The sequence below is a fragment of the Arvicola amphibius genome, chromosome 1 (assembly GCF_903992535.2).
Source record: "Arvicola amphibius chromosome 1, mArvAmp1.2, whole genome shotgun sequence".
Lineage (NCBI taxonomy): Eukaryota > Metazoa > Chordata > Mammalia > Rodentia > Cricetidae > Arvicola > Arvicola amphibius.
The window spans coordinates 80,905,456-81,049,634 of record NC_052047.1 but is presented as its reverse complement, the minus strand read 5'-3'; positions in this window follow the sequence as shown (position 1 = coordinate 81,049,634).

Below are 144,179 nucleotides of genomic sequence, written 5' to 3'. Positions count from 1 at the left end.
CACCCTGTTGGTCACTTTGTGTTCCTGGAGGTCGTTAAGCACTCATGGAGTTTCCTCCCTCCCATGGAGTTTGCTGTCTCAGGCTTGCTTTGGCATAGGTTGCTCATTCAGACTTGTTTCTGTAAATATCCCTGGTCTGGATCTGCTCCTGTGGAAGTCATGGCTCAGGGTTGGTCCCAATTGGGTGCACCTGTACCTGCAAAGGTCCCTGGCTCTGGCCCACTCCCTCAGCCATTGCTCCCTTGTACCTGCTCCTGTGGAGTTTGTTGTCTTAGGTCTGCTCTGGATTAGGTCACTAGCTCAGTCCTGCCTTCACAAATGTCCCTGGACTGGATCTGCTCCTGCTTCCTGTGGAGCTTGCCATCTCAGGCCTATTTCAGCCTAGGTCATTGGCTCAATCCTGCTCTGTTGAATTCACCATCCAGGCCCACTCTGGCCCAGGTCGCTGGCTCACTCTGAAAAATCTATTTTTAATAAAAGAAAAATTATAATCTTATTATAGTGTTTCCTCCCTCTACTCCTTCTAAGTTCCTCCCCATCTCCGTTCTCATTGATCCACCCCCTTTCTGTCTCTCTTTAGGAAACAAGCTTCTGAGAGATAATAATAAAATTAAATTAAATTAAAATAGAGACATCAGGATGAGACAAAACAAGCAGAAGGAAAAGAACCCAAGAAAGGTTAAAGAAACAGATATAGACCCATTCACACATTTGGGAATCCTATTAAAAACACAAAACCAAAAGCCTTATTATATATGCAAAGGGCCTATAGAGTAAAAAAAGGAAAAAAACCCACATAATTAAAAAATAAAAGTGATAAAATTTAAAAGAAAGAGAAGAAATAAAGGGAAAAAAGAAAGAAAAAGAAAAGTTTCTGGCGTGATGTTATGAGAAAATAAACCTTGAGAGATGCTGTTGTGTTAATTTTCTGTTGGCCATCTACTTCTAAACTTAGGTCAAGGGGTTCACCTAAGAGTAGTTGTCTACAGTGAGGCTCCCTTAAAGAAAACTAAATTTTTACTTGCAAGTGGTTATCAGATCAGTTTGGGACTTCTTCTTTTAGCACTAAGACTCTATCTAGTGCAGCCTGTGCAGGCCCTATGCATATGGCTGCAGTGTCTGAGAAGTCATACATGGTACTGGTACTTTCATTTAATAACCTGTGATTTCTGAGAGGAGAACTACCCACCCCTTCAGGGTGCCTGCATTCAAACTCTTCTTATAATTATACCTCTAATGACTTTAGAAAATAATAGGTTTCTGTATGACTTTTCATAAATCCTTAGTTGTGGTTGCTCCACCCTCTTCTGTATTATCTTCTCCCCATTATCCTTTTCCCCTTCCCCCAAACACCTCCTTCTTTCCAACTTTATATGAGATGTGTCCCTTAGCTCGCCCTTATGCAATGACCTCTTTCTATCTTCCCAGTCTCTACAGACACTCTGGGTTAAACACACTGTTCTAAAAATTTGTAGCTATGATCTGTATATAAGACAGATGCACAACCTTTGTTTTCTGAATCTGGATTCTCCCACTAAGTATACTATTGTCCAGTACCAATCCATTTTTCCATGAATTTCATTTTTCTTTAGAGCTTAATAAATTTTCCATTGTGTGCATAGCACATTTTCATTAATTGTTCTTTAGCTGATGGATATCAGAGGGATTCCATCTCCTAACTACTGAAAATAGAATAAAAGTGAGTATGGCTGTGCAATTATTTCTGCAGAAGGAAATGGAGTCTATGAGGTATATGCCAAGGAATGGCATGACTGCGCTACCCAAAAGTTTTGTTTTAGCTTTTTGAGAAACTTTCATATTTATTTCCATTGCAACAATACCATGTATACTCCAACCTACAAGGAATGAGAGTCGCGTTTTCCCAGCATCCTTCCAACATTTGATGTCATTTGTTTCTTAGGTGATTGCCTTTTTGGGATAGGGTGGAATCTCTAATAGTTTTATGCTGTATTTCCATAATATCTAAAAATGATGAAAACATTTTAGAAGTGTTTGCTAAGAAGTTGCATGTTTCTTTTCAGAAATTTCTATTCAGGTCCTTAGCCCATCTTTTCTTTTCTTATTTTTTCTTTTTTTTTTTTTTAAGAATTGGGTTGTTTGCTTTCTTGATGTTTAGATTTCTTTGGTTATTACTTTATTCTAGATACTAATCCAATGCTAGATATATAGTTGGCAAATATTTTCTCCTTTTTGTGGGATACTTGTTTACTCAGTTAACATTTTTCTATATTAAAGCCTTTTATTTTCACAAAATCATATTTGCTTATTGTTGTCTAATTCCCAAGTGACAAAAAGCTTAGCCAGAATGTCTTTGTGTTTGTGTAAATATTGAAATGAATGGTCTGCTCTTTCCCAAAACAATTTCAAAATTTCAGGCCTTATACAGATATTGACTATTTGGAGTTGACTTATTCTTTTTTTTCCCCAGTTTATTTATTTTTTATTAAAAATTGCCATCTCCTCCCCTCTTCCTCCCCCTTCCTTCCACTCCCCTCCACCCATACCCCCACTCCCTCCCTCTCCAGGCCAAAGAGCCATCAGGGTTCTCTACACTATGTTGAGTCCAAGGTCCTCCCAACTCCCTCCAGGTCCAGGAAGGTGAGCAACCAAACTGACAAGGCTCACACAGAGCCCGTCCATGTCGTAGAGACCAAGCCCATCGCCATTGTCCTTGGCTCCTCGGTCAGCCTCCACCATCAGAAAAGGGTAAATGGTGTGGAAAGTTTTTATATGTGTTGCTTTTATTGGCTGATGAATAAAGAAGCTTTTTTTTGGTCAATGGCTTAATAGAATGTAGCCAGGCCAGAAAAGATATATGGATACAGTAGGTGGAGTCAGTGAGATGCCATGTAGCCACCAGAGGGCAAAGATGTGAGCTGCCATTTGGAACCATGCCTATAGGCCATTATCCTCATGGTAAAATATAAAATAATGTAAATGGGTTAATTCTAGATGTAAGAGCTAGCTACCAATATGCTTAAGTGATTGGCTAAGCAGTGATTTAAATAATATAGTTTCTGAGTGATTATTTTGGGTCTGGGCAGCTGGGACTGAACCAGCAACTTCCATACAACAGGTGTGGCCCTGTTGAAGTAGGGGTGACCTTGTTGGAGGAAATGTGTCACTGTGTGGTTGGACTTTGAGGTATATGCTCAAGCTATGCCCAACATCACACTTCACTTCCTGTTGCCTGAGATTCTTCTCCAGTATCATGTCTGCCTGCATGCCACCATGTTTCCAACCATGATGATAATGCACTGAACCTCTGAAGCCGTAAGCCACAAATAATGTAACAAATAATGTTTTCCATTATAAAAATTGCCTTGGCCATGGTGTCTCTTCACAGCAACTGAAACCCTGACTAAGATAGGGTTCTAAAATCTGGCAAAAATTCAGAGATAGGCCCTGCTCTCACCGTTAGAAGTCCCATAAGAAGACCAAGTTTCACAACTGTAACATAAATGCAGAGTGCCTAGGAGAGATTCACACAGGAGCCCTGGTTTTCAGTTCAGTTTCTATGAGCCCCTATGAGTCCAGGTTAGCTGATTTGGTAGGCTTTCTTGTGATGTTCTTACCTCTCTGGCTCCTAAATCCTTCCTCCCCTTCTTCCACAGAATTTCCCAAGCTCCGCCTAATATTTGATTATGGGTCTCTGTATCTGCTTCCCTCAGTTTCTAAATGAAGCCTCTCTAATGACAGCTGGGCTAGGCAGCAACCTTTGAGCATAGCAGAAATCACGAGGCATCACCACATTCACTTTTTGTTTTCCAGTTTTGTTTGGTTCTGTTGTGGGATATTTGTACACTGTTTGAAGATATAGTGCTGTGATTGGTTTAATAAAGAGCTGAATAATTAGGTAGGAGGTATAAGTGGAATTTCAAGGCAGAGAGAGAAAGTAGGCGAGGATAATCGAGGCGCAGAGGTGACACCACTGAGACATGGAGGGAGTTAGACATAACAGAATAAAAGTGAGGTAAAAGTCACATGATAGAATGCAGATTAATACAAATATGGATTAATGTAGGTAAGAAGAGCTAGTTGGACAAGACTAAGGTAGGCCAAGCTTTCTTAAGTAATAAGAAGTCTTGGTGTCATTATTTGGGAGGTGGTGGGACAAAAAAGTTTATTACATATGGCATTCAACATGGAAACTCTAAAATTCAATCATAGGGCCTGAGAAAGGCAAGAAAATTCTGGACCAGGAGATAGATGTGGATTCTCAGTCCTGCAGTCTTTCAGGCAGGTTGGTGCTGGGCGACATACGGAAATGTGTCTCCTGGCCACTGCTTGTGAGCTGGAGCCAGTCACCAGCACCATGCACTAGTACCAGCACCAGTGTCATGCACTAAGCTGAGCCATGTGGCAGCTAATATGACTGTTTTAAGATTTGTCTCATGCAGTCAGAGAAGGCTGCAGGCATTTAGTAAAGTCAGGTCCAGACCAAAAAAAAAAACCTCTAAAAAGGTATAGAGTATGTTTAAAATGTGCTAAAATGCTATAGAAAATGTGTATAGATAGTCATAGGAAAAAGAGTTTAAAAATAATAATCTTTAAAGAAAGAGTAAAGTAATGCAAAAACAATAAGCCATGTAAGGATTGGAAATGCACAGAGTATCTGGATCCTTTGTTGACTTCGAAGTTTTTGAATGCTGCTGAGTGAATGACAGCTGCTGAGAATCATTGGATTATGAAAGAAACTGGTGAATTAAACCAGCCTACATACTTTAGAGATGCCTTGGCTTTAGAATGGAAGTTGAGATATGTGTTGCATTGGAGGAAATGTTACGCCTTAGTTTTCACAGGAAATAAAAGGTTATGCTTCTCTTCAAAATTAATGAAGATCAGATTTTCTTGGGGGAGACCTTCTGAAATTTCTTGGTTACATACATGAAGAAAGAAACCAAAACCAAAAAGGACCATGGAACAGGTGACATATGCTGATCCCTCTACTATGGGAACAGCTCTAAGACTGGATGAAACATGATAAATTTTACTGGGTCCAGTGTCCTTATGACTTACCATAGTGGCTGTATAAGTTTGCATTCCCACCAGCATTAGAGGCATTGTTTACCTTGCTCCATATCCACTCCATCACGAGCTGTCACTTATGCTTTTTATCCTAGCCATTCTGTCAGGTGTAAGATGAAATCTCAGTGTCATTTTTATTTGCATTTCCCTGATGGCTAAGGGTGTTGAACACTTCTTTTAAGTGTTTCTTGGCCTCTTGAGATTCTTCTGTTGAGAATTCTATTTAGATCTGTACATCAGCTTAAAATAAGATTATTTGGTTTTTTGACATCTAGTCTCTTGAGTTCTTTATATATTTTTGATATCAGTCCTCTGTCCAATGTGGAGTTGGTGAGGATCTTTTTCCATTCTACAGGCAGCCATTATCTCCTTTGACTGTGCCCTTTGTCTTCAGAAGACTTTAAGTTTTATGAATTTCCATTAATTGATTGTTGATCTTCGTGCCTACTCTATTGGTGTTCTGTTTAGGAAATTTTCGTCCATGCCAATGCATTCAAGGCTATTTCCCACTTCCTCTTCTATCATGTTCAGTGATAGCTCTGGATGTTCTTTTATTATACAGGTTTGTTTTAGATAAACTGGGTTTTCTGTTTTTTTCCATATGGAGTTGAATTTTGTTCTTTGAAAGTCTATAAAGAATTGTATTGGGATTTCGATGGGGATTGCATTGAATCTGTAGATTGTTTATGGTAAGATTGCCATTTTTACTGTTACTCTAACTGATTCATGAGCATATGACTATTTACATCTTCTAATATCTTTCTTAATTTCTTTCTTCAAGGACTTGAAGTTCCTGTCATACAAGTCTGTCACTTGCTTGGTTAGAGTTACACCCACAACATATTATATTATTTGAGTCTTTTGTGAAGGGTGTTGTTTCTATGATTTCTTTCTCAACCCATTTATCATATATATATATATATATATATGATATATATATATATATATGAGAGCTACTGATTTTTTGAGTTAATCTTGTATCCAGTCACTTCATTAAAGGTGTTTATCTTTTGTAGGACTTTCTCAATAGAATTTTGGGAGTACTTTATGCATACTCTTTTATCATTTCAGAATAATGATAATATGATTTCTAGCTTTCCAATTTGTATCCCTTTGGTCTTATTGCTCTAACTATAATTTTAAGCATTGTATTGAATAAATATGGTGAGAGTAAACAACCTGATTTTAGTGTAATTGCTATGAGTTTCTCTCCTTTTAATTTGATGTTGGGTGTTGACTGGGTATATATTGCCTTCATTATATTCAGGTTGTTCCTTGTATTCCTGATCTCTCCAAGACTTTTATCCTGAAGGGGTGTTGGATTTTATCATAGGCTTTTTCAGTATCTGGTGAGATGATCATGGAGTTTTTTCTTCCAGTTTATTTATATGGTAGATTATATTGATAGATGCTCATAAGTTAAACTATCCCTGCATCTCTGGGATGAAGCTTACTTGATCATGGTGGATGATTTTTTGAGTGTGCTCTTGGATTCAGTTTTAAGTATTTTATTGAGTAATTTTGTATCAATGTTCATGAGAGAAAGTGCTTTGTAATTCTCTTTCTTTGTTGAGTTGTTTGGGTATCAGGGAGACTGCAGCTTTATAAAAGGAATTTGGCAATGTTCTTTCTGTTTCTATTTTGTGGAATAATTTGAGGAGTATTTGGAGTATTGATATTATCTCTTTATTAACAATCTGGTCGTATTCTGTGCTGAAATTGTCTGGTACTTTGCTTTTTTTTGTTTTTTTTTTTGCTTTTTATTTTTTGTTGGGAGAATTTAATGACTGCCTCTATTTCCTTAGAGGTCATAGGTCTAATTAAATAGTTTATCTGCTCTTGATTTAACTTTAGTAAGTGCTGTCTATCAAGAAATTTTTTTCATTTCTTTCAGATTTTTTAATTTTGTAAAGTACAGGTTTTGAAGCATGTCCTAATGATTCTTTGGATTGCCTCAGTGTCTGATGTTATTTTTCCCCTTTTGTTTGTATTAATTTGGATATTCCCTTTTGCATTTTAATTAGTTTGGATAAATGATATTCTATTTTGTTGATTTTCTGATAGGATCAACTCCTAGTTTTATTGGTTCTTTTCATTCAGTTTCATTGATTTCAGCCCTCAGTTTGATTGTTTTCTGCTTTCTACCCCTCTTGGGTGCATTTGGCTTCTTTTTGTTCTATAGCTTTCAGGTGTGCTATTAAGTTGCTGGTATGTGATTTCTTCAAATTTTTCATGATGCCCTTAGTGCTATGAACTTTTTTCTTGCTGCTGCTTTCACTGTTCCCCATAAATTTTGTATGTTGTACATACATTTATATTGAATTCTAGGAAGTCATTAATTTTCTTATTTATTCCTTCTTTGACAAAATAGTCATTCAGTATTGAGTTGTTTGGTTTTCATGAGTTTGTAGGCTTACTGTTGCTTTTGTTGCTGTTGAAATCCAGCTTTAATCCATGGTGGTCTGATAGGATGCAGGGGCTATTTCAATTTCTTGAGACTTGTTTTGTGACCAAGCATGCAATCAATTTTGTAGAATGTTCTGTAAGGTGCTGAGAAGAAGGTGTCTTCTGTTTTGTTTGGATGAGATGTTCTTTAGATATCTGTTAGGTCCATTTGCTTCATAATGACTCTTACCTCCATCATTTCACAATTTCGTTTCTGTCTGGACACCTGCTCCATTGATGAGAGTGGGGTATTGAAGTCTCCCAGTTTTAATATCTGAGGGTTACTGTGTGATTTAAGCTTTAGTAGCATTTCTTTTACATATATGGATGCCCTTACATTTGGAGCATAGGTGTTAAGAATTGAAGTCATCTTTGTGGATTTTTCCTTTGATGAGTATGAAGTCTTCTTTCCTGTCTCTTTAGATTAATTTTAGTTGGAAGACTGTTTTGTTAGATATAAGAATAGTTATAGCAGCTTGCTTCTTGAGACCTTTTGCTTGGAAAATCTTTTTTCTAATGTGAAATAATGTCTGTGTTTCATGTTGAGAAGTGTTCCTTGTATGCAGCAGAAGCATGGGTCTTGTTTTCATACCCATTCTGTTAGTCTATATCTTTTTTGTTGGGGAATTGAGTGCATCGACACCGAGAGATATCAATACCCAATGACTGTTAATTTCCAGTATTTTATGTAGTTATTGGTGATGGTGGTGGTAACAGCAGCAGCAGTGATGTGTGTGTGTGTGTGTGTGTGTGTGAATATTCCTTCTATGAGATGCTGGTATGAGATTATTTATTGTCTGTGTTTTAGTAGGTATAGCTAACCTCCTTGGCTTGGTGTTTTCATTCTAGTACAATCTGTAGGGCTGGACTTGTAGACACATAGTATCTAAATTTGACTTTATTATTGAATACCTTTTTTTCTCCAGTTATGGTGATTAACAGTTTTGCTGGGTATAATAGTCTGGTATGGAAGCCATGGTGTCTTATAGTCTACAGCACATCTGTCCAGGCTTTTCTGTCTTTTAATATCTCAATTGGGAAATCAGGTGTAATTCTAATAGATCTGCCTTTATACAGAATTTTTTATTCTGTTTGCTTAGTTTTTGTCTATTATGTGCCAAGGAGAATTCAGTTTCTGGTCCATTCTATTTGTTGTTTTGTAAGTTTCTTTTATTTTTAATTTTTTTTTTTTTGGTTTTTCGAGACAGGCTTTCTCTGCAGCTTTAGAGCCTGTCCTGGAGTGAGCTCTTGTAAACCAGGCTGGTCTTGAACTCACAGAGATCCTCCTGCCTCTGCCTCCCGAGTGCTGGGATTAAAGGCGTGCACCACCACCGCCCGGCTAGTTTCTTATATCTTTATAGGCATGCTTTTCTTTAGATTAGGACTTTTTCTATTAATTTGTTAACAATATTTTCTGGGCATTAGAGCTAAGAATCTTCTCCTTCTTCTATTCCTGTTATTCTCAGGTTTGGTCTTTTCATAGTGACCCAGATCTCCTGGATGTTTTGTGTCATGATATTTTTTTAGATTTAATATTTTATTTGACCAATGTATCTTTTGCTTCTATCATGTCTCCAATTGCTGAGATTCTTTCTTCTATCTCTTGCATTCTGTTAGTGATGCTTGTATCTGTAGCTTCTGCTCAATTTCCTTGATTTTCCAGTTATAGAATTCCCTCAGTTTGTATTTTCTATATTGTTGCCATTTCCAATTTCAAGTCTTGAACTGTTATGGTTGTTTCCCTCAACTGTTTCTTTGTTTGTTTTTTCTTATTTTCCTTGATAATTCTTAAGGGATTATTGATTCCCTTCCATTTTCTGATTTCCTTTTCCTTCATTTCTTTAAGGGATTTATTCATTTTCTCTTTAAGATCTCTATCATCTTCATAAATTTGGTTTTAAGTCATTTTCTTGTGCTTCAGCTATGTTGGAATATTTAGTGCTTGTTGTAGGTGATGGGTAGACTCTGGTGGTAACATATTTCCCTGGATATTATTGACTCTGTTCTTATATTGATATGCAGGCATCTGGATTTGGAGGGATTATTGGTCTAGGTGCTAATTTCTGGGTTTGTCTTTATTGGATGGGTTTTTCTTCCTTGGTTTCATCTTCCTCTCTATCTTCTGGCTGCTGTGGCCTGTGGTTCAGTATAGTCTCCCTCTTATACTGGAAGCAGGATATCTGATGGCCTAAATGGCCTCTGGACCATCAGGGAGTTGTTGCCTAATTTGTGCACTAGAATTCTGGTTATATGTATGGCCTCTGATCTGTCCTAAGGTACCCTAGGGTTTAGGATACTGGTCTGGCTTCTGGTAGGATAGGAGGTTTCTTCAGAAGTGTGGACCAAGATATGGTGACAGTTAGTTGAGGTTATGCAGTGAAGGTCGGGGCAGAGTGGAGGAGTAGTCTTATCTGGGGTTCTGGCCTCTGTTGGTGCAGGAGGCTTCTGAGAGAAGGAGTGGTCTGGGATGCGATCCACTGACAAATGGGGGAAAATTAGGATCATGCTGCATGAGCATGGTGGAGGATCATTTCAAATACATCATAAGAATATAAATCCTGGGCTAGAAAGATGGGTCAATGGTTCAAATAGATTAAGTGTAGGAAGTTATGAATAATATTTTTATTTCTCCAGCTTTATCAATAATTTCTCTTTTCATCTGTAGCTTTATTTTTTTCTTGATAAAATTATCTTTTTTATTTCTCAGCTCAGTATGTGTTATACTCAGTATGTGTTATAAATTTTTGTTCAGAAATGAAGGATACACCCACCTATTCCTCATTTACTGCAAGTATACAGGTGTCATATTGCAGGGTTCTGTGAAGAACTGCCCCCCACCTAATTCCAGTGTCTGTTCCATCGGAACCACATTTAGCTCCTGATCCACAACTCAACTCTCTCAACAAACTCTAGATGTCCACCTCTCTCATCTGACCATGGTGCCGCTTGTTCTGTGAACTCTTGACTCCTTCCTACCTTCTGATAGCCGCTGAACCTCCCATGTACCATCTCCATGTTAGAATCTGTGTGAGAGCACTTACTGTATACTGGTCAATGACATTATGTGTGCAATCAAACCAATGATGAAAATTTATAAAACAGGATCTGGTAAAATCAAAAGAAATAGCAACATCAAAACACAAGATGCATCTATATTTTTTTCTGAAGGTTGTATCAGAAAAAGATATTTGCCAAATAGCTTCAAAGATTTGTAAATATAAGGCATCTACATTTATTAGTATGTCCTGAATATAGACTTTTTAAAGACTCATATTGTAAAAGGCTAATATTCAGTGTGATCAAATGTGTCAGGAGGTAGAACATATGCATGTAATGAGATCATGTGGGTTGAATCCTCTGAAAGAGATTAGTGTCCTTATTTTCCTAACAGTGTCTTTACTGTGTATCACCTCTTGCCTCTTCAGTGTGTTCCTATTGATTTTGGTCTATTTAGTTATCACAACCCTTCTTTCATTATTATTCTATAAAACTCATGTTATTGGATTTAAGTGTAACTACTGGATAATTTACAAAATGTTTAAAAGCTGTGGGCCTCCAAGAGACATTTCATATACAAACAATAGCTGGACATGTTAACAGCATTAATCTCCTGGTACATAAATATGAAATAATTTCCCAGTTATCTCAGTTGTGTTCAACTCCTTTCAATAATGTTTTATCATTTTTAGTATGCAGATTTCTTCCTTCTTTAGTTATTTTACTTCTAAATATTATGTTTATATTTTTATGCTATTATATGTTGGATTTTCATATACATTTTAATTTTTCTTTTTCATATATTTTATTAAAAATATTTACTTTTTATTTTACACATCAACCTAAGTTTCCCATCCCTCCTCCTCTCCCACCATCTACCTCCCCCTTCCTATCCTCCATCCAGTCCTCAGAGGGGATAAGGCCTTCCTTGGGGAGTCAACATGGTCTGGCATACCAACTTGAGGCAGGACCAAGCCCCTTGTCTTATATCAAGCCTGAGCAAGGTATCCCACCATAGGGAATGGGCTCCAGAAAGTCAGGTTTTGCACCTGGGATAGGTCCTGGTGCGACTGCCAGGGACCTCCCAATAGATCAAGCCACATAATTGTCAAACACATTCAGAGGGTCTAGTTTGGTCTTATGCGTACTGCCCAGCTCTCAGTTCATAGTACCTGAGTTCCCACTAGCTCAGGTCAGCTGTCTCTGGTTTTCTCCATCATGATGATCATATGCTCCTTCCTTTTTCTCTTCAACTGAACTCCAAGAGCCCAGCCCAGTGCTTGGCTGTGGATCACTGCATCTGCTTCCATGTTACTGGACTTAGGTTCTATGGTGACAATTAGGGTAGTCACTAATCTAATTAAAGGGAAAGGCCCTTTCAGACACCCACTCCACTATTGCTAGATATCTGAGCTGGCATCATCCTTGTAGATTCTTGGGTATTTCCCTAGCACCAGGTTCCTCCTTAACCCCATAATGGTTCCCTCTATCAAGATATTTCTTTCATTGCTCTCCCCCTCTATACCTCCCCCAACTTAAGTCTTCTTGATATCTCATGTTCCCATCCCCCTATCCCTTCCTTTTTACCTCCGCTGACACTTTACCCAGAAGATCTTAAATATTTTCCTTCCCGAGGTCCTCCATATGTGTCCTTTTTAGGGTCCTGCTGTTTACCTAGCTTCTCTGGGATTGTGTATTGTAGCTTGGTTATCATTTTCCTTACATCTAATATCCACTTATGATACATACCATGTTTGTTTGGTTTTTTTTTTGGGCCTGGGTTACCTCACTAGGGATGTTTTTGTTTTTGTCTATTTCCATCCATTTGCCTGCAAATTTTTGGATGTCATTGCTTTTTTTTTAAACCACTGAGTAATACTCCATTTTATAAATGTGCCACATTTTCTTTATCCATTCTTCTGTTGAGGGGGTTCTAGGTAGTTTCCAGGTTCTGGCTATTACAGATAATGATGCTATGAACATAATTCAGCAAATGTTATCTTGTTATGATTGTGCATCTTTTGGGTATATGCCCAAGAATGGTATCTCTAGATCTTGAGGTAGATTGATTCCCAGTTTTCTGAGAAACCACCATACTGATGTTTAAAGTGGCTGTACAAGTACAAACTCCCACCAGTAATGGGAGAGTGTTACCTTTGCTCCATGTCCTCTCCAGGATAAGCTGTCATCAGTGTTTTAGATCTTAGCCATTCTGATAGGTATAAGATGGTATCCAGAATTGTTTTGATTTGTGTTTCTCCGATGGCTAAGAATGTTGAGCAATTTCTTTTTTTTTCATGGTTTATTTTTTTTATATTTAAAAATTTCCATCTCCTCCTCTCCCCCTTTCCTCCCCTCCCCTCCACCCATACCCCCTCCCTCCCTCTCCAGGCCAAGGAGCCATCAGGGTTCCCTACTCTATGTTAAGACCAAGGTCCTCCCAACTCCCCCCAGGTCCAGGAAGGTGAGCAACCAAGCTGAGAAGGCTCCCACAGAGCCCGTCCATGCAGAAGAATCAAAGTCCAGCGCCATTGTCCTTGGCTTCTCAGTCAGCCCCCACCGTTGGCCACATTCAGAGAGTCCAGTTTGGTTGCATGTTCCATCAGTCCCATTCCAACTGGAGTTGGTGATCTCCCGTTAGTTCTGTCCCACTCTCTCCATGGGTGTACGCACCCCTCACGGTCCTGACTTTCTTTCTCATGTTCTCCCTCCTTCTGCTCCTCATTAGGACCTTGGGAGCTCAGTCCTGTGCTCCAATGTGGGGCTCAGTCATAAGTGTCTTTTAGGTATTTGAGTTTCTGCTGTTGACCATTCTCTGTTTAGGTTTGTACACTTTTTACTTAGATTATTTGGTATTTTGATGTCTAGCTTCTTGAGTTCTTTATAAATATTGGAGATCAGCCTTCTGTCAGATGTGGGGTTGATGAAGAGCTTTCCTCATTCATTAGGCTGCTTTTTTGTCTGGCTGACCATATCCTTTGTTTTACAGAAGCTTCTCAGTTTCAGGAAGTCACATTTATTGATTGTTGCTCTCAGAATCTGTGGTCCTGATGTTATAATTAGGAAGTGGTCTTGTGTGCCAAAGCATTCAAAGCTACTTCCCACTTTCTCTTCCATCAGGTTCATTTTAACTGGATTTGTGTTGAGAGCTTTGATCCACTTGGACTTGAGCTTTGTGCATGGGGACAGATATGAGTCTATTTGCATTCTTCTACAGGTTGACATTCAGTTGTTCCAGCACCATTTGTTGAAGATGCTTTCTTTTTTTCCATTGTAAAAAAATTGTTTTCTTTGTCAAAAATCAGGTGTTCACAGGTATCTGGATTAGTACCAGGGTCTTCAATTCTATTTCAAATGTCTATTTTTATGTCAGTAGCAAGCTGTTTTCATTGTAGCTCTATAGCATACCTTGATGTCAGGGATGCTGATGTTGCTGAAGTTTTTTTTATTGTAAAGAATTGTTTTGGCTATCCTGTTTTTTTTTTTTTTTGCTTTTCAATATGAAGTTGAGTGTTGTTCTTTTGAGGTCTATGAAGAATTGTGTTGGAATTTTGATGGGGATTGCACTGAATTCTATAGATTGCTTTTAGTAAAGTTGCTATTTTTACTATGTTACTCCTACCTATCCAAGAGGTTGGGAGATCTTTCAATTTTCTGATATCTTCTTCAATTTCTTTCTTCAAAGACTTAACATTCTTGTCATACAGGTCTTTTACTTGTTTGGTTAGAATTACTCCAAAGAATTTTAGATTATTTTTGGCAATTATGAAGTGTGATTTTTTTCTGATTTCTTTCTCAACTTGTTTATTATTTGTATATAGGAGGGCTACTAATTTTTTGAGTTAGTCTTGTGTCCTGCTATATTACTGAAGGTGTGAAGATATTTATCAGCTATAGGAGTTCTCTGATCGAAGTTTTGGTGTTACCTATTTATACTATCATATCATCTGCAAATAATGAGAGTTTGACTTCTTTTCTTCCAGTTTGTATCTCCTCGATTTCCTTTTGTTGTCTTACTGCTGTAGCTAGAATTTCAAGTACTATATTGAATAGATACAGAGTGGACAGCCTTACCTTGTTCCTGGTTTTAGTAGGATTGCTTTGAGTTTCTCTCCATTTAGTTTGACGTTGACTGTTGGCTTGCTGTATATTGCCTTTATTATGTTTATAAAAATGTTCCTTGTATCCCTGCTTTCTTCAAAACCTTTATCATGAAGGGGTGTTGGATTTTGTTGAAGGTTTTTTTTCAGAAACTAGTGATGAGATCATGTGTTTTTTTTTCTTTCAGTTTATTTATATGGTGGATTATATTGACAGATTTTTATATGTTGAACCATCCCTGCATCTTTGGGATGAAGCCTACTTGATCATGGTGGATAATATATTTTTAGGTGTTCTTGGATTAGGTTTGCCAATATTTTATTGAGTATTTTTACCTCAATGTTCATGAGGTAGATTGGTCTGTATTTCTGATTCTTTTTTCCTTTGCAGCTTTTAGTATTCTTTTTTTATTCTGTATGTTTAGCGTTTTGATTACTATGTGGAGAGTAGTTTTTTTTTTTTGGCTCTACTTTATTTGGTGTCCTGTAGGCTTCTTGTACCTCCACAGACATATCCTTCTTTAGGTTGGGAACATTTTCTTTTATGATTTTGTTGAAAATATTTTCTGTGCCTTTGAGCTGGAATTCTTCTTCTTTTATCCTTATTCTTCAGTTTTGGTCTTTTCATGATGTCCCAGATTTCCTGGATGTTTTATGTTAAGAATTTATTAGATTTAACTTTTTTTTGACAAATGAATCTGTTTCATCTATTGTATCTTCAACACCTGAGATTTTCTCTTCCATCTCTTGCATTCTGTTGGTTAATGCTTACATCTGTAGTTCTTCATTTACTCAGATTTTTCATTTCCAGAATTCCTACTGTTTGTGTTTTAGTTATTGCCTCTATTTCAATTTTCAAGTATTGGACTGTTTCCTTCACTTATTTGATTGCTTTCTCTTGGCTTTCTTTAAGCGATTTATTGGTTTCTTTTTTTTTTTTATTTGTCTTTTCCTCCATTTCTTTAAGGGGATTTTTCATTTTCTCTTGAAGGGCTTCCATCATCTTTATAAAGGTATTTTTAAGATCATTTTCTTCTGCTTCATCTGTGTTAGGACCACTAGTGTGTGGTGCTGCCGTATTGATCTTTATGTTGTTGAGTGTGTTCTTACACTGCCATCTGCCCATCTCTTTCTTTAATCAATAGAGATGGGGTCTGTAGCTTTGCTGGTCATCCTTCCTCCAGGTGTAGTTGGAGCCTGTGACTCTGGTGGTAGCTTTCCCTCCAGCTACAGATGGTCATGGGTCTGGTCCTCACTCTCCCTTCAGGTGCAGATGGGGCCGGTGGGTCTGGCAGTCACTGTCGTGGCAGGGAATGGTTGGCAGGTGAGGGTCTTCTAAATTTCTTTTCCAGATAGTTTATTGTTGTTATCTGTTATTCTACATTGGTGCTGCAATTGTGGCAATTTTGGTAGGTGCAAGTATTTCATCTTCCTTCATAAAAAAATTGACTTGGGAGCAGGTATAGTGTTATAGTTGTTCCTTGCCTAGTTAAACATTTCCTTATTCTTACTGGAGAATACTACTTTTATGGAGACTAGAGCAAATATCAACTTATTTTTATTCATGAATGCTTTTTATGATCCATAGATACATCTATTTCTGACCATGTTTGTACTTATTATAGTAGCAAAAAGTAGAAAACAATGTAGAAATCGGTGCATATATCAAACACACTGTTATTACACATGCTGTGCAGTGTGTAATGAAGCTACTGCTTCACTAAAAAATTAAAGATTATCCACATTTTCTATTTTATTATTAGTTTTAATCTTTAAATTATTTTCTATGTATGGATATGTTGCCTACATGTATGTCTGTATCATATGTGTGTAGGGGCGTGGTTGGTCGGCAATTGGAAATATCCAAAATAGCTTTATTATAAAATACTCAGCTTTAATAAAAAGAGGAAATGGGAGAAACTTACAGAGCCAGAGTTCCAGCAAAGTGTAGGAAATAAAGAGAGCGAAAACAAATGCACACGGATGTTTTATTTTAAGGTATTTGGAGCCCTGGAGGGGTCACGCCCCTCAGACAAGGGATTGGTTAGCTCCCCCATCATATGTGCACCTGGTGCCCATGTAGGCAGGAAGAGGGAGATGGATCCCTAGGAACTGAATATATAGATTGTTGAGAGCCACCATGTATGAAATGTATATCTAATTCAGGTTCTTTGGGGGAAATAGCCAGGTGAACTGATGCTGAGCCCTCTCCGGAACCCCAACTTCTCTGGTTCCTGAGACAGAACTGGCATGCTCATCTTCTGACTCCCGTCCCTTCTACAGTTTTACTGTTCTTTGACAAAGATGATTTGAGTTTATCATAGTCTTTCAGCGCAGACCCGAGAACCAGAATTTAGGCTGCGGTTCTCACACCTTTATCACTCATATGTCCGGTAGTGTTTAAGGCTAAGTCAGGCATGGTGATGCAAGACTATAAATTTCCTGGCAAGGCAAGTGACATCCCCGGAAATATATGAGTTATTTTCTAATATTTTGTTTGTTTTAAAAAATAAGTTACCATTGATAAAGCTGGCAGTTGACTGTGGCATTGAGTTTTACATTATACGAAGCCCCTTTCTCCTCTACAATCATTACCACAATTTGTTGTTTCCTTGTCAGGTCTTTTGACAGTTTGCTGGCATATGATACATTCTGGTACCTGCCTGGATGACCTTAACATTTGTGTACTTAAAAGTATTATTTATAAATTTGTCAGCATCCAGCATGTAATGTATTCAAGAGTACTAAGTGGCTATTTAAGGCATCTGCATTTGGAAATACAATTACAGTCTTTCTAAGGTAGTTAACTTATAATGGAGGAGTGTCTATGTGTTACTTTTATTAATTAAAAAACTGCCTTGGCCCTTTAAGAGAACAGAAAATTAGGTAGGCGGAGTAGACAGAATAGAATTGTGGGAGAAAGGAAGCAGAGTTGGGAGACACTTTAGGCAGTTGCCATAGGCAGTCGCCATGCTTCTCCTCTCTAAGATGGATGCAGGTTAAGATCTCTCCTGGTAAGCGATCTACCTCGTGGTGCTATATAAATTACAAAATATGGGTTAAAGCAAGATATGAGAATCACCCAATAAGAAGCTACAGATAATGGGCCAGGGGCCAGGCAGTATTTAAATGAATACAGTTTCCATGTAATTATTTCGGGTGTAAAGCTAGCCGGCGGCCAGGTGGCGGGACACAGCCCCGCCGCTCCTTCAACAAACTTAGGTTTTTTGGCAGTCACAATTGAGAACAAAAGGAAACTTTCAACTAGTCTAATGATTTTTTCCCAAGTGAATTTTTATTTCCACTAATTTCTTTTTAATAAAGATCATGTAAATTCCTTTGAATCTTCACATTTTTTAACAAGATATTCTTAAAGTACCCCTTAAAGATTTAAGGGCTAAAAAAATCATATCTTACTCCTTTTAGGTCCAAGTTATAACACTGGATATGCTTATATCCCATCCATTTATGCATGGCTAGATTAAACATGTGCTTGCTGGTGTTAGAGTTGAGATACAAAAATACCGAAACATCACAGGTTTTAAAGTGAGACTTAAAGATCATATTGCATTGTGCTTTCTAATCGGCACCTTTCCCTTTTCCTGGTATCAGGGACAGTGATATAGAAGCATCAAGCTCTGTCAGTTTCATTCCTGGACACATTTTTGTTCATGGTAGTTGTATCATACTGCCACGGGTATCCTGCTATCTCAAAAAGAATTTAGGTATTTAAAAAAAGGTTAGTAAGACATTTTCATCTAGGAATACAAGATTTTTCTAAGAAGCCACGAGGCAGAATAGAATTGGAGTAGGCAGCAGGTCTGGGTGTCATGTATTGTTTCTCATCGTGTAAGTTGCTTGTGCACTGGAACTCATTTGTTATAAATCTGCCTATAATGGATGTGAGAGTCAAATGAATAAATAAACAAGTAACAACTTAGGAACCAACTCATGTGGATTCAGGAGAGGCATATATATGCTACTGACTCAGTATATATAACACTTGTATAACACTTCACTGTGACTCAAGGCTGGCTGACAGTGCTGATTGGCAAATGGACAAGATGCGAGATAGGACAGGGTTCAGTTATGAAGAGCATCCTTTTAGTTTTTATTTTTTTGCTTTAGCTGAAAGCAGAATGACATCCAAGGAAGAGCGAGGACACAGCAGCCTGCACTCCCTCCGAATAACTGCGTCTGTGACCCGGCTCTGAAAGCTGTCACCTAAGCGGAGGCAGGCTATGAGGAAAAAGGCATTTTCAGAACTGTATCTCTGAGAAGAGCTGGGGCTAGACGTGTGTCTAGCTGCACAGCGTGATGCGTAAGAAAGTGCACAAAGCGTGCACACCCATTCTAAATGGAGGTGTGAAGTGACGAATAAAAAATAAGATTTGACTCACCACTCAACACAGATTTGTTTTTTCTTTTAGGAGGAAATTTGACTTGCTTCGTCCTTTAAGTCAAGCTCGTGATCTAGCTTATTTGATGACTTACTTATCATTCCTGCTAAATTTTGTTTGGAAGTCTCTTTCAGATTTAAATGAGTGTCTGTGTCAGCAACAGAGCGCAAGGCTGCCAAGAGCAGCAACCTCCACAGCCCAGGGAAACATTGCTTCCAGATCTCGGCGTTTAGTCCATTGTCTTCCTACAGCCCAGTGTTGTCTTTCATTGAGTGAGCTGGAATTTACTTTGGATTTTTTGGTTTGTTTGTTTTGTTTTTTTTTTTAGGGATTTGAAATTATTTCTCCAAAAAATTGAAATTAGTTTGTTCATATCGGTGCAGGGATGATAAGTAGTTGTGTTGTTGTTGTTTTTGTCTTAAAGGGAGCATGAAAGATGCCACTAACACCAATAGAGTTAGGGATAGAAATCTATGGAAAATGTTTTCTGGGAAACTTGTTCAAATATCACTTTTGGTTTGTATTTGGGCAGGAAATATGAAGTGCTTAAGTGTTTCAATGAAAGGATGACCAGTCAGTGTTTCTTTGGGTTCTTTCCTTGAAATAGTAGTTAAGTACTGAGCACTTTCCAAATACAAGACATTATGGAAAAAATAACAAAGAAATAAGAGAACTAGCAGTGTCTTAACAGACCCACAACTCTTTACAACAAACAGTCAAATAGCATCATTTTCTTAACTTGTATTTGTCACTTGGTGGGTAGCAACATGGGAATTGAACAGCCAATATCCCTAACATCATTTCCACTTGAAATCTTTCTATTTCAAGGTCCCAGCCATAGATATTGGGAGGACTTGGGTTAAAGTGATGGCTGCATTGAAGAGGAAAGAAAGAAGAGGGAGATAATGTTTCCTATTCTTCAAATCTCATGATCAGATTTGTTTTCTATGGAAGCCCAGGCCACAGGGTCCTGCAGCACTGTCTATGCGGGCAGCAAAGGGCCTCATGTGCTTACATGATGGGGCTGAGGCATTCTGTGACCTTACATTCGAAATGCCATCACAGGGCTGAGGCGCTCTGTGAATTTATTCTTCAGAGGCCAGATAATAGTGGTCTCACCATGGTGCATCAATAAGAGTGCTACAAAACCTAAGGGCACAGAAAACTAATGGCATCGTAGTGTGGGCTACGATTTGGCAGATACCTAGCCTCTTCTACATAGTTAATAACCTTCTCTTGATTTCTTCAGTGGAAAGAAAAGCAGATGCACAGTTGAAAAATGTGGACGTCTAATACAGCACTGATGGGAAGCATTTAGAATGGATCTGTGGTGGTTTGAAAGAAAATGGCCCCCAAAGAAAGTGACACTGTTAGGAGGTATGGCGTTTTTGGAGGAAGTGTGTCACTGTGGGGGTGGGCTTTGAGCTCCCTTTTCTCAAGCTTCCTTCAGGGTGGCTGTTAGTTGACTTCTGTTGTCTGCAAGATGTCAGACTCTCAACTATTTCTCCAGAATGTCTACCTACACATCAAGCACCTGTCATGATGATAATGGACTGAACCTCTGAAACTGTAAGCCACCCTGATTAAATGTTTTTCTTTATAAGAGTTGCCATAGTTGTGGTGCCTTTTACAGCAATAGAAACCCTAACTGAGACAGGGTCTTAGAGTACAAATGAAAATATTTTGGAGAGCAGGGCTCTGAAAACTGACATTTGCATTTCCCACCACACCCTTTGGCATATACCAGTACTTGGTAGCAGGTTACTCATGGGAAATGACTAGGAAGAAGTTGGGAGCTGGCATGACAGGTCATATATGATGAAGATCTGTTTCTGCTAACAAGAAGCATATGTCAATTGCTTCCACCAATTGAGTGGAATGAAACCTTTCGTGAGTGTGAATCCCTCTCATTTAGTTAGGTCTCCTACCCCAATAACATTATTCAGGGAGCCTGGGCATCATCTCAATTCTCAGAGTCCATACCTTGGAAGAAAGGGATCTTCATCAAAATTTCTCCCTAAAAAATCAGAGAAGGGGGATATCCCAAGGATATCTTAGGAAGGGGAAGTCTTCATTGTCTCTGAAGTGTTCAGTTTCTTATCAGATAAAGCAAGAGTTAATTTGTGTGGGATGGCTTCTCAAAATGTTCAGGCATGGACACACTTCGGACTGAAAAAGGACCGCATCTAGACTTAGGACAGGAGACCACAGAAGTCACTTTATGTGAAATAAAGTCGCTCTGCTCAAGGGTTATATAAACCTTTTGCCTTTAGACTTTAGCAACTACAGACTACTAATCTCCTTAGTTTGTGAGTTGATCTATTGCAAAAGATGAGTCCATCATTAGGGGTCTCCTGCCCTCTCTTCTCTGCTCAATGCATTGAGTTCCCAATCACATATATCCCTTATGGTTGATAGCCAAATGCAAATATAAAATATTAAGTCAAATTTGAATTTCAGATTACAAAAACATTTCTTTTAACTTCAGTATATACCATGCAATATTAGGAACATATTTCTGTTAAAAAAGATCTCACAATTATGTTAAATTTGACTAGCTGGATATCCCTTACTTATTTGGAAGTAGAAGTCATGTCTTTGCTCATACTCTATACAAAGATGCAACGGTTACAGTGTACTATTGCTAAAACTGCCCAATCAGACCAGTTCAGATCATTAAGGAAAAGTTATGATAATATTGAAATTATGAATATTTCCAGCATTTCAAGCTCTATTCAAACAAGTTACTGCATGTGAATACTCCCATTGTACAGCCAAAGAAGCTTTTGCAAAGTCAAATGAAGGGGCATGGTTGATAGGTAGTTAGAATTAACCAGACTAGCTTAATATAAAATATTTAGCTTTAATAAACAGAAGAAAGGAAAACTTACAAAACCAGGGTTCCAGTGATCCAGGAGCACAGGGAACAAAAGGGACTGAGGCAAGCGCACCTGGATCTTTTATCTGTTTTACTTGGCCCCAGGGGGACACACACTAAACAGAATGTGATTGGCTAAACTTCCCCATCAGTCAAAAGCCAGAATGTGTCTTGGATTAAATGGGGATCCCTTTAAGATTGTTCTAATATGAAATATTTAAATTTTAGTTTAGAATATATTTATATCTACAAGTGAAAATATTTATTTTATCATCCAGTGAAAAGGTAAACATGAAGTACTTTTTCCTCCCTGTTTGTTAACTAAATATCTTCATGTATTATGTAATTTCTCCATAAGAACTGTTCATAAAAAACACCAATACATTTATTTATATAAAATCAAGAATGACAAAGTAATCTTTCGGGTAAGAAAACAGATGAGTGCCTCAGAATAAGATGGGAAGTTGGGAAGGTGGGAAGGAGAGATTTATAATCCCAAAGGGAAATTATTAGGGATGATGGATGTATTTACTATCTTGATTGTGGTAATGTTTCACAGATATTTGCATATTTAAAACTTTATGAAATTATACCACTAAAATGTGCAACTTATTAAATCAATTATATTTCAATAAAGTCAAATGAAATTTAAATTGTTACAAAATGAAAATACTACGCTGCAATGAGCTGCATTAGATTTTAAAGTATTTTTTAATTTGGTTCTGTAAGCTCTATTAAGAAAACTACACTGTGTGTGAAAATAACTAGAATCAAGGAGAGTTCCATGAAGTAAAGATGTGTGCATTATTTATCTCAAACACTAAAACCTCAAATGCAGGCAATAACTCTGGTATATAAGAAAGGTATATACAGTATTTTGGATGAATAGATAAATAGAAGCCATATAATCCCAAAGTCTAGCAGGAAGAGAGATGTAGTGATTTGAATAGGAAGATATATCAGTTATGCTTGGCGGCTGGTATCAGTGTCCTGAGCACAGTGCATATATCACCCAACTGTGTAGTATTCTGCAATAGTTCAGTGTAAGCAGTAGATAAGGCTGGCGGGAACATTCTAAAGGCTTGAGGAACTTGAGGTTCCTGTTTTTCTGCTTTACAATATATGGCTTCCATTCGCAAGGACAACTAAATTTGTCCTGTGACACGGGAGTTGTAGCTATGCCCCTTGACTTCTAGAAAGATGCCTCCCCTTTTTGTGCTAAGTCTGATCCTTGTAAACAGCCATCTCTGAAGAGTCACCCATTTAATTATTTCGTTGCCTCAGCTGCACCTCCTCGCAAGGAACTCTTGAGAATGCCAGCTGTCCCTCAGATGACACTGTATGCAGATAAAACTCAGGTTTCTGGCAGTGAAGGAATACTTGGTAACATGTTGTCTTTACCTTCCAGGGACTCTTTGTTACTTTAGTGATGATTAATTCTCTTATTTCCTAGATCATAGCTGAATAGCAACCATTTAGAAGTATACAAACACATATCTAGGTTTAGCTTAATGGCTTCAATCTTTGATTTCATTGCAAACACAGGGTCCATATCAGGCAGATTGGAAATAAAGCAGCTATACCTAGAGGAAGCCGGTAACACTGAATTCTACCACACAGATTCATTCCTCCACCAAACAAGAAATACAGGTCAAAGGCCATAATAATAAAAACATTGCCCAGATTCTTTTATTTTGTTGTATTGCATATTTCTTAAGACAAATGGGTTATTGCCTAAGGCTCAGAAATCTTTTGCTATACAGGGACTTGTGTCATAATAGTATTTGCTGTGGATAAAATTTGACCTATATTATATTTCTTTATGTCTGCTGTCTAATTTCCCTTAGGGCAATGGTGTTCAAAATTTTTTAGTTGGGAAAATCTTTCGTTGGAGGAAAATCTTCTGGAGGCATACAATAAAAGAAAGCGGATGCAGCTCCAGGTGAGGGCTAGGAGAAGTGCCTTTCTACTTCCTGTCTCCTTCCCACCCTTTTACATCACATATACGGCGTATGTTTGGGCAACAGTTCCGAAACATTTTCCCAATGTACATGTCTTCTACTTTTTAAATCAACAGAGATTTAGAAATCTACAATCATTTGGCTTTGAAACAGTGGTTTGATTTGTAAATCAGAAAGCTAGTTAACTGGTAGACCATGCCACTGGGCAATCTTTTTTTTTCCCCCTCATTTTTATTAAAAATTTCCATCTCCTCCCCTCCTCCTCCCCCTTCCCTCCCCTCCCTTCCACCCATACCCCCACTCCCTCCTTCTCTAGACCAGAGAGCCATCAGGGTTCCCTTCACTATGTTAAGTCCAAGGTCCTCCCAACTCCCCCCAGGTCCAGGAAGGTGAGCAACCAAACTGACAAGGCTCACACAGAGCCTGTCCATGCTGTAGAGTCCAAGCCCATCACCATTGTCCTTGGTTTCTCAGTCATTTCCACTGTCAGCCACATTCAGGGAGTCCGGTTTGGTCGCATGTTCCATCAGTCCCGTTCCTACTGGACTTGGTGATCTCCCGTTAGTTCTGTCCCACTGTCTCAATGGGTGAACACACCCCTCATGGTCCTGACTTCCTTGCTCATGATCTCCCTCCTTTTGCTCTTCATCAGGACCTTGGGATCTCAGTCTGGTGTTCCAGTGTGGGACTCTGTCTCTATCTCTATCCATCGCCAGGTGAAGGTTCTATGGTGATATGCAAGATATTCATGAGTATGACAATAGGAGCTGGCCATTTCTGGCTCCCTCTCCTCAGCTGCCCAAGGAACTAGCTGGGGGCATCTTCCTGGACACCTGGGAACCCCTCTAGAGTCAAGTCTCTGCCAACCTTAGAATGGCTCCCTTAATTAAGGTATATATTTCCCTGTTCCCACATCCATCCTTCCTATATCCCAACCATCCCATTCCCCCAAGCTCTTCCCATCCTCTACTTTACACTTTTCTCTCCCCATCCCTCCCCCACCCCCAAGATCCCACTTTTTCCCAGCAATCTTGTCTACTTCCAATATCCAGGAGGATAACTATATGTTTTTCTTTGGATTCACCTTCTTATTTAGCTTCTCTAGGATCACAAATTACAGGCTCGATGTCCTTTATTTATGGCTAGAAACCAATTATGAGTGAGTACATCCTGTGTTCATCTTTTTGGGCCTGGGTTACCTCACTCAGGATGGTGTTTTCTATTTCCATCCATTTGCATGCAAAATTCAAGATGTCATTGTTTTTTACCGCCGAGTAGTACCCTAATATGTATATATTCCTTATTTTCTTCATCCATTCTTCCACTGAGGGGCATCTAGGTTGCTTCCAGGTTCTGGCTATTACAAATAATGCTGTTATAAACATAGTTGAACAAATGCTTTTGTAATATGATAGGGCATCTCTTGGGTATATTCCCAAGAATGGAATTGCTGGGTCCTGGGGTAGGTTGATCCCAAATTTCCTTAGGGAATCGTGGAAATCCATGTCTCTCCTCTGCGATTGCACCACAGACATCCAGTCTTTCAGGACTGGATACTGCATTCATCGCTCCTTTATGAAAAGCCTTTCACAACCCCTGGGCGGAGGTTTTGCTTTTGTTGTTTGTTCTGTTTGCTTTCCTGCCATGTCCATGAAGAAAGTTTGCTGAATTATTTGCAAACAAAATAGTCTTATATTTAAAAAAACCACCTTGAGAGACATATCTATAGAAACAGATGACTAGAAAATCGCTATATTCTTATTATTGTAAGCTAGGTGACATGTAATTTTTGAGGAGGATGAAGAAGAACATGAACATGCTTAGCTTTAAGAATCAATCAAGCTCTTTGCTAAAAGTAAGTGAGGACTCACCACTGAAGGAATTCTGATTGTGATTTAAAGGGATATATAAAAATATTTAGTTTCACTTTTCAGCTTTATAAAAGATACTTTAAGTTCAACTGGATTATTAAATTTACTTATAAGTAGAGTTGTGTTGAGGTTCATAGGAGTGATTCCCAGTCAGGGCGGGGCTTGTTTGTGGGTTAGTGTATGCTTTTGGCAGTCAGAGGATGGAGCTGGAGCACATACACTCCAATGTACTGGGAAATCCTGAGAAAGGAGCCAGGATCTGTGGCTGTTATACAAATAAGCTCAAAGTGTCTTCACTGTTTATGATATACTGATTCTAAAAATCAGTGAGAGATTTAACTGTCCTTTTGTTCAAGTCTTTTAATTGATCAACTTTGTGTTTTGGAAGTTTCATATGTATGTTTAATGCATTGGTCATGTTTACCTGAACTTTCTGTTGTCTCCCATCCCCGTTAACCCCCCTCCTTCCTATGAGTCTCTTTCTAGCTCTCCAGTGGGTCTTTTCTTTTGTTTTGTTTCCCCTGAGTTAACCACGGCTGGAGCCTGTTGGGTTAACTGAAGATAGTGATGCCCCTCCCTTTACATTCACTAATCATCACTAGTTCCCCAGGGTGAAGTAAGGCTTGCTCACTTTGCCAGAAGGCTATGCACTGGGAATGCCCTCAGCTTCCTTATGGAGCATCTTAGTGATATACAAATACATTTCAGGGTTCTTATCTCAGAATGGTATTAACCATATTAACCTAGATGCCATTTTCTCATTAACCATATTAATTTTCATTTATATTTGGTTATGGACCTTAACAGTTTATAATTCTTATTAATTCTAGTTCAGAATAACAAATGGAGTTATAATAAGTACACATTGTTTCTGGTAGATTTAAAACATTAAGTTTGTGGACTTTCATCCTTGCTAACACTTTAGAACACTTTGTAGTTGTCTTAGCTAGGGTTTCTATTGCTGAGATAAAACACTGGGACTGAAAAGCAAGCTGGGGTTGAAAGGGTTTATTCAACTTATATTTCCATGTTGTTGTTCGTCACCAAAGGAGGTCAGCATAGGAGCTCAAACAGGGCAGGAGCCTGGAGGGAGGAGCTGATGCAGAAGCCATGGAGGGGTACTGCTTACTGGTTTATTTTCCCTGGATTGATCACTTATAGAAGCCAGGACCACCAGCCCAGGGATGGCACAACCCACCATGCACTGATCACTAATTGAGAAAATGCCTTACAAAAGGATCTCATGGAGGCATTTTCTCAGCGGAGGCTCCTTCCTCTGATAACCCTAGTTTGTGTCAAGCTGACACACAAAACCAGCCAGTCCAGTCGTGTCCAGCTCTGTGCAGCATCGGATCTCCAGCGGCTTCTTTGACCTCTTATTATATACCAGTAGCATACCCTGAAATTGTAGGGACCAAAAATGACACAAAATATTTCCGATTGGCCCCAGGGAAAGATCAGCTTTGCTGAGTACTTGCATTCATGCAACCTGGGTCAACAGCCGTAGGATTATTGGCGGGAGTCATCTTTCCATTTCTTACTGGTGAAGGACTGTTGTCACATTCTGGCTGAAGCTCAGCAGCCCAGTGTCCTCTTGTCACCACCTCCTAGCTACACTAGCTGGCCCTTCTTTCCGACCTCTAGGCATCTGTTTGATCAGAAAGAACAGTGAACTTGGAAGGGCAGGACCTAGCACAATTTTGGGATAGCCCATCTATAATAGCCTGGACAAATAATTTTATACCTTTGACCTGTAAATTTTTGTAAGGTACCTATGGTTCTGAGACGCTTCATTCAATTTCTTTCTGACGAACTCTATAAAAATGTGTTCAGCTTTTGGCAGTTCTGTGTGTTGTTTGGTAGACAACATGGCAAACATGCTGAGAAGATGTGAATTAGTTTAAATGCAATGATTAATTTTTAAAAAGCACTAAATAATTTTAAAAGAACACAATCTAACTTCTCTCCCAACTCCTTCTTTTCCTTCCTTCAAACCTTCCAAAATATTTCTCCCAACTTTCTTTCTAATTCACGGCTTCTTTTCTCATCAACTGCTTTGTCGTTTCATGCAAATATTGATAACATGCTGAGTGCATATAATGTTACTTTTATGTACGCTTTCAGTGTTGAATGTTTGGAGTTTTACAACTAACTGACTATTGGTGTGCTGTTTCTTGAAAAAGACCACTTCTCCTTTGCCTAGACTTATTCAGTTGCCTATAGATCTTTGTGTAGGGTTGAGGCCTCACGTGTTTTCCCCATGCAATTTCGTCTGTCCAAGGTGTCTTCTTTCCTCAGCTTCCATTTTGGGTAGTCATATACTCTGCCTTTATGCATGTAGCTTAACAACAGAACCGATAGAACCGAAATTTGTTTGCAACCTTTTTTCTTTTAAATTTTATTTATTGTTAGGAATAAGGCAACTTACTAAGAAAGAAAAGCAAGGAAGGAAGGAAGGAAGGAAGGAAGGAAGGAAGGAAGGAAGGAAGGAAGGAAGGAAGGAAGGAAAAAGGCACTTCTAAGTGTAGAAGTGACCCAGTGAGCTGGATAAAACATTTTGACCTCTTATGTGCTATTTACATAGCACTGGCTTCTCTCAAGTCTGGATGGTTTTCTTCTGGCATCTACTCCCCTTCCACAACTCCTCCCTGAGAGTTACAAACTCAAACATTTTTAAGGAGAATTGAAGGGTGAAGATCAATCTTCATAGATTCCCTATGCTACTGAGGGATAACATTCCTTCCTAAGACAGACTAATGAATGCCCTTCCTACACTCTCTGTTGCCTAGAGAGAAGGCTTTGGTTTTTCTATAGGAGTTGTATGGAGCTTTAGATCATTAAGAATTTAATTTGAAGATGTCATGTACCTCAGAAGACACCAATTTTACAAGATTAATACTGCATACAGTCAAGAGTAATGTGATGGCAACCAATGACCTGAGAAAGTGAAAGCCAGAAAAGCCATTTTGTATAGGCACCTGTTTGTGACAGTGTTCTCTCTGGCTGCACAACACAGTTCTACAGAACTACTAAGGCAAGCTAAGACTTCTTAGTGGTTTTTCTTAGGGACTCTGGAGAAGCTTCATAAGTCCCTTAGCTTTCCCTTCATCAACTGTCCCCTCTAATGACATACATCTGGAGCTTGCTAACCATGTGACTTCCATTAGAAGCACAGAGGATGTTTGTTTTGCTGTGTTGAGTCTCTTTCTATAGAATACATGCTAGTTAGAATCCAGCCAGTGAGATTTCCAGGACCTTTCTGATCAATGGACAGGTGACTTATGAAAACTCCAGGGCCCCTTTAGAGATATTCTGTTATTCTTCTGGGACCTAGTTGACTTGGGGATAAGAGCAAAAATGTGATCTGTTTAATCCTAATTTCATTTTGGTTGCTGAAATAAGGTATCTGAAAAAAAAAAACAAACTAGGGAAGAAAGACCACAATTCTAGTTACAGTGCCTCATAGAAGTCAAGGGGGCAGGAAAGGAAAACAGTTGGTCACAACCTATTCACAGCAGAACAAAATGCATGCATGTGTGCTTATTCCAAACTTCAGTTTCTCCAACCTTACACAGTTCAGGGCCCAAACTCAAGAGCTTTCCATCTCAATTAATTAAAGCAATCAAGAGAATTCCCTACAGACAGGCACAGAGCTGATGAGATCTAAAAAAATCCCTCATTGAGATCCTCATCCCAGGTTACTTGAGGTTGTGTGAACAATTAAAACTCATCATCACAACTTCACCTTGTCAGTCTGACACACATCATCTCTTGTCTCTAAAGTCCCATGGTTATCTACTAATGTAAAATATAATTCAACTCTAAAAGTCCACATACTTTAAAAAAAAACATTTTTTCTCTTAACTGTGCCCTTTTACAGGATTAAATTAAATGAAACACTTAAAACATACAATGGCACAAGATAGTTCATTGTTATCCTAAAAGGAAAACAGACTAGGCCATCATTCAGAAGACTCTCATCAAAGCAAAGCAGGATCCAGAAGAAAACACCAAATTATGAAGCGCCATGTCTACCTTAGGGGGCTTATGACCTAGCTTTCAGGGGTTCACATATTCCTATCTTTGCCATGCTATGACTTCCAGAATGTATAGATGTTCTGCAGCGCTGCAACTTTCAGCATGCCCAGCTCTTTTGCAGAGCTGCAACTTCCAGCATGCATAGCGTCTTGCATTGGCTTAGGCTGACTCTGTTCTACACTTGCAGCTCCCTTTTGGTGGTTGTCTCATGACTCTGGCATTTTCAGTTGTCTCTTGGGTGAGTCAGGGTTCCCCAGAGGCAATGTCTTCTGAGTAAGCATTTAATATTTGGTGCCATTTCTCTAGCCAGGATTTACAGGTCCCGGAATCAAAGCATAGGAATAGGAATGGTTCCACTCACCCTCATGCCTGGTAACTCACTAGGAAAAAAATTTGCTTCCTGTTTCCATGGTCTCATGCTCTATTGGCCTAGGAGTTTTGGTTCCAGAGGGGTAGAGTGCTCCTGCAAGAAGCCATGAACTTATGAAGAAGAAGATGAACATTCTGTTGAACTGAAAGTTCTGGTTATTTGTCCTCCTACCATCCTATGTCAACAGAAGAAGAAAGCATTATAGAGATAGTTGGTCTAGATAGCAGGGAGAAACTGTTCTGCTTTTCTAATAGAATTCAGAAAAGATGGTGGTGGGAGTACAGGAGTTTCTTAGAGTCTCTAGGAGTTAGCATGTCTGTGATTAAGGTCAATGAGAACTAAAAAAAACCCAGTCCATGCAGGATCATAAATGACCCAAATGCCTCAGGAACAAATGCATTGGTGGCAAGGGATCTTGTTCATATATGAAAAATTTAAAATAACAATGCAATTACAAAAGCATGGGACTTAAAATGTGAGTTTTATTACAGGGCCTGAGCATGACATGGGTTATTTAAACATGTTAGTGCTTATTTATTCAGCATATACTGACATGAAGGTTGAATGTTCCAGGTACCATACGAGATAGGGAGAGAAGTAACTGAGAACGATAGCCTCCCTCCATGGCCAATTGCTTGACTAGGTAGTTAGAGCCCACTGAAGTAACTCTAGTAAAACGGTCAGGACTGTGAAAAGAGTGGTCATTTGGATAAGTTTTACTTTGGCATTGCATCAGGTCAGTGGCGAGTGTCTGTCTAGAGGTGATGAAGAAAGCATCTCAAAGGAGACAGTCTTTGCGTGAGACTTAGAAGACAAAGAATGAGATAAGCAAAATGCATGGAAGACGAGAAGAGAAAGAAATAAGCAGTCTGGCCTGTTCACAAGGACTGGGACAAGAGTGAGCCTCGCCAGGTTGTGGATTGTCAAGAGATCAACACAGTGAAAATTTTAGGTATAAGGTAAGTACACGTTGGGAGATATGGGTATAAAGACGGGCTTATTCATTTAAAAAAGTGCTGAACCCATGCCAGGGAGTTTGGATGTTACTTTGGAAACAGTAGGAGCACACTGATGGATTTCAAGCACACGGGCTAATTTAAAGTCTTATACATGTGGACAAAGCACCAGTTCCCGTGGTGTAATGGTTAATACTCTGGACTCTTAATGCAGCTCTCTGAGTTCGTGTCTCACGGAACCTGTTCCTTGAGGAGGAGACCTGGTCAGTCATCCTCATCAACTGAGACCATAAACCCCAATATAATGAGCTGCCCATATATGTTTTAGCATTGCTGGGGGCATGTTTCATGTTTTTACATGTTGAACAAAACAGTAATTTCGATTCTTTTTTTCTGGATAGTGCTGTAAACTAACAGAAACAGTAGAAGCTAACAACAAAGTTGTCTTGAAAATTTGGAGCCAGAGTGCCGGTGAATGTGGCTCACTCTGTTTGAATGTGTTCTTTTTTTTTTTTTTTTTCTCGATGGAACAGTCTGTGGCCAGACCCTTAGAAAAATCAGGAAAATGTATTTTGAAAAAGAAGTGACTAAAAGTCATAAAGGACTTGAGCTAGCGTGGATGTGTTACAGCTGTTTCTAGCCAGGGCCAGAAAGTGAAAATGACACAGCTGACACAGGCCCCCTCGTAACGTCCGTGGAGCAGACAACATCCCTTTATCCCCAGCGCCCTGGCTAGCTCCACCGACTTCTAATTTTAATGTGAAAGGAATAAAAAAAAATGTTTTGAAGTTAATAAAATATACAACTTGACCTGGTTAATTTGAACCAGTTTGCAAACTCCCTTTATATAGAGACAAAAAAGAAAAAAAAAATAAACCTACAGATTAGAAAACTCTTGGCAAAGTCCCTGCCTCTCAAGTTAGCAAATTCTTTGCTAGTTCCATTTCCGGCTCCCCAGACATGAGAATGAATTAAGACTGAAAGAACCAGCCCCGGCTAATTATATTAAACTCTTCTTTCTTTTTTTTTTTTTCAGTATGAAAAAGTATGTCACAGTGTACGGATACACTTAAAGCAACATTGGCTCTGACCTTCTAAGTTTTGGATCTTGGCCCCAGGATTTTGGATCCAGAAATAGAGAACCCTTGGCCAAAGACACTCTTTGCCTTTCTGGTCATTGCAGATTTTGTCATTAATGGAAGTGATAATGCGGCCAGCGAGAAAAATTGAAGTGTAGAGGTGGACCGGGCTGTGAGGATCAGCACAGCCTGGATTGGCTCAAGATAGCTGACCCCTGACTTAATGTGGTTCTGAATCTTAAGAAACTGCTCTGGCGATCAAGCGAGGGAAAATGCATTCTGGGAAGAGCTGTTACCCTGGAGCTGAGGAACTGTTAGATACTGTTCGTCATCTTTCTAATGTTCTCTCAGCATTGTCCCATAGTTCACCTTTCCCAGAAGTCTTTCCTGCCGAGTCCACTCCCCCCATACCACCTTTCCCAACCTTGCTTTTCACCTTGTCTCAATTCTCTCCTTGCACCTTTCATGCCTCTTTTTGTCAAAGATGGTTGTAGTCTTGGCACTGTGTTCAGTGCTATGCATGCATAGCCTAATACTTTGTTGAAGGCATTCTGAAAGAATGTGATGTTCAGAAAAGGAGTATGGAAAGTACAGCATCAAGCCACCATGCAAGAAAATTTTCTCTGAATAATCCCCTTTATTACTGTCATAAAATATACTACTATTCTTATTGCTTTTGGCAGTAAGAAAGAGCCAATAAAAAATACCTTCCCTACTGGACCTCATATCCTTAACTATTAGGTGAATTCTGAACAGAAAGCTGACAATATATGAAAATGCCTGATTCTTCCAGTGAGAGCCAAGCCACTTGGACTATGGAGGTATGATTCTGTATTATATCTTAAGTGTGACTGTGCTTCTGGCCCCGCCAGTGTTTTGAAATGGAGCCTTGTTTCAATGTCTTCTCCAAGTCTTTCCTTGAGAAGTCCTCTGACGCTTACTCTCAAAGCCCTTACATATAAAAATAAACACGCGTTCAGCCAAGGAGGTCCCCGATGCCTTGCTGTACCACAACACATTTTAGAGTCATAAATCACAACTCTGACAGGCCCGTGATGATGTATTGTGTGAATACATCACAAGGACAGTGCTGATGATGTATTAATGCAAGAGGTCCTAAAAGCCTGAAACTTCAAAATGTAGTGTTCACACATAGTCACGGATAGATTTGAAGGTGGCAAAATTGAGAAATAGAGTGACACCCGGGCTGGTTCTGGCTGCCAATCACCTTTTTTGACAAGACATAGACCCCAAACAGAAAGTTCCCACTCCCAGGCATTAGTGTTCCCCATCTCTGACTGATGGTGGGATGGTGTAACTCATTGAGTGGTGGTTTTTCCAGGCACAGCATAGCATGAGCAGCTGTTGGAAGAGCCAGGCTGGATGCTGAGCTTCCGAGACTCAGCCCCTTACTCTTGCTGACAATTCCAAGTTTTCCAGGGAATAAAACAGCTCATTATACCCACATCCTCAAACTCAACAAACAGCAGGTCCAAAATACTTTTTTTAAACTGCATTTCACTGAACCTACCCTTTTTGTCACTGTGCCTTGAGCAATGCAATATAACAAGTATTTACATATCATTTACATCCTATTAGATATTATAAGGAATCTAGAGATGGTTTAAAGCCCATGGGAGGATGTGATATATGCAAATGCAATCTTATTCAAGAGACTTGAACATCCATGAAATTTGCCTCGAGAGGTTAAAACCACTCCTCTGTGGATACAAAGGACTAAATGCTTATCCTATGTCATGAAACAGGAACTTTTTTCCAACCATTAAATAAAAGTGCTCTTTCCCTGGGCCTCTGGTGAGCAGGGGAGTCTGATGGACTTGAGCAGAGGACCATCTCATTTGCTGTGGATCCACTGCCATAATGACTGTTCCAGCATTTACAGTATCTGGCAATCCAACCAAGCCAAATGCTGATCACATATTAATCTTCAATAAAACAAATAAAACGAAACAACAACAGCAAACAATTTCAGTATGTCAGTTTCTCATATCGGGGGAGCATTTATGGAGAATTGACATTGAGGAAAAGTGCCATCATCAGGTTTGGATTATGCCTTGTCCACAATATGATAAATTACATACCAGCTCTCTATTTTCCTAATGGAAACAATAGAAAAACTCAAATGTCCTTTGTGAGGAAGACTTCAAACAAATGCTATCTGTTGAATCTTCAACTGTCCATCATTTCCACCCAACCTATGACTTTTGTCAATTAACTCATCACAGTTCACTTTTAAGAGGTTCAACAAAGAAAAAACAAAAAAAAAAGTCATTTAGAAGTTCAATAAAAGTTACGAGATGGAAAAACATTGTGTAAATGGTACATGTTTGGTTTGCACATAGGCTAAGACATTTCCTTGCCATTAAAAAAGCAAATGAAGATTTTGAACTAGATTAAAAATGGCTGGGTATGACACACACATTTAAAACCTCTAGATTTAAGGATGCACCATTCACTTTTAAAATTCAGCTACCAATGACCTTACTGAAATATAGTAATAATCCCCTTAAGTTAGCAGAATAGTTTATTTTACCCCAAACATTGTGGAGTTCATAGTTTCCTAAGCAAGATAAGAGCCTAGAAATGGTGCAAGGATATGATGCTTATGGATGCTATTGAATCACTTCTGCCTTTTTAACACTAGACTGATATATTTTGTGAGTGCCTATTTTTCTCTACGTGGCTCCTTCTATGGGCTTACGCTCCTTTTCTCTGTAGACTTGCTGTACAGATGTGGGCAAGGCCTACCTACAATTTCCAGGCTGCCTTTATATTGCCAGTGTATGATCCCTTGGTGCATTTCTGTTGATGGTATTGGTATTTATGAAATGATACATTTCCGATGTTCTGACTTCTTTACTTTAAACTTAAAACTTGCATGCTCCTGAGAACATTCTTTCAACACACATTAGTAAAAGATTTCTTTGAGGAGACAGACACCAGTTTTCATGACCTTATTATAATGTTAGAAGTGTTCTCAGATGATTTTTATTCAGCCAGTGCTTTCTAGTAAGGGTGGCAGCCTGGAACAAGAGAAGTGTTATGACTGCCCACTAAATGCTAGAGGCCTATTATGTAAATGACAGCTCTATCACTCAATGGCTGTCTTCTGGTCTAATGGAATGAGTTTGGAGAGCAGAATTACTCTGTGAACTCACCAACTCTGGCTCACTGCCCTCTGAGAAGACCACACTGACCACTCGATGGCTGTTGCTATCCAAAGGACTTGAAGGTTGCCACAGAGAATGATGACAAAATCCCAAGGGTCCCATGGCAAGACTCCAGACCTTTGAAGTACTTCAGCTATCTGACCAGTGTGCTTATGGTAATGTTTGTTGCTCTTGGCCTTGAAGCTAATCTGTCCCATTCCCAAATTGAGCATCTGGAGAAAGTATGATTCCCAAGAACTGCTCCCAGAGGCCGTATCTATCTCTTCATTACCAGAATAAAAATATCCCCAGCTACTCCAACATACAAAGCTAATGAAAAGCTGTCTTATTTAACCCAGCTGGATTATATTGATGATCTATAGGTCAATTTTCCCCCTGTTCGCTTCCATCTCCCATCAACTCAAGGGCACAGAACACTTAAACAGATGTCCCAAACATCCTCCTTGCTGTCACTCCCCAGGACTCATAAATTATGTTTGTTCCAATAAATCTACAAGGCATTAATGGGTGGGACCCAAGGGAGGGCAATGTAGACAGATGTGAACAGCTCCCTCTTCTGCCGCAGGCCAACACCTACCTCTGAGGGATTCAGGCTTTCTCCCTGTACAGTTAGAGCCTGATTTAGATATGTAAGCTACTTCCATTTGTATCTGACGCCTCAGAGCCAAGAGAAGAGTGAGGAACTATTTAATAGAATAGCTGTCCTTCTAGAAGCCTACTCCAAAGACTCTAGGTTTCCCAGCGATTGAGTCTGTTTCCCTGAATCCTTCAGTGAGGTAACAAATGCCACTCCCCATTAGAAACACGTTCCAGGGCCCCCGAGAGCCAAGCAGAGCCCTCTCACACCAAGTGCCAAGCTATTTTAGAATCTCTGTGGGACTCTTCCCTTTCATAACATGGCTGCCGTCTTGCCCTGCACTATGCCTGTAATTCTTTAACAGAGGCCCCAAAATGTTAGTCCAAGTTCTTCTCTTGGGAAAAAAAACTCAATGTAAAAGTTTGTATTTGATCATTCAAATATGCCCATCCTGTTTTAATGCCTAAGAAATGAATCTGAGGGGAAGTTCTTTTTCATGGGCTGCTAAGAAGTTCTTTTTCATATTATTGTAATGGGGGAGGAAAGGGTGTTTTTAAAGTTCGCACTTCCTTCTCTATAGGGCACATTCTGAAACCTAAGAGGTTTTTCAGTTTGAGAGACCATATGCCTTGGCCTCAGAGACTTTTGGAAATAGGAATTAGAAGGGAAATAAGACAGTAGAGTTTGGGAGCTTCCTTTGGGAGTCTACAAAAAAAAAAAGAGAAATGAGAAATGAGGCAGGTGGACAGAGACAGCCTGGAGGTACAGAACAGGGTGAGGAGGGCAGCATGCTGCCTTCAGTGCTGGGGTACACCAACATTCCTAAGAACCCCATCTGTGACACAGATCTCTGCCCCTCTGTATGCTGCATCTCTATCAGAGGCCAGTCATTTAGGATGCTCCAATAAACGCAGAGCAGGAGGAGGTCTATGGTCCTCACAGCAGTTAAGCTCTGTTGGATGCAGAAAACCCAGAAGGAGGAAGTGACCTGACAAATGGCCTGACTGAGGAAATCCCACCATCACCAGGAGAACACAGTCTCTGAGAATTTCAGGAACCTTGGGGAAAGCTTTAGACTCCCACGGAGTATGGAAAGTTATGTGTGAGACCATCATGCCTGGAGTGTCAAGAGCAGGAAGGCCTCCATTGTTGTACAGATCCCATCCATCACATGAGACATTTCTATAGTGGACTCATCTGGGGTGTGTGTGAAGATTAACCTTGGGATATCCTCAAACATGGGTAGCCCGTGATTTCATAACTTATTTTTGCTCAATGTGCTCTGGCCCTCATCTTTTAACTTCTACTGCAAATGTCCCCCCTACTTTGTCATTGGCTCCGAATATACACCAAGATCTTAATCACTAACTTGACGTCCCGCTATAAATTTCAGGGAGTCGTGACTACAACCCAGTTATGCGTAGAAATGCTATTTTCCCACTTCCGATATTAACCCTCTTCTCCGTTCCCACTTCCCGGTGGCAGTTTCATTGTTTGCCTCTCCTTCTCCATGCCTTCACGGCCAGCCCCTCCCTTCCAAACAGGGGCTTCAAGTCCTCTTCAATCCTTAGTGAACTCCAGTGACCTCAGGCTGATACCGTTGCTTGGGAGACCAGTTCATCACGAGCTGCAGACAGCAAGGGCTGAGGTGAGCCATCAGCTCCTCAGAACTATGGTCCAGAACTGCCCTGAACCAGATTAGTAACAGTGACCTGGAGGTGAAAGGCTCTTTATTCCATTACCACCCTCCTGAGTGATCTCCCTAATCCAGCATCCCTTTGTTTAATTGAAACATTATTTTCCCTCTGTAGGCCAGGGCACTCAGGTTGGTGCGAGCCGATTTCCATCTCTGCAGACTTACCTCTCAAGCAATTACATCCACAGGTACAAATTTACTTTGTTCCTTCCTGGGTTTCAGCATTAAAGACGAAATCTCCAAAGCTCAACATGTTTTCCTCCAGGCTGACCCAGGACACACATTAATTAACCTGGTGCTTTGAAAGGCTTGAGCTGAGAAAGCCAAGGAGAATATCTCTCTTGGGATATGTCTGCAACCAGCGGCCAGCAGAGAGTGGAGAAGATCGCATTTACTAAGGCGTGCGGCGAGCCCACAGTTAGTGAACAAGGAGCAAGGCCAGGCTGTTCTGGAAGTTGCCTAGTGTTCCCCCCCCCCCCCCCCCCCCCCCCCCCCCCCCCCCCCCCCCCCCCGTCTTCTGCACCCATTGTTGATTTAAATGCGGCTCATCTGTAAACACTCTCTGAGACATTTAGGTTCTTGGGTGAGCCCGGCAATGAGAGAGACTGGGGACATCCTTAGTGACCTGGGAGATGCTTGTTGTACCTATTAGGTAGAATAAGGAAGAAAGGTTCGGGAGCAGAATGACAGCTGTAGGAAATTTACGCGGATTTCCTCATTTTCTGAAGTTGCACTCCCCCCCACCCATCAGGCATCTGCCTTTATCACAGCTGAAAAGCGAACACCTGTTTCAACACCATCATGGGGCTGTTTACCACCGGCCTTCTCTTAGACTTCACTCTCTCTAACACCGAATGTCATTAAATCTATCTCTCCTCAAAGTGTCCTCTTCATTTGATTGTGGGGATCACTTTGGCTTTGTAGCCATGTTTCCTCCCTTGCTTCGGTACCACTTTCATGGCTGGTTCATGTACCTTATTCCTGCAGACCCTCGAAATACTTATCTGTTACCTCTGGTTCCTTCCTTCATCCTCCTCTCCTCCTCTTCTTTGTTCTCTCCTTCTTAATCCTTTGGACATAGGATAATGCTGTGTACTATTGTACCCTTGGGTGGCCTTGAATTCAGAGTTCTGCCTTCCTCTGCCACCTAGTACTGGAATTAATTGTATCACCATGCCCTGCTTGTCATTTTCTGTAGAATCCTGTCAGAACTGGAAACCTTGGTCTAGAGGTAAGCCTTGCAAGGATGGGCTCGTGAAAATGGCGAGCCTTTCTGTTCATGTCTTCTTCCGTTTCTTCCAATAATGTGAGCAAGTTTTGAGGATTATTTTTGAGAGAGAACACTATTATAAATGACATTGTTTTCAAAACTAAGCTTCTGATTGTTCCTAATCCATAGAAATGTAACTGAGTTTTGATTTGTACCTCTGCCAAGCTCACTTATTATTTCTGCTGACTTTTCAGGTATTTCATAGGATTGTTAAGTTTGGGTAGTAACTCTCCTAATGAAGATATTTCAATTACTTTCCAATCAGGTTGTCTTTTTTTTTTTTACATTTGTTTGTTTGTTTCTTGCCTATTGAACCATTGAGAATTTCCAACATTATTCTGAGTCAGAGCCTTGAGAGGAGACATCCTGTCTTTTTCCCGACTTTAGAAGTTCACCAATATGTTATTTTCTACCAGTTTTCTTTGTAGATTTGTTCCACTAAATGAAAAAAATCCACACATTTTTAATTTTTGTAATTTTATATACAGCTATTATTATTCATATTCTTGAGTTTGAGGAAATACTTTTCCATCTTTTGTTTCGTGTTTTTGAATTTCCAAAGCATAAGTCCACTAGTTGAGAAGAGGTTTACCTACAGATAAATAGGTTTTATAGAAATGCTACTGACCTGAGAGGTGGGGAAGGAACAAGGACTTATTTATGGGCAAAGGCAGCTTCCTGTCTCCCCAAGGTCTAAGAGCCTCCAGCAATCATGCTGCCCCCTCCTCTTTATTCATCTGCATGCCTTTGCTTCTTTGTCAGTTTATCTTTTTGCTGTTGTTTGTTGGTTTTGTTTTTTTGAGACAGGGTTCCTCTTTGTAGCCCTGACTGTCCTAGAGCTGGTCTTGAACTCAGAGGCCACTTGCCTCTGGCTTCAAAGGGCTGGGATTAAAGGCATGCACCACTGCTGCCTGGCTTGTTGATCTTCTTTTTATAAACAGTTATTCATTTGATCTAATCATTATTCCCTTTATTGTTTTATTGGTTATGTGGATAGTTTGTCTTTTTTTATTTAATGCTATCTCGTTCTAGCTCTTCATTTTTTTTTAGTTTAAAATTCTAGGGTAATTTTGCTGTAAGAGAATATTTAGTTTCTCTGTTCAGTCTCGACTCAAAAGATTTTGGGTTTTAAGGTTCATTGTTGGCTCATTTCAAAATAGACCAGCATAACTGAGACTAGGTAGGCATCTGTGAGAAGTATTCACAGACTAAAGCAGACCATTTAGAGGTGATCATCTCATTCCTTTATCTGGCTCTTCATTGGTCCCTCATCACCATCCCCCTACTTTTCCTCCTTCAGGAAGGCAGCACACTAATCCAAACTGTGCACAGGGAATTGCTCTAGAAATCCCATTTACATGCACTACCACATAGGGATGCTCAGTGAACTTGCGTCAGAGAGGTACTGAGCACCTCACAAGGACAAAGCAGTTAGTTTTCAAAGTTTTTAAACCAAACAAAACACTAGCTACAAAGGCCATTTTCCCTTAGCTTTGCATTCACAGGTAGACTGAGCCATCAAAAACTTTGTATCTTCTTATTGCAAATCATTAAAACCTTTATAAGGGTGTGAATTACTTCATAATCTCTAATACAATCATTAACTACTAGATAGACTTGGTTGTGTAATCTAGGAAAACACTCTGTCAGGGAATCAAATTAGAAACGGACTCTGAACAGTACTCTTGATCATTCAGTTCATTTTATTTACAATTTTCAAAACTGCAATGCTTGTTTTACTTTACTTTTAAAAATGAATAAAATATAAAATAATAAGACAGAAATATAGAGCCAAAGTGTAGAGTTAAATGGCCCATGTTACTTAAATTTAATTTTAATGAATTTATATTCAATTTTCACAAACTTATTGAAATTATTTCCTATCTGCTTCTTGCAGGGAGGATTTTTGGAGAACACTCTGACTGCATAGGCTGAAAGAGCAGTTGGCTGGAGCTAAACATGAGGTAGGAAATGTTTTCCAAGTGAACATCTTGACCAGCAAGAACGATCAGCCAGAACCAGAACCAAAGCAAACACAGCTTCACTTAGGTTCAGCCTCAGTCTTACCAGCAGCTCAAACCGCCCACTGAGGCTCTCTCAGCTGAACTGAGGCCAAACGTCTCCACTCCTGCTCAGTTTCCCTAAATTAGAGAACAAACGCTGACAGACGGAATGCTCTACAGAATAGTTTGATTGATATTTGCCACTTTCTCCAGTCAGTGGATAATTTCCAGTCTGGTGAGGCTCCTAGTGAAGGAACTATGTGTGCACCCCAAGTGAGGCTCACCACAGCGCAGGTTCTGTGCTGCGCTGGAGTCTAATTAGTGCTTTCATCAAGTGCTTCGCCATTCCACTTTCCGTGACGGTCCTATCCCTTTCCAGATGGCTGGGGCTCTGTGCTCAGGGCTGTGGGTGCTAGTCTATAGATGCTCGATTCTCTTCAGAAATGTGCGGTGCTGTGGAGACAAAGGATTTTCATTTAGATTGTAAGAGAATCAAACAGGCAGTCTTTGTACCCTACTGAAGCCTTTCTCTCAAGGAGAAATAGGGAGAAGGGGAGGGGAGAGAAGAGGAGAAAATAGAAGACAGGAGTAGAGTGGAAGATGAGCCGAGAGACAACCCAGTTTTCGTATCCTGGGCAGTACAGATTCAGGGAACTGAAAGCCTCTGGATTCTACCATTTTCTTCACTTATTCAGCCTTATTAACACCATGTGTGCATCTAGAAAAAAAATAGCATTCACTCTGGATTTTTCCCCTTATTCTTTTCCTTAGAATTTTTCTAATAATTTATAGATGGTGATGAAATAACTTTATTTCTCTAAAGGCACACGTGTAGTTAAGTCATGCTTTGTGATGGTCAGTTAACTGTCAACTTGACAGTCTACAATCACCTTGAAAGAGAGTCTCAGTGAGGGATGCTCTAAATCAGTGTCCATGGAGGATTATCTTAACTATGGTAATTGGGATGGGAAGACCTGCACACTTTGCTGGTACCAGTCCCTAGACAGAAGGTCCTGAACTGTACAGTGGTGGAGAAAGTACATTATTTAACTCAATTTAACACATTCCTATTTAGTGTTTGTCATTCAACAAATATTGCTCAAGGTGTTATGGTCAGGGAGATCCTTATTCTGTACAGAGCAAACAATACAGAGAAAATACGCTATCATCCACCAGTCATCATCTTTTTATTATGTTTATAAAATTAACACAACAGAATGCAAAAGCATATCATATAAATGCTATGCCATTTTGCATGGGTATTTATTTAAACGTGTATGCAAATAAGCGCTCCGATGACACCTGGAGGGGAACGAGCATGCTTGGTAGGAAGGTAAGAGAGACCTTACCGAGAGGACATCGTAGAAGAGTGGTTTTCAGAGAGACACAGTGAAACACCGGGGTTACTGGAACCAGAGCATCAGGAAGACAGACGGCAAGGGCAAAGTGTGTCCATCAGGAGCAGGGTTTGGAGTGTTCACAATCAAGGTTTTTTTTTTTCTCATTTGTTTATTAAAAATTTCCATCTCCTCCCCTCCTCCTCCCTCTTCCCTCCCCTCCCTTCCACCCATACCCCCACTCCCTCCCTTTCCAAGCCAAAGAGCCATCAGGGTTCCCTTCACTATGTTAAGTCCAAGGTCCTCCCAGCTCCCCCTAAGTCCAGGAAGGTGAGCAACCAAACTGACAAGGCTCACAGTGAGCCCGTCCATGCTGTAGAGTTCAAGCCCATCACCATTGTCCTTGGTTTCTCAGGCCTCCTCCACCGTCAGCCACATTCAGAGAATCTGGTTTGGTCCCCTGTTCCATCAGTCCCATTCCAACTGGACTTGGTGGTCTCCCGTTAGATCTGTCCCACCGTCTCAATGGGTGAACGCACCCCTCACGGTCATGACTTCCTTGCTCATGATCTCCCTCCTTGGGGAGGGAAAGAGCTTGGGGGAATGGGATGGTTGGGATATAGGAAGGGTGGATATGGGAACAAGGAATTATATATCTTAATTAAGGGAGCCATTCTAGGGTTGGCAGAGACTTGACTCTAGAGGGGTTCCCAGGTGTCCAGGAAGATGCCCCTAGCTAGTTCCTTGGGCAGCTGAGGAGAGGGTGCCAGAAATGTCCAGATCCTATTGCCATACTCATGAATATCTTGCATATCACCATAGAACCTTCACCTGGCATTGGATGGAGAAAATGACAGAGCCCCACATAGGAGCACCGGACTGAGCTACCAAGGACCCGTTGAGGAGCAAAAGGAGGGAGATCATGAGCAAGGAAGCCAGGACCGCGAGGAGTGCTTTTACCCATTGAGACGGTGGGACAGATCTAACGGGAGACCACCAAGTCCAGTCGGAATGGGACTGATGGAACAGGGGACCAAACCAGACTCTCTGAATGTGGCTGACGGTGGAGGAGGACTGAGAAACCAAGGACAATGGCAATGAACATGAACTCTACAGCATGGACGGGCTCACTGTGAGCCTTGTCAGTTTGGTTGCTCACCTTCCTGGACTTAGGGGGAGCTGGGAAGACCTTGGACTTAACATAGTGAAGGGAACCCTGATGGCTCTTTGGCTTGGAGAGGGGCGGAGTGAGGGTATGGGTGGAAGGGAGGGGAGGGAAGGGGAAGGAGGAGGGGAGGAGATGGAAATTTTTTAATAAAAAAAAATGAGAAAAAAAATAGAAATCTAGATCCATCATTCAGTTCAATGTCCTGTAAACCACACTCTATTATTATGCAACGAAAGAGAAAGACTAGAGAAATATATGAGAGAATTCACCACATTACATACAGGTCAGGTCAAAGCCACGTTTCAATAGCAGTAGCAACAACAAAGGAAAAATGAGCAAAGATAGTGACTGTAGCTGGGTGTGATAGGAAGTTAAGGCCGGGGCATGACTGTAAATTCTTGGCTAGCTTAGGCTACATAGTGATCCCAGGCCAGTCTAGGATGTACTATAAGATCCTGTGCCCCAAACAAAACAAGTGGGAAATGATGGCACTTGCTATTGGTATTAGCTAGTTGAGCCTTGTTGGTGGATGATATCTCAGTAGAAACCTTAGTTCATATTTTGTTAAAAAAAAAAAGTCGGATAGATAAATTTGCTGTCTCCACTTTAGGCTTTTTCATTTGTTAGTTTGAATTCAATGGACACTGAAATTTTTTGTAAGATTAAACTTAAGTGCTGTTTAGTTAGTCTTGGCAACAAATAAATTGATCAGTAAGAATGCTTGATGGCAGTCTGCTCTTCAGAGCTAGTGCCGGCCTGCCCAGGGCTACACAGAGAAACTCTGTCCTGAAAAAAAAAAAAAAAAAAAACAAAAAACAAAAAACAAAGAGTTATTGATAGAAAAGAAACGAAAACCAATAAGTACTTGAAGTTAGAATCAGTATATGATCCACCTATAGCATGAGGCATATTTTCCAAAGAACAGAATGGTTTCTGTTCTTCTCCTGTAAACCAGCACTCACTATGGTGCCACTCACCATAGCCAAGTTACAGACTGAGCCTCGCTGCCCATCATCTGATGAAAACATGTGGGTGTGGGCACATCACACCTCGGCAGATGCACTGGAATTTTCCTCAGCCAGAAAGTGAAACTGTGTCACTTCCAGATTACCAAAAAAGTGCACGACGCAGAAAACTATGTGAAGCCTCCCAAAAGCAGGTTTCAAATCTTGACTTTCGCATGTCAACATTAGGGAGGGAAAAGGACATGGAAGTGAAGGAACTGGTACTAGAAACATGGAAGGGAAAACCAAAGAAGGACCATAAATGGGAGGAAGAAGAGTGAGTCATATGTGCATGTTGGAATGTCGACTGAAACCTAGCCCTGCACAGTTAATCTGTGTTCATTTTACAAACTGAAAAAGAAAAAATAGATTCCTTGACAGAAAGATGAGCATTTTGCACTCGGCAAACACGACCGTCTTTTTATTCTTGAGGATAAGTAGTTCTTAAACTATATGAACATCTGGATAAGTTCCTCTCCACTCTCTCCGCAGAAGGTCGATCAGGAAGAAAGTGGAGAAAAGAACATGGGACTTGAATTCACACCTGAATTCATAATGCTGCCTTTGTTGAGGAACAATGTAGCATCTCCAGAATTTTTTGTTTTCTCTAGAGGTAGATGTCCACATTTTGAAAACCATAGCAATATTGTTCGCTTGAAAAAATAGATATAGAAAAAGATGACTTAGTTCATAAAATCCCAGTGGTATTTAGTATTTAAGATATCAATAACTAGCTTCCTAAGAAATACTTGCTTTTGTCATTTTTATCCTGCCAACAAAATTGTTGCCACTGTTTATTTTGTATTCTATCCAGATTGTTTATTGGACTACATTGTAAAAATAGTAAATATATATGAATGTTCATATAACATATGTTATATATAATATATGAACACATTTTGCATTATGTTTAATTTTATTCATGAAGAAGAAACATTTACAATCTTTCAGGCACCTCTAGGGTAATCTACTTTGTTCTGTTCATTTTGCAGGAATGTAACTGAATAACAGCATGGATCAGTTCACAGCTTAAGACAAGCACTGTTCTTTTTCCCTTGAGCAACAGTTGTTAATAAATCTTTATTCATTTCACACCTTCATTTCCCCAACTCTATAAAGGTACTATATTCAAGATAGAATGTAATTAACTTAGAAAAAGTCATTTTGGAGAGGCAAATAACTGGATGGTGGAAACAAGAAAGGAGCTGTGCAGAGACTGATTCCAGTCTGCCTGAAACCAACAGCAGAGAACAGACCCGCTGCAACCCAGGGACACCAGAAGAGGGGCAAGAGATCCGGAAATTGAGTAACCTGCAATGCTCGTCTTCCCTCCACCATACTATTGCCCTATGGAGGAAGAGGATCCTGAAAGAGTGTGGGAGAAGATGGAAGACAGCGAAGCATCCTGCTGGAAACAGAGCCCAAGGTGCATGCACTAAAGAGAGCAGCAGAAGTGTGGTGAGAATCTGAGCACCACACACACAGAACATTAACAGAGGCTCTGTGGATCGCAGGAAGTGTGTGACGGAACTTGATGCAGAATCTGAATGGCTAAAACTAAGGTAAACATGGGGGACAGGTCCTCTCCAAACCAAGAAATATTGACTGAGAATATAATTTGCCTATTTCTGCTATTATAAAAGGAAGTTGAGATGCTGAAAAAGGAGAGAAAATAAATTTTGAAAATGAAGAGATAAATCAGTCAAAACGAACAAAACAGCAACAACAAAAAACACAAAGAAAAATCCTGAACAGATAAAACTAAGCATGAATGAATTTCATGGGTAGATGACAGGTTTGAGACAATAATACAGAAGAAAAATTATGAACATGGTTGAAATTTTCAAGAAGTATGGAATATATTCAAGAAAGTACATTAAGAATTCATGGGGTGGGAGATGGGATTATACTAAGTCAATGGTTTAACAACATAGTCCGTGAAACTATAGTTTAAAATTTCCCTAGCTTAGAGAAAGAAACAAACACTTACACACAGGAAGTGTTTAGACTCCAAGAAGACATGACCAGAGAGGAATCTCTCTGTGACACATCACAGTAAAGACGTCCAAGAAATGCAATGAGCCATAAAAAAGCTGTATGGGAATAGCACAAAATAATATAGAGGGACAGAAACATCAGAATAACAGCAGATCTGTTGTCAGCAACACTAAAATTAGGAGAGCATGTAATGATATATTTCAAGCACAAAAGAAGTAACTGTCCACCAAGATTACTATGCCCAGCAAAGTTATATATTAAAATTAGTGGAAAAAATAAGATTTTTTTTATGACAAATACGAGTTTAAGCAATTCACGAAAACTAAAATAGCAACCCAGATAATTCTTAAAGGAATACTATACACAGAAGAAGGAAACAGTTTCTTCCATAAAATACAAAGAAGAATTTACTTTATGGGCAGAGCAAGTAATAACTGGAAAAGAATAAATCATGTCCTATGGAGCAAACCCTAGCAAACCTCCACTGAGCACCAATAAACCAACTAACCAGAACAACAACCAACAAAATCATCATTGATAGCAAACTTTTCTCATAGTAATCTGAAATACAAATGACTTTAACTTACTATAGAGGGGAGGAGGAGGAGGAGGAGAGAGAGGGGAGGAAGGGAGGGAGGGAGGGATGGAGGGAGGGAGGGACAGAGGGAGGGAGGGAGAGAGAGTGAGAGAGAAAGAGAGAGAGATAGAGAGATAGAGAGAATTTGTTGGAATGATTTATTTACAGGTTGTTGTCCATTTAATCCAGGAATGGGAAGACACATCTTTTTAATCTAGGTCTAGAGGTAGAAAGACACATCTTTATTCTGGGCCACACCTTCTGCTGGCAGTCTATATAAAGGACATGGAAGAAGGAAACTTTCTTTCTTTGCCTGCTTGCACTTGTTTGTTTTTTGCTGTTGCAAGCAAGTCCATTCCTTCATTGACATTAGAGCCTAGTTTGTTGGGATTCCAGTGTCTATTGACAACCAGCTGAGATGTCTGGCCTCATTGACTGAGCAATTTCTGGATTCTTGTGCTTTCTGTTCATAGCCAGCCATTGATGGATTAGATGGACAACAACCTGTGAATGAAAAAATATAAAAGGGATAAAAATAGAAAAGAAAAACTAAAGGTTCTGCATGTAAAACATCCCACAGAATCTGCCAGAAAGCTTTAGATATGATTGAAATTTTCAATGAAGTATAGGAGACTTTACATATGTAAGTAATGAACTTGCCGAGAAAAAATAGGAAAACTATCCTCTTCATGATAAATTAAAAAAGACAAATAAAATACCTTAGGAATAAACATCCAAGGATGTGAAAGACCTCAATAAAAAACTTTTAGGCATTTCAAATGGAAGCTAAAGAGCACTTGATAATTGAAACCCCTCCCCCTATGTTCCTGACTGCAGAATTGACATTGAAAATAGATATACTACTGAGAATTATCTACAGGTTCAATGCAACTCCCATCACAATTCCAAATTCTTCATAGAACTAGAAAAAGAATCCTAAAAGTTATATGTAAACACAAAAGACCATGGATATCCACAGCAATTCTAAGCACAAAGAAAACAGCCAGAGGTATCACAATATCTATCCTCAAAGCAAACTATAGAGACACAGTGACAAAGGAAGCATGGTTCTGCCTCAAAAATAGACATGCGGACAAATGGGACACAGTAGATGGCTTTCTTAGTTAGGGTTTCTACTGCTGTGAAGTGACACCGTGACCACAGCAACTCTTAAAAGGAAAAAATATATTTGAGCCTGGCTTACAGTTTCACAGGTTTAGTCCATTATCATCATGGTGGGAAGCGAGGTGGTGCACAGGCAGGAATGGTGCTGGAGAGGCAGCTGAGGGTTCTCCATCTGCATCTGTAGGCAGCAAGAAGAGACTACCAAACAGAGACCTCAATGCCCACCCCCAGTGATACCCTTCCTCCAACAGGACCACACTTATTCCAGTAAGGCCACACCTATTTACAGTGTTACTCCCTGTGGGTCTATGTGGGCCATTTTTATTCAGACAACCATAATGACTCAGAAATAAAACCATGGAGCTATGACACATGGTTGTCAAAAACACACTGGAGAAAAGACAACCTATTCAACAAATTGTGCGGACAGAACTTGATATCCACCTTTAGAAGAATCTGTGTTTCTCATCCTCTCAAAAATCAACTCAAAGTGGATCAAAGGCCTTAATTTAAATATTGAAATACTAAACCTGCCAGAAGAAATGATAGAAACATTATTTTAAGATATATATATGTGTGTGTGTGTGTGTGTGTGTGTGTGTGTGTGTGTATGACCTAAGCACAACAAATAATCCCAAGCTGACAAAGTGGATTATATAAAATTAAAATCCTTTGCATAGCAAAAGCAGCATCAAAGGGAGCAGATAGTCCACAGAATGATAAAATATTTGCTAGCCATATATCAAACAGGAGTTACTACCCAGAATATATAAAGAACTCCAAATATTACACACAAAATCTGCACACCCAAAAATCTTACAACAATTCACAAAACTGCCAATCAATGGGCCAATGAACTGAACAAACAGGTTTTGAAAGGAGAAATCGAAATGGCAAAAAAATTACTGCTCAATATCCTTAGCCATTAGAGAATTCTAATTAAAACACTTTCTGATTCCATCTCTCCGTAGTCGGAATGAGTCGCATCAAGAGAATAAATGACAATAAAAAGCTAGTGAGGATATGGAAATGCATTTATTCACTGATGGTGTGGCCACTGTGGCAATCTGTGTGGAAGTTTCCATGAAAGCCGACAAAGAACTATCACATGGGTCAGCTACAACATGAAACTGTAGATCCCTCAAAGTGGTACTTCACATCCATGCTCATCATGTTTCATAACAACAAGGAAATACACTCAGCCTAGATAGCTCTCAAGAGATGACATATGGTTGGGAAAATAAAATTTACAGGAAATGTATTACATTTGTGGAGATGACCCGGCCTCAGAAAAACAAATACTGTAGGTTCTAACTCATGTGTGCTCCAGTATTTTATTTTCTATACCTGAGTGTTTATGTTGGGAGTGAGTGTGGTAACAAGAGACGAGAGCAGGGTCTACGAGATGGTGAGAACAGAGGCTTCCAGGGAGCTGTGTGGGTAGCACAGTAGAACACAGGTAACACGAAAGTAGGGTGTGTGCCGAAATGGGGGCCATGAAGATGAGGGAGGGGAATGGTTGAGGGAGTTGATCCAAACGAAGTGCGTAGGAAAATTCAAGAGGAAACTTTCTGATTTGCATGGTAATTTAAAGGTCTACAAGATTTTGAAAAACAAAGAGATTGGTGTTTTAAAATCAGTTTTTGGAGATTTCTGTACAAGATCCAACTTTATTTGTCTGTTCGTCTATCTATCATCTATCGATGATCTATGCATCTATGGATCATCAGTCGATCTCTATCTATCATCTATCTATCTGTCTGTCTGTCTGTCTATCTATCTATCATCTATCTATCTATCTATCTCTATCTATTATCTATCTATCTATCTATCGAGCTAGCATCTATTGCTCACATCGAGCAGCGAGCAGCGAGCGATCAGCAAGCTATCGAGCGAGCGAGCGACGAGCGAGCGACGAGCGAGCAGCAAGCGATCGAGCTAGCGAGCAGCAGCTAGCAGCGAGCAGCGAGCAGCGAGCGATCAGCATCAAGCAGCTTCGATCTATCATCTAGCGATCTACGAGCGATCTAGCGAGCATCTAGCGATCAGCTATCTATCTATCTATCTATCTATCTATCTATCTATCTATCATTCTATCTATCTATCTATCTATCTATCTATCTATCTATCTATCATCTATCTATCTATCTATCTATCATCTATCTATCTATCTATCTATATCTATCTATCTATCTATCTATCATCTATCTATCTATCATCTATCTATCTATCTATCTATCAATCATCTATCTATCTATCTATCTACCCATCATTTTGGTTTTTTTGAAAAAGGGTTTCTCTGCGGAGCCTTGTCTATTCTAAAGAAAGCTCTATAGACCACACTGGCATACAACTCACAGAGTGCTGGGGTAAACTAAAGGTGGGGGCCACCACGCTTACATATTTATTTGTTTTTTTAAAGGTTGTTCAGAAATGTCTTTTAAAGAAAATTGAGCTTTTGTCTGTAGAGAGCCACCCGGCCTATAAGCAGCTAATACCTGGGGCTTAGATATTAGCTTAGCCCAAGAAATACCTTTTAAATTTTGTCAGAAACCAAAACAAGTTACATAAACTCCACTTGACGCAGATTTGTAACATGGGAAGAGAAAATTAAAATGGCTTACAAAATCACCTCTTGGCCTTTGGGCTGGGGTCAAGGGTAAAGTGGCTTGTAACTCTTTTGTTTGTTACAGTCTTTAGTCTCTTTTTTTCTTTATGTTCAGTTGTTTATTTTAATAGTAAATCGCTGAATTATTTATTTGGGATATCCATAAGTGTGGCTACTCTATTTCTTTTCAGTAAAACAATTTTCCCTATGAGTTTGTGTTTGTGAGTATGTGTTTGTGCATGTGATGTGAGAGGCTGGTGTGTGTGTGTGTATGCGTGAATGTGTGTGCATGTGTATGTATGTGTGTGTGAGTATATGTGCCAATGTGTGTGTGTGTATATATGTGTCTAATACAGCACAACTTGAATAGACAGCATGTTAGCCAAGCTGGACATACACAGGCTTTCTTTATAGATCGCACCTAAAACACCAGTGTGCGTAGCTGGCTCATTAGCTTGTCATCCCCACAGCTGGGCCAGCTGCGGCAGCAGTGGACCTGATCATGGCAGTGATGGGGAGATGGCTCACTGGAAGAAAGAAAGCATGAGACTTCCTGGGAGGGGTTACAGATGGAGCTCCTCTCAACAGTACTGCCTTCCAAAGCCCTTTTGCCTGCTGGTTTGCTCACTATAACCCTTGAAGCTGCTTCTAAGACTGTTTACCTGGAGTTCTCCCATTTGCCCACTGTCTCTAGTCTCTTGTCTCAGAGACACTCCCCCCTACTCATTTTGTGCTGCAGCTGTAGATAGACTGGGTTTTAAATGCAGCGGTGTCGACCGGGAAAAGGAGGGCCTGCACCTTTGTCCCGAAGGCTTGAGGTCTCGCTGTCTGTCAACTGCTTATCCAATGACTCAGAAAACTTGTCTGGAGAGAGCCTTTGCACGAGCGCAACACTTCCATCACTCAAGTCTGGCACCTTCGCACCCACAGCTTATGCGACAAGTACGGCTGTAAATGAGCTCACATCTGGAGCAGAAATGCGTGGAGTCCTCTCTAACACCTTGTTAATAGTTACGCATTATTCAGGTTCAAGATGGAGTATAACGATTTCACAAATGTTCAGAAACACAGTGGACCTGGTACCGAATGGACTGCACGCTGGTTGTTTCCCTCAGATAATCTGAAGATGCCCCACAGGTAACCTCGCTGAGCTGTACTTAGTCCCTGTGTAGTATGCTATTTGCAAAAGGTCAGAAAATCTCTCTTCTGGTCTCTCTTGGGTGCACTACAGGGTTGTGTAATTTCCGTGGAGTAGAAAGTCATTCAGTCAATGAAGACTTGCCATAAATATTCATGGAAAACTTTGGACAAAAAGTTAAGAAGTGAGCCTAAATAAATCACAATCACCCCTAGGAGCAATGGGGAGGTCCAACACCTGCCTTGACTTCCTTGGAACATGTTCTGTTAAGTCAGTACTGCTTTTATAGCAACCTTCATATTCTCTGTACCAGTGGACCAATCAACTTTCTGCTCAGTGGAAAAGAAAACGAGCAAATTGGAGGCGCTTAAATGAAGCACCCATGCCTCATCTCCTCTCTAGATTTCTTATCTTTAAAAACAAAGAATTTTAAAATTTAGCCTTGCTCTCATCTGCAGCCAGATGTATGTCAGCCTACATAAAATCACTGGGGATTTAGAGCATTCTAAATAGAGTTTGTGGAACATTGTGAATACTGCTATTAAACTCACTTGTTTAAAAAAAACCCAATTAAACAGCTCTCATTTGTATTGATACAGTCTATGAATTATAGTTTGTAGAGAGGTGGAAGTCTCACTCTTCTCATTGAAGATGTATACATAACAAGGAGTGTTTGCATGGCTCATAGGCATAAAAGCTTATTACAGGATTGGGGCTGTGCCTCGATGGGTAAGTGCTTGCTATGCAAGAAAGAGGAAACCGAGTTCAGATCCCCAGCACCTATATATGCTCATCTATTATCCCCGCACAGCAGGCAGACAGATGAATGAACAAAACTTGCTCCTAGAGAGTGAACCCCATGCTCAGCAAGAGACTCTGTCTCAAAAACAACACAGAAGCCAATGAAGGGAAACACCCAACAGCTACCTCTCATCTTCATGAGCACCTGTGTGGAGGACACTCACATACATGTGCACATACATGGATAGCCCACAAAAGCACAGTAAGCAAATACTCTTACTCTGTAGTAGCAATGGTGAATTTTTCTTTATTACCAATTTCAGACTTAAATTTTATACTTTTTTAGCCAAAGATCTTCTCAAAAGGTTATCTAAATGAAATTATATAAAAAGAATAAATTGTAATGTTCTACAGCCCAGTAGGGTGTCAACAGCCCATAAAATTTTATTATTCTTTTAGCAAAGCACTAGAAGAGCAAAAAGGTTTCCAGCACACACAAAAACAATAAATCTTTAAGTCTATGAAAATATGAATTACCCTAATTTGATCATTACACACTGTTTATAAGTATTAGGCTATTGCACCATACCCCATAAAAGTATTAAATCATTCCATATCCGTGATGAAATAAAGAAGAAAGAGAAATGAGAAAACGAAAGTTACCTGTCCTTACAAATTCAGTCAGGGGCTGGAGAGCTGACTCATTAATAAGAATACTTGTTGCTTTTACAAAAGACCAGGGTTCAGTTCCCAGAACCTCTTGGTAGTTCACACTCACCCATATATCCAGTTAGAGGATATCAGCAACCGCTTTTGATCTCTATGGGCACCATGCATAGATACGATACATATATACACATAAAAGCCAAACGATCAAACTCAGAAAATAAAAGAAAATGAAAAAGAAAAGAAAATCTTCCTGGCATAGACTTTGTGATTTGACAATGATTTCAGATGTAATGTGCAAGAAGGCCTTTCATAAATCATATAACTTATCATCTTCCTAAGCCTTGTTAAGGTTAGGCACATCCTTGAAGCATGCTGCAAATAAACCAAACATGTTGGTGCATTTTAGTGTTCAATTACCAAAGAACACAAGTACACACCTTTGCGGCCACATGACGTGGAACCCAATCCCAATAGCAGTCAAAGCCTAGACTTGCCTGACATAACCAATACCATTCAAAAGAAAGAATTTGTAAATTTGTGCCTAAAACGTAATTAAAATACTCAAACTAAGTATGCTTTGTTTATTTACCTTGAATCTCATTCATTAATTTCTCTGTTTTACCACTAAATAATATGGAAAACTGCATTCATCCAGTAAATTCAAACATTGAATATGAGTGATAAAATCCTGACCACTAGGTAGATCTGACATCAATCTTGCCCCCCATGACGCTTTGCTTCAGTAACACTTTGTTGTTATTATTATAATTACTCCTATTATTGCTATTTTAGGCATAGGTCATTCTAAAAGGAGCTGTGACTCCAGTAGGCGCTCAATCAAATGACAGTGGGACAATAATAAGTCCACTTTATTTCTCAGTTTTTCCTGTATGTGTGTGTGTGTGTGTGTGTGTTGCAGGTATAAAAATAACTGACATCTTCCCACAAACCACCGTGATATCTATTTTTACCTACATGAATATCATTGAAGGTAGATACCTAATTAGTTTCCTGAAAATTAGGGATGATGCCAGCGAAAGGGTATCTTATCCTGCTGACTCTACATTGTAAAGGAGAGAGGACCACACCTGAGGTGCCACCCCTGGCAGTTTCTCATGTATAATAGCAGCAGGACAGCAAGACCAAGGACCATTTCAGGGTATGCTTTACTGTGTGATCTTGGGCGAGCTACTTCTCCTCCTCCTATAATTAGATATCCCCCATTTTTAACACAGCCACTAGCAGATATTCAATGAACAATTTAGAAAATGACTTTCCATCTTAAAATACAGTTTTTCAGTGGACAAAGGTAAATGTTCCTTCTTTTGTGCCTGGACCCTCCATCTAACAAGATTTATTTCCCATCACATTTTTCTCTAGTATGCACTTAGGAGCCCCAGGTGAGAAACAAGCAGTTAGCCTTTGGAAGTCCTGTAGGTAATAGGCAACAGTCCTCACATAAATTCTTCTAAAATGGGCTGGGTGAAACATGAATATACCATTCCAAGTGCAAGCCCAAACTCAAAGTTTTTCTTTCCTATAGACTATTTTCCAGGGATTTCCAAGCATGCGCGTTTCACAGTTCAGCTATGAAATAATATCTTCAGATCACCATCCAGGGATCTTGAGCCATAGCTGAAAGAAACGAGTCCAGAAAAACAAAAGCATTTGCCCCTGCGGTATCACTGTGATTTCGCAAGATTTATTATTTTTAAATAATCACCAAGCTATATGATTATCACATGCAAGTCTCTGAATGCACAAATCACAGGCAATGCTGGTTTTGGTCAAAATGACTTCCCTTTTCCTTTTCCATGGTCCTCTCTTCGCATTGAAGCAGTGATATCACACTCTCTGAGGTTCAGCTGGCTGTGATGTCACTACCCAGAGACGCTTTAATTGATGATGCGAGGCTGTTTAACAAGAAAGGGTCAGAAGACACTTCTGTGACATAAACTGCCAGTTACGATTATTTAATATCAATTATTCCTTGGAAAACCACATTAGATCAGTTAGAGCTAAGCCAATTTAGTTTGAATAGGTTCATATTCCTTTCCTTGCTATTCATTCAGTTCTAATCATTAGGGATGAAATGTATTTTGGATATAGTTTAGGCTTTCATAATGTCTTTCCTGGAAGCATAATAGGAGTCACACATGGCCTTTCTGTTATGAAAGGAGGGGCAAGGAAAATCTACATTGACCTAACCCAAAAGAGGCTGCCCGTAAAGTCACTCTTCCGAGTCCTCTTTTCCCAGTTGCAACTGTCTGAAGTATCGTCACTGTTAAGTGTGAGTTATGTTACTTGTGACACTACCAGGGATATCTTTTAGAGTATTAGCTCTTTTTAATGTATCTGTTAGCTTCTAAGTTATTTTTAAATTAACCCAAAATATCTAAACATGCTTGCCTGTGACCTGTGATTTTTATTTTTTTTACAAAGTGAAGATATAAAAATGGAGAATAATTTACTAAAATTCTTTCTCTTTAAGGAGGATATTGTTTTAAAAATGCAATGAACAAACTGGAAGGATATGGGAAATCGAAATTCAAAACCTGAGTAGCGTAAAGAAGGAGTGCTATGACAGTCACAGCTACCATCTATTGGAATCACTCTGCCCACACTCTACTCAAACTTTCTGGATATCATCTCATCTATTTCCCATAGCATATCTGAGCACTGTGTGTACAGTTAGTGTCATCCTGCATGGATGGAAAATGGGGATTTCTAAGTACTTTGGAGTGCACTAAAAATAAAGTTTGTAATTGTTAAGTATTTCCTGGAGTCTACGAGAGAATTTGTGGAAGACAACCAGGGGAAATGCAGCAGCACAGACAAGTGACATTTTCATTATCCACTGTCCTTTCCCCATTCAGAAGCCAGAGCTGGGTCCAATCTGCAGAAGAAAGATGAAGGGAAGATCGCAAAGTTGGCCCAAAGTGAGAGTAGGTATGTAAGCACATATGTTTATTCATGGGAGTGTGTGTGTGTGTGTGTGTGTGTGTGTGTGTGTGTGTGTGCACTCAGCTATATTCAAGGACTGGGAACTGGGCAGATCTCTACAGTAATACTGGAAAGATTAATGTGATGGTTTGAAAGAAAATGGCCCCCAAAGGGAGTGGTGCTATTAGGAGATATGGCCTCCTTGGAATGAGTATGATCCTGTTGGAGGAAATGTATCACTGTGGAGTTGGGCTTTGAGGTCCCATATACGTCCAGTGAGAAAGACCAATTTCTGTTGCCTAAAAACCAAGATGTAGGACACTTGACTACTTCTCCAATACCGTGGCTGCCTGCATGCCACTATGTTGCACCATGATGATAATATACTAAGCTTCTGAAAATATAAATCACAACAATTAAATGTTTTCTCTTATAAGGGTTACAATGGTCATCATTTCTGTTCACAGTAATAGAAACCCTAAGAAAAAAATTGGTACTAGGGACTAGGGTATTGCTCTGATAGACCTGACCATGGTTTTCTTTGAAGAAATGTAGTAGACCCTATGATGTGAGATTCCCCTCTGTATGCTATGAATATGTTTTATTGTCATTGGTTTATAAAGAAACTGCTTTTGGCCAATGGCTTAACAGAATATAACCAGGCTGAATAAGACCTATAAGGAGAGTAAGTGAAGTTGAGAGAGATGCCATGTAGCCACTGAAGGAAAAAGATGCCCATGGGAGCTTTTTGGAAACTTGCCGGTAGGCCACGACCTCATGTTGATTCACAGATTGATGAAAATGGGTTAATTTAAGACATAAGATCTAGCTAGCAATACACTTAAGTGATTGGTCATGCAGTGTTTTAATTAATACAGTTTTTTGTGTGATTATTTTAGGTATGGGCAGCCAAGACTGAACGAGCAGCCTCTGCCTCCAGACCTTGGGACTGTGGATTAGAAAAGCAGTTGAACCATTTAAGTGGTGCTTTATGGGCCATCCTGGTAGGAACATGGAAGACAGTGGTGCTTACTTTGATTTGTGCTATGGATGCCTAGATCAAGAGCTTTCAGAGGAGTATGTGGTTTAGAGACCAGTCTTGGGACATTTTGGTGAAGAGTGTGGTTGCTTTTCGCTTTTGTCTGAAAAATCTGCCTGAGGCTAAAGTGAAGAGTTTTGGATTAATTATACTAGCAGAGGAAATCTTAAAGCACTCTAGTATAAACTCTGTGGTGTGGTTGTTATTGTTAACTCTGATGAAGATTTATATTGAAAAGGAGCAGGCCGAGCAAATAAAAACATAAAATGTACAGATTGAGAAACGGGGTATCAGAAAGTAGAATACAGATAAATCTTGGGTTCAAGGATATAAACAGGTTAAGAAATGGAATAAAGGGACTGGTGACTTCAGGACAAGATCCAATCCATCTAAATTTCCAATTTGTGAAATGAATTAAAGAAAAGCTTAGAGGCAGGTGTGGTGGTGCACACCTTTAATCCCAGGACTCAGGAAGCTGAGACTAGCAGATCTCTGAGTTTGAGGCCAGCCTGGTCTACAAAGCAAGTTCCAGGACTTCCCTGCTTAGGCAGCGAAGGAAGCCATGGAAAACAGAAAGCTGGTGAAGATGTACTTGATTGAGGAGGCCATGTTCCAGCCCCAGGAAGCAGCAGAACTTGGTAGCTTTGGTCACATGGTTCTGGCTTTGGAGTCAAGGAGAGAAGAAAGGCATTTTAGAACCTTCCTTGCCAACTAAGGAAAGTCACTTATGCCGGGCATGTGTCGGGGGAGTTCCTGAATAGAGGCCTAGAGAAGCCATTGCTTGAAGCCTGGATCGCCTCAGAGACTCCAAGATGTTAGAGATGACTGAGTCATGGGATACCTGCTTAGGAGAGCTGCTTCCAGGGAGTGGAGCCAGCCCAAGAGAAAGAAGTATGTTTCAGTCAAAAAAGCTGAAAGGAGATGGAGATCTGAAGAGGGCTTGACTGCAGACATGGAGATGAAGAGTTTGGAATTTGCCCAGCTGTTTTTCAGTCTTGCTTTGGTCAAGTATTTCCTCACTATGCTCCCTTCCCTATGCTGTGGAATGGTAATGTATAACCTGTGCCATTAAATGCTGGGTGTATGTGATCTGGTTCTGGATTTTGATTTTATAGGGTATTACAGTTAAGAGATTACATGAATCTCAGAAGGAACTTTAAACTTCAGACTTTTAAAGAAGTCTGAGGCTATTATTAACTATGGGGACTTTTAAAGTTGGACTGAATGTAGTTTTGCACTATGATATGACTACACACATCTTTGGGGGCCAAGAAGTGGAATGAGTTAGTTTGAGAGAAAATGGCCCCAAAAGGGAGTAGCACTGTTAAAAGGTGTGGCCTTGTTGGAGTAGGCGTGGTCTCATTGGAGGAAGTATATCACTGTGGAGGCAGGCTTTGAAGTCCCATAGATGCTCAAGCCATGACCAGTGAGACAGACCACTGCCTGATGCCTGCAAGACAAGGTGTAGACACTCGGCTTCTTCAACACCAAGTCTGCCTGCATGCCACCATGTTGCATCATGATGGACTAAACCTCTGAAAATGGAACTCACCTCAATTAAGTGTTTTCCTTTATAAGAGTTGCTGTGGTCATGGTATCTTTTCACAGCTGTAGAAACCCTAAGAATATTAATATTAGTATATTAGCATAGAAAACAGACTCAGGAGGTTTCTGGAATTCTTCTATTCTTCCTGTCTCTGAATCACACATCTCTTCTCATGCTAAAATCATTCACCTTTACCTAGTGCTATTAAGTGACTCCCCATGACATTGAGCTGACAGTATTCTTTACACACTTTGTTTATTAAAGACTGCTTGTCCTCTCTACAGGTATGGGGTGTGAGTGTGTGTATGTGTTCATATTGCAAATGTTTAGACCAGGAACTGTATAAGTCAGCTGAAAACAGAGGAATGAAGTCTTGAGCCATGTGAGACATTCTAGAACTTGTGTGAAGGTTCTAATACACCCTTTCAGTTTGTCAATCTACGCCATGAAGATAAATTGATTAATGGGTATATCAAATTCATATGTCACACTCTTGTTCTTGGTGATGTTTAAGGTGTTATAAAAATCATGACAAGTTATAGTATTGGCTTCTTCAAGTTTCTTCTCTTTGTCTCTTTATAGACTTTGCTTTCCCCTTGTTTAAACAGCAAAGCCAAATTATTTCCTTTGAGACATTAAGAAAAAGAGGGCAATGATTCTGGGAATGCTGAATTTTTACTGTGCCTCCAACTCAAAAAAAAAAAAAAAAGATGGCTTCCTAAGAGACAGAGTGCCACGTCGTCTTGCTCAGTGCTTTATGAGTAATTTCACTGTTCTTACATGAACACGTTTGGCATGATCAGTATTTACTATCACCTATAATCATCTCGTGATCCCATAGGACAGAGCACCTGGTCATGTACCATGATGCCTTCACGGATTCTTGCTCTCACTCCTTGCTCCTCTCTTGGTTCCTGGGATTAGATAACTAATTGAACTACTCCTACACGACTTTGTCCTCAGTTGCTGCTACTTGTGACACTCAGTTGAGGACACTGTTCAAGCTGCAGCGAATCAGAAATAGCTAAAGGAATAGATGACGGTCGATGGCAGGCCTTGTGTGCATCTGACTCCATGCTGGTGCCTATTTAGGCTCTGGAGCATTTGTCACCGCGTTATGCTTCTGTAGTGTGGCCTTGTGTTTCTCTGCTAAACGCAGGTCGTGAAAAGGGAATGTAATGATGACAGCAACAAAAACAAAGACAGCACGATCCATGTTACAATGAACATACCATACCCAGTGTGCATTTATGTCCAGTTTATTTCAGGCCAAGGCCTCAGAACAGGTACCCATAAATACTATCTGATGAGAGCTGCAACTTGGGCCAGCAGTTTTCAGGGGCATCAGGGGCATCAGGTCTCTGCTTATTTTTCCGGGCAGTATGCTTAGATGAACTGGGAACATGAATCTTTCACGGCCTTGAAGGTATTTAAAGACACACACCCATTCTTCTTCTTTATAAGGCAACTCTGCAAGCAGATTTGATAGTGAAAAAATGTTTTGGGCTGGCTTTGCTCCAACAAGTGTTACTAGCTTAAACTAATAATAACTTAATAATAAGCCTTTTAGAGCCATTTGGAAGAGATGAGCCCCTTGCCTTGGAATCATGGGGTTTCCATCATTTTGAGACAGGGTTTCTCTGCGTAGCCCTGGCTGTCCTGGAACTCAATATGTAGACTATACTGGGCTTAAAGTCACAGAGATCTGCTCCCTGTCTCTGCTTTCTGAGTGCTAGGATTAAAAGAGTGTACCACCACTGTCTTGTGGGGTTTCTGTTTTTTACCCAGCAATTTGTATATGGTTTCTCAAACACTCCAGAACAGGTGCAGCTTCATGCCCTCTCCAAAAGAAGGAAGCCATCAGCCCTATTAGATCATTATCAGTGAAGCCAGTGTTAATTTTAGAGAGCTCCAAGGATCTTTCATTCATCAGAAAATTCTACCTGCTTCCTTATAAACTAGACTTGGAGGATAGTTTCTCAGTTTTTAGTCATTGGGAGTTTAGTGACCATTGTTCCCTAATGCCATGGTGACATTACTGAGCTGATGCTCATTTACTCTTTGCCAAATATGGCTCCTCTCCACAGAATTTATACCTCTTGCTTGGCAAGGAAGACTCTGGATCCAAAGCATCGTTATGTGTTTGCCCGGCTTATGTTCTTCAAAGTGCAGAGACATAGAGTCCTTATGAAGAAATTTCTCCAAACTTTTGCTGCCATCCATTATCCTTGGAGCCCCACTGCTGTGAGCCACTGGGTTTGTGCTATGGTGCCCCCCTGGCTTTCCAGTCCCCTTGCTTTCCAGCCACCTGCTTCACTGGCATCCTGAATTACAGGTTAACTTCCTCTTTCTGACTTCTAGAAGAAGCTTTGTGGATATTGGAGTTGTGAAGCAAATGGACATTTTCACTATGTTAATCCTACCCATCCATGAGCATGGGGTATCTTTCCATCTTCTGATATCTTTGTCAATGACTTGGAGTTCTTGTCATACAGATCTTTCACTTGCTTGGTAAGTGTGACACCAAGATACATTATATTCTTTGAGGCTGTTGTAAAGGGTGTTGATTCTCTGATTTCTTTCTCACCCCATTTATTATTTATATATAGGAGGGCTACTGATTTTTTGAGTTATTCTTGTATTCAGTTACTTGACTAAAGGTGCTTATCAGCTTTGTAGTTCCCTGGTAGAGTGTTTTGGGTTGCTTATACATACTATCATATCATCTGTGAATAATGATACTTTGACTTCTTCCTTTCCAATTTGTATCCCCTTGATTTCTTTTAGTTGTCTTATTGCTCTAGCTAGAACTTCAAGTACTCTATTGAATAGGTATGGAGAGAGAAGACAGCCCTATCTTGCTTTTGATTTTAATAGAAATGCTTTTTCTCTTCATTTAATTTGATGTTCATTAAAATGTTTTATTTTTTTCTGGAAAGAAGAGTTTTCTGATTTCATTTCGAAATAAAATCAGGTCCTTCCTCCCATGCCAAGACACTTTCCATAAATACCATTAAATTCCCTGCTGCTCATGGCATAGAAAGAGATCCAAGATGACACAATTTCATTTTGGTGACCTGTGGGTCTTACTAGATAATTTGATAAGCATATCATGGTAAGTCTGAGAAGTTTGGGTCCCTGAGCAACTATGACAATTTCCTTGGTGAGAAACCGTCTAAAATATTTTCTAATGACCTCTATCTCCCAATACCCATAGCCTTCTTTCCTTGTGTGTGGTCTCAGCCTGGTGACTCAATCCTAAAGAAAGGTAATGGTGTATCACTTGTAGGGACAGATTTCATTGTCTGTCTTCTGAGCCTATTCTCTCATCCCTTGCTTGTGTTAGTGAGGAAGGCTGCCTCATTAATAAGACGGCATCAGGCGACCAAGTTCTCACAAGCATCTCAAGCCTTCAGTCCAACAACCAGGATTCACTGCATCCCACTTACGAGCAGATGACAGAGTGTATAAGTGGGTGAGAGACCCTGAAACAGACGACCCAGGTGAGCTATCCAAGATTCCCGACGCACTGATAATAAACAGTTGGAAGGTAATTCATTAAAAGCAAAAGAAAATATGTATAACCCCCCTCTAATTATCAGTTTTAGGAGCTGTCTGTCTTTTTGTAAACCACCATACCAGCATCTTCTGGTCACAATATCCAGGAAATGTCAGTAATCTATAATCTCCTTTGAATCCAAGCAGCCATTTTCCCTCCTGGATCACTAGGCAACATTCAACCTGTCAGAAACTAGGGCATACAGATTCTATTATAGCCACTATATTTAATGCAGGAGCCTAGATAATAAGGTCAGAGAGGTATTTTATAGCCTTAGACTGGCATCATATCTTTTCTGGACTAAGGGCACTTTCCATAGTTCTGATTGAAAATAGCAGTTATTTTTTTCTTCCCCCTGATCAGTTATCTTTACTGAAAATGTGCATTGCTGTCGCTTGTGACAGGGAGGACTTGTGTTAGACACCATGGGCTTGCACCTGAATACCCAAGTGATGCATTACATGAATATAATTTACATAATGAGCCAGGCCAAAAGCTCGTGTTAGAGTGAACACGCTCGTCAACATTTAGAAATGTTGCAATCCTGACAGAGATCTGCCTCTTAGAGCGGAGGAAAGAATAGTTATCCATCTCCCATGCACTTTTATCTGAGGCTGTGGTCCAAATACTATTTATGAAGAGAATTCCTCGAGTTTACTCCGAAAATTATATAGATTTTTGTCTTGCATCCTAATGTTAGTAAAGCCAGCACTTTGGGTTTACCTGGCTGCTGTGCAGAGTTTTTTCTAGTCTTTCAAGGACTGTGTAAGATTAAACTCAAGCACCAAGTATATTTTATGGTTAACTTGAAATTTATAATCAGGCAATAATTAATATCAGTTAAAATGAGATTCTTAAGGAATTCTATTTTGGCGTCTCATTAGTGTCTGACTTATAATTATAAGGCTTTGCGAAGGATGAACAAATGATAATAAATTATGATGGTATTGGGAGCCATGGGATAATGAAAACAGTAGCTTTGCCCATGTTTCAGTAACTGCACACTGGCCTGGCCTCTCCCCTGCTGCTTTGGACTGTCTTCACACTCTAGCAGGGCTGTCTCAGACCTTGACAATTACACTTGAACTTCAGAATTATTTTACATTTTCATTAGGTCTCGTCTTCCTGAAACTGGGTACGAGACACTAGATATCCAGGCAGAGTGCTCAGAATGCTGGCAGGATTGCACAAACTTGCTAATGGGTCTGAGATGAAAATATTGCTTGTATTAACTATGAAAGGAAACCCTTATTCCTTCCCCCCACCCACCTTGGAATTTGAAATTTAGGGATACATCTAATATGATATTGAAATACGTCTCCTTGATAGAAGACAGAGCCAACAAATGAATATATAACTCTGCTTCAGAAGCCCTGCCCAACCCCACCAACAAGTCGTCTTGTAAAAGCCAATACAGTTTATAAGAGAAACATGTTTTTGCATCTTTAAAACTTTTATCTCTGCTTCTAACTAAAGCTCTGGTCTTGAGATGCTTCCAGTAGCCAAGACTGCCTTGAACTTGTCACTGAGTTTTGTTAAGACCTCATGAGCACCATGCTGGATGGTCGGGGGCACACCATCTCCGGCTGAACACCTGAAGCAAGAGGGCCAGAGGAATGCAAAAGGCTACCAGATCCCGACATATTCTGGCATTTATTTGCCCTCTAACCTATTGACCTTGGCAAATTTCGTAAGCAGGGAGAGCCTGAACTGAACACTGACTTAAATGGAATGTATCAATCTTGGTCAAATGCTAGCAGCTTACCCGGGAATGGTTGACATGAAAAAGCATTTTTAAATTTTGACTTTGGAGAAAGAGGGTGTCCCCTGTACTCTCTGGAGGATGTGGTCCTTACCAGTCATGAGTGCTAAAATGCAAGTGGAGGCGATGGCATTAAGGAAAGTGGTTCACTCCCACCTGGTTGACTTTCTCTTGCCCTTTATTTCTCTCCTGTTTCCACCCCAGGTCCTCATATTGGATGCTGATTTTTCACAAAATGATGTTCTCCAGATCTCCACAAGACTGGTCTTTTCGCTTTTATTTTTATTTTCCAATCAATTTAAAAATATTCTTCCTTAGGAATTTTTTATAGGTGTACAATGTATTATGATCATACTTAACCCCCCACTCCAACACCTTTCTTTTCTTAGTCTCCTTCATTTAAGGAGCCAATCAGCTACCTGCTCTATCCATTCATTCAAGCTTTCCAGTTGCTTTCTGATTTTGGATTGGATGGATTTATTTGGCTTTAAATCCCAGACCCACTGTTTACTTGCTGTGTAGACTTAGATAACCTGCTAAGCCTCTCTGTATATTTCCAGGCATGCGTGAATATATCCATCCTAACTTTTCACTACTTCAGAGGGGATTTAAGGCCACCAATCTATTTGTGCTTTGGTCTTCCCTTCTGACATTTCCTTGGCATTTTCTTCCAGTTCTCTGTCATTTCCTCATAATTCTAGCTCATTTCTGTGGGTTTTCTCTTTTGGTTTCCTATTTCATGATCTGACCGCTCTCTCATTAACTCTTCATTCAAAGCCGACATTGGGAATTTCTGGGTTAGCAAAGATGGCATCTCAGAGTGCTGAGTTCTCGAGACTGAGACCACAGCAAAGACAACACGAGAACATAAATGCGTGTGAATGCAGGAGGCGGGCATGAGAGTCGGGCCTGTGTTTCACAGAGTAGGTTGTCTACATGGCTTGCTTCCCCAAGAATGGCTCAACCGTGCACTGTATTCCTGCTGGGCAGTGATCTCGGAATTTATAAAAGGGGGGACGATTTGCTCCACTTGTGTGTGAAAACCTGTTTAAGAGACTTGGGTCTTAACTGTTTGCCAGTGAATTTGGTTGATAACATTATTAGACATCACCAGTTTGTGATGTTGAGGACAGTATGTTATTAGCCATGACCCACTACCTGAAGCAACAATGTAGAAACTATAGGCTTTTCCTGGTGAGTCACAGCAAGCCAATAACTGCTGAACACGCAGCCTGTTACTCCAAGAAAATTGCCTTGTTTATTTTGTTTATGCTGATCTCAGGTAAATAATTTAGTACATTTTTACAAAAGAAAGAAATGTGAGCTCCACTATACCTTGTGTCTATATGGTCTAGTTAGCTCTTTAGGTAAGTCAGCTAATAAATATCTACAATAGAAAAAGGAATTGCTGTTAACATTTGTTAAGATAAAACAGGACATATTCTGACAATGAGTTACTTAATTTAATACCCGAGATATGTGCTTTTGAAAAGAATCTCACATGGCATGAAACTAAAGAAAATGTTAATTGTGAGGAAGAGAACTGAGGTCCTGCTTCAGCAGATTAGGGGAAACTCTCTTGCCCAAATGATTAGAGGGTTCGGCTTGACTAGTCAGTGTTGGGTTTTTTTCGTTTGTTTTGACAAATGCAATGTCAGAGTTTTGACATTGGAGCAGACACAACATCAGGACATGGCATCAGAAATGAGCGTTTTCTTTTTGTCTTTTGTGTCTCTTCTTGTGGCCTAAAAGCTTCACTCCTAGACAGACTATATGTGAGTCAGGGAGTCTAGGACTGGCTTCCTATTTAAATGAATAGAAGACTCAGTGAGTATCTGTTAGCTTTCTGATAAAACAAAACATTTCTAAGCTACTCAGCTGGTAAAGAGAAAGGGCTTATTTGGAGACGGAGGTTGGGTTTCAGACCATGATTATTGGCCCATTGCTCTCGGCCGCATGGTAGGGCTCCATATTGGTGACAGCATGTGGAAATGCTCATGGCCAAGGTATGAAACAGGGAGAGAGGGAAGGATCAGGATCCCAACATCACCTTCAGGAGCATGCCCCTAGTAACTGAAGCACTCCTAACATGCCCTGCCCCTTAAAGTTTCCCATCTTCCAGCAGTGGCCACAATGGATGCAATCCTTCAACATGCAAATCTGTAGACATATTGAAGTGACATATGGTACCAAAGAAACTGTTTAAATATTTCAGAATGTCACTGAAAAGTATTTGGCCTTTTAAAGAACTCTACCAGGTGATTTTTCTCTGACTTATGTTGGTAGCTGAAGATAAAGTTTAAATATACAATGAGTTACGGGCTCATGTGTGTGGTGGGCTGTTGGGTTGATGGGGAGAGGCAACGACTGTGCTGAATACGTAGCTCCTTGATTTACAGCTTTTCTCTAAGAGCATATACATGCAGATTTTATTCATGCACACCTGTTGGAGAACACCATGTATGCGTTATTAAGTTGACTTTAAACAAGTCAATATTTTACTTAGCCACATGCTAGGAAATATTTTCGTGAAAGCACAGGTTCAAAGTACCTCTTAAATTTCTGCTACTGTTAAGCACACACACATTCACAAAATATAAGATTCAAAGAAAACCTCTTCAGAATGCATTTAATTGCACATGTAAATTGGAACTACTCATGATGTGGAGAGTTCTGTGCTATCTTTGCACCCTGACATTACCCATTCATTTGTCTTAAATCATACACCCTTTTACAAATTTAATAGCCCAAGCAATGTATTAAATTTCAGGATAAAAATATAGAAAACAATGAAATCAAGGTAGTTTTTGCTAATGAAAGAAATATAAAGCTTATTGAAGGACTTGGAGTTTTGTTTTTCAGAAAAAAAGTTTCTGATTATAATGTCCCACTGCCAATTCCAAGGAGGAAAGGCAGGTTATTTAGGCGAAAAAAAAAAAAAAAGGATAATAGAAGGTTTTGGAGTTTGACAATCACACTGAAATGCTGGGCTCTGCCTGCTAACACCGTTGCACTCCTGGCCCGCTGCAATTGTTGGCTCTATACAACTCATCAGACTTCACAGTTGCCTTTCGTTGCATCTGAGAAGTCCCCATGCACCGGGATGTGTCTGTGACGGAGCACAGCTACGCCGTGAACACTGCTTTCCAGTGCATGCTAGCCAGCTCTATGTAAGGCTGTCATTTTCATTGTGGTCTGCAAGTTAATATCACCAGGGTAGCTGTTCCAACGTGCCCAAGCCTGAGTTCTAACCATATTGAGTGCTAATTTAATTGCTCTGTGACAGAAACCGGGCAGTGGAATTTTTAAACACTTCATTAAAGGTTTCCTTCGTGCAGCCAGATTGATGATTTTATTTCTTCTTCCAACCTGACAATGTCTGAGTACCTTAAAAGGACCAGACAACCCCAACAATATTTGAGTGCAGGCATGAGGCTAATGCTACAGGGAGCTAACCATCCGCCCTGAGTTCTTCCTGTCATAACCTTTGACTGAGCACAAAGAAGAAAGGAGACAAAAGAAGGGTTCTGTTTTTACAGGATCAGCTCTTCGGTGCTGGCAAGTTTCCCTGGGCTTCCCAGCATGCACGTGATGCAATGCAGCCTGGGCCCTGACATCCATCAAACTGGGCCTTTCCCCCTTCTTAGCTTCATAAGGCAAAGACCCAGGGCTGTTGCGTGTCAGTCGGCATCGCCTCTCTTTGTTCTTGAGGAATAAGGAACTCTGAGTTTCCAGGATTTGCGGATTTTTTTTTTTTTTTTTAACAAAAACAGAACCCTGATCAAATCTCAGGAAAGAGGATCAGTGGCATGATGGAAGTCCCATTTTCACTTTTGCGTAGGAAAAGCAGCTTTTAATTTTTTTTCCCTAGCAATGCGGTCTGTACCAAGTTTCATATCAGAAAATACCAAGTCGCTGAGAGCCTGTTGCTAAAATGAAGTCAGGCTCTCCTGCCTCTCTTCCTCTTTCTGGTTTCCTTCCCTGAATCGTGGGTTCATGACAGCTTGTTGTTGGGCAGGGCATTAGCCTTTTGTAATTTATTGCTTTTAGATTAAATCTGGGGAAACTCGATATTGCAGTTGAGTGATTAGAGCAATACCCCTCGGAGTAATAAATTTTCTTTGGTGCTGCACATCTCCAGATCATGTTTCCTTTCTAATTACATTTACATAAATGATATTCTGTAAAATTAAATTAACATTCAAACGGTTACCCTGACAGGGAGAGACAAAAATTAGTTACCAAGTTGCATCTTTAAAAAAAATGTCTAGTTCTTTCCACAATATGAATCACTACCCTCTTGCAAGTGCCAGCCATCAACAAAACCCCAGTTCCTGACTGCACAGGAATGTTTGTCACCGGCTAATGGGAATGCTTTGTTTCCTTCTTGGAGGCTCAGACCATCTGAGACTACGGTGTCTTTTCCGAACTCAGCCGCTAATTAATTGCTGCTCTTTCTTCAGGATTCCAGCTTTGAAATTCCTCGGTAATCATGGAGACTCTCAGCTTGAATGTAAGCCTAGCTAAGCATTCCAATCCTGTCCCGTTCCTCCTTCCCTGCAGCTCTTCTGGGCTTGCTACTCTATTTTGTTGGTAAAGGGAAGGTATAGCCTTCTAAGACCCTTTACACAACACATCCTCCAGTGTGGCTGCTTCTTTCACGAGATTCCCTTTAGGAATATCTTCGTACCTAGAACAGCATCATCAAGAAATCAGCCTCCTTGTCAAGGGACAGAATGCCACCGCTACCGTGCACATATTACCTCAAGACAAATGCCAGTACCCTAGCCATAGTATTTTTTAGTAAAGCCAATCAGCTCCTTTTGTGATCATGATTTCATATCAAATATGTTTTCATTTGTATCCGATAAGCCAGCTATCCACAGAGAGGCTATCCCAGGACATTTAGTTGCAGCATCCCTGAGCAGTAGAGGCTTATTATTGCCTGTACTGGTTGGACTGCCTCCAATCAACATGGATCATTTTCATAAAGCAGTGAGTTATTATGAAAGGAGCAACTGCGGATCCGTTCATACAGAGTGACAGGAAGAGAACCAGGGAGTTACATTTCTATGTCTGCACCCTTGGTGTTCCCCATCAAATGACACGGTTCCTCATTATGGAGATATGGCAACACCTTCAGCACAGTCACAACCAGGGATCCTGTGTGCACATATGGAAATGCCTGCTGAGACATGGTATCAGGAGTCCACTCTCAAAACACCCTGTCAGGAATAACGCTTCCCTCAGAAGAATAGAACGCAAGAGGAAAGCTAGCATGCCTCTTAAGTCAAGCAAGCAGAGCTTATCTTCGCAAGTTTGTGCCTGGCTAAGGGTCTTACCTGTGGCCTGTGTTCTTTTTGTCTTTTGAGCTTGCATTCACTTAGGTTTTAATTATTCATTGACCCTGTCTCTATTATATCTCTGCCAAGTAAAAAGGAAAGGTTAAAATATAGGGCATGAAGTCTCAGTCCATCTACAACAATACATTCTTTATACCCCACCTCTGTGCACATTGTTCCTGAGTTTTCTATGTATCACATATGAACTCAAGCACTAGGACCTTCTCGTGTTTATCTCCCTTCTTTGTTGATTACCCACGTTCTTGACTGCAGCTCACCTGTGAGCAGCTGACGCAACTGAAGCCTCTTGTGCCGTCCTTTTCCCCCACAAGCTGACTACGGAGACATCAAGTTCCAGCAGCCGGGATTTTTACCTGTGATGCCGGATGTAGCTCTTAGCACATCAGTCTACCGGCCAGCCTCTGTTGGAAGCGGCCGTCAGTGGACGGATGCCTAGAGCACCAGCTCACTGACCTGAGGTGAGCAAATACAACTGGTGCTCCTCAGCTCCTTGGGGAGCGCTCTGGAAATTGGTCACCATAACCCATCATTACCTGTGACTTATACACAACGGGAAAGTTACAGAAATTTATGAGTGGGTGCCATATGCCAGCTCAACATCTGCTTCCTCGTAGAGGTGTTAATATCCAACAGAACTGAGGGTATTAAAAATGAGCCTCAGGAATCAAAAATAATAAAATATAACTGCGTAGTGGTGTAGAGACGCCAATTACTGTTAGAAGGTTATACTCGGTTTCCAAATGGAATTTTATGAAGAGTACAGAATCTAAATAGAGGCGACACAGCCCTCCTCAGTGCCACCGTCTTCCAACAAAGCCTTAAGCTACTTCTACCAGTTCGAGAAACTTAAATGACATGTTTTCAAAATAATAGTTTCAGTCATTTATTGAAAGAGGATGTAGATTTCTTCGCCAGTATTTTCTGCAGTAAACATTGTAGACGACCTATACTATTTAAACATCATACAATTGGAGAAAGCTGACGGGACCCATTGTCAGTATTGTGAATGAAGCCAATCACAAAATTCAGTGTTGTTGTCCTGGTCTTCTTTAAGCTCGCTGAATCCACAGCAAATGCCATGGCTCTGGTACGCTCTTGCTCAGAGCCATTTGGAGATTTGGAATCTCCAAATCTCAGCTCCAGGGTGTCACATTGGCAGTTCTGAAAGACAGAACAGTGCAGTCCCTCAGAACTTGGCATTTTAGTTTCAGAAGAGTGATGGCAGCTGGAGTTATGTCTCAGTTGTTACTGGGCTCCCAGTACCCACGTCAGTGGTCTGGAACTGTCTGTATTCCCAGCTCCAGGGACCTGACCACTTCTTCTGACTTGGGGGACATAGACTTGATATACACGCACACAGACAAACCTATGCACATAAATCAACCTCTCTGTTTTTTAAGTGCTGATGGGGAGGGCTATATGGAGTCTGTAGTCATTTTCTCTGTATTGTACAAGCCTGGATTCTTCCAAGAAATGCTGTGCCCACTGCTTGGGCATTCTGGTCAGTGTGTTAGCCAGACTCAGGGAAAGACAACCACCACTGGGGCCATACTTAGACATAAGAACAATGATACTTAAAATAATTTTAAACATTTAAATTCATTGGTATGTTGAAGAAAAGGTAAAACACACAGAAGCTTTCAACAAGCCTGATCAAATATTAGGGGCTTAATCTACTAGATAATCTCATGACAAACTGACATACCCAAGTGATGATGAAGGACAGGAGTTTGGGCATTGATCCACAAGTAGAAGTAAACTCATTAAATTCTTACTAAATATGTAAATAAAGAATGGTAACTATGCCCCCCCCCCAATTAACGTCTGATGGAAAAACCAAAGAGATGGCCTCTGAAGCAGTGTTGCAGAGTGGGTAGACCACTGATCTCTGAGCTGGAAGTCACTTTCAAAGTTGAAATTCTTCTAAACTCTACAAATAATTGGCTACATGTTGAACATGAATAAATATGAAATCTCCCCGTATCTCAAAGTCTTTGAGAGTGAATCAGAAGCAGTGATTCCTTTTTTCATAGTGTTGAGAGAGTCAATGACTGAAGAATCTTTTCTTGCCCATTTTTCTGCATCTTAGCAGAAGCCCCCAGTATCAGTGATGGGGCTGATAGCGAGACTGGAGCATGGTGCTAACTTCAGAGTCCAGAGGTATGTCGCTCTATCCCGTGACTTTTGTTTCCTCATCCAGAACATGGGGCATTTTGAGTAACATGTGAAGTCTTCATCACTCAAGTTTGTTGCTACTCATTGTAGTAGTGTTGGGGAAACAATCTAAGATAGACGTAACCCAGTTTTGAGAGGTGCTGCTATTGTGCCCTGTGTACAACTCAGTCACACAGTGGAGGTTTCTGAAATTCATTGTCTTCCTGAGGCAGAGACAACCTTTGTCATACTGATACTCTAGCTAGCCTTTGAGCAAAATTTGTAAGCTATGAATGTGGGCCACATGATGTACCTCTGTTTTTATTCTCAGTGTGGGATCCCAAGGACCAAGGACAAGTCTCCATTTTCCAAAATAGAAGGCTCATATTTCTTGAACTCATATTAAAGTATGGCAGAAATTTGATAAAGTAATCAGCAACACTTACTTATTTATATCAGGCTAAGATTAGAAAGTAAAACTGAAGAACTGAACTTTGAGTATTGATTCATGGGTACACGATTGTCAAGAGTTTGGCATTATCTTAAGTCTAAGACAATCGTGTGCTCCAGGGGAAGCCTCCCACCTCCTCCTCTACCCAGAGAGCAGGGGTGGTGGTAAGCTATTGTTAGCTGAATGTCTCTGTTACTAATACCAACATAGTTTAAAAGGCAATGAGGTTCCAAAAAGCCAGTGCATATAGTAGGAATAAATCCTTGTTCCACAGTCAGTGGCCCCCACAGACAGCCCCAGTCATACAACTGTCACCCACATTCACAGGGCCTAGTTTGGTTCTCTGCTAGTTCCTTTTCTGTCCAGGCAGAGTTGGTGAATTCCCAGTAGCTCAGGTAAGCTGTTTCAGCAAATCTCCTCACCATGCTCTTGACCTCTTTGCTCATATTCTCACTCTTCACTGATGGAGGAGAGTTATCTGTCTATGTTACTTTCATTGGTTAATTAATAAAGAAAACTGCCTTGGCCCTTTAAGAGACAGAAAATTAGGTAGGTGGAGTAGACAGAACAGAATTGTGGGAACAAGGAAGTAGAGTTGGGGAGACGATTCAGGCAGTCGCCATAGTGAGTCTCCATGATTCTCCTCTCTGAGTTGGATGCAGGTTAAGATCTCTCCTGGTAAGCCACACCTCGTGGTGCTACACGGATTACTAAATATGGGTTAAAGGAAGATGTGAGGATTAACCAATAAGAAGCTACAGATAACGGGCCAGGCAGTATTTAAAAGAATACAGTTTCCATGTAATTATTTCGGGTGTAAAGCTAGCCCGCGGCCGGGTGGCAGGACGCAGCCCCGCCGCTTCCTTCTACACTTCACAGTCTTCAACTTGACTTTGGGAGCTCAGCTCAGTACCTTGCTCAGCCTAGATCTAGTAGGGAGGGCCTTTGTCCATCCTCAAAGCAATGTTCCTTACCTTCTCTGAGGAGTAAATGGGGGGTGGGGTGGGGGAGGAAGGTGTAGAAGAAGGGGAGGGAGTGGCAACTGAAATTTATAGGTAAAATTAAAAATCAATAGTTTTAAAACAAATAAAATATATGTATTAAAGAAATAACTTTCTATTACAGTATGTGGCTAGGATTTTTAAGACATGGCATAAGACTCTTTATGAAAGACAGATGCTCAATTTTGCTGTACACTGCTTCTTCACTCTTCTATGTGTTTTTATTTGGTCCCATCACTGTGAGCCTGTGGTAGGATTGTATATACAGGGAGGAACATACAGTAGAGAAGGCTTCTCACCTCTTCACTTCTAGGAAACTTGGAGGGATCAGGGCTCCTATACTTCCTTTAAAGAAACATCCTAGTGACCAACTTCTTCCCACTAAGGCTCAAAAAAAAGGCAATGAGGCCTTCGCGCTGTTTCCTGGCATCTACTTCCTCTAGATATCCACCACAATAAACCAAAACCAGAACAGCCAACACTGTGCTTCACTGTGCCCTGTCTGGGTGGCACTCACCAGCTCCCTTGATCACACTGGTTACCTTCATTTTCCTCTCTGCTTCATCCATGAGAGTCTGAATGTCTCACAGTATAGTTAGGCTGAACTCATACTCAGCCTCCAACATACAAAAATTTCCATGCTAAATGAATGACAAATATTATTCAAATATTTGTCAGAGTTTTATCAGGAAGAAATAAAATATAAAATTTACCCAACAAAGATGATTATGATGAAAACTTAATTTTAATAATTTTGGCATAATTAGAATCTGAGAGATTTTTCTGTCTCTCTCTGGGGATGAAATATGGTAAGAAGTAAATAACCACCCTGGCCTTGCTCTTGAAGTGTGATTACTTGACTCTCAGTACTTTTACTTCTTCATTTATGATTAGTATAAGCTAGATTATTATATAGATGAAATAGTTAAACTCAAACTTAGAAAGCTGCCTGCCACTCACAAGCAAAATTAAACAAAAATTACCCCTGGAAACAAATGAAACCTATTGGTAATTATGGCTAATTATTCCATTAAATCACTGTTAGGGACCAAAGCACAGTGACCTGGGCAATCAGACATACGTGTTCTAGTCCCGGTTCTACCACTAAGTGTAACCACCCATTCCCTGGGAACTTGGTTCTGTAATCTCTAAAGAGATATTTGATCAAGTGACCTTTGCAAATGTTTCCAGTTTAGTAGTCTGTGAATCTGAACCATTTAGGTCGATGGATTCCTGGAACATTTGACATTTGCCCTGAGTGACAGTTGGCATCCTTCTGATGTACCAGAATGCTTGTGTTCTCCTTTCTAAAAAAATATTTCTCTTGCTCAATTTGTTCTTCTTACCCAGGGTTTCTGCCACTTAAAAAGGGAGCAAAAATTAATTTTATCTAGTAGGGAAAATTCTGGACGTTAAGTTGCATGCTTTTAAAACGTTTCTCTATATAAAAAAATTAGTAGTTCAAAGAAATTTATCTAATTGAGAGGAATAGAGAAAATTGTCAGTTTTCTGGATCTTCCTAACTTATATTGCATAATGCTATATGAAGAATAACACACACACACACATACACACACACACACTAAAGATTACTTGTTTGGTCTTTGGGGGCTACATATTGTTTTGATTAAGTATTTTGCCACTCCAAAATTTATGAATAAAGTATTTATTAGCGTCTACTATGTGTGAAAAGCTAGCTAAGCACTAGCCTATATGATTTTGCTTACGATGGTGCTTCTAAAACACTAAGTCGTAAATCACCAGACACGTTGTTGGGGAAGACCACAGCTAGCACCACAGGATAGAGTTTCTCTATGGCACGCTGGCCTCCTTCTACCTGAAGTGCTCTAATCTCTACCTCTAAACATACATGTTCAGGAAATGGAGGCAATCAACTGTGAACCGTATGTCTAAAAATAATTGACAAGAAATCCTGTCATAGGATTGGTGGAGTAAATTTTATACCAAGAAGGTTTGGCATTTTGTGGTTGGCTGGCTGACAGCCAGGGGAAAGTTAGGAAAGATCAATAAGAGGCTTAGCATCTGAACGAATGTCCTCTGCTTCAGAGAGAGACTTGAGGGACCCAGAGTTCTACGATTTCATTATTCTTCCAAGCTTTAACTTATTATTATTATTATTATTATTATTATTATTATTGTTGTTGTTGTTGTTGTTGTTATTGTTGTTATTGTTATTAAAAATAAACCTGGGCCTGACACTCTAGTTACTGAGACTGAAACAGGAAGATTACAAATTGAAGTTTACAGAATGAGTTCAAGGCCAGCCTGGGTAACTTAGCGAAGTCCTGCATCAAAACATAAAGTAGAGAGACAGCTGAGAAGATGACTCAGTGGTCTAACACTTGCCCAGAATGCATGGGGCTGTACATTTAATACTCAAGTACTCAAAAAAGGGATTAGTGTTTGTAAGAGAAGGTGTTTAGATTTGGGGTGACATGGGTTCCCAAGTTAGTTATATAGGACTTCTATGAGGGAGAATGTTTGTGGCATTACCAAAATATTATAACTGAACTTTAGAATTGGTACTATCAAGTTGTTTGTGGTGGTTTCAATGAGAATGCCCTCACCCCTCATAGGCTTACAGATTTGAATACTTGGTCACTAGAGAGTGACACTATTTGAAAGTATTAGAAACTGTGACTTTGATGGAGGAAGTGTGTCACTAGGGGGTGGGCTCTGAGGTTTCAAAAAGCCCATTCCAAGCCCAGACTCTTTCTCTTCCTGCTGCCTTTAGATCCAGATGTGGAACCCTCAGCTACCTCTCCAGCAACATGTGTACATGCTGCTCTGCTTCCTGCTGTGATGATAACGAACTAAACCTTTGAAACTAGAAACAAGTCCCAATATAATGCTTTGTTTTCCAAGACATCATGGTATGGTGCCTCTTTACAGCAAGAGAACACTAAATAAGGCATCATCTTTTGGAATCCTCTAGGAAACACTAACGATTATTGATAAGCACATAAGTGAGGTATGGTTTTAAACTATTAGAGCATTCAAGACATGGCTGGCAGGATGTGGAAAAAAAGGGACCAGTAGAAGTCGCTTACCTATGTCAAAAAATCAAGACTACTTCAAGCAGAGATGACTAAGTTATCAATATGAATTAGCACATTGTGACAATGTGGATCTCAAGAATTCCTAATGGTTCATGCCATAAGGGTTTATTCTCCAGTGTGACTTCTGGCTGGTGGTATGGATTTTAAGAGGTGAGGCCTTGTGGAATGTATGTAGGTCACTGGGGTATACCCTAAAGAGATGTGTGATCCAGGTCTCCTCTTCTCTGTGGATTCTTGGTCAAGTGGGGAATGTTTGGGGTTTTTGCTTTTGCTTTTGTTTTTGTTATTTTCACTCTGACATCCAAAGCAACAGTGTCAACGTCCTGTCCACTGAAACTGCCAACACTGCAAGCTAAAAGAAGCCCTCTCTTTCATAAGTTCATTATATCATATAAAACTGACTTAAACTACTTTCAAATAAGAAAAAATCAGCTATTTTACTATTTCAGTGGTAATTTCTAGAGATCAACTGAGTCTGGATTTTGGTAGTATTCAATGAGTGGAAAACAAGCCAAATTCTTAACTTTGAACCCCCTCTGTGATGTGATTTATATGCCAAATTATTGAAGTGCAGGGAAAATGAAAGGCAAACTTTTCAAAAAGTCATTTTCCACTTACCACAGTTTTTATTCTATGACATCTAAAATCAGGCACCTGCTTTGTAACTTACATTGCCTTAGCCATTAAGGACCAATGCATATGTGCATTGGAACTTCACACTTTGCAAGGCTGTCTTCTCAGAAATTGACTTTTAAACAGATTCATGAAAAAAAAAAACAGCCTTAAGCAAAATGAAACATCAACAACAACAAAACAACTTAGAAACATGTGACAGGCTGAACCACCTGCACGTCTTGAGTGTAGCTAATGTGGGAGTTCCCTCTGTGTGCTGTGATTATCATTAATGAATAAAGAAACTACCTTGGCCTGTTGATAGGGCAGAACTTAGGTGGGGAAGACCGAACTGAATTCTGGGAGGAAGAAGGCAGAATCAGAGAGACACCATGAAGCCGCTGTGAACTTTGCCGGTAGGCCACTGCCACGTGGCAATACACAGATTAATAGAAATGGGTTAAATTAAGATGTAAGAGTTAGCCAATAAGAAGTTAGAGCTAATGGGCCAAGCAGTAATTTAATAAGTATAGTTTCTGTGTGATTATTTTGGGAGTAAGCTAGCTGGGCAGCCAGGAATGAACAAATGGCTCTCTCTTTCCTGTTACAAGTAGCAGCACCTCTGCTTCAGATACCCTAATAAATGCCATCTGAGGACCTGTAGGCTGAGCCATGTGTTCTCTGGGCAGCACCACATCTTCTCCATTCACCACTATTTCAAGACCCCATCATCTGAGAACTTGCCCCTGAACCACCAACACATTCTCGTAGAACTCTCCTCTTTCCTTCCCACTGGGACACTGATACTCTAAGCCGAAGACCTGGGTTAGGTGCCTGTTTGACCCGTTGATAACCCTCACCTCTTTCTCTCTGATGCTACAGTGTTGACTTCTGAGGAAATGCCATTGGGCTCTGTTCTTGCTATAGAGGGTTTGCTTGCAAGGTCAGAGGCTGAGCAAGGGCACTTCTGATACCCCAATTTACAGCACAACTGAGTGGACCACAAACTGAACCTTGGGTACTCCCTAGGCAATCTAAAATCTGCAAAGTTGGAGTGATGAAAAACAGAGATACAAACATCCACTCAACAAAAGCAAGACAGACATCTACACCAAAAGACAACTCTGGACCTAACTCCAGATGCCAGTGTCCCATCACAAAAATATAAGTATTGCAAAACACAAAATGATATATCTCATTAAAAAAAATCTAGTAATCTCATGCTAGTGTTCTCCAAGGAAAGCAAACTGGCTGATAGAAGACAATGAACTCAAAACTGCAATGATAAAAATGTGTAATAAGCTCACTTAGAATATGCATAAACAACAGAAGGAAGTCTAAGAAAACACAAGCAACTGAATGAAATAAAGGCATTGCAGGATATGAAAATAAAATTTAAAAAAGATATAGAATTTCTGAGGCAAATAAAAACTGAAATAAAATTTGAGATGAAAATTTCAATAAGTCTACTCAAAAGCTCAGAGGAAAACCCTTGTGAATCAAATGGATCAAATAGAAGAGAGGACATCAGTGCTTGAAATAAGGCCCAGGAATTGGTTTACTGTGTCATAGAAAGGGATAAATCTAACACAAATAAACAAGAAAATACCTCATGAACAGAACATGCAGGAACTCTAGAACACCATAAAAAGACCTATCCAATAGGTGTAGGAGGAGAAAAAACCTAGACCATAGGCATAGAAAATACTTTCAGCAAATTCACAGAAGGAAAAGTCTCAAATCTAGAGAAAGAAATGCCTATCCAGGTGCAAGAGGTGTAAAGAATGAAATAGACAGGACCAGAAAAGAAATTCCCCATGACTTATAATAATCACAACACTAAATAAACAGAATAAGGAAAGGATATCGAAAGCTGCTAGGAAGACCAAGTCACATATAAAGACTCATTATGACATGGGCATTATGACTTACCTTTCTGCCACTGTGCCAGGGTTACTTGAATACCTAAAGGGTCATTTAGTGGGTGTGTCTTCCAGTTTCTGCTTGTTACTGTCTCTGTCTTCCAGGGAAATACCACAGTAGGGCTCCAAGCCTAAAGACATTTTACTGTGTGAATGAGCTTAGACTATTTCTAAAACAAGTCAAAACTGGCCTGTATGTGACTGGGTGGCCAGAGGGATCAGATTTTGTGAAGCTCAGGGCTGACCAGGAACATATTCAGTAGACACAGGCATTCAGTAAAAAATGAATTGAGCATCTATAAGGAGGCATTATGGCCACTGAGAGCAAGAAAGACTCCACCAAACAGGATTAGAAAGTAGGAAGGAAGAAAGAAAAAAAGAAAGGGAGGAAAAGAGAAATGGGAAGGAGTAGGGTAAATTAAATTGATTGAAACTGAGGGGCCAGTATTGAAAATGTGATTACCTTTTCTGCATTTGTGGTAAGGTGAGACACGAACAATAGGTTGAATTCTTTGATGGTTACTATTCAGTTTGCCTTTCATAATACTCCTGGTTGGTCTACATTCTTCTCCCAATTTGGAGCACTCATTTAAATAGGGCTTCTGTACTGACTTTTAAAAATGTTTTTCTATTAATTTTGTTCAAAATAGAATGGTTAACAACAACCATTAAAGAATGTAATGCAGAGGGAGACAGGGGAAGTGATTTAATTAAAATCACCTGAAGATCTCTGCTGGCTGCTTGGCAGGGAGCTGTGACAGCACAGGTCCTATCTGGGTTCAAAGTTGAAGTATGACACGAACAAGTGTGTGTAGGTTCATGGAGCAAAAGTAATGTGCTGAGTATTTTGCTTGTCACATAGGATTTTCTACCTCTCCACCCAGCTTTTACTGCATTATATAGTTGATGTAATCCTTTGAATGTACAGTATTTGGTAAGAGGGGAGGCAATGTGTGATCACTTTATCATAATAAAGTATATTCAGAAACAAAAGCATGTTCTTTAGTCACATTGGTCCCCTTGTGGCTGCAAAGACCTATTTTCCTTAAGTGCTTGGGACTTGTCATTTTACAAAATGCATCCTGCTTTTGGTGACTTTCTCCAAAGCTCATGATTAATGTGGGCTTTTAAACATTGTTTTTCTTTATCTTATATAAATAGGCTTTCTCCTCAGTATGGCTGGATGCTGGTCTTAATTAGATTTAGAAAGGAGGCAGAGGGGGTTGCATAGCCTGAAAAAGTTGGAAAGCATCCATGGCCGAAGAGAGGGAGGAGGGAATATATCAGCAAGTGAGGTCAAGATTATGAGGGAGAAATCTACAGAAACAACTGAACCAAACTCATGGAAACTCAGGAACTCTAGACCACAGCTGTGGAGCTTCCATGAGATCAAACTAGGCCCTCCACATATTGGAGACAATAGTGAAGCTTGAACTATGTGGGAGACACCTGGAAGTAGGACTGGGATCTATCCCTGGTTCATGAGCTAGCTTGTTGGAACTCATTCCCTATGGTGGGATGCCATGTTCAACCTTAATGCAGAGGGGAGGGGCTTGGTCCTGCCCAAACTTAATGTGCCATACTTTGTTGACTTCCCATGGAAGCCCTTACTGGTTGCAAGGAATTGATGGGGAGTGGGCTGGGGCAGATGGGGAAAGGAGAGGTTGGAGGAGGGGGAGAACTGTGGATGGAATATAAAAAAATAAATTAAATTTTAAAAAGAAAAGTATCCATGGCAAAAACATTTATGTTAGGATAGGGGCAGTTGGAATGAAAATAAATAATATGAAATAGTTAGTTTGTTAAAATGGGAAATAATGAATATGCTTAAACTCATTCCTCCACATTGTTCTTATTTTGGCTACAGTTGAGACTTGTTCTGAAATGGAGGGTTCTCTGCTGTGGGACAATAGTCTGTACCCTGTCACTTGTATTTTAAGTAAATGTTGATTGGCCAGTAGTCAGGCAGGAAGTACAGGCGTGGCAACAAGAATTCTGGGAAGAGGGATGTTTCAGTCTACAGTCGTCACCTAGACACAGAGCAATAAGATGTGACTGCCTTGCCAAAAAAGGTACCAAGCCATGTGGCTAAAATAGACAAGTATTGTGGGCTAATATAAGTTATAAGAGTTAATAAGAAGCCTGAAATAATAGGTCAATCAGTTTATAATTAATGTAGACCTTTTGTATTTCTTTGGGACAAAAAGACTGCAGGACTAGGTGGGACAGACTCCTCGCTCAAGAGAATGGCATGCCAATGTGGGGCTGATGAAATCTACTTAAAAACCTGAGAGAGTTTGGGAAGTTATTCTAGATAGAAAACAATAGAGTTAAGCATGGCTTCTTGCTAGAGGCAAGTGCTCTCATTTAAGAGAGGCTTTCTGACTCAACTTGAGCTGCAGAAAAGTCCTGCCATGAAACACTTAAATGGTGTTGATTAAAAGCTGACCACATACATTTTTGGTGGTGGCAGGGACCTTGAAACACCATAAAGTTGTGGCAATAAACATGGCTCCAGCTAGTACCTCTGCCACGAGGCTAGACTCTCAGAAAATAGCTAAGGAATGGGCTGGATCCAGCCGTCAAAGCGATGGCTTTAATCCTAGCCATATCTCTTAGCAAATTAAAGACTCATGTGGTAAAATAAAAGAGAGAGATACAGTAAAGATAGATTTAAAGATGAAGAAAACCTCTAAATGGTTTACTGTGTGTTTAAAAATATATGTAGACTTGGGAGAATAAAAAGGATAAAGTCCTTAAAAGAAAAAAAGAGAGTAGCTAAGTATGGTGGCACATACCTTTAATCCCAACACTTGGGCCACTGAGGCAGGCAGATCTCTGTGAGCTCAAGGACAACCTGATCCACAGAGTGAATTATAGCACAGCCAAAGATACACAGAGAAACCTTGTCTCAAAATGCCAAAAAAATTTAAAAATAAAATAAAAGGAATAAAGGTTAAAATAAAGCCACATAAAGATGAAAAATACACAAAGAGTCTGAATGCTGTATGTTATTGTGTGTTGTCTTTAAATTGTTTGATGACTGAGGAATAAGCGAAAACTGTTAAAAGACATTTGATTCAAAATGCTACTGGATTGGGGCTGGAGAGATGGCTCAGAGGTTAAGAGCATTGCCTGCTCTTCCAATGGTCCTGAGTTCAATTCCCAGCAACCACATGGTGGCTCACAACCATCTGTAATGGGGTATGGTGCCCTCTTCTGGCCTGCAGGCATACACAAAGACAGAATATTGTATACATAATAAATAAATAAATAAAATTTAAAAATGCTACTGGATTAATCCAATATATGTAGTTTGAAAATGCTTTAACTATGAAATTTAAGTCAAAAGATATGTTACTTTGGAGAAGAGATTTTTCTTTTGTTTCCACAGGAAATGAGGGACTGTAGATTCATTCTGCATTAAGAAAGATCAGGTTTGACCAAGGAAGACCACCCGAGAAATCTCTGATAGTCAAAATGGCCCAGATGTCTGAGTTCTACATCCAGAACAGTTCTAAGACTGCTGCTGAGATTATCAAGCCTCACAGGATACTCCAGTTAGGACTTGATCATAATTCTAAATTTTCTTTAGTTTCCTATAAGATTATCAGCTCCCCCAATCAGCAGGAAGTAGCTTGGAAAACTATGTTCTCATTCCCCCCCCCCCCCAAAATGGATTATGGATGTTTACTTTTATTTAGAATGCTGATTACAAGTTGTTATAAATAGTGGACAGTAGAAAAGATAAACAAAGGAGATTTGATTCAAATGTCTTGTTTAAAAAAAAGAGGGAGGAAGTGCTGTGTAGCAGTGGTCTGTACCCTGTCACTTGTATTTTAAATAAATGCTCATTGGCCAGTGGCCTGTCAGGAAGTATAGGCGGGGCAACAAGAATTCTGGGAAAAGGGACATTTCAGTCTGCAGTCATTACCCAGACACAGAGGAAGCCAGACACAGAGCAAGCAAAATGTGACTGCTTCGCCAAAAAAGGCAAGCCATGTGGCTAACACAGACAAGTATTATGGGCTAATATAAGTTATAAGAGTTAATAAGAAGCTTGAGATAATAGGCCAATCAGTTTATAATTAATGTAGATCTCTGTGTGTTTTCTTTGGGGCTGAACGACTGCAAGACCGGGTGTAACAAAAACGCCAGTCAACAGTTCTCGTCTTAAAATTTCTATTTCTGTACTTTACACATGCCACTACACGGATCATCTTTATTTTTAAAAATCTTCCTCCAGAAAAAGTCATTATTTTATGAACATCACTGATGGGGGAGCTGACCAATCCCTTTGTCTGAGGGGTGTGTCCCCTCCGGGGCCCCAAATACCTTTAAAACATCCATGTGCTTTTGTTTTCGCTCTCTTTATTTCCTGTGCTCTTCACTGGAACCTTGGCTTTTGTAAGTTCCCTTTTCTTTCCATTATTAAAGCTGAATATTATATATTAAAGCTAGTCTAGTTAATCATAATTGCCGATAGACCACGCCCCTTCACATCACCATTTTCTTAATGCCTATTTGGGTGACATTGGTTATAGCATAATTGGAACTTGACCAACACTCAGCTGTACTAGGCTAAAGTTAGTAAGGATGCCATGAGGAAATGTACTCTGTGTTGCACACTTTTTGTTCATGTTCTTTTTCATGGTACAAATTACTGGTGTAAAGGAATCTACTAAGAAAAAGAGTTTCCAAGCACTGAACTCCTTATCTTCATTAATAGTGGGTGTGCTAATTAGGGAAACATGCCCATTCATTTCTCAATGCAGATCCTTAAGATTCTGGTGGAAATATCAAGAATGGATACATTCTGAGACAGGCTTGAATTGTCTTGAGTATTTGGGAGTCATAAAACAATGTTTCTCAAAAAAACCTTCTTATCTCAATTTTTAAAAAATGGTTTCAGCCTGACTTACTCCTCATTAGTTCAACCAAATAAAAGCAGTTTGCATTCATAAATTGTTTTTTAATGGTAGAACTCTCAATTTCCATGAAGTGTGTCTTCCCAGGCAGTTTGTATCTCAGTAAGCCATGGCTCACAGGGGCTTTAGAAACCACACCAGGAAGGCTGACTAACTCCATCTTTGAAATACGCTTAAGATGAAAAGATAACTTTGTAATGGAGAGGAACACTCTACTGTTAATGCAACTAAGCTTCTGATAGAGAGGTTAACAGGGTGAAAGGGGAAGAAGAGAGGATTTTCTGTGGTATTTGAAACCAACCCACAGCTGACAGAGTATCTCATGTAATTTGTCAAAGTGGATGTGAAATGTTAAAGTAACTTTCCAAAATCAGTTTTCCGAATCGATTGGACTCTTATCCAAAAGAATATAAAGAACTCAAGAAACTAGCTATCAAGAAAACAAATAGTCCCACTTAAAAATGGGGTGCAGATTCTAACACAGAACTCTCAATAGAGGAATTGCAAATGACTGAATAACATTTAAAGAAATGTTCAACATCCTTAGCGATCAGGGAAATGCAAGTCAAAACTAGTTCTGTCTCCTCATCGGGACCTTGGGAGCTCAGTCCGGTGCTCCTATGTGGGGCTCTGTCATTTTCTCCATCCAATGCCAGGTGAAGGTTCTATGGTGATATGCAAGATATTCATGAGTATGGCAATAGGATCTGTACATTTCTGGCACCCTCTCCTCAGCTGCCCAAGGACCTAGCTGGGGGCGTCTTCCTGGACACCTGGGAACCCCTCTAGAGTCAAGTCTCTGCCAACCCTAGAATGGCTCCCTTAAGTAAGATATATAATTCCTTGTTCCCATATCCACCCTTCCTATATCCCAACCATCCTATTCCCCCAAGCTCTTCCCATCCTCCACTTCACACTTTTCTCTCCCCATCCCCCCTTCCCCCATCCCACCCCACCCACATGTTCCCATTTTTTGTCCGGCAATCTTGTCTACTTCCAGTATCCAGGAGGATAACTATATGTTTTTCTTTGGGTTCACCTTCTTATATAGCTTCTCTAGCAAAAGGAGGGAGATCATGAACAAGGAAGTCAGGACCGTGAGGAGTGCTTTTACCCATTGAGACGGTGGGACAGATCTAACGGGAGACCACCAAGTCCAGTTGGAATGGGACTGATGGAAGAGGGGACCAAACCGGACTCTCTGAATGTGGCTGACGGTGGAGGAGGACTGAGAAACCAAGGACAACGGCAATGAACATGAACTCTACATCATGGACGGGCTCACTGTGAGCCTTGTCAGTTTGGTTGCTCACCTTCCTGGACTTAGGGGGAGCTGGGAGGACCTTGGACTTAACATAGTGAAGGGAACCCTGATGGCTCTTTGTCTTGGAGAGGGGTGGAGAGGGGGTATGGGTGGAAGGGAGGGGAGGGAAGGGGGAGGAGGAGGGAAGGAGATGGAAATCTTTAATTAAAAAAATGAGGAAGAAAAAAAAACTAGTTCTGTCTTCCACCTATCAGAAGCACTAATATCAGTAAAACAAGTGACAACCTATGCTGGAGAGGATGTGGATCAAAGGGTACACTCTCCATTGCTGTTGGAAGTGCAAACTTGCACAACCATTATGGAAATAAATATGGCAGTTCCTCACAAAACTGGAAATCCATCTATCCCCAAGACCCAACTATATCACTCTTGGACATAAACCCAAAGAATGCCCCACCCTACCACAAAGACCATTGCTCAATTATGTTCATAGTAGCTTGATTCATAATATTCAGAATCTGGCAACCACCTAGATGTTCCTCAACAGAAAAATGAATAAATAAAGTGTAGTATATTTACACAATAGGTTATTACAAAGCTGTTGAAAAGCATTACCATCATGTATTTTGCAGGCAAATGGATGGAACTAGCAAAAAATCACCCTCAGTGAGGTAACCCAGACCCTGAAGGAAAAACATGATATGAACTCTTAAGTAAGTATTAGCTGTTAAGTAAATGATATTTATGCTACAATCCATATATCCAGAAAGGTTAAGTAACAAGGCAGGCTCTAAGGGGGATGCATGGATCTCTCCGGGAAAGGTAAATAGATTTGGGGAGTGAACTGGGGCAGGTGGGAATGGGAACAGGAGGAATCAGGTGGGGGGGGGAGTGAAGGTAGAGAGTATGAGGAGAGATAATTAGAATTGGAGCGTCTTGGTGAGGGATGATGTGGAAACCTAGTGCAATAGAAACTCAGGATTCTACATGGGTGATTCTACTGAGTACCCACAGTAACAGAGGATTTGAAGCCTAAAGCAGCCATCTTCTGTAACAAGGCAGAGGTTCCAGTGGTTGGACTGGTACACCAACCCAATCATAAAACCTTTGACCTACAATTTATCCTGCCTGAAAAATGTGCTGAGGCATTGGTGTCTCAGAACTTGGGTGAATGGTCAACAAATAGCTGGTTTAATTTGAGACCTATGCCCTGAGAGAGAATCCATGCCCAATACTTCCTGAATGGCTGGGAACCAGAGGCTGAATATCCCAGAGATCTATCATAGAAAAAAGTCACTAAACTAATTTCTAATAATATTCTTTTCTGCTCATAGATCTGTGTCTAGCTTATTTGTCATCAGAGAGGTTTCCACAGGCAGTTGATGGGAGAAGATATAGAGATACACAGCCAAACATTAGGTGGACAGAGGGCCCAAATTGGAGTTATCCTTCTGGTCCCTCCCCTTGGAGCTCAGGGAACCCTGTGGAAGAGGAGGAGGAAGAATTATAGGAGCCAGATGGGTCAAGGTCATCAGAAGTACACTGGCCACACTTAAACAGGACTCATAGGAGCTCACAGAGACTGAGATGGCAATCAAGGAGCCTTCATGGGTCTGCACTAGGTTCTCTGCATGCATGGTGTGGTCATTATTTTGGTGTTTGGGGGGAATTTGCAGTGGAAATGGGCTGTCTGTGACTCTTTCATGTGTTCTATGAGTCCTTTTCCTCTTCCTACTTGGTTGCCTCTCCCTGTCTTGAAGTGAGGCTTTGTGCCTACCTAGTCTTATTGGAACTGGTTATACCATGTTCAGTGGCTACCCCTCAAAGGCCTGCTCTTTTCTGAGAAGAGAGAGAGGAGCAGATATGGAGGGAGAGGAGATGTGAGGAAGGAAATAGGAGGAGTGGAAGGATGGGAAACTGTGGTTGGGATGCATTGAAAACAGAAAGAAAAATGAAAAAGAAAAGGGATAATATTGAAAAAGAGTAATTATTTTCAAAAAACTATTTCCCTGACAGTGTTAGTTAGGGGGTGTGACACTCATTCAAGTATTTATAAAGCTTTGTGGGTTGGGACAAGTTTCTAATGTATTATTTTTTAATCTCTACATAGTGAGGATCATAGTAGACAGGTAGTTTATCCTGCATAGTGACTGAAATTAGGGGCACTATGTATTTTATTACTTTTCCCAAAGAAGCCATTTTTGAACTTTAAAAAAAAGTGGGAGTCAATAATGTGCATTTCAGGATTTCCTCTAGTTCTTTCTCTAGGGAAGGATTTCATCAGACTTTCCCCTTTCCACAATCAGACTTTCCCCTTTCCACATTAGCATGTCTGTTGATGTTGCCACTGTTCGGGTCTTGTTTAGGAATGATAGTTTCTTTTGGCTTCCCTACCCATCTTTCACCTCACCTGTATGCCTGTGTGGATTCAGCCTGGCAGCTTATTGAGCTTTTGCTTCCTGTTTTGTCTCCAGGATTTTTATCTGGGTTTGTCTGTATTTCCCTGTCATTCTTTGTTATCCAAGTTACTTTAGGTTCTTCTTATTCCTTTACTTTTGGGAGCCTGGAAAACTTCTTTTTCTCTGTCCTCAGGCCTCAGAACAGTTACTGATAGATGCCAGACCCAATCTTTCAAGGAGATTAGTCCCAATTCACTGAATAGATGCTAGTAGTTCTTTCTTTTATCTTTAAGAATGAATGTGCTAACTGGCCACAGTCACTGTGTGTGTGTGTGTGTGTGTGTGTGTGTGTGTGTGTGTGTGTGTGTGTGTGTGTGTCTGGGACAAGAAAAATAATAGGGGAGGTAAATGGGAACAAGGCCAGGTTTATGATACAGTAAAGAGAAATTCTGTGTTTCAGGAACCCTAGCTGCTCAGTGGTGAGATCTGACCTGGTACCCAAATCTGGCTGTTTTGTGTAATAAAATGTGCTTATGGCCTCTCACAGATGAGCCCCGAAGATGTTGTATAGAACCATCTGAATGCAACACCCTGTGTACCATGAGAGAAGATAACAGTGGAGTTGGTGTTGCCAGCAATGAAGTTGGTGGCCCTAGAGTGAGCTTCATTTAGATGAAGTTAAATATGCTACATGACCAAGAGGAAAATGCCCTGCCACTTAATGAATTGCATGTGAGATGAGCTTGGCAGTGAAGTGACAAGACATATTAGGCCAGACAACTGCATTCTCTCATTATTTGGCCATAATGACCCACTTATTGCTAATACAAAGGGAAAGAGACACACATAAACACATCCCCTGATGTTTGGATGCAAGGCATGAAACCGGCTCGCCAGCTTGAAGGACCAGTAACAGACGCTGTTTATGTACAAATGATCAAATTTATTCTCTTCCAGCTGGAAGATGACAAGTGAAGGAAAAAGGTAAAGGCTGATTTGACTGTGCTCTGGAAAAAGACAGGGAGCCAAAGTTAAGAAAAGCAGATGCAGCCAGCTGGCTCTAAGGGTTGCTGCGGGGGTCCTGGGAGAGGAAACAGGTTTCTCTGGTAGGAGGACTTCTGTCTTCTGGGATGGGTGCCTCTATGAAAATACCTATTATACACTTCCATGGCATCTATTTCTCTGACAAATTTATTTATCCAAGTACATCTGACAGCATCAGGGCAGCTGAAATAGAGGTCACATCTATTGATAGCCCTACACTCAAAGAGTTATTCGTAGGGCCTGCTCAGATTTTATTTACACTTGTTACTCAGCCTTGAAGAGCTCCCCTTTGTTTTTGGAGATGATAGCTTCAGCATGTGAAAGGGTATTTACTAAAAGTCAAATCCTTCTCCCAGGATGAAAAGTATATTCTGCTTTAAACAGTTTCTTTATTATTTTGATATTCTTTATAAATAACATAGGACTATATAAAGTAATAAAAAATTGGAAAGCATGTTTTTCCTTTGTATTCCTTTTGTTGTTGGTTTATTTATTTATTTATTTATTTACTTTTTACATCCCAACCAAAATTTCTGCTCCCTCCTCTTTTCCCAGTTCCTTTCCCAACCTCACATCTCCTCAACTGTTCCTCCATGGATATCAGCCTGCTATGTTATATCAAGTTGCAGGGAGAATAGGCACCTCTTCTTCTTTTGAGGCTGGGTGAGGCAATCTGGTAAGGGGAACAGGTCCCCAAAGCAGGCAACAGAGTCAGAGACAGTTGCTACTCTCACTTTTAGGAGTAGAAGAAGAACAAGAAGACGAACTTATGTGCAGGCTCCCTCATCGTTGGTCCAGTTCTGCGAGCCCCTGTGAGCCCAGATTAGCTGATTCTGTGGGTTTTGTTGTGATGTCCATGACTCCACTGGCTCCTATAATCCTTCTTCTCCCTCTGCAGCAGGATTCTCCTAGCTCCACCCAATGTTTGACTGTGTGTCTCTGTATCTGTTTCCATTAGTTACTGGGTAAAATCTCTCTGATGACAGTTGGGCTAGGCACCAATCTATTAGTATAGCAGAAAACCACTAGGAATCATTTCAGTGACCTTTTTTCCAAACCATATTTGGTTCTATCCTAGGCCTCTGGAGCATCCCACCTCTGGGTCCTGGCCCTCAGAAAGGCGAGCGTGAATTCCCTCTCAGGGTAGGGATCTCCACTTGTCCATTAGTCACTCCCACAATCCCACAGTTTCTGTGCCATCTTTACTCCAGCACATCTTGTAAACAGGAAAAATTGTACACTGAAGGTTTTGTGGCTGAATTGGTGCCCCAATCCCTCCTCCGAAAGTCTTGCCTGGTTACAGGAAACGGCCTGTTCAGGCCCCATATTCCCTATTACTAGGAATCTTAGCTAGGGTCACCCTCACGGATTGCTGGAAGTTTCCATCACTCTAGGTTTCTATGAAAAGCAAATTATGATCATAAAAAGTTGTCCTCGAGAAGTGACATTAGTTAAATAAATAATTGGCACAAAAACCTCCTCCCCAGTCGGGGCAGCTTTTCAAATATTGTCTGCATAATGACTTTAGAGAAAAAACAAATGGTATCTCCTTTCCCTAAATAACTGCCACTCGAAGTACCTCCCTCACCACTCTAGAACACCACCTTTCTGGGGGACTCATCCATGCTCATTCCTGTGGTCTTGCTTCCCGGTCAGAGTCCTACAACTCCTGTGTGTTAGACAATGACTCCAGACAAGATATCACCTGCGGTCAATTCCCAGTCTTTTCATTTGTAGTTGAGGATTATTAGATCTACCAGGTATGGCTGTTGTAGTTACTAACAGCATGGATAGCTGTGTCTAATAGTCACTTCTTTGGCTAAGACACAGGACACGGCATTAGTTGCTATGGTGGTGGTGCCGGCACAATTACCGGGTCACGGTCTCTTCTGCTCTGGATGCATACAAGGTGCAGATGTGAGGGATAAAACCACAGAATGGCAAGGCCTGCTGCATCTGGTGGAACAGCCCAGTTGAACTCAAGGTAAAGAAGAGTGACTTGCTGTTGTGGGAATTCATTTTGCCAGTAGCTTTTGGGGTACCAGCCTTAGGGCATGGCCTGAGGTGTTACATGAGGACTGATAAGCCGGAGCAAGAGAGCTTATCAGTTCCCAAGTAGAACCTCAGACCACACCCTAAGGGTGGTACCCCAAGAGCTATTGGCAGAATGAATTCCCACAATTTGCAGTCTCATTTCAGGACCTATCATGGAGCACCCCAAGTTTGAGATTTCCACCCCAACTCTAGTAGTGTTGGTCTTCTGTAACACTGCCCAAATGTGCACAGTGGGTGGTTTGTTAAAGACTTGGGGAGTGGCTAGTCTTCAGAGTATGTGGATCAGCTGATCCTTTAGACAATGTGGGAAATACAGTAAAACTATTCCAATGTCATAGTAATTAACTGAAAAATAATGAAAACTTTCTTCTGCTCAAGAAACATTCATAGATAACTTGATGCCATAGAAGTAATGTTAGAAAACTGTTATAAAGTATTGAAGAGAATTTTTTCTCAAGCATTGTAATCTTGTTTGTAAACACAATTTTAATACAAAACTCATACTTCAAAGTAAAGGCTGGCCTTGTTTGGGTGACTCTAGTATATGGATGAGAGTGTCAACTCATGCAAGGCATTGGCTTGAGTTTTGTATAGTGAGATACCATAAATCTCTCCAGGTACATTCGCTCACTTGATTTTAAAACCAGCCTAGGCTCACTGTGCTAGTACTCTCTCTGCTAATTAAAAAAAAAAAAGAATCGCCAGGAATGGGAACAACGTATATTCTAGAAAGTGCCTGAATGGCATGTGGAAGTTAAGAATCAGATCTCAAACTTTCCAAAGATGTTTTCTTTGGGTTGAAAATTTTTTTAAAACGTTTGAGCAGTTGTCATTTTAACCGAAAATTCCAGCAACCTGGACCTGCAGCCAAAACACAATAAGTGACTGGAGCCCAAAAGCCCAACATCCTGCTGACAGCCAGGGCATCTTCCACACAAGTTACTCTGGCCTTCTCTGTTCGGTGGAATTATTACACTTCAGTAGATCCCCTACACTGATGAGACTCTTAGGTATGGGCTGTCATCTAAGAACTGTGATGTAATTACTTGAGATTGAGTCACTTGAATGTGACTGTTACATGTGTATCTTAAATGCTGCCATGTGTATCTTAAATGTGCTTGGTTCCAGCCTATGAAACCACTGGAAGGTAGACTGGGCAGATAAAGTTAGGTTATTGTGAGTATGCCCTTCAAAGGGATGGCGGGACTCCAGTCTATTCCCTCTCTGCTTTCTGTCCACTATAGTGATATTTCATTTGTATTTTAATAAATAAAGCTTGCCTAAAGATCAAAGAGTAAAGCAGCCCCACTGGTGAGCCTTATGAACCAAGCAGTGGTGACACACACTTTTAATCCCAGTGGCTTTCCAGAATAAGGAATCAGTGTGTACAGGAGCACATGAGCATGACAGTACATGTCAGCTAATGAGGTGGGGGAGAACACTCAGACTGAGGCCATGTTGAAGCTCTGTTGTCATTTTGGATATCTGGATCTATTTACCCATAAAAACAAAATACAGATATCAAAATAGTTACATGGAGAAATGGCATGATTCCTATAGTAGTCAGTATTCTTTAGAGTAAAAGGACTTATAGAAAGAATGTCTCTTTCCATATATACATACATATACACATACATATACTTATACACATGGGATTTATTAGAATGAATTACATGCTGTGGTCCAGCTAATCCATCAATGACTGCCTTTGAATGGAAGTTTCAAGAATCCAGTAGCTGTATAGTCCACAGGTCTGGACGTCTCAGCTAGTCTATAATATATATTGGAATCATAAATTAGGCTCTAATGCCAGGACTTACTAATGAGGTAAGAACGAGCAAGCAATGAACAAAGTTTTCTTCTTCCATGTTCTTTTTTTTTTCTTCCAAAACTTCAGATTTATTTCTATGTAACCAGTTTTAGTATATTTTTCTTATCCATTAAATTTCTTCCTGTTCAAACTAGAATAGTGTTAACAATATCCCATGTTGGTTGTTTTATTCTTTCATTTTTCCTGGTCATTTTGTTAAGGGGTTATCTATTGTGTTAATTTCTTTTTTTTTTCCAGTTTATTTATGGTTTTCAATCTGTGAGCCATGACCCCTATGGAAGTTGAAGGATCCTTTCACAGGGACTGAATATTAGATATCCTGCATATTAAATATTTACATTACAATTTCCAACAGTAGCAAAATCACAGTTATGAAGTATCAAAAAATTATTATCGTTGGGGGTGACCACAATCTGAGAAACTATATTAAAGGGTCATAGCATTAGGAATGTTGATCTGTAGCTTACCAATAGAAGGTGTGGCCCAAGTTAAAGATGTGTCGTCTCACCTCAAAATATCTGGGTTAAAGGTCTTGTTCTTTAACTGTGAGGGGAAAGGCTTTCCCAGTGGAAGTGTTAGCTTTCCCTGGGGTAGCTTGCGGGGCTGGGGAGGGAAAGTTTCCCCAGTATAAGTGTTACAGCTCTAAAGGGAAATGTATCAGGGCAGATGGGAGTCAAGGAATACCACAAAGTCACACCAAGCAACAAACATGACACAAGAGATCTATTGAGAGGGAAAAGCCCAGGAGGGTGGCTGCCTCTGTTTGGGTGAGAAACATCAAAAGAGCCGAACAGAAGAAAAGATTTACATAGAATTTCTTGGAGTAGAGGGCAGCAGAGTTTTCCAGGTGGAGATTTCCAAGGTTGGGATCGGTGCTTTTTTAAATCCTGAGCTTGAGCTTTTTACTCTGTCGAGTAGAGCTTGGGTGTCTGGATCTAGCCGGCTGAGTCCCTCCTGCCTGGCAGTTGGAGGTCCTCGGGAGTGGGGCCTGGCCAGTTGTGTCCCTGAAGAAGCTTAAGAGGTGTGTCTTCCCACCTCAAAGATCTGGATTAAAGTGGATCTTCCCACTTCAAATTAAGAAAAAAAAAAAAAAAAAAAAAAAAAAAAAAAAAAAAAAAAAAAAAAAAAAAAAAACCATCCCCCACAGATGTACCCTTTCACTTTTGGTTTTTAACTAATTCCAGATGTTGTCAAGTGACAACCAAGAACAGCCATCGCAATCCCATCCCATTTTGAAAATACGATTTCTTTGTCATCCTGGAGAACAGTTTGAGCAGGAAGGTGAAGGTGGATTGCATAACACTGTGACTGGGGATGAGGCACCGACTAGAGTTTGTGGAATACTTCAGTAAAGCGGAGAAGTGATAGATACAAAAGAGAAACGTGACTGACGAGATGCAGGGAACAGTGGTTGGGCTGTGGACACTCCTGCTTCTGTCGCGGTAAAAACCTGCTAGCTCCATCACCATCCTGGAGTGTGTTTATTTGTTGAGTTAGGGTCTCTCTTTGTAGTACATACTGGTCTGGGACTTACAGAGGATGCCAGGATGGTCTTGAAGACAGTCCCCCTACTCCCATCTCCTGAATGTTGGGATTACAGATGATTGCCTCCACACCCAGTCTCTGGAAGCTTTGAGAGCAAATATGGATCATAGTTTATCTTTATGTTATGAATTTGACATGCCCTTAGGATGTTAAAACAAGGTATGAAATAATGGATGTCTGTATTATCAGTGTTCTCTAAAGTTACAGAACTTATGGAATGAATCTCTCACACACATGGAATTTATTTTCAGGCTGCAGTTCAGCTAATCTAACAATGGCTCGCTATGAATGGAAAATCCAAAAATCTAGGACTTGATTAGTCCCACAAGGTTGACTGGTCTTCTGTATATACCGGAATCCTGAAGATATAGTCTCCAATGCCAGTGAAGGAATGGATTTGCTAGTGGGGTAAGGACAAACAGGCAAAATGCAAAAGCTTCCTTCTTCTACGTCCTTATATATCCTCACAATATAAGGTATGGCCCACATTATAGATACATCTTTCCATCTCAAGATCCAAATTAAAGGCTTGTGTCTTCCAGCCTTCAGGTCTGGATCAAAGGTGTGTGTCTTCCTACCTTAAATGTCCAGACTAGAATAGAACGCGCCCACTTCATACCATACAGAACATCTCTCACTGGTGTGTCCTCTGTTTCTGGATTGCAGATCATTCCAGATATAGGCGACCAAGAATAGCCACCACAATGCCTGTCTTGACTGTAAAGGAGTTGTCTGGAATGAAGAATGATAAAGGTTGTCTGGTGGCTGGAATCAGATAAGATGTATCTATATTCTTATTACAAACACTTGAATTTTACTTTCTCAGTGGTGATAAAACATTCCCTATCATGAAACAAAGTCAATAATTGATTAAAGCAACCAATATGGTGGAAAACGAAGATTTTTTTTTTCCATCATGGAGCCCTGTCTAGTGAACACAAAGCAAAGGGACACTTTTAACATTTGGAAATAAAACTGTATCTTCTTAGTTATGTGGAGAAAAACATTTATTCCAACTCAAATTTGATACTACCGAGACACCATTCCTATTTACTGGGAGCGTGCTGCAGCCTTCCAGATGACTGCAGCAGAGAACTGGAGTGGAAGTTGGTGTCTGCCTTGCGTGGGAGGCTTGTTGCTGGTTTGTTTATTGCGCGCCTTTCTCGCTTCACGCCTCCTCTTCGCCTGAAGCTGCCATCAGGAAGGAGATGTTGCAGTTGCTGTTTGCTGGCGAAGAATGTAAAAATAAACACGAGCTAAACACATTTATGGAACATTTAGAGTCGTGTTGCTGCAACTCTGCATCTGATTTGACGCCTTCCGTCTTTGCTTTCTCTCCCTTTGTTGTTATTATGTGCAGCCTCCGTTTACCATGGCCAATTCTGAAGATTATTAGCAAGAATGGAGGCATTTTAAGAAACCAGTTTGGAGAAAACATAAATGAATGAAAGTAGTACTTGCTCGCATAGGTATCAGTTACAAGCCCTCTATAAACTGTAATCTTTGTAAAGAGTCACTTATAATTTATAACAAAATTGTATTTTGTTATAAATTCTAAAAGGTATTTTTGAAACATGCAGTATAGTAATTATGAGTGCCAGGACTTTCTGTGGGCCAAGCATTGGGTATCTATGATCTATGATTAATTCAGAGAATTCTCTGGACCTCCTTCACTCTAATATAGCAAGCATGTGGCCCTAACACATGGAGCCTTTCACATTTCAAATGAAGGTGTGGCTCGTGTTATCCATAAATTCTACATTTATAGACACATACACTGCCTTGTGAGCTGGTCCTGCCTGGCACTTTGGCACCAATTTAAGGGCCTGGACAGAGCTCATGCCCATAATTGTGGTTCGAGTGTTGGTCCATTTGAAATATTTAATTTTTAATGAAACTTAAGTCAGCAACTCAGTTAGTATTTTGAAAAATAGTGTACTTAATGCAATGCAATCCAAATGCATGATGATGTATATGTGCTGAGGAATGATTAGAACAAACTATCTTTCATGGACTTTTGAATTTTGTCTAGTTATTAGAATGGAATTCCTGATGAGTTCCAAGATAGCATAAGCATAATTCAGCCATTGTATTTATTTATTTATTTTTTTTTTCAGCCATTGTATTTAATCAAAGAATTCTTAACAGAGGCCGTGATAAAATTAAAATATCAACTCTGAAAAATGCTGAAAATGCCCTAGGTCCTATTATATCAAATATCCAGTCAGGATTTAAACCTTTATGCAAAAATAAATAACACATCCATCTCCTTGGAATGTAAATTTGTCTTTTTAAATAAGTGGTTAAATTATATGTATAGTAATTCTTAAAATATAATTAAATTACAAAATAAAGTTGATCATTTTCTCTTAGAATCATATACCTCAAGATGACACATTGCAATCAGCCACCCATACCTGGTAATGTGAGGGTCCTGAGATGGGGCCACCCCCTACTCTCAGTGTCCTGAGATGGGGCCACCCCCTACTCTTAGGGTCCTGAGATGGGGCCACCCCCTACTCTCAGGGTCTTGACCAACATCCGGAAGTTTGCATGTTCAAGTCCCCAGGAGGAAAGGCTACAAGCTCTATAGATCTTTCACATTGAAGAAACCATAAAGGAAGGCACTTGGAAAGTTTATATACACTGTTCCAAAGCCTGGAGTGTCTCCTGCTTATGAAAACCAAAAATTTTCTTTATACAGTGTCTCTGAAATCCCCCATATTGCTCTTAAAAGTTCTTTAATACTTGATACAATGACTAGAACCAAAACAACTTCAGGTGACAAAAAAAAAAAAGCTCCCACTTATGTAAAAGAAACACTTCTAGAACTCAAGGCAGCCATCAAACCACACACACTAATAGTTGGAGACTTCAACACTCCTCTCTCACCAATGGACAGGTCAATCAGACAGAAACCTAACAGAGAATTGAAAGACTTAATGGAGGTAATGAACCAAATGGACTTAACAGACATCTATAGAACATTCCACCCAAATAGGAAAGAATATACCTTCTTCTCTGCGGCTCATGGAACCTTTTCGAAAATTGACCATATACTTGGTAACAAAGCAAACTCCCACAGTTACAAAAAAATATTAGTAACCACCTGTGTCTTATCGGATCACCATGGATTAAAATTAGAATTCAACAACAATGCTACCCCCAGAAGGCCCACAAACTCATGGAAACTGAACAGTCAACTACTGACCCACACCTGGGTCAAGGAAGAAATAAAGAAAGAAATTAAAGTCTTTCTTGAATTTAATGAAAACAAAGACACAACATACTCAAACCTATGGGACACAATGAAAGCAGTGCTAAGAGGAAAGTTCATAGCACTAAGTGCCCACTTAAAGAAAACGGAGAAAGCACTCATTGGTGACTTAACAGCACACCTGAAAGCTCTGGAAAAAAAAGAAGCAGACTCACCTAGGAGAAGTAGAAGACTGGAAATAATCAAACTGAGGGCAGAAATCAACAAAATAGAAACACAGAAAACAATCCAAAGAATCAATGAAACAAGAAGCTGGTTCTTGGAGAAAATCAACAAGATTGACAAACCCTTAGCCAAACTAATCAAACGGCAGAGGGAGAACACGCAAATTAACAAGATCAGAAATGAAAAGGGGGACATAACCACAGACACAGAGGAAATTCAGAAAATCATTAGATCTTACTACAAAAGCCTGTATGCCACAAAATTGGAAAATGTAAAAGAAATGGACAGTTTTTTAGATAAATACCATATACCAAAGTTAAACCAGGACCAGGTAAATGCTCTAAATCGTCCTGTTAGTCGCGAAGAATTAGAAACTGTTATCAGAAACCTCCCTACCAAAAAGAGCCCAGGACCAGATGGTTTCAATGCGGAATTCTACCAGAACTTCCAAGAAGACCTAATACCTATACTCCTTAAGGTATTTCATAATATAGAAACACAAGAGTCACTGCCAAATTCCTTCTATGAAGCTACAGTTACCCTGATACCTAAACCACACAAAGACTCAACCAAGAAAGAGAATTACAGGCCAATCTCACTCATGAACATGGACGCAAAAATTCTCAATAAAATACTGGCAAACCGAATCCAAGAACACATTAGAAAAATTATCCATTACGATCAAGTAGGCTTCATCCCAGACATGCAGGGCTGGTTCAACATACGAAAATCTATTAATGTAATCCATCATATAAACAAACTGAAGGAAAAAAACCATATGGTCATCTCATTAGATGCTGAAAAAGCATTTGACAAAATTCAGCACCCTTTTATGATAAAGGTCTTGGAGAGATTAGGGATACAAGGGTCATTCCTAAATATAATAAAAGCTATTTACAGCAAGCCGACAGCTAACATCAAATTAAACGGAGAGAAACTCAAGGCTATCCCACTAAATTCAGGAACACGACAAGGCTGTCCACTCTCTCCTTATCTCTTCAATATAGTGCTTGAAGTTCTAGCAATAGCAATAAGACAACATAAGGGAATCAAGGGGATTCAATTTGGAAAGGAAGAAGTTAAACTTTCATTATTTGCAGATGATATGATAGTATACATAAGCGACCCCAAAAACTCCACCAAAGAACTCCTACAGCTGATAAACTCCTTCAGTAACGTGGCAGGATACAAGATCAACTCCAAAAAATCAGTCGCCCTCCTATACACAAAGGATAAGGAAGCAGAGAGGGAAATCAGAGAAGTATCACCTTTCACAATAGCCACAAATAGCATAAGATATCTGGGAGTATCGCTAACCAAGGAAGTGAAGGATTTATTTGACAAGAACTTTAAGTCTTTGAAGAAAGAAATTGAAGAGGATACCAGAAAATGGAAGGATCTCCCCTGCTCGTGGATTGGGAGGATCAACATAGTAAAAAAACAATTCAAAACTTGAAAATTAAAATAGAGGCAATAAAGAAAACACAAACCAAGGGAAATTTGGAAATGGAAATCTGGGTAAATAAATAAGAACCAAAGATGCAAGTATAACAAAAAAATACAAGATATGGAAGAAAGAATCTCAGGTGTTGAAGATATAACAGAAAAATAGATTCATCAGTCAAAGAAAATGTGGAATTGAACAAATTCTTAAAACAAAACGTCCAGGAAATCTGGTACATCATAAAAAGACCAATTCTAATAAAAACAGGAATAGAAGAAGGAGAATACAAACTCAAAGGCAAAGAAAAAATATTCAACAAAATCATAGAAAAAGACTTGCCCAACTTAAAGAAGGACAAGCCTATGAAAGTACAAGAAGCTTATAGATCATCAAATAGACTGGACCCAAAAAGTTCCACAACCATACAATAATCCAAACACTTAACATACAGAATAAATAAAGAATATTAAGAGCTGCAAAAAAAGAAATCTCCAAGTAGTATATAAATGCAGAACTATCAGAATTACACCTGACTTCTCAATGAAAACTCTGAAAGCCAGAAGATCCTGGACAAATGTTCTGCAAACACTAAGACCACAGATGACAGCCCAAACTACTAATACCCAACAAAGCTTTCAATCACCATAGATGGAGAAAACAAGATATCCCATGATAAAGTCAGATTTAAACAATACCTATTCACAAATCCAGCCCTACAGAAAGTACTAGAAGGAAAATTCTAATCCAAGCAAGTTAGTTGTACCCACAACAGATAACCTCACATCAACAAATGCCAAAGAAAGGAAACACACAAACACTACTACTGCCACCAAAATAAAAATAATAAGAATTGATAACCACTGGACATTAATATTTCCTAATATCAATGGACTCAGTTCTCCTCTGAAAAGATACAGACAAACAGAATGGGTACAAAACCAGGTCCCATTCTTCTGCTATATACAAGAAACACACTTCAACATCAAAGACAGACATTACCTCAGAGCAAAAAGCTGGGAGAATATTTTTCAACCAAATGGACATAAGAAACAAGCCTGTTTAGTTATCCTTATATCTAACAAAAAATTTCAAACTAAAATTAATCAAAAGAGATGGAGAAGAACATTTCATATTTATCAGAGTAAAAGTCCATCAAGATAAGTCTCAGTTCTGAACATCTGTGCTCCAAAGACAAGTGCACCTGCATTTGTAAAAGAAACATTATTACTAAACCTTAAATTGCACATTAAACCCCACACACTAACAGTGGGAGACTTCAAAATCCCATTCTCACCACCGGATGGGTCTGTCAGACAGAAACTTAACAAACAGAGAAATAAGAGAACTAACAGATGAAGTTAACAGGAATATATAGAACATTACACCCAAAGACAAGAGAATATACCTTCTTCTCTGCCCTGCATGCAACCTTCTACAAAACTGACTGCAATACTCAGTAACAAAGCAAACGTCAACAGATACAAAAAAAGGAATACTCACCTCTATCTTCTCAGATCACCATGACTTAACTTTAGAATTTAACAATGCAAATTCCAGAAAGCCTACAAACTCATGGAAATTGATCAGTGCTCAACTGAATCAATACTGGGTCAAGGAATAAATAAGAAACAAATTAAAGACTTCTTAGAATTCAATGAAAATGAAAACACAACATATCCAAACTTATGGAACACTATGAAAGCAGTGCTAAGAGAAATGTTCATAGCACTAAGTAACTACCTAAAGAACATGGTGAGAAATCACACAATAGTGACTTAAGGGCACACATAAAAGCTCTAGAACAAAAAGAAGCAAACTCACTCAGGAGGAGTAAATTACAGGAAATAATGAAATTGAGAGCTGAAATCAATAAAGCAGAAATAAAGAAACAATACAAAGAATCAATGAAACAAAGAGTTGGTTCTTGAGAAAATCAACAAGATAAACCTTATCCAAACTAGCCAAAATGCGGAGAATATCCAAATTAACAAAATCGAAAATGAAAGTGAGGATATAACAACAGACACTGAAGAAATCCAGAGAATCATTCAGTCATACTTCGAAAACTTGTACTCCACGAAATTAAAAATGTAAAAGAAATGGACAACTTTCTGGATAAGTACCAATTATCAAAATTAAATCAAGGCCAGATAAACTGTTTAAATAGACTTAAAACCTCTAAGGAAATAGAAGCAGTCCTCAAAAGTCTCCCAAACAAAGAAAAAGCCCAGTTTCAGATGGATTCAGTGTGGAATTTTATCAAATTTAGAAGAAGAGCTAACACCAATACTTCTCAAATTATTCCACACAATAGAAACAGAAGAAACATTGCCAAAGTCTTTATGAGGCTACAGTAATCCTGATGCTCAAACCACAAAAAGATGCAACTAAGAAAGAGAAGCACAGACCAATCTCCCTCATGAACATTGACACAAAAATACTCAATAAAATACTGGCAAAACAAATCCAAGAACACATAAAAAAAATCCAATGTGATCAAGTAGGCTTCCTCCCAGAGATGCAGGGATGGTTCAACATACAAAAATTGGTCAATGTAATCCAACATATATATTCATACTGAAAGGAAAAAAAAACACATGATCAAGTCATTAGATGCTGAAAAATCTTTGACAAAATTCGAACCTCTTCTTGATAAAGGTCTTGGAGAGTTCAGGGATACAAGGAACCTATCTGAACATAATAAATACAATGTACAGCAAGCCAATAGCCAACATCAAACTAAATGGAGAGAAACCTCAAAGTGAGCCAATTAAAATCAGATACAAGACAAGGTTGTCTACTCTCTCCTTCTCTATTCAATACAGTACTCAAAAGTTCTAGCTAAAGCAATAAAACAACAAAAGAACATCAAAAGGATACAAATTGGAAAGGGAGAAGTAAAATTTTTGCTATTTGTGGATGATATGATAGTATACATAAGTGATCCCCAAAATTCTGACACCTTTAGTAATGTGGCATGATACAAGATTAACTCCTGTATACAAATGATAAATGGGCTGAGAAAGAAATCAGATAAATATCACCCTTTACAATTGTCACAAATAACATAAAATACCTTCAGGTAACTCTAATCCAACAAGTAAAAGACTTGTGTGACAATAATTTTAAGTCTTTGAAGAAAGAAATTGAAGAAGATATCAGGAAATGGAATGATCTCCATTGCTCTTGGATAGGTAGGATCAACATAGTAAAAATGACAATCTCACCAAAAGCAATATACAGATTTAATGCAATCCCCATGAAAATCCCAATAGAATTCTTCACAAACCTTGAAAGAACAATACTCAACTTTATATAGAAAAACAAAAAATACCAGGAAAGCTAAAATAATTCTGTACAATAAAGAAACTTCTGGAGGCATTACCATCCTGACTTCAAACTCTACTATAGAGGTACAGTAATAAAAACAGCTTGTATTGGACGTAAAAACAGACATGTGGGTCAACTGAATTGAATTGAAGACTCTCACATAAATCCTATGAACACCTGATTTTTGACAAAGAAGCCAAAAGTGTGCAATGGAAAAAATAAAGCATCTTCAACAACTGGTGCTGGCATAACTGAATGTTGACAAGAAGATAGATGTAAATAGATCCATGTCTATCCCCATGCACAAAACTCAAGTGCAAATCTATCAAAGACCTCTAATTATGGCTAGAAACCGGTTATGAGTGAGTACATCCCATGTTCATCTTTTTAGGTCTGGGTTACCTCACTCAGAATAGTGTTTTCTATTTCCATCCATTTGCATGCAAAATTCAAGATGTCATTGTTTTTTACCTCTGAGTAGTATTCTAGCATGTATATATTCCACAGTTTCTTCATCCATTCTTCCACTGAAGGGCATCTAGGTTGTTTCCAGGATCTGGCTATTACAAATAATGCTGCTATGAATATAGTTGAGCAAATGCTTTTGTAGTATGATAGGGCATCTCTTGGGTACATTCCCAAGAGTGGAATTACTGGGTCCTGGGGTAGGTTGATCCCGAATTTCCTGAGAAACCGCCACACTGCTTTCCAAAGTGGTTGAACAAGTGTGCATTCCCACCAGCAATGGATGAGTGTACCCCTTACCCCACAACCTCTACAGCAAAGGTTATCGTTGGTGTTTTGGATTTTAGCCAATCTGACAGGTGTAAGATGGTATCTCAAAGTTGTTTTGATTTGCATTACCCTGATAGCTAAGGAGGTTGAGCATGACCTTAAGTATCTTTTAGCCATTTGAACTTCTGCATGGACGGGCTCTGTGGGAGCCTTCTCAGCTTGGTCGATCACCTTCCTGGACCTGGGGGGAGTTGGGAGGACCTTGGTCTTAACATAGAGTAGGGAACCTTGATGACTCATTGGCCTGGAGAGGGAGGGAGGGGGGTATGGGTGGAGGGGAGGGGAGGGAAGGGGGGCGGAGGGGAGGTGATGGAAATTTTTAAATATAAAAAAATAAACCATGAAAAAAATGTATCAAAGACCTCAACATAAATCCAGTTACACTAATCCTGATAGAAGAGAAAGTGGGAAGCACTGGCAAAGGAGACCACATCTTAAATATAAAAACAGTAGCAGAGACACTGAGAGCAACAATTAATAAACTGGACCTCCTGAAACTGAGAAGCTTCTATACAGCAAAGAACATCATCAATAAGACAAAATAGCAGCCCACATAATGGGAAAATAACTTTATCAACCCCACATCTGACAGAGGGCTGATCTCCAAAATATATAAAGAACTCAAGAATCTAGACATCAGAATACCTAATAATCCAATTAAAATGGGACAGAGAGCTAATCAGAGAATCCTCAACAGGAGACACTCAAATGACTGAAAGTCATCTAAGGAATTGCTCAACATCCTTAGCTATCAGGGAAAGGTGAATCAAAACGACTCTGAGATACCATTCTACACCTGTCAGAATTGCTAAGATCAAAAACAATTATGACAGCTTATGCTGGAGAGAATGTGGGGTAAAGGGAACACTCCTGCATTGCTGGTGGGAGTGCAGACTGGTACAGCCACTTTGGAAATCAGTATGGTGGTTTCTACAAACATTGAGAATCAATCTACCTCAAGACTCAGCGATACCTCTCTTGGGCATATACCCAAAGGATGCACACTCATAGCACAAGGTCATTTGCTCAACTATGTTCATACTATCATTTTTTTGCAATAGCCAGAACCTGGAAACAACCTAGATGTCCCTCAACAGAAGAATGGATAAAAAATGTGGCACATTTACACAATGGAGTATTATTCAGCAGTAAAAATACAATGACATCTTGAAGGTTCCATGCAATGGATGGAATTCAAAACAAAACAAAACAAAACAAAAACCTGAGTGAGGTAGCCCAGACCCCTAAAGACAAATATGGTATGTACCAAATAAAAAGTGGATATTAGTTGTAAAGCAAAGTATAACCAGGCTACAATCTACAACTCCAGAGAAGTTAGGTAAAATTGAGGACCCTAAGAGGGACACACATGGAGGTCCCCAGGAAAGATCTCCTGGGTAAACTGGGTGGAGGTAGAAAGGAGGTGATATGGGATGGGAACATGAGGGTTTAAGATCACCCAGTTGAGGGAGGGATGGAGAGGGAGAACAATCAAAGAGATATCTTGATAGAAGGCACCATTATGTGGTTAGGGGGAAACCTGATGTTAGGGTAATTCCCAGAAACCCTAAGGCTGACCCCAGTTAAGACTGAACAATAGTAGAAAGGTCTCCTGAATTTGCTTACCCCTATAATCAGATTAGTGACTACCCTAATTGTCATCATAGAACCTACATCCACTAACTGTTGGAAGCAGATAAAGTGATCCATATTCAAACACTGGGCTGAGCTCTTGGAGTTCAGCCGAAGCAGGGAGAAAGGGTCATGAATGCAGGGGAGGGGGAGATGAAGGTCATCTTTGAGAAAACCACAGAGACAACTGACCTGAGCTTGTGGGAGCTCATGGGCTCTGGACTGACAGCTGGGGAACCTGCATAGGGCCGGACTAGGCCCTCTGTAGGTGGGTGATAATTACGTGGCTTGATCTGTTGGGGTGGTTGGCAGTGGGAGTAGGACTTATCCCGGTGCATGAACTGACTTTCTGGACCCCATTCTCTATGGTGGGACTCCTTTCTCAGTCTTGAAATAGGGAAGAGGGGCTTGCTCGATCATGCCTCAAGTTGGTTTGCCAGACTTTGTTGACTCCCAAAGGAGAGACCTTACCTCATCTTAAGTGTGGATGTGGATGGGGGTGGGATGGGAGGAACAAGGGGGTAGGAGAAGGAGAGGGAAGAGGAACTGTGGTATGTAAAATGAAAAAAAAATAAGAGAAAGAATATTTTTTTTTTAAAGAATGAGGAGTCAGGAGCACCAGCCCAGGTAATGTGGTCATGTCCTGTTGTTTTGGGTTTGGCAAAAGAATAAACCAGGTCTCTTCTCAACACTTCAGTCTCTTCACACACACGACATATTCTGGGTTTAATGGTCACTACCCCTGGCAATGCCACCCTGGAGATCTCACCTTTAACATTTAGGCTTTGCAAAACGTTCAGGACACAAACCTCCGAAGGTACAGAATTCCTGGGTTTTGCTTTTTTCAAACTAATAGACATAGCTCTATAGTCCTTCAATATTTAATGTTGTGATATAAAATTTGATGAAATCTTTTGTGCATATGTCTATTTACATATTTATAAGATATATTCATGCACAGGTACTAATGGATCTACCTATCCAGTTCATGTTTCTCCTCCCCTCCTCTCGCGTCCTCCTCTCCAATATGTTCTTTAGAGATAGTAGAAAGTTGAAGTATGTATTTGGAGAAGATCTGGCTTTTGAAGAAAACAGTGCAATGTTTGCTTTGTCAAGCTAAAACTATTTTATTAAGCATGTTTTGCTGTGTGATACTTCTCATTAATCTTACCAAAGATTTGATGCATCATTTGAATTACTTTCTCATCTAGCAGAAGTTATTTATTGCTGTTTCCTCACTTACTCTTTTCCCCTCCTGTAAAATGCTTAGCAATTTCTTCCTATACTGCTGTCAGTCACTTACTGCTCATTTTGTTCTGTAAATACATGCATTTCCCCCTCTGTGTTTAGGGTGTTTTCCTGTCTTGTAAATTCTCTTATTCAGTTTCTTTAGTATTTTATGTGCTGGCACAATCTATTGTGCTTTAAATCCATGAACCATACTTCCCACCTCTCATGAAACATTCTAGATATTGTTTTGTTTTCCTTTTCTTTACCATGAGTGCCCATTGCAAAAAAAAGCTTCCCCATCAACCATATCAAGAATACTGATTAGATATGGATCATGAACCGGCCATCTCCTGTAACCAGGCAGGACTTCTAGTGGCGAGATTGGGACACCAAATCATCCACATAACCCTCAACCTACAATTTGTTTTGCCAACAAGATGTCTTGGGTGGTAAAGGTGGCACATAAATGATAGGAGTGACCAAATAATGACTGGTCCAGCCTGAAAACCACGGCACGAGAGGAAGCTCACTCCTGACATTGCCTGGAGCTCTCATACTGGGCTGCCTTTCCAGTCTTAATAGGAGGAAAGGTGCCTAGCCATACTGCAATTTGATAGGCTATGCTCCATTGACATCCACAGAAGGTCTGCCTTTTTCTGAATGGAAGAGGAGAAGCAGAGGTCGGGGAGGTACTGGGAGGAGGAGAGGGAGGAAAATTGTGCTCAGAATGTAATAATAATAATAATAATAATAATAATAATAATAATAATAATAATAATAATAATATTGGGAAAAAGAAAAATTTAAATTAGGCTCCCCCCATTAAATCTCCTCTACTCTAATTTTTCATTCTGTTTCTCCTCAATTGCTGTCATTCTTTGTTTTTGAGTTGTTTTCTTTTTTCCTAGAGTTACACCTTGTGTTTGCCCTGGATTTGACTTCCTTAGCATGTGGAATATCATTATGTTATGCACATTTATACTATAAAGAAAGAAAAACTATAGATTTATTGTTGGGGAAGTGGATGAGAGAGTCACTGTCCTGCAGGAGGAGTCGGACTTTAATCTCTGGAGAACCTCAGCAGAAAGCAGTTCCAGAGTTCGTGAGGATTTCATGTTCCATGATAGTTGTAGTAAGGCAAATTTAGGTTAGAACCACTCTCAGTTCCTGCTGGCAGCATGGGCTAATGCACACAGAGGGCCAAGTGGGCATGCAGCTGTAGGTTGACAGCATTCCCCAATGTAGGTAATGTTACGAGACATGCTAGTAAGATTAATGCTCCCCACTTCCCCTTAAGTTCACCATGAACTAAACTACACATCATGAACCTCCTCCAATATCTGCAAATGTCCCATGCTGTTATCATTCTTAGTGGCTGTGCTATTCATGTGTATGGACACCTTTAATTTAGCAATTTTCCAATTGATATACATGCTAGATTGTTCTAGTTTTTCAATATGGAACTATAATAGTATCCGTCTATTTTCATCTGTAATTATTCATTTAATTGAAAACTTGTTTTCTCTGAATAATTTTAATGTTTTGGGTACTGGGTATTTTTGTTTGGGGTATTTTGGGCTTTTGTTTTTTTTTTTTAAATAGTATCAGACTTTGATTTACTTTTAAAATATTGTTTTCCCAGTTTACAAATGTTTATGCTTACATTATTCCATTTTATAATTTTCAGCATTGTTTTGTTATCCTGTTTTTAGCCTTAAGTTTTTTATTTCCTTTTACCTTGGAGTTTATGTAAACATGAGAGCATCTGAGATCACATATTTGTTAGTTTTCTTCGCAGTGATTGCTTTTGTTTCATTAGAGTTGCTTAGTAGCTTTTCAGTTACTGATAAAACGGAAGGGAGTTAATTCTGCTTACAGTTCTGAAGGAAGAGTCCATTATGTGGGGGAGGCATGGCAACAGGTGCCTGGATCAGGAAGCTGAGAGACCACATCTTCAATCTCATACAGAAAGCTCAGGGAGCAAAAGGGAAGTGGGGTGAGGCCACGAATTCTCCAAGCCCACGCTCAGTGATGTCCTTCCTTCAACAGCTCTCTATAGCATTCTCAAACAGTGTCACCAACTCTAGATCAGTGTTCACATACCTCAGCCCATGAAAGACATTTCTCATTTAAACCACCACATTTCATTCCCTGGCTCCCATAAGCTCATGGGCATATCATGATACAAAGTTCATTTAGCCTAACTATAATAGTCTTAAAATATAAACGATTAAATTCTTAAATAGTCTCAAAAGTCTAAAGTCTCTTCCTAGACTCACAGCAATCTCCTAACTACCACTCCCTGTAAAATCAAAGACAAATTGCATCCTTTCAACATAGAACTGCACAGAATACATATTCTCACGTCAAAAAAGAGTAATGTAGACATAGATAGGAAATACTGAACCAAAACAGGACCAAAACTCAGCAGAGAAAACATCAAATCTTTAGCTTCGTGTTTGGTATCAGAAACTTTAATTTAATGCGTTTTGTTTTTATTTCTTATTGTTTTATTGAGCTATATATATTCTCCACTTCCCTTCCTTCCTCTCTCCTCCCCATCTACCATCCCCTAAGGTCCCCATGCTCCCAGTTTCCTTAGGAGATCTTGTCTTTTCCTACTTCCCATGTAGATTAGATCCACATATTTTTCTCTTAGGGTCATCTTTGTTGTCTAGGTTTTCTGGGATTGTGAATTGTAGCCTCGTCTTTCTTTGCTTTATATCTAACAGACACTTATGAGTGAGTACATATGATAATTGTCTTTTTCGGTCTGGGTTACCTCACCCAATATGACATGTCTAGATCCATCCTTTTGCCCACAAATTTCAAGATGCCATTATTTCTTTCTTTTGTGTAGTTCTCCATTGTGTAAATGTATCATATTTTCCTTATCTATTCTTCAGTTGAGGGGCATTTAGGTTGTTTTACAAGACAAAATGGCAGCCTACAGAATGGGAAAGGATCTTAACCAACCCCACATTAGACAGAAGACTTATCTCCAAAATATAAAAAGAACTCAAGAAATTGGTCATCAAACTAACAAATTATCCAATTTTTTAAAAAAGGATACAGACCTAAACAGAGAACTTTCAATAGAGGAATCTAAACTGGCTGAAAGACACTTAAGGAAATGCTCAACATCTTTAGCCATCAGAGAAATGCAAATCAAAACAATTCTGAGATTCCATGTTATACCTGTAAAAATGGCCAAGATTAAAAACACTGATAACTTATGGTGAAGATGTGGGGTAGAGGGAACACTCCCCCATTGCTGGTGGGAGCGCAAAACTGGTACAACTGCTTTGAATATTAGTATGACAATTTCTCAGAAAATTAGGAGACAACCTACCTCAAGACCCAGCAATATCACTTTGGGGTATTTGCCCCAAGGATACTCAGTCATGTACAAGGTGCCCAACTATGTTCATAGCAGCATTGTTTGTCATAGCCAGAACCTGTAAACAACCTAATTTCATAGGCTTTAAATGGCCTTGCCTCTACAGCTTTGCTGCATAAGACATATCTTGGATTGATTCCCTTCTCTATATGTGACTTTCCTTGGCAGGTGTTTCAGGGTTCTAGCATCTCCAAAAATCTTAGGTTTTCCACTGCAACCTAGGCTTTGCTTTCATACTGTTACTCAATGGCCTCACAGCCTCCTTGCAAGGACTCCTCTGTAACAGGTTTTGTGGGCCTCAGCCACTCTCTGAAACAGCAGAAGACTACATGACACCCTACCTTTCCCACAACTCTCGTATTCTATTATTCATGCCTTCAAAGCCAGCACCCCATGGATGACTAAGCCTAGTTCAGCTCCCAGCTTGAGCTGAACTCTTTCCCACCTTGAATATTTATAGCAGCTTTTGGATGTTTTTGCCTTTCTGGCATCAGAAAACTCTTTACCCCTTTTATTTTACAAGTTGCAAACTTAGTTAGGTGGGGTCTTGCCCTGAGGGCACCCTTCCCTTAGCTCCAGTGCATAGCTGGCCTTTCCTTAATGGTGTCTATCTCCTTAATAGCTACAGCCTCTCTTTGGGCACATATCTCAGCTATACCATTAAGGTTCCCACTGCCCATTCTCTTTCTCAAAACATGTATTTCTCCCAGTCCATTTTCTCCTTTTCTTTGTAGCCCTGCCTAAGAGTTAGCAGTAAGAGTAATGCCATACACTCAATACCATGCTTTCTTGACATTTATCCTGCCAAAGAAATTAGTCCATCATTTTATAATGGCTTCAAGCAAGTTCTTAGGACAAAGGGAGAAAGGGATAATATTTTGACTATGCATATATGTGTGTGTTTATCTCTATCTATCTATCTATCTATCTATCTATCTATCTATCTATCTATCTATCTAGTCAAAATATTACAGGTCCCAAGCTCCTAACCCAGATGCTGCCAACATCCTTGCTTTCCTATGAGATCTCATAAGTCACCATCATCTGCAATACTCAGCTCTACTATGCTGTAGGACCATACTAGAATGCCTTACTAACCTCTGCTTACACCATTTATCCTCTTCTCTAGTTCAAAGTTTACAAGTATTTCACATTCTTCCAAAAAATAATATGGCAAGGTTCTTCTCCACAACAGCTCTGGTACCACCCATGGGGGTTTCAGAGATCCTACCTTGGTTGTCAGGCTTGTGAGAAGCACCATTTATCTTTTGAGCCATTTCACCAGAACAACAACAAAACTTGAAAAGTACATTTTAAACAAGATTTTCCCCCCTAAAGTTTATATTTAGTTCTAGGTCCAGGAAAACGCAATGTAGTTGCTTTAAAAAAAAAAAAATGTCTAAAATTGGAAGTTCCAATCTAATACTTTCCAAAACTAGATAGCGAACTAGAAAACTAGAGTGAAAGAATTTAAGGGATTTGGGGTCAGGGTAGGGGATGAAGTCTTTAAAGATGTGCTTGACTTAGAAACATGAGGCCCTGAGCTCTGATCTCCAGTGCCCATGTCAAAAGTCAGTTGTGGTGATGTACGCCTGTAATTCCAGTGACTACCAGATGTGAGATAGAGAAGGTGAACACCAGAAGTTTGTGGGCCTGTTAGTCTGACTTACTTAAAAAATAATGCCAAGCAGAAGGTGTAAAAATGCTTGAGAACTAATGTCTGATGTGATCTTCTGACCTCATGTGTACTATGAACAAGTATACCCTCTCCCACAAAAATGCATGCATACACACCACATACATACACACACACACACACACACACACACACACACACAGAGAGAGAGAGAGAGAGAGAGAGAGAGAGAGAGAGAGAGAGAGAGAGAGAGAGAGAGAGAGAGAGAGAGAGAGAGAGAGAGAGAATACGTCAATACATAAAAAGAATTGAAGTCCCTTGACATTTTAGTCATTGGTGGGAGCAAAATCTCTGAAACACTGCAGGAAAGAAATTCAGACTATTTTTCTTTGGGAGTCAGGACACATTTTCAGCCAGGAGCAGTGTGGTGAAAGTCAGGCCACTTGCTGTCAAGGCCCTTCAAGGCTTTTGAAGATGTTTTCATGAACAGATGTCTAGGGGTGGGTGTGGGTGTGGGTGTTAATGCGGGTGTAGGCAGCGAGCCAGCTAGACTGACTGTTACAAGCCTCTTCTTTGGTCATTGCACGTGGTGGTTTTTAAACATGGCTGTCCGTGGTGGGAGAGAATAACCGCTTCGCCAGGGAGAACGCACGCTTCACAGTTGACAGTGTTCCCTGATGTTTCCCTAGGACCCTCCTATTTAAGCTAAACTTGAATTAAGGAGCTAAACAAGGCAAGTATTATTTAGTGGAGAGATAATTAAGCAGTACATGTCAAGTGATACCCCATGATATTCCAAATATTGTAAATAACATTATCTAAGGAGATTCGAATCCAACCCAAGGGAGAGCTGGTAAGTAGAACAAATCTCCCATAAAACACTCTGCCCTTTCTTCTTCTCAGATCCCCCAGATGTGCTCCAAGTGATCTGGCTTTCCATTAAAAGTTCAAAAGATGAAATCCAGATGTTTCTTTCAGTCCTGTGCCCTTTGACCCCCTGATGCATTTACTTGCTCTTGGAGATTTTGGTCACCTGACTGAACTTTATGCTCTAGCTAAATAGCTCTGAAATGTACCCTATGATAATGGACCGTAGAGTTGTTTGGGTTGGGGATCAATTTCATGTCTATGAAGTGTTGCTGAGGCTTTAAGAAGGTCCCTCTTTTCTTTCAGTTCTTTTCAAAAGAATGTCTCTGTTTAAGTCATGTTATCACTGTTCTATCTGGAATTTTAAGTGCTAAACATTTTAAGTGCCAAATCTTTGACCCACTTAGGTAATAGAGGGTTGGAATGGAAAAAGGTACGAATAAAGTATAAATATCTTTCTGGGGGTCAGAATGCCTTCCGTAGACTCTTGTGATGAGCGAGAAAACAATGTTTTCTAAAGTATACTCTTTGGCTCTCAATAACCAGAAAATCATCTGCCTTTATACAAGACACCAACAAAACTTACTGTGAGGGGAAAAATATAAACCCTACATCCTCAACACAAATGCATTAGTTCATAGCCATGCCATGATGACAGCATCTTTAGGAAGTCAAAACCAAGTGTTCAGAGCATTGAACTTTTATAGTGGTGACTTTTTAATATGCAAAGAACACCAAGAAACAACATCCTTACATTTAAAGATGTTTTCTGTGAGCTCATTTCACTCTAGCTTTGGACAGTTACCAAACTGATTATGAGTTGTATCTATAAATTAAAATTATTATTAGGAAAATAACAGTAAAGACATGTTCATTTTTTTAACATTTTCATAGGTCCTTTAAAATACTACTTTTGGGGAGATCAGGAGATGGCCCAGTGGGTAAACTGCCTGCTGTAAAAGCATGGGGACCCGAGTTTGGGTGGCACCAGGCATGGAGGCATGCATTTATAATGCTCCCCATCCCCCAACATTTGTAGTGAGGGAAGAGACATGAGGGTCCCAGGGGCATGCTGGTTAGCTACCCTAACCAGAAAGGCAAAATCCAGGTTCAGTAAGATACCATGTCTTGAAAAGTAAGATGGAGTGTGATTTGAAGGAAGAGATCACATTTACCTCTGAATAGCACACGCATAAATGCATGCCCATAAAATATAAATCAATGTAGCATGATTTCATAAAACAAATCTTTGGTAGTTGGAGATACGGTTGCTTTATCAAAAGAACCTTCACAGTAGATCCTTATTGCTGTGGGAAAAATTGGTGGACATAAGTAATTGATGACAGGAACTCAGATATATTCTGAGGTTTTCTAATTTTTTTTTAATAATTTACATTTTTAGTGAAAATAGATTTTTTCATACAATATATCCTGATTATTGTTTTTCTTCTCCCAACTCCTCCCAGATCCCCATCCACATCTTTCTCTCTCTCCTCTTTAGAAAACAAGTAGGCATATAAACTAATAATAATAATAAATAATTAAAAACAATCACCATTTTTTGGGTGGGGGACAAAACCATATTGGCACACCTGAGAATTATTCAGAAAGAGTTGATTTTCGCAGACAAAGGTGATTTTCAACAATTGGCCGCATCTTAGTGTCTATTCCTGGAGGAAAAAAAAAAACTGCTAGGGAGATGAGAAACTCTGCTGGGTAGAAGGACCGACCACAAAGGAACATAAGGTATCAGTCAGGTCCTCTGAAAGCACAAAGCAATCCCACAGACCCCCATACAGTTTATGTGGATGGGAAGAGGGGCCCTTCCCTTGATGCTTTGCTTCCTCTTCTCATGAGGAGGTTGCTTACCTCAGAGAACACACACATACACACAAAAAATCCGGCTCTTCTCTTTACTTCCCACGTTGGGAAGATGACTTTGTCACCTGGAAGTGTGAATTGGCTCCCACTTCCGGTAGCCCCTCTTATTGGTGATGAGTGTTTTTCACAAGTGAATGTTTGTCTATTTTCTTTCACTTATTTTCTCTCCAGGAACCAGATATTTCTAGGCAGTTTCCCAAATGTTTGTTTTATATGGCTCAAGAGATTTGCTCATTTCAAGGGAACTGGTTGATAATGACATGAGCCACGTAATACTATTGACTGGCAAACAAATCAGCTTTCGGCGTTCTACCAGCAAAGTAGAGAAACAGGGCCAATTATTTGGGTAAAATGACATGTATAATTGGCTATCATCTTCATTGGCTCACTTAATGATTCATTTATTTAGCAACAAGCCTTTTTGTCTTTCAGAGAATGTAACAAAGTTAAGATAACTAGACACAATGCAAGACATTCTCTAAAGGGTTTGATGTCACCTAGAGCTAGCAGGCTGACTATTTGGTGATCCTTTACTGACTTTGTGAATTAGCTAAACACTTGTAGCTCAGTTAACATTAATCCTGGTCATAGTCTAATGCTATTACATAACTATGAATGAAATTTCAGACATGACCACTCTAAGGGATGGGTGAACAGAGGGTTTTATTGTAGTATTGAGAAAGCGAGTATGGTCAGCCAGAGACATCTGGAAGAGTCCATAGAAGATAGAGAAAGTGGATTGAACATGGCCAGCAGAATAGATGGGCCGTGAGAGGAGAGAGAGAGAGGAAGAGAAGACAGAGGGGTAAGAGACACGACCAAGAGAATTAAGAAAGTGCTAGCCAAAATGGCATGATCATACAAAAAGGAGAAGGTAGATTAAAGAAGCAATGCCTCTGGGCTGGAGAGGTTTAAGCTAGGGCATGGGATGAAAACAGCTCAGAGGAGCAACATGTACTAATTGAGCCACTTCGATCTGCTAATAGGCTCCACAGTTAGCTATTCCTCCTGGTTTCTTTGGGACCTGACAACTGCCCCTTCAGAAAATAGCTGAAAAATGATGCCAGTTTAAGGCACTCTTATCCCTCATCTACTAATAGTTACGTTAGACAACTGAGATTCTCTCCTGAGAGATTTGACACATTTCCCAGGAGTCAGTTGTGCTGAGTCAGTGTTTTAGTTCTGATTCTGGTGTCATTCTTTGCCCTCTATCAGATCCTGACCTCCCCTTGAGCCCTCACCTTCCCCTCAGACAGGATGGTTGTGAGTAAACACGCATCTCCTTCTCAGACAGCCCAGCTGTGAGTGAACCCTCACTTTCTCCTCAGACAGCACGGCTGTGAGTGAACACTCACCTTCTCCTCAGACAGCATAACTGTTAGTGAACACTCACATTCTCCTCAGACAGCAGGACTATGAGGCAGTGCTATTAGCAGATGAACTCATCTATGTTGAGATGAAGTGAAACTTCCCACTCGCTCTTCACTTGCATTCTCTACCCTGGGAGGAGGGAGGTTTGATCACTTGATAATAGAGAGTCCTTGAGGTCCTTTCAAATAACTAAGTCACAGAAACGAGCCACAAAGCAGCAGAAATATCGATTTCTAGAGAAGCTCTACAACTTGGTTTAGCAGTAGGTGTCCTCTCTATTCCATCCTGCATCTGATAGCCACAGGTTCAAATGAACTAGTGTTTTGTTTTCCCTACTGTGAAAGGCAATGGGAGCCTGAGAGGAAGGCGGTGTGTGTGCTCTCTCACTATGTTCTCAGGTATCTCTTCACCTCCACTCTTGTTCCACATGTTTTCTGTCACTACAGTGTGAAAGGCTGGGGTGACAGAGAGTTCACAGAGTCAATGGAGTAAGATAAATACCACTTAGTTGAGAAGTGATACACTTTCTGGTCTTAAAAACAGTTCTGTTCATTCCCCCCCCCCCATTCCCACTTGCACTGTTGAGAGAGTCCTCGATGAGTCCCTCCCTCCTGAAGGTCCAGAGACCCAGACTGGTGAAACTATTCTTGGCTCTCACTGGAACTTCATCTTGACCCTTCCGTGTAGGACATTCACTGTTTCTGATGAAATGTCTCATTGCCAGCCAATCCTGCTGGTTAGATCCCAATCTCATGTTGGCCCTCCCTTTCTGCACAGACCCATCCAGCCCATGGGAAAGCCTTTCTTCTGTTCCTCCAACTCAGGGAGGGGGAGAATCTCTCTCTCTCCCCACCAAAGAAGCAACCAATTTTCTCTGTCTGGAGATTCTTTTGGTTCAGGTCAGAGTCAGGTCAGCTCCCCAAAACTTGTCCTTAATCAGGTGTCACTGGCCGATCTCTCACTAGATCCCAAGCTCCATCCCTTCACTTAGTTTGTGTAAGGAAGAACAGCAAGAACTCTCTCATCTATGCTAAAGGACAAAGAAGACGACACAGGAACAGTCTCAAACACACACACACACACACACACACACACACAAAGAGAGAGAGAAAGAGACAGACAGACACACACAGGCACACAGACACACAGACACACAGACACACACACACAAAAAGAGACAGACAGACAGACAAACAGACAGACTCAGAGAGAGAGAGACAGACAGACAGACAGACAAACAGACACACACACAGAGAGACAGACACACACACAGAGAGAGAGAGAGAGAGAGAGAGAGAGAGAGAGAGAGAGAGAGAGAGAGAGACAGACAGACAGACACACACACACACACACACAGAATGGGGGATTTAATTTTGCTGAAAAATACAAAAGATGACTCTTCTTTCTCAACAAAGTTTATCCGCTGCTGATCCAGTCCTGCCTTTTGTGTAGTGCCCACCCCATGTCATATTCCGTGTGATGTTCATGTCATTCATCTCTCACACAGGAAGACAGCTTCTAGACTTCTTCTGTAAGCACAGGCCACTTAGAAAATCCTGCTTTAACAAATCCAGATTCTCTGCCTCCAGTATGCCCCATGGTCTGTCACAGAGTCACCCCAGATTCAGTAGATCACCTGCTAGTGAGTGGCCCAAGTTCAACAAGTATTGGAAGGAAGAACAGAAGAAAGCTAATGCTGAAGTGGGTCTTTAAAAGCTCTCCTTGGTGAGCTCCCATTAGATTAGCCCCACCATCTCAGTGGGTGGGTGCACCCCTCATGGTCCTGACTTCCTTGCTCATGTTCTCTCTCCTTCTGCCCCTCATTTGGACCTTGGGAGCTCAGTCCGGTGCTCCAATGTGGGGCTCTGTCTCTATCTCCATTCATCGCCAGATGAAGGTTCTATGGTGATATGCAAGATATTCATCAGTATGGCTATAGGATCGGGCCGTTTCAGGTTCCCTCTCCTCAGCTGCCAAAGGAACTAGCTGGGGACATCTCTCTGGACACCTGGGGACCCCTCTAGAGTCAAGTCTCTTGCCAACCCTAAAATAGCTTTTCCTTAATTAAGATATATACTTCCCTGCTCCCATATCCACCTTTCCTTTATTCCAACCATGCCATTCCCCTGGACTGGGACTGAAAAAGCATGGGATAAAACCGGACTCTCTAAACATGGCAGACAATGAGTTCTGCTGAGAAGCCAAGGACAATGGCACTGGGTTTTGATCCTACTGCATGTACTGGCATGGGATGGGGGGGCTAGCCTGTTTCGATGCTCACCTTCCTAGACCTGGATGGAGGGGGGAGGACCTTGGACTTCCCACAGAGCAGGGAACCCTTACTGCTCTTCGGACTGGAGAGGGAGGGGAGGGAAATGGGAGGCGGGGAGGAGGCAGAAATAATTAATAAAAAAATGTATGAAAAGCCGGGCGGTGGTGGCGCACGCCTTTAATCCCAGCACTCGGGAGGCAGAGGCAGGCGGATCTCTGTGAGTTCGAGGCCAGCCTGGTCTACAAGAGCTAGTTCCAGGACAGGCTCTAAAAAAGCTGCAGAGAAACCCTGTCTCGAAAAAACCAAAAAAAAAAAAAAAGTATGAAAAAAAGCTCTGCTTGGTATAGAGCAACCCTTTCCCTCCCTCCCTCCCTTCCTTCCTCCTTCCTTCCTTCCTTCCTTCTTTCCTTCCTTCCTTCTTTCTTTCTTTCTTTCTTTCTTTCTTTCCTTCTTCCTTTTTTCCTTCCTTCCTTCCTTCCTTCCTTCCTTCCTTCCTTCCTTCCTTCCTTCCTTCCTAAGCAATGATCATAGTGTTAGGTAATGAACCTCAACCAATTAACAACTATTCTAGAAAGTGTAAACTGCTGGTGAACAATGTTCGTGAAACCAAGACACCAGTGGTTCACTTTGTAGAATTCATTTCAATTTTATACCCAAAAAACCAACCCAACTCAATGCCCCAGTTCTCTGATAGAGAAAAATATGGCTCATATTTTTAAAATTTACAGTGTCATGGACTTCAAAGGGACATTTAAAAGTTGAAAAGATTGACCAGAGCAAGTCACAGAAGCTTGTTCAATGGGCTTGGGTGCTTATAAAAAACAATCACATCACCTATTGGCTTTATCAATTTTACAAAGTCTGCTAATACTGAACTCTTACTCTGTGTTAAGCCAGGACAGAACGCACCAGGCCAGGCTGCAGCTCGCACATGAAGCAGTGTAAATTAATTGGTCCCAGCTTGCACTGCTGGTGTTGAGTCAACATGGTCTGGCTGCCTTCTGTGAAATGCCAAGGAGCAGATCAAAGCCTCTGGAGAATGACCCCTATTTTCCCCAAATATATGTGGTTTTCTGGAAATCTATATCCCTGCCTGTTAAAAAGTCTTTGAGTAATTCTGAGAAGACGGTGCCTATCGCTTTGTTACCCTCTATGTTCATGGCCCCCTGAACCAGGACTGGAATGAATGGTTCTAGAGGCCAAGTTCTACCTTTCTTCTCATGGATGGTCAGCTGTCAACCTGTCTGCTAGGACCAGTGCTAAGAATGATGCCAACCATCTGAGCCAGACATGCTCAACTTAATATTATTATTACTATTAGGTTAATATTTTAGGTTATTTGTGGCTGGTTCACGTGATATAATCATTTTAGTGTTCGATAAATACATGGTTCAGTATGGCACTGGACACAATCACACTTCTCTCATCTCTGCTGCATATAGTCTTAATATTAATTACTAACATTCATAATTATGATAGTATTAACAAATTACCAAGTTGATCAATAGAATTTCAATAAATTAATATCCAATATAATTATTATGATACATGTCTTATTATAGTCAGTACATATGTCATAATACTCATAGTTTTAGCATTCATAGTCCAAATACTTATAATTTTAGCATTCATAGTCCACAATTCAGGAGCATTAAATACATTTCAAGTTTATATACCCAGTCATATATGCTCTGAGTTAATATTATTAATATCAATATTAGTAGTAATTATTAGCATTGCTACAGAACAAGTATTTTATTATATTCAGTGCATATACAACCATATTCATTGCTTTAGAAAATCATATAAGTAAGCAGTTCTGTGGCATGCTATATGCCAGTTTTGTGGAGCCATTACTGCCACTGGTGCTAAAATTCCTTTTGTTGTTTTCAATAAAAACTAAAGCTAGACAGTAACTCCACTTAATTCTTTCCCCCTAAATAATAATAAAATTTTGAGAGATACACAGGCTACAACATTACCGAGGCTTATCACTGTACTGCTTGGCAAATTCTGACAGATGGCTGCATGGGGGCCATGCATTTTCATGCAGCAGATAAGCAAAGGCTACTGTGGTCGGGAACCTGGGAACCTTGGCCAAAGGGAAGAACTTACACCAGGCGGAAGTGGTGCGCACTTGGGAGGCAGAGGCAGGCGGATGTCTGTGAGTTTGGAGCCAGGCTGGTCTACAAGAGCCAGTTCCAGGACAGGATTAAAAACTACAGAGAAACCAAACATGTCTTGAAAAAACAAAACAAAACAAAAAACCAAAAAAAGGGAAGAACTTCTCAATTATTACTGTTTGTTAAACTCTCTCCCTAATTATTTTTAAACAAATGAAGTATGGGCAGAGAAACTGAAGGATGCATGACCGTAACACTGGCGTGGAGCGGAGAGTGCCTGGGATGCTTGTTCAGGTGGGAGAGCCCAAGGATCCTGGGTCACAGCAGCAGAGGCAGACACAAAGCCATAAAGTAGCGAAATCACTAAGAAGTCCAGGGTGGTGTCCACCCTCCCCAGGCCTCCCAGGAAGGATCCTCCTATCAGCGTGGCTGTGTAAAAGGACGATTCATTTTCGCTGGCTGAGTAGCTCTAGGGGGCCAACAAAAGCAAACAAGCCCCGCGTCCCCACCATAAATCGTCTTTAGCTGAACGATGTCTGGTTCCTTTCTGGAAAGAATGTTCTTCGCTGAGTTGCAGTTTGCCAAGGGTCATATATGACAGAAATGAAGTGTCGCTGGCAGTGATTGAAAGGAGTTCCTACTGTTTGTGGCCAATGCTCGGAGTGGAAAGGCCAATTCTGTTGACCGGAAAACAGCAGGCACTGGTAAACTTTCCCCAGGACTTCCTAAACTTTGAGTCACCTCTGCTCTTCCAACCATTCCGTCAGACCTGTGTGGGGAAAACCGATATTATAATTGCTAATCTCAGCAAGAGCCTAATGGGCAACCTGAAGCTTTTTGGGCCTTTGGTGCAATTAGGGTGGAGGGCAAGGCCGGCAGACAGGACAGGGCGGGCTCCACCCTCTGCTGCCAAGCCACCCAGCTAAGGTTTCACCCCAGCCTCTTGCAGACAGGTAACTGAGCAGTATGGGGCTCCGCCTCTGCCTCTGCCTCCAGTGAGGGAAATGATTCCTGCCCAAACTGGCTGGGAGCTATTAAAGGTTTAAATGTCACCTCAAAAGAACCCTTTGCTAACCTTTAAGTGGTGGCGTCTGGGGGGCTGGACCAGGCAGGATTTGTCCGGACCAGGCAGGATTTGCCCCGCCCAGGGAGTCTAGGGAGCTGAGAACGTATTTATATGTGTTGTTTCTCCACCTCTCCTTTTCTTTCTTTTTCCTTATAGGGAATTATCACTGCGCCTTCAAAGGCAGCATTTGTAGGGCAACCGGCACCTGCAGGATGGAGCTTCCCAAAGAATGCTCTCTTGGCTGAGTATATAATTTCATTTAATCCTAAATAGCTCTGTCTACCTATTGTCAACAAATTCCCTTTAATCTTAACCACCACTTACAAGAATATTTACTATCAAAAGGAGACAAATCACTATTTAAATGTGGATTTACTCAAGTCTGAAACTATGACAGTGACATAAGGTAAAACGATAATATGTAAATAAAAACTGGAGACAGATTTATCCCCGGGGAATGCTGGGCAGAGCAGTGGATTAAAGTCATGTGTGATCTGCTTTGAGTGGCCTCATTCAGACCCAGCATTCAGTTATGACCAACAGTGCCATTCATTCTGCTTACTTCAATTCATTTGGCCCGAGTTCTCAATGACCCACTGTAACCAAAAGTACCCCCCTCGTAAGTAGACCTTGATGCTCACAGCAGTTTGAAACAAAATAGATGCAAACTGCATGTTATTTATGAGTGTTCGTTCTTAGCGTATGGAAATTTGTAGGAAGTGTAAGTATAGGTGGCGTAAGAAGATTCATGCCAACTCAGACGGCTTGGTTATCAGAAACTAATGGAAAGAGAAAGAGAGAGAGAGAGAGAGAGAGAGAGAGAGAGAGAGAGAGAGAGAGAGAGAGAGAGAGAGAGGCACTAAATAAAATACCACACCCAAGACAACAGCTTTCAATTATTGTCTCTGATCCTGAAATCCTCCCAATGAGTTGAAAGGAAATCTATACCAGATGGCACTTTCCTGCATTTGCCAAATGTATCAACTATTTCTGACTTTTAGTAATGGGCAGCCATGCCAAGGAAGCCACGCTTTTCATCTCTTTCCTCTATTCTCTGGTCATTGAAGGCAATGTGACTTTCTGGACATAACGTTTTCAATTCATTAGAATAGTTACAAATGGATTTCTTTTCCAAAAATACAGAAATCTAGCAAATTATATCCTATGTTCTTGGGCACCAGTAGCCTAGTGAACTTCGACCAGAACTGTGAAGTTACAGAACACACAATCTATCAGTTATGTACATGGTTGTGTTTGTTATCTTCAGTTAAGAACATCTCAACCTCAAATGCAAGATGTAGAAATTAAGTTGGAACTAGGCTAGGAGATTCCTGCCTGCTGTTTGACTTTCGTGGGGCTAGATGGTTCTTCAAAGGCTATAGTGTGAGAAAAGTATTGACAGTCTAACCCAACAATGAGCTCCCCCAACTGTAATACTAACTTACCAGACAAGATGTGCTCATTGGCATAATAGTGGCACCTCTGCTTTGGGAGCAATCCGCTGCTTCCTGATTGCACTTAGAGCTTTCTCTATAGGAAGAAATCCATGTGCAATGCGAGAAACCTGGTCCACGGCTGAAGAGGTCTTCGATCTTAAGGAATCTTAAGATCATTGCTTAGTTTAGTTAACTGACACAGCATGAACCCGCGCCCCCCTGAATATCTATGTTTATACCCACAGGAACTGTTCTCACCCTTACACATAGAAACCCGTTCTTGCAGTGAACTGAGGTAAATACAAACACCCATGGATTCACAGAATGTCGAAAAGAAAGCACAGTTGAGGGCTGAGCCCTAGAGGAGACATTAATCCTGCTGTCTTGGAGCTCAGGGAACATGGTGAAGTGGGGCATAAAGAATATAAGCCTGAAGAATGGAGAGAATGACCGTGTGAAATGTCATCTTCTCAGCACGACATGGCCATGGCAACTCTCAGCAGTTGTCCACAGACGTCACCTCCCCTGCAACAGTCAGCTATGGAGGAGGAAGAGACTTGTTCCCTATCATGTACTGCTGACCTATTGGCAACCAGAGGGTTTGGAAGAATGGAAGGTGTACTAATCAGTTGTCTACCCACTGATGAGACCACCAGGCTCTGATGGTGTCTTAGTTGGGATATATATTGTTAGGATAAAACACCACCAAAAATAACTTTTACATGTATGAAGGTTTTCCCTATGTGTTTGTCTGTGTGACTTGTGAATGCCTGGTGCCCTCAGAAGCTAGAACAGGGCCAGTCTTAGGGACTGAGGTAACAGACGATTGGGAGCTATTGTGTGGGTGGTAGGGATTGAACCTGGGTCCTTTGTAAGAGCAGCCCCGGTGTGCTTATCTGCTGAGCCATCTCTTTAGCCCCATGCCAATGTGCTCTTCATTCATAACTGAATAAGGAAATTAAAAGAGGAACCCCATGAATCTGCATCTTCTACCCTAGGAAACATACCATCGAAGAGGAACCAAGTATCTGACTAGTTTATGAGAAAAAGTCTTTCTTTAAACATCTTTTCTCATCATTTAGTTTAATTCTACTTACAGACAAAATATTTTATTGTGTTGTTTGCTTTCCTGTCAGCTAAGGTCAACTTAAAGCTTGTGTCACTCTGGGGATTCAGCAATGAGAGCCAAACCATTATTTTGGCAAAGCTCAATTCCTCTTTGGGAAAGAGGTTGGAAAAGCTGAGGTGAAGGAGACGATCCCATAATTAAACGGCACATGCTCTAAGTGGCAGATTGGTTTTCCACTCTCTGGAATTCATCACACGCTACTTAAAGCTGGTGACGTCTCCAATCTCTCCAGGATGACTCTGTCTTCAGGGGCTTCAAAGGCATGGCCTCCTCTTTTCCAGTGGGTCAACCACACATACGAATTCACCTAAGAAGAAACTTCATCGACACAGAAACCCAAACGTGGTCATTCATCAACATACCTGAATTGAATTAAATATAAATATCTAGATATAGGTAGTTGAGGCAGCCGGAGCTTCCAGATAAATTATCCAGTGAGATAATTTATCAGTGTTGATTCAGAGTTTGAGTGGCTTGAGATAATGGACAGAGCTCTATTCTTTTTGATAGCCTCTGTACGTCATACACATTTCAATTTATTGCTGGGTAGGTTTTTTTTTTTAAGTGGGTTAATTGTAATTTCAGTTATTTTCTGATGATTTCGTTCTTTTGTAAACTTGACAACATTACCAGGACTTGCATCAAAGGAGAACTTATATTGGATTAACATCAGCTTAAATAGTCAAGGATGCCAAACTGGTAGGGAGTTGAAGAAAACAGTTTTGCATCGAAGTATATTTTGAGAAGTTGGAAAACTACAACATGTGTGATAATGACCAAAAAGGAACCAAGCGTCTTTATTCTGGATTGGACGTAATATCACCATGGGATAGAACATTTGTGCATAAATGTTCCAAGTTCCAGGATTGGGGAGTAGGATGGTAGTGATGACAACCTGAAGATAAAATGAGCATCGTAACATTCGAGACTCGCCCCTAAGAAAGCAGCTAAGATGATTTCCTTACTTGGTTACCACAGAGAAGTCACAACAAGTGACGGGCTTAAGTTAACAAGCTAATATTTCATCCGTGGAATGCGGAGTGTTAATGGTGAAGTATGCCGGTGGAGGGAAGAAGCCCATACACAGCTATTTGCCCAACACAACTTTGCTGTCATGGCCTATTAAAACCAGTTTACACGAGCGTGTCGAATTTGATGAATATGTATGTGACCCTTTCCAGAGTCATCACTCATTGGGCTATGGCCCCATGGCAGGAAAAACAGCACCTCTCGTTAAACACAGCGTGAGTTACAGGCATGTTATGTTAATATTTCTTCAGAACTTTAGGGGGTTTTCGTCTCGTTCTAATAAATCGTGCGAAGAAAATAATTTAAAAGTATAATTGATTGAAGAATGCCTCCTTGACTCCATATTTTCTCCTTCCCTATTTTAGGCAGTCAGTGGATTCTAGAACATGCTTTCTTCAGGAAGTTATAGGACATTCTTGAGAACTCTGCTTTACATCATTTATTTGGGATCCCCGAGGTGGGCCCCTTCCTTGGTAGGAAGTTTAGAAAGCCTAAACAGAAGATCTGTGTGTGGAGTATTATAAGCCATGAGAGACAAAGCTCTCTCTAAACCTCTCGAACACAAATCATTTATTAACTCACAGTTCTTCCTGGTGGGCAGGGTGCCTTTTGGTATTCAACAGATGCTCTCTGTGCTGATAACGACGGCTATTGTTATTGGAGTTACAGAGTTAATGTGATTTTTGTACTAGGAGCCTTTTCAAAGATTCCTTTTCAATGCCATATAAGGTAAAGAAATAGCAGTTCCAAGCATTGTGCAAAAATTCTTAAAAGGCCTAACAGAACCTCTGCCCCCACTCCTGTCAAGGCCTCATAGATTTGCCTCTTTGCCGTCTCACTCAGCCTTCATGGGACCCTCCTTAATATCTGACGTACAGGTGGGTTTTTTGAGGGTAGATGTGGAAGTTAATGTTCTTCTGAAAGATCTAAAAGGCCTAGCTCAGTGTCTGCCACACAAATTATAGCATTTCCTCGGACCTGAGCGCCGAGCACGTCACTGGCACTTTTAAGCTACAAAGCAGAAGAGTTTTCTCTGCGTCTACTGATGTACTCAGTGCCTATTAATTCCTTGCTCTAGGCAGGTGCCTCATAGATTGGCCACTCTTGGATGTGCAGGACCCGCAGAAGAGAGGCTTGGCTGAGGAAGCTGATACTCCTTATGGAAACTAGGGTGTTCCTGCCAGAGCTTTTGGTAGTCACCCCAGGGCAAGAGCGCAGCATTAGGGTGTTTATGTCCTAATCCTGAAGACATCTGATGGTGCGACCATCAAACACACTCATTTTAGATTTTACTTTTCTTTTGCAAGTTATTCCCATTTTCCAATGGTCCACGTCTGTCTCCACAATGACATTCCGCTTTCAGTACACTGATCTGGGTCTCAGCTGCTGTTCTTTACACTGTTCTGTATCTGAGTTGGCAAAGACCATTGATCCTTGACCTTCAACATGAGTCTATTCTGTCTGTGAGCAGTTCTCAGTCACAGACTTAAGAGGTACCCACATCTTTCCCTTTTTCAACATTTCCATCTGGAAGCCTCTATCAGGAGCTGGGTCACCCAGTGTGGTACCAGAAACTAACTCCACCTTCTAGGTAAGGTCTGAGAATTGGCTCTGAAATTTCTCACTGGGGCTGTGCGTCTTCTGATTGACTGCCCTAGAATGTGAAGCGACAACAACAACAAAAAACAAAACAAAACAAAAAAAAACCCTGCTCAAGACAGGAAAAATGTGTGCTCCCCAATGATAATAACCGCATTCCTCGTTGAGTGTTTCCGTTGTCCAAGTTCTAAGCATTTAACTTACCTTATTGTCTTTGATTATTTCAACAAACTCCATCGCAACCTCTGTTCTTCTCAGGGAGGCTTTCAGGGCACGGGCCTGGGGCTCAGCTGCTTGAATCAGAAGTAGCTGAGAAGGAGAGAAGACAAGAGTGTGCCACAAGGACATGCACAGCTCTGCGCTAGAGGACACCTGGATTTTAACTATGGCACTGTGGCTCCAGGGTGCAGGCTTTCAACCATTGTGCCGCAGCTTGTCTCAAACTCGCTATCTCCCAGGGGACTAACAGTTTCAGAGTAGAGGAAACAATAGTCGATATTAGAACTGCAAACTTACACAAAAGCAGATCACAAACCCGCACCCAGGTTCTCACCCCAGACACTGCCTCCCTGTTCAGCCCTTCCACGGATGCCAGTCTTGAGTGGCACCGCGAATTTGGGTAGTGACACTGTCTGTGAATGAGGCCAGTCATTCTTCGCTGGGGCCAAATTCCTCAGCCCAAGGTAGGACCAAAAAGCTGTCACTGGGAGTGCTTAAGTGGAACACTCTCTCCCAGGACCTACGCCATCATTCTTCCCTCACTTGAGAGGCCCCCAGCTGGCCGAGTAGCAGCCTCAATAGCCAAAGCAATCTTCGTCCCTTGCTGTAAATCTAGCACTGGAGCTGCCAACAGACGGTGTTGGAAAAAGTCTGCTCTCTTTCCTGCCAACCAAATGGCCCCGTAGCATAAGCTTCCAAGTTTTCTCAGTCTCATAAAATTTGGCGGAATGAGACAGTAGGGCCATGAAATTTGCATTTATCTTGTGCACCTGACACGTCCCATCATTATGATAGAGTGCTTCTCTCTTGTCATAGCACTCTTGGCCAAGGGAGGACAGGAAAGCCGGGTGGAGGTTGGTTGGGGGGCAGGCTAATCAAAGCCAGGAAGAAGAGTAAATCTGTAAGGCATGAAGGATGGAAAACAAGGGATGGGAGGAATGGAAGGCTAGGGGCAGAGGAAACACTGTCACTTAAGATAAAAGAGCTTGTCAAAGCCCCGTGCACACTCGAGCTATCAGTCTGATCCCTTCCAGAGTCCCTTTGCTGACCTCGGAGAGTCACATAGAGTGTCCTCTCAGGTTGTGTATACATTTAGAGTAAAGCTGAAAGGAAATTGACTACAGAGTCTGCAACTTGTGGAAAAAAAAACCTTGCACTTTATGTTTTTGGATGGGAGATTGATTGGGGGTCCTACAGAATTTCAACTGACTTTGAGAAAATAAGAGTCAAAAAATTTTCCAGTGATATACCATATCTGCTTCTTGGTTCATCTTGTTCCAAGTTCTTAATTTAAGTAGAAATCAAAACAAAAAGAGGACACAAAGCAGCCTCTGACCTGGCATCTTAGAGAGCTTGAACTCTAGAGCAGCGGATCAAGCCTCTCCATTCAACTATTTGCTGGTGGTCACAGCTCTGAGTATTTTTTTTTTAATCTGTTTTTACTCTGATAAAAATAGTTATAGTTGAAGTCTCCATAGACTTACAATGAGATTCAACAAGATAATATATGCTCTATGGAAAAAAAGTGACACATGGGTATGAGATAGCAACCTGGAGAAATGTGGAGAAATCAAAGTGATTCCATAAACTACATACCTCAAAGGTCAGATATAAATGTGGCATGAAAATAAGAATGAAATATATCTATACTTACTAATTTCCAGAAGAATTTCTAAGACATTTTCTAGCATGCTTTTGTTTGAAATTAATCTCATTCGTGAGCATGGCAAGTGCCTGCATTTTTAAGAATGTCTGAGCTAGAATTATCATCTTTCTTTGGGAAAGCCTGGGCTAATAGCATGGTCTCTTCCCACTTTTCCCAGGATGGAATGTTCTTAATTATTATTCCTTATTTCTAGAATAAAATATACCTTCATTACCACATTAATTTATGCTCTATATTTTATTTGTTAAATGACCTTGAAGAATGACATTTACTATTATAATGTATGTTGCTTTCATTTAACATTGCTATATAAATATAATATAAATAAGAATATACCTGTAGAAAATATGTAGATATATGTGCTTATACACATGTAAAAACCTACATTTCTATGTAAGAAATCCTTGAATTACTGCATCTTTGTTTTGTGCAATAGGCATATTTTATATTGCCTCTACATTGTATTTGTGGAGTGAGGACTGAGCAAAAATCGTGGAAGCCTGAAACATGAAGATCTTCTTCAGTGGTATATTTCAATACCAATTATGCTTTATTGGCACATTGCTTCACGGTATAAACTAGATACTTCCTGACTCTGAAGGAAATGGCTGGCTTACGGTATTCATCTCTTCTGTCTTCATGACAGATTTTTATCTATTCTCCTGTGAGTGATGTCGGCTTCACTTTGTACATTTGAAAATGAATGCAGACTTTCCTAAACAACCAGGAAAAAAAAAAGGCAAATAGGTTCTTAAGACCTAGGTCACAGAAATGATATCCTTTCTGTCTTTGCCTCATGGCATCCGTAGCTTTGTTTCTTTATTTGAATTGACTGCGCAGAGATGCTCATTTATATATATGTATGTTCCTGGGGGAAAAATAGCAGCTTAGGAGTTAACTTTTGTCTAACATGAATTTGTATACACTGAGTCTTTGGTAGAAAAGTAAACAGCTGATTGCAAACAAATAAAAAGAATGACTGAAAACTCATTTTCAATACGTTAATTGCAGGTTTCATAACCTAAGTTGTGCTAGTTTTCCTTAATTGTGCTAAAAATCTGAAAGGACAGCATTACCGTCATCCCGTTCTTTACACTTTCCCCACCCCCTTCCTGTTCATTATGTACAACAAGTGATGTCCCAGGTATTCATGCTTGGGATTGTCAGGCATGTAGAAAACTTGAAACCCATCATCATCATCCATCACATTGTAGTGAAACAATTTAGGCCAACTCTCCTCAGGAATAGTTATATCATAGGATTTGCTTTGTATGTGGTATCTCAGAGAGGATCAAGACTTTTGGGGTCTTTATAGTACCTGTTGTAGATTCAATGTATAATACCTCCAACCCCCAGGTTCCTGTATTTGAACACAGGTCCCTCCCCAGTTGGTGGTGCTGTGGTAAGAGATGGTGGAAGCTTCCTGGCAGAAAGCAAGGGTACAAGAGGGAGATTTGGGGCATTCAGAGGGGGCAGGCCTTGAAGATGATGTCTGCATCTGATTCTGGCCTAGTCTCTGCTCCAACAAGATGTAACAAGTAAGGTCACCAGTTCCCGCCACCACCACAGGCAGTCTTCCCAGCCTCCGTATGTTATCTAATAATGGACTGATAGCCCCCTCATCTCAAAAGAAAATGCCTAATTTATAAGAGTAGTAAATAAGATTGAACACGAAATAAAACAAGAGTTGTCCATGTATTAAGAAGCATTTTAAGTTTTACAAACAAAGTCGATCAAAGACTTGAACGAACCAGACTGCATGGGATATTTTTGTACAAGAAGACTCCATTTCATGAAGATATAAATTTGTTCTGCTAACTTCTAAACTCAGTGTTATCTCAGTAAAACTAAAACAAGTTTTTAAATTTGGCGATAAGGTCCTACAGGTCATCTGAGAAAGAATGGGTAAGAGCAATAATTAAAATTGTGAAGAAAGGAAAATGTGAGAACAAAATAGCCTCCCTATGTCACCAGATGTAAACTAACTTATTATAAAGACCTGAAACCAGACAGTTTGGTCCTTGAGTATAGACTAGAGATATGCAAACACACAAGGAACTTAATAGATCATTAAAAAGGTGCCTTAGACTAGCGAGAAACAGAAACTCTGTATTATTATTAGAGCACATGTGCCAAATGGGAAAAATAATTTGAACCTGTATCACATGATTCCCCGCTGCAATGAAGATTTAAATGATGATAAGAAAACTATAAAGGTTATAAAATTAAGAAGGAGTATTATTTTATACTTTTAAAATAGAGATATTTTAACTGTGACTCAAGATTTACAACCACAAAAGACGCTTGAATTATATAATATATATTATATATAATATATATAATATATATATCAATAGAGAGAGAAAAAAGAATAAAATATTCACCGATAAAATATAGGACTTCTACACTGAAAACAATAAAGTACTGATGAAAGAAATTAAAGATCTATAGCAATAGAAACACTCCTGTTTATATACAGACTCAGTGGGACCCCTGTCAAAATTCCAATTAGCTTTTTAAAAAACCTTTTTGTTGTTAAAATGGATTAGGCCATCCTAAAATTTATAGGAAATCGTAGAGAACCTCAAATTGTGAAAATAATACTGATTACTGAATGATAATAACAAACAATAGCTTGGAAAATATATACTTTTCCAAACAAATCAAGAGGCAAAATAAAGAAGTTAAAACTCTTAGAAGAAAATATGGGGGATGTATCTGTGTTTCAGGTTTTGTGCTTGAAAAGACACCACTTAAAAAGTGAAAAGACAAATTATGGAATGATGATAGATATTGTAAATACATGAAAATGGCCTAGAGATGGTACACAGAGGAGTCTAGACGTCAGGACCAAAAAGATAGGCAATGTCACCAAAATAGTGGAGGAATTTGATGGTGACATCATATTTAGGACTGAGTGTTCCAAGGTCTCTTACTCTCTTCATTTCTTTCTTAAAAGGTAGAAGTGTACAGTTTTTATAAATATGACATTTTTTTCTCACCAAAGGCAATTTTTGACAATATTCTCTTTGTTACTCCTGGCATTCATGGTGTATATAAACTAGTATAACACTATGGTGAATATATTTTCAAAAGATATATACATTGACCCGGGAATTTAACTACACTTAAGTTGTTTATAAATTTAATACATTAATCAATAAATTTAATGCATAAGAAATTATAAGTCTAAGTTTATTCATTCAGTGGTGTCTTTAGTAGGTAGAAGCTTGAAAATATATGCAGTCAATTGGAGGTGAACGGTTATTACGTTTGTCATATCCACATAATGACATGCTATGAAGCATTAGAAAGAATGAAGCTACTCTCCATGGACCAAGACAAAAAGATCCTAAGGTTTATTGTTAAGGGAGAACAGGGGGGAGAATGTAAGTACTATTGTCATTTGTTAGAGAAAGAGTAAACTATCCCAGAAAGACATTATTATTCAATTGAGTTTTGTATTCATCAGATATAAGCTTTCTCCACTAACTTCTAAACTTAGTGTTATCTCGATAAAAGTAAAACAAGCTTACGTATACTAACAGTAGAGAAGGAAGACTGGAGGAGACAGTGGCGTATGAGTAAAGGGAAATATTTCAGGCGACACTTGAAAGTACTTGAACCATGTGGAAGCAAATCTGTTTTAAGTTCAGCATTTCCATGATGAGGATACACAGATCTGATGGTGTTCAGACAGATGTGTACTTTCTTCGAGGATTATGGGTGATATAACCGTTTTAGCTACAGATCTGGTCTTCAGGAAGCCATTTTGTTCACTGTTAGTCTTCAGAAGATTGTTGCCCTCTTCAGACTCTAACCCTAACTATAGTCAGATGCCCAGAACTCTGCCAAATCTAAGGGCATTTTAAACTAAATGCTTAAAAAGTTTTAGTGTTGTATAAAAAATGATTTTAAGTCTAAATATCTGGGCGATAGTCAAAGGCCAAGGGTAGTTCTCTCTCTCTCTCTCTCTCTCTCTCTCTCTCTCTCTCTCTCTCTCTCTCTCTCTCTCTCTCTCTCTCTCTCTCTCCCTCCCTGCCTCACACTTACAAGGGACAAAGTTAACTTGACAATGATTTGGAATGCAACTCAGTAGTTTCTGTTCCTCTACCTCAATTCTAAAGAACACCACTGCCTGTCTAGTGTGCACCAGCCACACATCTGCTCTAATTAGCAGAAGGGAAGGAACACCCTTGCATGAGTTTTCTAGTTTCCATTCTCAGGCAGCAAAAGGTAGCAAGGTTTTCTGTGGAGGAAGGTAGTCACTCTGTCTTGGTGGAGGAACAAGTGAGGAAAGCATACTTCTAGAATGGCCTCTTTCCCATGAGTATTTCTTTTTAAAACATAGTATTTTAGTAATTTTGCAAGTCACTGAAAATTCCATTTGTGAATATCAGAATATGAATTGTTTCTGTTTTCTTGAGACAGGTTTTTCTCTGTGTAGCCCAGGCTGTTCAGAAACTCACTCTGTAGACCAGGCTGGCCTCAAACTCAGAAATTTACCTGCCTCTACCTCCTGAGAGCTGGGATTAAAGGTGTGTGACACCACCACCCAGCTAGAAAATAAAATTATAATGAGAACAACAACAACAACAACAACAACAACAAAAATGACCCTACAACTTTAAAAAACAAGAACAGAAAACAGAAGAAAGAAAAATCGTTATTTACATTTGAGCTGCACTCCATGTTACAAGAGTCTATGGTAGTTATGTTTAGATCTCTCCCTTTATCAGTTGTTGAGGGAGTACTCTGGATTAAATTTGTTTAAAACAATTTACTTGCTTTTATTTTATATCTATGAAAGTTTTTACCTGCATGCACGCACACACACACACACACACACACACACACACACACACACACACCCCTACCTATGCATCAGTATGAATTGAACTTTTAAACTCAGAGGCTAATCCCTCAGTATTGGGTCATGAAATGACTGTAAATATTTTCAAGAAAATTTACTTATATCAACTATTTTCTTATTTGTGTGTGTGTGTACTCTCTTTTTGGTTTTTTGAGACAGGGTTTTTCTGAAGGTGTATTTACTTTTTTTTATTTTTGGTTTTTCGAGACAGGGTTCCTCTGAAGTGTGTGTACTCTTTGCAGCTGTGAAGTTTTACATTTTTTCCTTGGGATAAAGGGGTATCTAAAACAGTTCACTCAGAAATGGGAATAGACTTCTTTACCCTTCTTAGGCCAGCTCTGCTAGGCAAGATAAAGGAATGCATTGGGATATCTGTGTGTTCAGGTATCACCTGTGACTGAGAGGCAACAGTGTAATGAATTTAATTCTCCAGGGAAATTCAGCTCATTTCATGAACACTGAACTCATTTAGGAAGTAGAAGGAAGAAGAAATATCTATCAAATATATTCATTCATGGTATCCAGTTGCATAGAAATGTATGTCAGTTAAAATATGTTAAATCAATCACAAGTAATGTTAAAAAAAACCTAGAAACATTGACAAGCCAATGGAAATCACTCATCTTGACAAGTGATTATGTAGATCAGGGGAGATGCGGGCAGTGCGCTGTATGGCTGAGGAATGGGGACTGGGGTTATATCCCTTGTTGATGTAATGGCATGGCAGATGTGTTCTAATCTAGATTAACTCTCTCGGAGCTTACGCTGAGGCTATATGCTGCCATAAAAAATGAGGAAGAAAGGTCATAAAAATTGCTCCAAGGTCCCAAGTATTTGGTTCCCCAGAGAAATTCTGAAATAGGTAATATTTTCAGGCCTCCAGAACCCACACACTGCATTTTCAGACTCTCTGCCAGGCTTCTGCAACTCAGATATGAATTGAACTTTGGACTCATTTAATCTTGTTCCCTCTCACGGTTTAGTGTATACAACAGAATCAAGGAGAAGAACAAAAAAATACTGTGTTATTGCATTGCCTTGACTTAAGCTTCCCTTCTACCCTCACCTGCAGTGCCCCTTTCTTCCTTTCTTCTGGATTCCGAGGCTAATTGTCACACTGAATTTATAAAATTTTATTTTTGTTTTTGTGTATGTATGTATGTATGTATGTATGTATGTATGTATGTATGATGTATGTGTGGAAGGCTGCCTGCTTGCTAATGCAAGTTCCAGTGAAGGTCAGATGCCTCTGTAGCTAGAGTCGCAGGCAACTGAGAGCCACCTGACATGGTGTTGAAACATGGGCCCTCTGCAAGAGCTGCCTGTACACCTAGCTGCTGAGCAGTCTCTCCTGCCCCACACATGGTACTTCCTGAGCTTTGCTTTGGGTCTTTGGTGAAGCAGGCCAGCTTCCCAAAGGTAGCACCTCTTGCTGGCACTTCCTACGCCCAACTAATCCCAGACCTGGGATTCTGAAAGCCTTAAACTCTTAGTAAGCGTGTCCCAGACATTCATACCCTGTTCATCTTCCAGGATATTATCTTACCACGAGGTGTGGCTCGCAAATGCCCCTGACTAGGAATGGATGAAGAACAAGACTTCATCAGTAGAGCCGAGCATCTCTCACAGATCAGATCTTGTGCATTTGGTTGTCTTAGTCTTCAGTGGGGTATATAGCTGCTTTGGAAGTGTATGATGTTTATTGTCACCCATTGAAGAAATAGATTTTATATAATTCCTACACCTGCTAATTTTGAAGTGATTGTGAAACAAAACAAATTAGGAGTAAGATAATGCTCTATCTTTCTAGATATCTGTTTGAATACTAGCAAAAGGAACACCATTTCCTATTATTTTCCCTGGGATGTACCTAACCATAAGCACCTGCTAGCTCTTAGTATGGTTCATAAAACGCTACTGTCAGCTACAGTCATTTTCTTTTATAACTTTTATATTTGTCTTAATTTGCTTGTAATTATTGTTCGTATTTGTGGGATATAAGGTATTTTGATATACATATAGATTTGTAAGGATCACAGAACCTTAAATGCAGAACATCCAAAATCTTCTAGTTATTTTTTAATAAACAACATTAAGCATTGTTAACACGTCTATCAACGATGAGGTGTTTAAAACACATGGTGTCCATACACACTAGTAGACAATGCAGTTGTAAAACGAGTAATGAAACCCTGTGTTTTGCTGTAAGATGGATAAGCACAGAAAATACCAAGTTAACTGGAGCGAGCTAGGCTTAGAGTTGAGCTCTAATAGGCTTTGGGGAATCCTTGAACCAGCTGAATGTGTCTACAAAGCTTGAATTTGCATACATACTACTGAAAAAGGTATGGAGCCTCTATGTCACTTCCAAAGGGTTCGATGACCTCTGACTACTCTAGAATCATCAAGTTAGATATTCATGACACATTTTCAATAAATTATCCAATTTTAGATTGCCCTTAACAAATCATACAAATCATGTATTCATTTTTCTAGTATAAACTTATGGAGTACTTCCAGGTGCTAGTCCTAAGTATAGGGAGATAAGGGTGAATACATAATTAGAATTTTTTTGAAAATATTTGCTAAGAAGCAAACAGAATTAGATTGTGAGGACCTAAGTTTTCTGGAACTGAAATGACCCTTGTTATTTAGAAAGTTGGTTATCGATTCTAGTGCATCCTTTTAATTGAGTTACTATAATAATTATAAATCATTTCAATTAACATTAACTCCTATTGTGGCAGATATAATTAAGGGCACATATGTGACTATTTCTGCCTTTTATAATGAGCTTTCATAGTAATCACTTTTTGAACTGCAATATTAAGTATAATTACTAAGTAATCTACTAGAACCCAGAATTACTTTATAATGATATGATATTTTCCTAAGCATACAGCATGTAGCTATTTTGAGAGTAAAGCACAATAGTGACATTTGACAATCCATTATGCAACTGATGAAATCTCACTGGTAAATGTGAGATTCCAGACATTTTAAAATTCAAAATAAAGTTACTCATTTAACTGCTTTTTGAAAAAGAAGACACCATATTTTAAAATTTTAACTCCAAAGAAGAAAACTATCTGAGAATGTGATTTATGTGTTTTGAAGCCCAGAGGCAAAATGTGGGGCATCTATATTAAAAATCAAGTACATGTTAACATACTAGAGTGAGATTTATAACAGTTATATCTTGATCAGCAACTAATGTTTTGACAGGTATATGTTTTTATAGATGTTTTGGGTTGTTTCCTAAAAAATATTTTCATCTAATAAAATGTATTTTTAACAGATGTGGAAAGCCCATTAAATAATGATAAAAAATAAAGCCTTGGAGAAAAGTTGTATCTTTCAAAATCTATGACTTAAAGAATCCTATTATAAATTTCCCTCCCCCACCATTACAGCAATCTGTAATGCAGGGACCAAATAAAACAGATCACAGTGCTCTGACTTTTAGTGGCATGGAGAATCAGAAGACAGGAATGATTTAATAATGTGTGCGCTTATTTCCTAGGGCATTGTAACGAATGACCACAAATTCGGTAGCTTCAAATGACAGAAATGTATTCTTTCATGGTCCTGGGGGCTAGAAGTCACAAATCAAGATATTATCAAGGTTGGTTTCTGTTCAGAGGCACTTAGGGCAAATCTGATCCATCCTTCTCAAACTATTTTGGTGGCTATTTTGTAGAACATCGCTCTAAACTCTGTCTCCATCTTTGTACAGCTTTCTTACCTGCATATTTGTGTTTTCTGTCTTTCGTCATGTCAGTGGAGTTAGGGTAGGGTGCACCTTAATATTGTGTGAACGCATCTTGAGTTCCTTAGCTTAATTACATTATGTAAAGACCCTTATTCAAAATAAGGCTGTATGCTGGAGCTTCAGCTTGACTTTGAAGAGGTGTATTTGCCATTCGCAAAAATGAGTCACAGTAGTGTTAGAGGAGGCTGGAACATTAGGCAGAGATGCTAGACCTGGAAATCAGCCGGACACAATGTAAGCTTTTCTCCTGCCCCTCAACTTGTGGGGAATTATTACTACTTAAGATAAAAGGCAACTAATGTCTGCAAAGTGAGATGGCTGATCAATTAAGATATTCCAAGAAGCTATAGGAGAGAGCCAGAAGGGGCTCCCTGGGCACCCACAGAGAAGCTTTGTCTCATACCTCTTATGTCCAGAGAGGAGGAGGGATTTGGATGTGACTTTAGGGACCAGGTAAGGGAGACAGAAGAAATCTGAGAAAATATAGAGATAAAAATTGGCACTGTTTGGTAGAATTCCTTGCATCTCTCCATTCTAATGTCTAAATAAAGTGGAAATCGCTACCTTGTCTCTATCTCTCACATCTCACTAACACTTTGACAGACACTTATCCCTGTCCGTAGAGCATTGCTGCCTTCAGCCTCAGTTGGTCATGGGAGGAAACTTCTTTTGCAATAGGAGGTATACTAGAGAGACTCGTAACTAAATGTTAACTAAGTATTTTTGAGTTGTCAAGAACTTAATTCAGTTATAGGTGGGGCCTTTAGAACCCTGCCTAGGTTACATTGATGTATACCTAACTTTTGTATACGGAGATTTGTTTTGAAGCAGTGCCTATCATAATAGAGTTAAGAAACATTGAGTAATTGATGAACATTTAGAAACATACCCAGATATTTTGAAGGACAGAGGTCGTGAACCTGAGGTCCAAGATAGCAGGTGATCAGTCTGTTAGAACTGAATCACTATATTTGATCAGAAATACACGAAGAGCTGTGGGTCACGTTGCCTTTGTTGTAACTGCTGGACAAATGTGTTGTAACAGGAAAGTCACCAGCTTAGCAAACTAATTAAGATACCTGAGTTTCTTACTGAAGTGTGGGTGATGGGAATTAATACTAGAAAAAGCACTACTCAGGGGCAACCGCATCCTTGAAAACCCACTCTCCTTGAGGGACAGCTTCCCGTATGCGTTGAAGGCTGATGCATAGTCCAGAGACTCCTCTTTCAATCAGTCTTTGCTGCTTATAGAACTCTGGGGAGTGGCTTCATGAATCTTAAAAAACCCAAGACTTGGTAGCTGTTTAAGTCCTCAGTCTTGTAGGTTTTGTTTTTGTTCTAAGTCTTAAGGAGTCCTTCTCCAAGGTGGAATGTTTCAATTCAGAGGAAATTGCTACACACCACTCTATCTTTCCCCTCAAACTCTTGCATTCTTTTGGTCATGTTTCTTGCAATATTTCCTGATCTTTGGAGAGGCTGACATGATTGCCTAATTATTTTCTTCTCTCTACATCTGAGAGTTTGGCCACTGTGTCATGGTAACAATCGCTTATTCTCAGAAACTTGACAAGTTATGGGTCTCCCTGCGTACCTCCCATTACATAAAGCTATCTTTATCACTCCACTGATGGCTGCTGACCTCACTAGAGGCAGAAGGCACAAATATCTGGCCTTTTCACCTTGGAGCACTGCTGCCACTGCAGGGCTGTTTGCATCACCCAACCCCTGAGGCTTGCACCACCTCTGGACGATGAGGACAGTGTGTTGTACTTATCCTGCTGCATCTTCCATTGGAAATGCTCCCAGATCCTGCCAGCCTCAGACCCAACACTGTGATCCTTCTCTCCCATTGCCTACACCTAGCTTATGAGAGGTTCCCAGACTGGGTAGACAATTGCTCCCTGCAGTGTACTTTGTATTAGGTATTCTGAGGGCAATATTACCCACCCCTAGGTCAAGCTTAATCTTTTCCATCTGAGTTGCTGCACTAATTATGTCTGTTATGAACTGCTGTTCAGGCTTTGTAGCCTTCCAGCAGCTGGATAGCATAGCATTTGGCTTCCTTATATTTTCTCTCCCTGACACAAATCTTACCACATTTGCCTTTAAGTGACCGAGGTAGACCCCGTTTTCTGCTTTGCTGTCTTTCATTCCCTCTTGATTATCCTTACACTTTACAAACTCTGTTTATGTAATAGTCTAAATCATTCAGTTCTGCCAAACCCTCATTTATATTATAAAGATCACAATTCTTCATGGGTCTTAGTGAATTCAATAAAGCTTCATTATGTTCCTGAGACCAGTGTTGAACCAACCTTTTTCTTTGAATTTTTGACATTGTATGTGTGTGTGTGTGTGTGTGTGTGTGTGTGTGTGTGTGATGGCATGCATGGTGAGGTTATATGGCAGGTTTTAGAAATCAAATCTCTCCTTCCACTGTATGAGGATTGAACTCAAGTCATCAGAATTAGTGGCAGTGATTTTAAACACTTACTAATCCCCAAGTCCTGAATCAACCTTTTTTTTTCTTTTAGCTCTACTATAAGAACAGGCCTATCTAGCCTGGTGAAACTGTTTTTATTTTACTCTGTTCATCATTAATGCCCTTCCTTCTTCTATTGTCTTCTTGTCCCTCTTATTCACAGGGACCTCAGACAGTGCTACCCAGTGTCACTAATGGCCCACATAACCCAGTTCATTAGGGAATGATTTCCCTCTATTATCTCAGGTTGCGTAGGCTTTTTCTTAGGAATGCAGTTGTATTACTCAACTCTTCTGCCGTGACAGTCCTCAAGACCAGGCAATATCGGCTTCCACACTCAATGTCACAGGATCCATGCTATGCTGGGCCCTTTCGTGGCCTGTCAGGAGGCTTTCAGAAATCAGACATTTCAGGTGAGGAACCTTCCTTGATAATCCTATTCATTTCTGAAGCTCCCATGTCCATGTCCAGCTCTGGACTTCCCCTTCTTTATCAAAGCTTGAATCTGAGGGCTATCTCCTCTCATATCTCCCTTGTCCACAATCTCCCTCAATGTCTGACTCTCCTCCATGCTCTCCAAGTTTAGGGTGTCCTGGATTCTCTAGCACTGATCTAACTTCACTCTTTTTTTCTTGTTCCTCCCCACTCATAAACAAATGGTAAACTCACAGCTACATCTCATTCTCTATTGTCTTATTTTCCTGCCAGTTCAAAGGTTACCATGGAGAACTTGCTGCGTATCCCTTTCCTAGTAATTCACTCCTTAAACTGGCAAGTTCATTCTGAGTATCCCAGCTGCACATTTTATCACACAGAACAGAGCAGAGCCAATGCAGCTGCCATGACAACTTGCCAGCAATCTTACTTACGTCATTCCTACTTCACCAAGAGAGTGCCGTATGCGGTGTCTTTAACACATTCTCTGGGAGCTCTTTTTAAGGCATCTTTGCAGACACCCATCAGATTCCACTCATCAAATAGAAACATTCCACTCTATACCACACCGAGGAGGACGCCTAACCTGGGGTTCTCATTAAGGATATTCTATTCTCAGACCACTCAGCCTTGTTGATCCTGGTCCTGTCACCCATATGGGAGAGTTAGGAGTAGACCACTCCATACTACATGGGCAAAGGCAGACATATTGTCTCTGAAAATACTCCCAACACACACACACACACACACACACAGAGAGAGAGAGAGAGAGAGAGAGAGAGAGAGAGAGAGAGAGAGAGAGAGAGAGAGAACAGCCCCAGTTGAGTTTCTCAGTGCCAGTAGAAGGAGTCACATAGCCACCGCTTGTTCCCAGTTTATCTTTGAGTCTGTTGATCCCTGTTCAGCTGTCAATCATGTTGTGGGATAATTCCTGAGAGATGTGAGCAAATGTATGCTCATCACAGATGGAACGCCAACTACAGATCAAAGTGATTGTACTGGTGACTTTTTATAAACTTGACACTAAATAGGTGATCAGCTGGGAAGAGAGAATCTCAATTAAGAATCTGCCTTTATCAGATTGGCCTGCGGGCATATCCAAGGAGCCATTTTTGCTTATTATTGATGTAGGAAGGGCCAGAACACTGTAGTGGTACCAACGTTGGACATGTCGTCCTGGAATGTATAAAAAGACTAGCTGAACAAACCAAGGGAAACTAACAAGTAAGCAGTGTTCCTCCTTGGTATTTGCTTTGCACCCTGTCTTTTTATTTCTGCTGTGAGTTCCTGCCTTGACATACATCATAATGGACTATAAACCATCTATAAAATGAAAACAGAAGCAACCTTTGTTTCACAAGTTGCTTTTTGGTCATGATTTTTACCATAGCAACAACAAGCAAATGAATACAGTTTTGATTCCACAGAAGTCCAACATGGCAAAGAAATGACTACTCCTTTCTTCAGCCATGTTGAAGTCACTGATCCTCTGTCAGCTGTTAGTTGGTGAATGCATATTATTTCTACACCTAGAATTATGTTCTTTGCTCAGCCAAATCTCTATTATCAATCTCTTTTTCTGGCTTATTGCATGCGTTTTTGTCTCTTATTTTCCTTCTTTTATACCTTACAAAGGCCATAGATGGATTCATCTTCCTGAATTATACCTTAAAGGACAAAGGCGCTGCTCTTTGACTCTTCTGCATGGACAGGCTCTGTGGGAGCCTTCTCAGCTTGGTTGATCACCTTCCTGGACCTGGGGGGATTTGGGAGGACCTTGGTCATAACATAGAGTAGGGAACCCCGATGGCTCCTTGGCCTGAAAAAGGAGGGAGGGAGGGTATGGGGGGGAGGGGAGGGAAGGGGGAGGAAGAGGGGAGGAGATGGAAATTTTTAAATATAAAAAAAAAACGAAAAAATACAATGCTTAAAGGGAAAAAAAAGTACACAAGAAGCAAACATTTCATGGAATAACATGTTAAAGATTAGAAGAGCTAGGGAGAAACAGCCTCGTGGTGATATACAGATTAATAGAAATGGATTAATTTAAGCTGTAAGAGCTAGCTAGAAATATGCCTGAGCCATCAGTCAAGCAGTGTTGTAATTAATCTAGTTTCTGTGTGATTATTTGGGTCTGGGAGGCTGGGAAATGGAAGCACATTCTCCATATACAAAACACGATGTCTTAGTTACTGTTCTATTGCTGTGAAGAAGCACCAGAACAAAGCAGCTTATAATAAAGAAGTATTAATTGAGGCTTGCATACAGAATCAGAGGGTTGTTCCATGACCATCATGGCAGGGAGCCTGATGGCAGGTAGGCATGCGTTGTTCTGCAGTACTAGCTAAGAACTTCCTCTGGTCTGCAGGCAGCAGTCTGGAAGCAGGGAGGGAGGGGATATTTTGAAACCTGAAAGCCCATCCTTATTGACTTTTCCCAATAAGATCTCACCTCCTAATTCTTCTTAAAGAGTCCACCACTGGGAACCAAACGTTTAAGTCTATGAACCTACAGGGCCTTTCTCATTCAAGTGACCACAAACCACAACCAGTAACGGAAGAGAAAATGGATAACAACGTACTGACCATTTAGATTATCACTAAAGACTCTTAAAACTGGTTGTGTTTAGATCTAAATTAGTATGGCACCTAGCATTGGGTAGGAGAACAACTAAGTGGGTATGTTTTTGAAGCATGCTGTTTGCTTTCAAATCTCAGTTTCATAGAGTACTAGCCTATGTCTTATATGATTTATGTGGTTAGTCCTCAACCCGATACAGGGATACAGTTTCAACATTTTAGGATAGGCATGAGGATTAAGTGATTTTTTTTCTAGACAAATGATAATATATACACAATTGTCAGTGTATTTTCTTTATTACCATTGACACCATTCTCATGAGCAGATATCTTCCAGGCCTATTACTGGTATTAACTACTTAATAAATTAATCTTATTAAGCTAGTGTTGTTCTAGGTGTTATAGATGCAACAGTGTCAAAATAGAACAATCTTTTCACATTCTGGTCCCTTGTTGTCTTTGTTCATTAAGCATATACCCACTGATGCACCTGGTACACCTAAGGACTGGCGACAGCTAATTATCAAGACAAACACCATATTTACTTTCAAAGTCTTGGTTCTCCACTTGGGTGTGATTTCTTCATCTGAACTGTGTGCCCCCTTAGACAACTAACTGTGTCTTAATTTTCTATCATCCTCACAGCTTATAAAAGCATTACTAATTACAGATTTATTTCATAAGCATTAAATTAGTCAACAGATACATGAATGAAAGAATGAAATGAGTATCTGCATTCATTACACACACATTAAGCTAGCATTGACTGAAGATTTTGAGTTGACCTCGAGTTAACTAGCCTGGTCAGAGACACTTTACACACTGTCCAGAAGTTTTCCAGCTAGGGCTCTGAAATCCATCCTGCACTCCTATGCTGAGGATCATATTTCACAGTCAATGTACAGGATGGAGAGGGGCTAAAATCCTACTAAAACTCAGGGTTCTAAGGGAATATATTAAGTAAAACATTGGGACTTGCTTAGGATCTATCAAGATACAAATAGTAGCGGAAGGACTTGCAAGGTTTTACTTCCTACTTGATGTAAGAGTAGAGGAAGTTGAAAAATGTAAAAGATCTATAATTATTAAGACATCATGGAGGACGCATCTAAAACACCCTTTGAAGCCTTGGCTAAGTTTCATGTTCTAATTGAACCGACACTGAAAGAAATATAAAAACACCATTTTCGAAATATCCTTCAGAATAGCATTTTCTGAAATGTAGACAGTTAACTCCTTTTAATGGCGTTTCCGTTGTAATTCAATGTGAGTCAATGGCATTTTCACAGAAGAAAAAGCCACGTGCAGGCATTGTGAAAAGTGGGAGAGTGGAGAGCAATCTGGGAATTTCCTCCCAGTTAGCCAAAGGAAAGCAAAAACACTGCAGATGTTTGGCTAAACCCTGGAGTTCATTGCTCAATCTGGAAGATGCTTCTTTAAACAATTTTAGAGATTCAGTCTGACCTATTTTCTATGTCCATACTTATGGGAAGTCAACAAGGAAATGATTTTATAGAGAAATGACTCTGAGACCTTTGAGCTGACCCCGCGCATGCAAACTCGTGGCCAGATGTAAATAGGAACTGTAATGCAATCAGAGATTGCAGAAAAAAACATCCCTTCTCTTGAATAGAACAAGAGGAGCCGAAATGTTCCACAGCCCAAGTACCAGTCAAGAAAGAATGATGTCAAGTCTTTGCTGAGGCTTTAGGAAAAAGCCAGCCATGTTATCCTCCTTTATACAGTGCACAAGATATAAGTTTCTTTCTGTAAGATTGCTCTAAATTTCTGTATTTCAGGTATCAAAAAAAGAAACAACGATAGTTATTTTCCCTTAGATAAACAAGGTATAGTTATGTAGGCAAATTCCCGATGAAAGACTTCAGCTATAGCTTAAAGACTGCCTTTTGTTTATGGTTCCAAACATGCTTTAATATTGATCACACATGCTTTAGAAAATCCTTGCATGGTGTTGGAAATAGGAAAGGTACTTCTGGCAAGATAGACAACTGATATGTTCATACGGTAGGGAGGAACTAAAACAAAGTTTTACATTTACCAGACAGTTTTACCTGGGAAACCAAGAACATATTGTACTGAAGTCCAGACTTTTGCTTTCCCCTGAACAAAAGAAAGCAAAGAAATCCCATCAAACAAAACCTGACTTATCCAGAGATAAACTCTATATGAAGCATTGTTATAATCAGGTTACTTTCATTCCGCAGTCATCAGGGATGAAGAGGATACCTGTTGATATCCTCCCTAAGCAATAAATTGTAATTCCTTTTCTGTAAAAATTTTACAATGCTGTGCTGTTTAGATATATCAGATACCTAGCTGGCATCCATCCGCATACTCAATGATACATATTCTTTGGATTTTAAGTATCAATGCTTTCTCTCAACTCTGTATTTCTGCTGTTTCTTACTTGTTGTATTGCATGAGCTTGTTTCAGAGATCAAAGTAAGATCCAGAGAACCTGCTTGTTTGAGTTTATGAGTTAAATTTGGTGCACACAGGTAACACAAAAATGCACTTGTGGGGGCTGGCATTGATGATTGCTGGTTAAGGCGATCCCCAGGTTTAATTGTTTGAGAAATGCTTACTTTTCAACCCACTGTGTCACTGGTGTTCAGATATGTCAGTTCCTCTTAATGTGTGTTATGGCTCATACAGGAAAATGAATGGAAGATCATTATCTAAGAAGATCAATGTAATTAAACTCTG